Here is a 114,194-nt window from a genome sequence, read left to right as displayed (position 1 = left end):
CAAAATGTTTATGAAGGCCGCCTTTAGCTCAGGGGCCACACCTGAGCACCTGTGACTTACAACTATTGACTAATCCACAGTTTTGCATTGATTTCCATTTTAGATCATTCCAAATATGCACAGACATTGTCAATGTAGGAGGTCAAATCCAAATTTTCAGAGTAACTCATCTTTCAGAGAGATGTAGAGAAGCAAATACTGCAGTATTTATCCTCAATAATGTGAAGAAAGAAAAAAACATTACTGCAAACTGCACTTTGTCATCTGTGCTGCAGAATAACAAAATATCGTGAATATTAAGAAACATTAAACTTTGTGTGGAGTGTGTTCACACAGGTGAGTGCAGCCTGTTCTCAGGATCATGTATTTGTCAAAGGAAAGGGGAGAAAACAGCGTCGCACATCAAAGAGTCTTTTAAAAGTGTTGATGCCGGAACATTCCTGAGACGCACACAAAGGCCTCGTCGCTTTGTGTACACCTCTCACACTTCCAGGGCATCTCCAGTTTCCTGCATTTCTGCGTCCGCTGCAGCTCAGTGGAATTCCAGCTGTTGATAGAGAGCCGCCTCGGGCGTCTGCAGACTCCTGCGATGAACCCCTCACAACACACGCTGATGTTTCAGGGATCACACAGACATCGAACTCAGAAACATCATGACGAGCACAGCAAGAGACTAATGGTGTGAAGTGGATCCAAGCAGCTGCATTGTGTGTTTTATCCACTCATTCAGGATTATCCTTTTTATTTTGTTCCCCATCTGAAATTCCCATTATGTCTCTATTTTTATTTATTTTGAGTGTCAAAATATCCCATAAAAATATATATGATAAAAAAAAGGAAGGAAGAAATGTCCAGAAAACTATATTTATTATTCCCTTAATTAAATTTTTTAAATTATATTATGGAAAAAAAGAAAAAAAAAACAATATTTAAATTTTAACATTTTTGTTGAGGATATTTTCTTCTTGCTATCTTGCATTTTCTTTTCTTGTAGTTATTTATTTATTCATTTATTTATTTTTATTTATTCATTTTGTTAATTTTCAGGTACTTTTCCTGTAACGTTTTACTAATTTCTCACTAATATTTTGGCTATTTATTGCAAAGTTGCTCTTCCCATGTTTTTGAAAGAAATCAAGCCAATTTTCTTAAGTTTTAAAGGGTTAAAGACAGGATCCTCTGAGAACGAGAGAGAGAAACTGTGAGAAAAGAATCAGGTGATTTGGGTGTTGAGACATAAAGTCATGAAAGCGAGAGCGACTCACTGATAAACTAGAGGACAGAAAAGTGTGGATGGAAGGACTTTATGAACTCTGTGTGATCAGTGATGAGATGTCAGACTAAAGAGAATATAAAAGTTATTTCTGAGATTACGGTGACATCTGGTGGACGTGATGGTGAACATCTGTTATGATGTGAGTGTTGGACATTGTTTCTCCACTAGAGGGCCATGTTGGATCGGTTTACAATGTTTTTGTGACACTGAGCCAAAACTAACAAAAAAATAACTATTGGTGTGAAATGAAGCACTTTTTATGGTATGTTTACCTTTTATGAGTCCACTTTATAAAATAATAATAACAACAGTAATAGTAATGATAATAAAATAAACAAATATATCAATAACTCTTCCTTTTTTTACTTCTGTTAGAAACAACAGACTTCTTTCTATGATGTTTTTTTCAGTTATTATTATTTATGTGATTTGTCAATAAAATACAGAAAATATTTGCAGAAACAGAAATACGAACCCTTTAAAACCTGGATCAACATCACTTTTTTTGTGGTACGTTCAGATGCCTTTCAGAAGTACATGAATCTTGAAATAACTGGTCTGATTTTTCAAAAATATAAGAAAAAAGGCAATAAGGAGCTTGGCATGAAATGCCCCTCAAGTAACAAAACAAATTAAGTTAAAAATTCAATGAAAAAAATTCCAGAAAACTATATTTTAATTTTGGGCCGTTACTTCTTTAGCTGCTTATTGCTTTCTTCCCATGTTTTTTAAAAAATTGTATTCATTTCCCACATTTTATATGTGTGTGTGTGTGTGTGTGTGTGTGTGTGCGTGTGTGTATATACATATACATATATATATATAAATTACAGCAACATTACGTAGTTCAAGCAACAATTAAGTTTAACAGTATTGCTTATTAACAGAAAATGGTAAAAGTTGTTGTAATATATGGACTAACATACCAATACATATTTCTATCTACCTATAGTGTTTACACTATATTCATATATTTCCAGTGTTTTTTCTGTATATATTGTCTCACTGTTGCAATATTGTACTTGCCCTCACTATATATTTTTGCCTTTTTGCTGTGTATATAACACTGTGTTCATATCAAACCTTTTACATATTAATCTAAATTTGATATACAGTATTACTGGTTATTCTGTATATCTTTGTACATTATTTTGTACTTTTACTGCCTTTGCACGCTTCTGCTCTGATTCTAAACTGCTTTTCGTCATCTCAGTACTTTTGTTATGTGACAGTAAAGTTCAATCTGATCTCAGAGATGGAAAATAAAGTTTGTTTTTAAAAGATTTAATTGTCTTTGTCTCTTAGTTCAGACATTTTTGTGCCCAGGATAAAGAATGAAATCAAATCAATCAAATTAAGCCTTTTGAAGGCTTTCTCTGAAGTGGAGAGAATCAGTTGAGTAGAAAAGGGAAAAAAATGAGCTTTTCAGAAATCCTCACATGCTGCCCAGTGGTTGAAGTCACTGACCATAAACCACAGTGTCCGCAGTTTGAGTCTGGATGGAGACATTTATCATTTCCTGTCATCTCTCCACTGTCAGATATGTAATAAAGAACAAAAAAAACTAATCTCAGCTATGATTTGTGGTCTTTCAAATACAAAGCAACAATTTCAAATTCTCCTGGAAACACTCATGTTATCTTTTTAATTTCCTAAACCTGTGATTAACCATTAAAGCTGGGATAGGCGGTTTAATTTTGGCGTCATTAAGCAAAAATCCTGCATCATGCCCGAGAAACTGGCTCCCTGATGATGCAGCACTACAAGAGCTGTTATTGCATCACTTAACTCTTCAAAAGTTGAGTGGCTCATCCGGAAGTTTTGCGATTCCTCTGTGAAATCGTGGACTATCACCTCCCAGAAATCCCTCCTACATGGTTGCTCCCACATACAAGAGGCTTGCATTTCCATTATCGCTTGCATAACACGCCTGTGTTGCCTTCAAATGGAAATAATAGCGGCGAGTGTGGCGGTCTGCTGCATCATGCTCCGAGGGAGCCAGTTCCTACCAACAAGCTCATAGCCAAAGCGTCATGTGACGTATAAAAGCAAGACAAAAAATGTTTTCATTGCAATTTTGCGAAAAATTGCTTTTTCCTATCGCCTGAAATAGAAGCCTAAAACCTTTTTTTGCAATAAATGGGAGTTTTTGACGTGGTTGAGGTTGCAATTTCAGTTTGCTCAATTTTAGGGTTTATGGAAATCCACCTACTGCGTGAAGCACGTGCACATGCCCGTGGTCATCTGATGAGAGCTCCAGCACGAGGAGAGCTACAGGAGGAAGCATTTTCAAATTCTGCTGTTTTCTGTTTTCCAACTTTCTGTCTCTTCCAGCCTTTAACGCTGTGGTTTTAGTCAGATGGTTCAGTTCTGGTTGTTGTAGCTGCTGTGATGTTTTCTGTCTGAGCTGAGCTAGCTTAACCCTTTAAAACCTGAGCAAATTAGCTTGATTTCTGTCAAAAACATGGGAGGAAGGCAGTAAGCTTTAAAAGAAGAAATGAACCAAAAATTAGAATGACAATAGTGAAAAGTACAAGGAAATTACCTTAAAATTAGTATTAAAAAAAAGAGAAAGAAATTTAAACAAGAAAAAAATGAAATTACTGGAAAAAATGCTTAAAATAATTATAATTTTGAAACTTAATTTTATATATGCCATTATAATTATTTCCTTAGCTTTTTATCTTTTTCACCAAACATTTTCCTTAATATTTATCTTTTTCATCTACACATTTTTTCCTAGCTTTTTTTCCCTTGACAATTTTCCCTAACTTTAAAAAAAACAATAATTTTCTTCATCTGCTTACTTCATGCAATTTGTCAGTCATTTCCCACCAAGTTGCTCATTGCTTTTCATCTCACGTTTCGGAAATAAATTGCATCATTTTGCTCAGGGTTCAAAGGGTTATTGCTAACCAGAGCCACGGGCCTCGGCTGATACCTCAGACCAGGTCCTGTTTAGATAACGCCACAGCTGGTGCTGCAGGGAGGGAGACGGAAGCCAGATCCCACAGTTTGAGTGTGTGTAGCTCTGCCAGGCTCAGACGGCACGTCGTCACCCCGACCAGCCAACCACAGCTCTGATTACTGCCTTGGTGTGTGTGCCTTTCCATAACAGCACATTCGCTGTAGTTTTCCTGGGTTTCGAATGAATGTGACAACCCCAAATTTAGATCTCCGTGTCCGAGTTCATCCTGGCCGAAGGATTCCCAAATCTGGATCACAATAAAAGTGGCGCGTCCAGGCCTGCAACGCCGAGAAAAACCACAAGAAAGCACTTCATCCTGGAGACAACAAAACAAACACAGCGACAGGGTCAAAAGAGCAGACTAAGAATATGAGGACTTTGGACGGGTCAGGAAGCTCCGGGAGGTGGGATGCCAAGTATAATAACGCAGCCATGAATACAGGAGGGAAGGTGCTCAGGAATGTGACCTCATGAAGTCACAGCGAGCCCACATTGTCTGGTATCCTGCAGCACGAAACTCACTCTGATGTTGTTGGACATCGCTGGGATTCAGAGTGTGTTTGTGTTGCTGAAACACAAATTCTGTCACAGCTGGATTTCCACGGACTCCCACCAACACAAACAGAGAAAACATAAATGTTATATAAATGTTTGCAGAGCTGGAAGTCACCTCGGGTTAAAGCGCCCGACAAACGGCACCTGAATTCAGAGAGAAACATCTGCAGAGTTTAGAGCCATCTAGTGGAGATTACTTCTGAATCTCATGGTGGATTTTTAACAAATACTCAACAGTTGTAGCCATGGAAACTCAACCTGCTTTGCTCAGGGGCCAGTTTTGCAAAATGACAACAGGCCAGGGGCCAGTAACAGCAGCCCCATACATGTTTCTAGGATTTTAGGATGTTAGAAGGAATCAGTATTTTAGGATATTTCAAGGATTTTAGCATGTTTGTGGGATAAGAGCATTTTTTGGACTTCAGTAGGATTTTAGGACAGTTCTAGGATTTAGGACGTTGCAAGGATTTTAGGACATTTCTCGAATTTTAGGAAAGTTTTAGGATTTTAGCACGTTTTTCAGATTTGAGGACGTTTCTGGGACTTTAGGACATTAGCATATGTAGGCTTAGGACTTCTGTCAGGGCGTGCAGGGGATCCTCCACTGGCACTTTTTTGATAACAAGCTCTATTTTGATGCTTCATTATGAAGTTTTGGCACCTTATTTATCCTCAAAGCACAAAGACTGTTTCCAGTCTGAATCATTTTATTTTTATTGTGAATTAGAAAATGTTTGGGGGGGCATCCAGCATTTTATCGAGGGCCAGATTGTCTATATTCAGCAAATTATGCTGAATATCATTGCTGTAACACAGATCTTCACTGCTGGATTTCCATGGATTCCCATCAATGCTAACAATAAAAACATAAATGTTATATAAATGTTTGCAGCGCTGGAAGTCACTTCGGGATAAAGCGCCCAACAAATGGCACCTGGATTCAGAGAGAATCATGTGTGGAATATTGTGCCATCTGGTGGAGATTAGGTTTGCATCTCATGGTGGATTTTAAACAAATACTCAACAGTCTAAACCAAATCTAAGCACATGTATGCACGTTTGCTGTCTCACATACAGCCACGATTACTGCAGTAAAGGGTGCTGTAAGATTCAGATTGAGCGTCCCTTAAAGCTTCATCAGACTGATGTTGAAACCATCACAGCACAGAGACGCTGCAGTGTAAACATGTTGGGAGTGATGTCAGTGTGTGGGGAAAAGAGTTTATACAGAATTTAGGGGGTTTGCTGTGATTTCTGGTGGTCTGGAGAAGAGACCAAGTGAGTGTGGGAAAATCCAACAGGGAGGAATTTACTGACACATGCTCCTCTTGCAACACGTCCAACACTGTGATGATGGAGTTGAAAAAAGCACCTAAATTGCTCAAGTAAAGAACCTCAGTGTGATAGATCGGTGATTTTACTGTTTAGATAAGGCTATCTTTATGTCCTCCCTGTAATATGACTGTGAAATGTATGATCACTGCATATAAAAAAAAGATTATAAGGACATTTTTGCTTATAAGATTTTGTGCAAATTAGCAGTATTTGTATACCTGCTGTGTTTTCTTTATCTCTTTTTTCATTCTGTTGTCATACACTCACAGGCCTGAAATACACAAACGTGCATTAAATAAATGTGCTTTAAATAGAGAGATGACAGAGTGAGAGAGCTGTCCATGGACAGACGCCCTGAGCAGATGGACGTTCTGTGCCTCACTCAAGGGCACTTCAGCAGAGTCCAGGAGGCCATCTGACACCGCACCAGTTACCGGTCCGTGCTCCATACTCTCTCCAAATGGGAACTTGAACTGGTGACCCTGCGGGTCCCATGCCAAGTAGGCTACTGGGCCATTAATGTTGAATTTGTGAAGAAAACTTTATTTCTTCACCATGAGGAAATGCAAGAAAAACAATCCAAAACAGTCCACTCTTGGTGACTTGAGTCATTGGGGTTTAACAACCGCAAATTTATTATCAGGAGAAATGTCCCTAAAAAACTATATTCATCATCATTAGAATTATATATTCAAAATCATGTTACAGAAAAAAAATCTGCATTCGTTAAATTTCTTGTCCGTTTTTGTTTTTACATATCTTTCTTTGCTTATTTTTTTAGGTATTTTTTTTCAAATCAGATTTATTGTATTTTTTTGGGAAGTTGCTCATTGCCTTCTACCTATATATTTTTGAAAAAAATCAAACCAATTTGCTCAGGTTTCAAAGGGTAAAATGAATATTTTTGCTTATTCCCATAATGTTGAGCAGGACAACACCACAGTTAACGAGCCTGTTGGTAACACACCTAATCTAATCTAACCTGGAATTTTCCAGCTGCTGCCGGAGACAGAGCCGACACAGGTGTCACCCAGAAACTAATCTGGAAATAAAACTAAATATTGTTTGTGAATCACCTTTTTTTGTGTTTCACTCCCTGAATACCGGACTAAATGAAGGAGTTTGTCAACAGATGTTTTGATATATGTTGTTAAATATGGAGCCTTTTACTTCAATTCATCAACATTTTTCTCTGTTTGGATTCATGTGAGAGAAACTTTTCTTCACGAATTCAGCACAACACAGGGTGAGTAACTGATCATTTCGGAGGGTGAAGTATTCCTTCAATATCATCTTGTCAAAAATGGAAAAACTCCTATTTTTTAAAGGTGCTGGCTTGCAGGCAGACATAAAAAAAAGAATGGAAAATGTTATTCCTGATTATCTACAGCAGGCACCTGAGTGGCATGCACACAAATTGGGACAGGTGTTACAAATCAGGGCAATCAAGAGGCCAATCATGAGACCACACATGTCAACCAGTAATCAAGAAATCAAACAGGACAAACCAGAAATATATAAACATCTTGTATATATATTTTCCAGATTTGGACTTAAAAGTCAATTTTAATTTTTTGAAATAAATGCAAGCAAGATATGAGTTTGTAGCTTAAATATCAAGTTATGAATTTCCAGAATTCCCTGTTGACATTTGAATTGATTTTATGGATTTTGATTATCATGTGAATCAGTTCCAACAAACATCAGGTCACGTACTGCAAACACAGTCATTTGCTTCTCTGCTGCTGTTGCATCTGTGCAGTAATTTCCTTGTTAGTTCAAAGAAATTAGACATTTCTTTAATCTACAAAAGGTGTCTCGAGTTTTAGCATTCATGCGATTAAGTATTTAAAAAATATTTCATGTTTGATGTTCATATAGGCAATCTTATATCAAAACTACATTTTTGTGATCCAATAAGTCTTCCAACACAGTGGTTCCCAACTGTTGGGTCGCGGTCCAAAAGTGGGTCGCAGCTCAACTTTGAATGGAACGCAAGTTATACAATTTATTTTTAATCTATTCTCTGTCTCTGTTACCCAAAGACAGAGTGTATGCATTATCAGACATCCAGAGAAAGAGCGTGCACATTCTCTGACACCCAAAGAGAGAGCACAGTACTGCAACCAAAAAAGTGCATATCAAGACCGGTGACAAAAAGGCTGCAAAGCCACAGCATGTAATGGGTCAAATAATACCAAAAAAGGGCAATGAAATAGTTGCTGTACTTGAAAAAAAAACCTCACTCAACAGGAAATGGCTCTATATCAGAAATTCACTGTACTCAAAACAAAGTGTGTTTTTGACAAATTTGACATGTTTGTGAGACACTTGCAGTCCATTCAGAGTTGAGTTGAGCTGTGCAGCAACCCACTTTTGGACCATGATTCACCAGCTGGGAACTACTGCTCTACATTAGAAGCAAACATAGGTCGTAAAAAGCTGCTTGTACAAATGACTTATGGTGTATTTTCTGATGAAAGTTTCAGTCATTCTTACATAATATAAATTTTTCCCCCCTTTAATTAATGAACATGAAAGTCACATTAGGATTTCCATATATATCTTCCCATTGTCCCAAATTACAAGATATTTCTATCTTTCACACTTCTGTTAAAAGCCATAGGAAACAAGCCATTAGCCATTACAACAAAATCAGTGAGTGTATCTTTAGTGTGCATTTATTGCATAATCATAAATTCCCCACTTAGCAGCACTTGAAGGCAACAAAAACACTGAGCGGAAACAAACAGACAGATGTTTGTAAAAGACGCCAACAGTCAGGGGAATAACTTTCATTCAGTCTTGAATGGTCACGTTCAAACACAACACAATTGAAGAAATTATATTCTTTTATTGTTCTGTCTTTTCCCGCCCCCGTACCTACTCCCACATATTTCCTGCGTCACCCACTCGCTGACCGTTCCTGAGGGCCAAATGAATTCCACATTTCTCCCTCCTGAGCCGTCACTGCTGCACACAGCTGAGCTCGAGTTATAAATGAGGCTCAGCAGGACTCTCGCTGACAGCCTCGTCTGAAACAACCTACTGCAAATGGAGATTCGGTCGGTCGTCAGTCAGCGTGAAGCCTCATCTGCCCGCTGCAGCAAGGGCCGGGCCCTGAGGCCCCGGGGCCCGTGGGCCCATGATGCGGTGCTGTGGTGAACCACAACTGTGTGGCAAGCAACCAGGTGATGAGTGGCAACGTTGTGAAGATCTGCCGCAGCTTACTGCAGAGAGAGTTTATTCAGTAGTCTGAACGTAAAGGTTTTTCTTTACTACAGAGGTAATGTCAAGACTGACATCCAGTTAACTCTTTAACACCTGGGTCAACATCAGTTTTCTTATGCTGCATTCAAACGCCTCTCACAATCATTTTAACCTTTGAGACCTGAAAAAAGGTTTTATTTATTTCAAAAACATGAGAAAAAGCATAATGAGCAATAAGGCAAGAAATGTTCCGCAAATTGCAATTTAAAAAAAAAAAAAAAGAAAAAAAGGTTACAAGGAAATGATCTGAAAATCAGCTTGGATTGATTATTTGAGCCTATCAAAAAACTAGGGGAAAATGTCCAGAAAGCTATATTTGTAGATCTTTTGATGATATATTTAAAGTTATGTACAAAAAAAAAATCAAGAAGCCACAGGCTTGTACAAATGGACTCCCCCTTAACTGAAGGAGAAAAACAAACAACAACAAAAATAGGAGAAATGTAGACTTCAAATGTTTCTCTACGGATATATGAGCAAGAGGATGAAGGCGCATTATTATGACAGAGTAGTATTTCCTAATGGTATGCATATTCCATGCGAAAAGAGGTACTTTGTAAGGGCAGCTGCATGACATACTGATAGTAAAAAGAAAAAATATACGATTCAGAACACAGCTATAGTATAAGTTGACAGGATTTTGCTTTGACATGACATGACATGGAGGAAAAGCAGGACACAAAGTCTCTTAAAGTCAAGAAGCATCACCTCGATAGTTCACTTAAAGCTGCATTCATTCATTTTTGGCCACTAGAGGATAGAAAAACTCCACACCAAGACAGAAACAGAGACAGGACCGTGACATATTTTCACTGTATGAAGTTTCGAACTTCAAAGTCAAAATGATCATTTGTTAGGAGCCATATTTGTGTCCACCTGATGAATATTCATTCCTCTTTCAGCTCCATTTTTGGTCTCCACCAACTCCGGAGGGCAAATATTTGGCTGTTTGGTAGTAAAATGCTCCACTATATTCACTAGCTGGTTTCTAGTTTTCTCTGCCAACTCAAATTTAAAATAAAAATACTAAATAATGATTTTTCTTAAAATGCACCTGCATAATGTACTTTAGTTTACTTTTCACCACTAGTCTAACATCAGAGGGTTTGTGGTGTTGTAATCTTCGTGGACTCGTTCACTCAGCAGCACTGAGACCCAAACCTTGTCTACATTAGCGGTGCCAAAGAAGTGGATTAGATGTAAGAGAGAGTTTAGTAATAGGGCGAATTGGTCCAAATTAGGTCCAACAATTATCTACAATTACGGCGGAGGGAGGACGCGATGGCACATCAGAGCTGATTATTTGTGTTTGGAGGCGGCCGGGTGCTGCGGGTTAATGGGTGCTCCATCATCGCAGGAGAACAGGAGGGAATGACTCATCTGTGAATGTGTGTCTGTTTGAGTTTTCTCCTTTTGTGCTTTCTGCTGTAATAGAATTTGAATTTAAATTGAGGATGTCCCAAAAGCACATAACATGAGACAGTACGGCGCGAAAATATTTATTTACAGCATGGAAACTGTGGAGAGACAAGAGGGGAGGAAGGAGGGATTAAACAATGAAAGTTAAGGATGGGAGGAAGACAGGAAGGAAGGTATTTAAGAGTTATTGAGGAGAGAGAAAGAAAACAAGCAAGAAACAGGCTTTAAAAGAGAAGCAAGAGGACAAATGGAAGAAAGGGTAACGCAGGGTGGAAGAAAATAAAATATTGAAAGAAGAAAAAATCTAAGAAAGGATGAAAGAAAACAAGGAAGGACAGACTCAAGAAAGAAAGAAAGAAAGAAAGAAAGAAGGAAGCAACCAAATAAATAAAGGAATGTGGAAAGAAAGAAGGAAGAAATGAAGAAACACTATATGAAGAGAAAGAAAAAAACAGGAAACATACAGGAAGAAAGCAAGAAAGAAGCAAGGAAGGAAGAAAAGATGCAAAGAAATGGAAGGAAGAATGGATGGATGGACGTGTGCAAAAAACATTAAAATGGAAAGAAACAGGCCGAAAGAGAAAAAAGCAGACAATAGAAAGTAAGACAGACAGGACAGAGGGAACAGATTTGATGAGTGGAAGATGCAGAAAGAAAGACAAGATGCAAAGGAGAGAAGAAAGGAAGAATTCAAAAAAATGGAGGAGAGAAAAGAAAAAAGGACAAAGCAAAACATGACAAGACAAGAAAATAAGGAAAGAAAGAAAGAAAACTGGAAGCAAAAATAATGAAGAAACAATGGAGACACTAAAGAAATGAAAGAGGTGAATTACAATGAAAAGAAAAGAGGAAAAAAGAAATAAAGCTATAGCAGTAAGTGGAAAGTTTTAAAAAGAAAGAATGATGCAAGCAAAGAAGCAGAGAAGAATGGAGGTAAAGAAGAAACAGAAATGAAATTAAAAAAGAAATGTTGGAGAAAGAAGCGTTCAGCTGCTGGCTGAGGGAAGAGCAGAAAATGATTTAGTCGAAAATGTTGATGTCTTATCTTGAGCTGTGAAATCTTTCTCTTTGACTCTAAAGCCAGTAAAGTTGTATCGAGCTGATTCTGAGGGAGGAGGGGAGAGTTAGTTGGAAGCAGCTGTGGATTTGGACGAGGGTCCGGCGTGTTGCAGCTCTGTTGGTGATTCAGACGATGAAATATCAGCAGAGCTCAGCGTCTCCTCTCTGCATCCATCCTGGCTGCTGTCCTCTGCTCCCCGTCTCCTCCGGCGCCGTTCAATCAAAGCCCACCTCCAGCGGGCGAGACAGGACGTCCATCCATTACAGCTCACACCCACACAAACACTGAGACACACATGTGAATACACACATGCTATAATCATGATTTACAATGTTTACATATGAATAAATGTCTGATTAGCTCCTCTCGATCAGTGTTGGACAGGCTGGTGTTGAGCGCAGTTCATCACACACAGAAGTATTAACTTTTTAAAAAGTTGCCTCACTACAAAGGATGAAAAGAGCAGCAGCTGTTCGAATAAAAAAAGGACAGCTGATATACTGTATGAGCTCTAGCCAGCAGTTTTGATACCTTTTCCATTCATTTAGAAATATAAGTTTAGCGTCTTTTGCGTTGTTACTTCACTGTTACTGCAGCGTCACAAAAGGCCTGTTTGAGATAAACCAGTCTGACCCGAAACTGCAAAATTTACATTCGTGCTTACTCTGAAGAATTGACTACATGAGAAATCTTTGGGGAAAATGAACTAACGTTCTCATCCCAACTCGTCACGTTGCCACTTTGTCAGTGACCTTTAGTGCTTATTTATGATGTTTTAGGTGTCCTTCTGCGTCACAGATGATGATGCAACCAACGCGGACCCGCACGATGGTTAGGTTTAGGCAAAAGAAGCACAACCTCACATCCACATGGGAAGCAAACTCATCCATAAAAGCTTGTGATCACATGTGATCAGTTCCATCCAGCCGCATACTTAAATGACGCCGCCCATGCACGTTCACATGTACGCGCCTGGTGCCATCTCGCCATCCACCTGCATGCAATAACAACTCCACTGGTTCTGTCCGAACACATTCTCATCATAAGATAAACCTTTATTTTCCCGCAGTTGTCGCAGCAGTTTACAGCACCGACAGTAAAGACAGATAAGAGTGATTTAAAACTTCCATATATGCTAAAAAAAAACTATACAAGAGAAATGCACAATCATGATAACAAGCACTGAATTGATTAAATAGATGAAAAGATAAATAAATATAGAGAAATTATGTACAGAGTGACTCATGCACACAATACCCAAGTCTGTGACCTTAATTGCTGTTAAACATGTGACGTATCTGCCGCTGTGCAGAGGATTGTGGGTCAGAAGAGTCAGAGAAGCATGCTGGCTGCACACTGCAAAGTCTGACCAGATGTAGTAACACGTCCTGGTATTTCTGGCATATTGTGATTTATATAGTATGTTTTGGGACATACTAGATCTTTTTATTACTTCTTTTTTTTTGCCATACTATATAGTACGGTAGTTTGGGTAGTCTATCACACTTTTCCACCTGTTCCAGTAACCCGCTCACCTGCTCACCTGTTTCCCTCCATAGTTTCACGGTTTATATATCAGCCAAACTCCACACACTCTTTGTCACATAGTCTTTGTATCCAGCCACCAGTGCCTGACCCTGTTCTTTGTCACCTGATGCTTACCTGCCTTACAGAAAATGTACCTTCACCACGCCTGCGTGCAGTCTGACCGCGATTCAGTCTTCCTTTTTTTCCCTGAATTTACGGTGCAATGACATGCAGCTTTGAAACATGATCTCTGATTCTAAGCTACAGTCAGTCCAGTCACCCCCGGTCCTCATGAGAGTATTTGACTGTGAAGGTTAGCAATCATTTATTCAAAAAAAAAAAAAAACTAAACATGAGACCAGCGTCTTCAGAGAGAGAATTTTTCGTCAGGATCAGTTTACAGGGGCAGAAAACGGAAGCTCAGTGTGAATGTGAATGCCAAAACAAATCTGTCTGAATTACTGTGAATATCTACTCAAACTCAGCTGCTTCTTTCACATACAAACACACACACACACACACACACGCACCGACTAACTACACCGTGGAGACAAATCCCCAGTTGATCTTTCCCATGAACATGCCTCCCTGCCTCAGGCCCGAGCCTCTCCTCCCCCCGGGCCACGGTGAGGGATTGTAACTATTTTCTGAGCATCGAAAACCTCAAACACAACAACAGCAAGTTAGTCATCGCGACCTGCCATAACATCTTGATTTGTGTTATAGCGTGGGAGCTGCGATGCTCACACACACACAAACACACATGCAGACACACACACACGGCTCTCAGCAGCACCCTTTGAGGGATCAACTCATCAGTTGTGCATGAAAAAGACTCCGAGTTCTGGAAGCTCCCCGCGTCTCTCCACCGAAAATGATTTATGAGTCCGAATCATTCACAGCGCTCACTTCCTGTCAGTGAAATCTCCAGACGTCCTTCTCTGTTTTATACTGTCACGTCCCATCTAGATGGCTGGCTGTGGAATTTAGTGCACGGCTGGATTACTCTTGTCTGCACATGTGTTTCGCTGCGGGAAGTTCTGTCCCGTTTGACTGTCCTCGTTCTGTTTTAACGCCTTTTTTTTATGCACAGACTCACTTTGTGTTTTCTTTTTATTTCTTAATCATCTCTTTGGCAGTCAGTTAAGCACTCGCACTGACAGAAATATAGCGTCCTGTAAGACTCTCAGGCTCCTAAACTGCTCAAACTTTGGCTTTGATTTTGGCTTCATCGGTTGACGACTTCCTGAGATATTTTGCAGCACAGATACTCAGCTTACTTTGCTTGGGGGCCACTTTTGTAAAATGACAGGAGGCCAGGGGCCAATCATAGCAGCCTCATACATGTTTCTAGGATTTTAGAACATTTCTCTTATTTTAGGACATTTCAAGGATTTGGGACATTTCTGGGATTTTAGGGCCGTTTTGTGATTTTAGGACCTTCCAGGATTGTAGGACATTTCTCAGATTTTAGGACATTTCCAAGATTTTAGGAACAATTTTAGGACTTTAGGACGTTTCTAGGTTTTTAGGGATGTTTCTAGGATTTTAATATGTTTCAAGGATTTTAGGATGTTATGAGGATATAAGGACATTAGAGGCTTAGCTATAACCTCTGTCAGGGATGCAGGGGATCCTCCACTGACACTATTTTGATGCTGCTTTATGCACTCTGGCACCTTATGTACACTTAAAGTGCACCCGGTACCCAAACACAGATCAGATTTGGCGCGTTGGCTGTGTCACTGTTTTACAGCCTTCTGCTCGGACACTTGAAGATGCTGAAACACTTGTGTGACAGCAGAAAGAGGAGACAGACACAAAGTGGCCACTAATATTTCAGTGACTTCAGCATTCATCCCGACTGTAAGATCAACTTTTATTGCAAATTAAGCGTAGGCCTCCAAGTAGCGACATGCTCGGGTGATATTTATTGATATGCAACAGCCCCTGAGCGCCTAATTGGCTGTTTTGGAACTGACCCGACCTGCGATGGCTCCCTCAGCTGCCAGCTCCCCTCCCAAAATGGCTACCCCAACCACAAGCCTTCGCTCGGCGCAGCACTTTTCATAGAGCTCGGCTGTAAATTTTTCTTCTCTCTGCTTCGCCTCTAACGTCTTCATTACCCGAGTCGTTTTGTCAGCACACCATTGAGTGTAACAGAATCCCATACTGACCAACATTTAGGTCATTTCCTCCACTTAAGACCAGATATTGCACTGCCACAAAGGTAGCCATGTTGCCAGATTGGAGGCCTGGGTTGCCAGATTGGGGACCCGGCTAATCTAATTAGAGAGTGAGGGAAAGAGACCCGAGGGGCCCGCAGGAGAGGGACTGTGGTGGAGCCAGAACTGGTTCCCCCTTTTGAAAAGCTCTGTGCCGCAAAATACAATGTGGTAATGTCTGCGGGCCTAATTCTTCCGGAGGGGAGAGAGCCGGACTCTGTCCTGCAGACAGCCACATCCCTCGCTTCAGAGGGAGAGAGAAAGAAAGAGGGAGCAGAAGAAAGAGTCCGAGGATGATTTATGCCCTGCTGTGCAGACGCAGAAATAAATCCAGCGACCTAGCGCAGAGGGGGAAGCAGGCCATAAAGCACAGGATCAATTCAGAGCTGGTTCCCTTTTTTGAAAAACCCCAAATGAGCTAAAATCTCCTCCCATGTCAAAGCCAATCGCTTTGTTTTATGTCATCAAAACCTTTTATGATAGCGTTCCCATTCTTAAGAGGGAGGCGTGGCCGTCTGTCTGCCGATGACATATGAGGTTCAGTGGTTGGAGTGAACTCGGGGCTCTCTGAGCTGATAATTAGGGACCTCGGTGGTGAACGTGCTGATAGCTGTGTGGGAGGCCTCTTTAAGAAAGCGCCGCTAATTTGAGCCGTAGAAGTTATTGGGGTTATTGCTCCTCGCTTTTACCTCCAGTTCTCAGCGGTGCGTGGGACCTGCTCGCTGTCTTTCATGTGACACACACACACACACTTTGTGCACCTCCAGGTGGCCGAGAGACGCGCATATATTTCACACCCACTCTGCTACGATCAATTTCACCTCCTCGCATGCGTCCAGTTAAGTGTGCAACTTTTACAAGAGAGCGAGGGATCAGTTTCAAACTCCCACAGAAACCCCAGCTTCTTTCCATCTCTATTAAACGGACCTGATGTTGACCAGTAAAATGATCGCTATGCTTGTGTGTGACCTCTTGGATCTGCTCGGAGGACGCTCAGGGGCAACATTTATTTGTCATTTGGTATCCGAGTGACTGATGTAAACTTGATTTATGTAGCTCAGCACTGGGCAGAAGGAAATAAATACAGAGGAATTAAAAGAGATGAACAAGACACTATATTAAACACAAGTACAAAATGTACAAACCACAAAACAGAATTTTGAAGTTATAAAACCATGAAAAAAACCCCAAAAAAACCCAACTGAATCTGAAGATGTTTTTAAAAATGCTTCTCTTAGTCTTTGCAAAGGGTCAAAGCTTCAGCAGCAACAATATCAAAAGGAAAAGTAATGAATAAATAATGAGATTTTTGTGTTTCTGAATAGCAAATGCTTCATTTGTTATTATATTTAAGCTGCCCTGAATATATTTTATTTTTATTGACAATAGACTAAATGACCTTGTGTAATGTAGACGGTGTTTCTCGAGGTGCCAAAACCGCAGAGGATTTTCACCCGATTCTACAGACATTTATGGAGCTTTTTAAGTATGGGTTTGGGATGAGAACATGTTGGTTTAACCTGCTAAATACAGGCAAAAAACTGCATTCCCACTGCCAGTGAACACACCGCTGCAGCAGATGAATCTAACTTCCTGTCAGCTTGTGTGTGTGCTGTTTTGTTGGTGTGTCCGTGTGACATCATGGACAGGCAGGGGGATAGGTAAACAGTAAATAGCAGTAGAAACAGAGGTCTTTGAAAACTTTTCAGTGGTTTCTTCTCTTTATATGTCTCTTACTTATTCAGTCTCTATTTCAAACTCGATACACTTTAACTTGAAAATATGTTTTAACTGTTTAGGAGGAGATGGACAGTAATAAGTGATGGCATATCATTGCATCTTGACTATTAAGGAGCTGAAATTAGTGCATTCACCCGGAGCTGGAGACAATATCAATACTCGTGTCTACTGCAGTGGGAATGAGACTTAACTGGTGACCATAATGGAGCATTTAGCAACAAAAGAGAGATAGTCCAGCCAGTTCTCATTCCCAGGTCATCAAATACCAACACTTTGCAACACCCCTCAGTGTATGATATCGATGCCAAAGGCACCCTTTTGTGTCTTCATGAGACTCATCTGGCTTTCAGCAATCTCTAGTGTAAATCATCTCAGGCCATACTTGACCCTGAGAGCAACTGAAATGGCTTAAAAAGCGAGAAAGTCTCGCAAAACCAGGAGACTGAAAAAGTTTGTGTCCCTTGTAAAACCAAATTCAGTGTTGTTTTAATGTGATGTTATGTACGATTGTTGTGCACTAACATCACTGATGTGACATGTTTATTTCATGTTATATTCAAACAAATGTTTAAAAAAACAATGTTTATTAGCTGCAGCCTTTTTTTCTGAATCCCAATTTCTTGTAAATCTGTTGCACAAAAAAAATTTAAAGTTTGGAATAAAAAAAAGAAGAAAAGAAACCATGGATCTGATAAAACCTGTGTTTCCCAGAAAACACGCTTCCTTGAGCCCTGGTTGATTTCAGCACAAACTTTTAAAAATATTTCAAAGTGACTTAGTGAATCCTACTGCAGATTCTTCACAACATGATTTTTCTTCTTATTATTTTTTTGGTTGTTTTTTTATTAAGCCACCCATTGTTTTCTGAGAGTTGTCAGTCCACGGTGTTCTGAAAATTAATGTACTGGTCTTTTACTTTCATTATAATTTCATTGTGCGGAGCCCAAAGGAAACACATTGTTAGCAGGATACAAACACTTCGCTCTTCCTCTCTCCATCTTTCTCACACGTTGTGAGTCCCACACTCACCCACCATCTCGCCTCCTCTCCGTCTCTCTGACGTTGACTAATTGTTCTTTGTTGTGATTAAAGCCACCAGATGCTCTGAAAGAAACCGGCCAAAAACCCAGCAAACTGGCAGCATTTTTCTATCGACTGCTCTTTCTTGTGGAGAGCAGCAGGAATGTCGGCCATCTTCCCGTCCACATGGGACGCCACGGCGCTCTCGTTTTTTAAAGAGCATGTTTACAGTGAAACGTTCCGCTGATGTGGGATAGATTTATTACTTATTTACTCTCCGGCTTGGCCTGGGCCTTTTGTTGGTCCGATTTCTGATCACTTTCGATGCCTCGCGCCAGACCACGAAGTGATGGCGGCATGTAAACACACCCGACACGAGCTGGGATCCAGGAATGTGTGTGTTAGTGTTTGTGTGGGTGTGAGAACGAGGCAGGGAATCAGTGTATTTATACCCACGCCCCAGTGCGTGTTTGTGTGTGTGTATTTGTGTGTGAAGACAGTACGTGAATGTGTTTTTGTGTAAGTGTTCATTTACATATTTGCACTAATTATTGGACATATGTGCATAAATGTGTGTGTGCTACATTTACTCCAATATTTAGCTTAATTTTTTTGTGGTACTTTTACTTTTCTTGGGTATTTCAATTTAAGCCACATTATACTTAAACTTCACCACTTTTCAGAGGGAAATATTCTCCTTTTTACTTCACTGCATTTATATGACGGCTTTAATTAATTTACAAATTAAGTTTTTTCGAATAAAACGTGATCAGTTTATCAAACATAATAGATTTAAGATTTAAATAACTTTATCGTCCATCACATAATGATAAAAAATGGTCTTAATTTAGTGTTAGGGGCTGACAGACAGCATAAAAACATAATTTCATAAAAGATTATTTTAGAATCACATTAAGACACAAATATTACTGTAAATAGATAAGGGTAAGGATAAGTTAAGTAAAAAGACTTCTCTTACCACTGCATGTGTCCTTGTGTGTTCCCATGTTCTTCTTAATTGTGTGTATTTTAACTCTGTGTGTGTTCCCACAAATGTGTGTGTGTGTGTGTGTGTGTGTGTGTGTGTGTGTGTGTGTGTGTGTGTGTGTGTGTGTTCTGCCTCCCCCTCTGCACTGTGTAATTGGTCGGTTGTAATCAGCGCCTTATAAAGGTTTAATCAGGTGGAAGATAAACACGGCCTGGTTGTGTAACACACTTCATTAAGAAGGAAAATGGATCACAGTGTGTGATCACAGAACATCGTTACAGTATTTACACCAACGGCTGCACTTTTGAAAATACTTCTAATGTTGGAATTAAATAGACAAAAAACTGCTCTTACTGGGCTGGCTGAGGATTGGTCAAGACAGGAGAAAAGTTTGACTGCTGTTTGTGACGCTCTGGCTGTCTGCACTCTGTAGTTTATGTTAGTGAACAGACTGAAAAACAGTCCAAAAATCCCCTTTTTAAATGTTTATTTTGTCTTGACAAAACCAAAGATGTTGGGGGACAAACATGCTCAGAAGCAACAAAAAGCAAAAAAAGTTTATGATAAATGTGTTCTTACATAATTCTAACATGTGTTCTCAGGGTCATCTAGTTTAATTAATATTGATGTATTACATTGTGTTTTTCTATGACAGTTTATCACCAATGAGTCATAAAAAATCTGTTCTAAAAAGACACTTACATCTGAGGCCATGTATCATGCATTAACATGCAGTGCATATCTCTTCACTGTAGTTTCATTATTTAATATTTAGTGTTTGTATAATAGTGGAGTTTTGGACAAATTGCCAAGAGAGTTCTTCAACTGATGAAAAATAAAAAAAATAAACACCTGCAGCTGTTGTTTGTGCACTTAGTACAGTGGAAGTAAAAACAACAAAATGAAACTTAAACTAGAGTTTATTTATTTAGAGTTTATTTATTCAGCTCACAGAACATTGATAACAAAGCCAATATCACAATAATATGAGCTTTTGTTCAACAATGCTGTATTCTAACAGTTTCCTCACTTGCATATGATAAGTAAAGAGTTAAATTTGGACATCAGAGAATGATTCCATATGTGGTGTAATTCAATATAAATCCAACTTCCGACAATGATCTTTGGACATCATTAAGCATTTTTATATCTGATTTCTTTTCCTGACAATTCTTTATTCTCTGGTCACAGGATTATTATCCCGAGTATCATCTTAAACACCTAAAAATGAACATGTAAATCAATTTTATGGAAAAACTATGTCTGGTCCAAATGGCAGTCGTCCCGTTGGTTCCTGAGTGAGTCTGTTGCTTCAGACTGACAACATCTCTATTGTTTCCTGTTGGATGATGAACTGCACTGATGCAACTGTCAGATCCAGGTGTTCTTCTCTTCTTTTGTATCTTAATACAGATTTATTTCAAGTGGTTGCTCCTGAATTCAGCCTTTGTGTAGCAGTTTAAGTAAAATTTTCTGTAACAAAATAGCGGCAGAAGAAGTGAGCTGATACGATTGTTTATCATCAGCAGTGACTCATGGATTAGTTTTCAGTGTTGATATTTCTGGCTCTCACTTTCTGGCTGATTCTCTGTTTTGGAACAGAGCAGCATCAAGATGCTTTCCAATCCCCCCACAAGCTCCTCATTATCCAACTGTCATGCTTAATAGCGCTACAAATAAGCAATCAGTGTTGCAACCGTATAGCCCTGGTGTAGAAAGTAAAGGATCAAAACAGTTATTTCATAATAATGTGGATGAAAATACTTCATTAAAGCTAAATTAACCAAAAGTCATGGAGTTTAATAAAAACAAAAAAGAAAAGAAAAATGGTTAACTATGATGGTTACCTTTCAATAAATTGGGACGCCAAAAGGTAAATAAATCATCAAAATAAGCTGTTTTGAGGTCATTGTTTGCATGATTATATATAAACTGATCTAGAATAGGAATCATAATAGCTTGAATATATATTTCTTTTCAAGTTTCAATCATCTGTTTCATTAAGTTGTCAGTTCATTATGACGTCATTGTGCCACATTACCTGTGGTGCAAAAACCCAATGTGGTGTCAGAGGAATAAAAGTTGAATCAATCACAGCACATTGGGACATCTCAAAAACTAAATAATGTAAAAAGATTTTTAAAAAAAAAACAACTTATGGAGTGTTCAGAAATGTTTTGTTTGTATTTCTACATTTTTAAAACTTCTGGACCAATACCAAAAATTGTAAAATCTGACAAGAAAACATTTTTTTTTTTGCATTAATTTTTAGTGACAAAATTTTAATACTTTCATCAATTGTTGTGGTTTTGTGACTTACTAGACCTTTTAGCCTAGGTTGTGCAAATTTTAGGAACATGAAGCATGAAGCATTTGAAAATACACCAATTACTTACATCCCAATAGACAAACAAAAACAAAAACAAACAAACAAAAAAACAATTGTGACCTCATTTCAAGATTTTTTTAATCAGGTAATTGGTTGTAAAGAAAAAGAACACGAGGGGGCGGGGCTGAAACACTGCGCAGAGGAGACGCAAAGATGACGCATAGGAGATGCAGAGAAAGGGGAAGTTGATGCAGGTCGGGATGAGAAGAGAAACTCGCAGCAGGAGAAATATTGAGAAACACGAGATATTCTGTGAGAGTTCGAGTGAACAAATGAAAACTACAGCTGTACAGCTACAATAACGCACATTTGTTGCTTTGTTTCAGTGAAGTCTAAAGTTGTGAACCTGTGCTAAGCTAAAGCTAACGTCTCGCTAACGAGTCGCTGAAAGAGGGGACGCCATTGCTGACTGGAGAGGACTGTTTGCTTGTTTGCTTCCGGACGGGGACTCGCTGCTGTCTGGTTTTACCTTTCGGACAGAGACTGACACCAAACTGTGAGTTAAACTTTCTTTGTTTATGTGTGTGTGGTACCAAAGTGGAATTGAGAGTCTAGTTAAGTAAAGATTATAGTCTGCTGAAAAATAGGCGATTCGTAAAAAGGGTGAGAAATAAGGAATTTTGCCAGTGGAATATGAGACTTCGTGTTACCGAATTTTGGTTAAGGCCAATTCATATTTAGCCTACATATTTTTCAAGCAATTGATGAATTTCTTTATTTTTGTAAACTTAATTGTGTCTATTATTATTATTATTATTATTATTATTATTGGACCCTCTGCAATCGAGGCAAATTGTCATGATTTCTTCCAGAGACATGGGAAGAAGGCAATGAATAATTTAAGAAGAAATGACCCAGAAATTAGCAAAAAATCAGTAAAAAGTACAAGAAAATTACCAAAATTAGCAATAAAACAACCAAACCCCCCCCCCCCCCGAACAAGCAATAAACAAACAACCAAACAAAAAGAAAAATGCAAACAACAGGAATGACTGTGACATCAAAATATTGATGCCCCCGGTGTATTTAGCTGTCAGCAAGCAACAGAAATGTTCAATTGCATTACTTTAACTAACTACACTAACAATCAAACATACAGTAAGAGAACTCATAGCTCCTCTCAGTTCTACAGAGCATTGCAGCACCTTTCAGCTCATTGTTTTGGATTTTGGCTCTCATCCATGTCATTTCCAGCAACAGCTTTCAGCTAAAAGTTGATAAACAATACCTGCACAGAAAACAGCAAACAGACAACATTAGTGACTACCTGACGAACATAGTGAAGCATTTAGCAGCTAATGAGACAGAGATTTTCCTTCGGAGTTGGTGGAGAACAAATTAAGAGCTAAAAGAAATGTGAATATTGGCCTGCAGCCATCAGATGGGCAGAGATGCAAAATCAAATGAATGATAATGTTGCTGAGCGTCTGCTGGATGTGTAAATAAGCTGTGTGCTATCTTTAGAAGTCGATAATTTGCCAGTTTTGTGCTCTGGTGCTTCCCCCATGAGGAAAACAAAAACGACAAACACCGCTCCTCTCTTAGGGGAAATCTATACTTTTAAAATGTATTTAACAATTTTCCCTATTGTTCTGGTATGTTTGCTAATTTTCATGAGTTTTTGCAGCCCATTTGTGTGAGTGCGTGGAAATGGTTTCTGGGCAGCAGGTGGCACCATGTACTGTAGCCATGTACTTAATGATTTTGGCTTCTATGGCACCTGACTAATGACAGTATAAGTGAAAGTGGTGTTGTTGCAGTTCCTGTTGGACACCAGTAGAGGCTGGTAGTGGTCTCGGGTTTCTTCGGCAGAGGATAACCTGGCAACCGTCTGACAGCAGGTTTGAGTTGCTCAGAATAGACGAGACAGCGCTGCTGCATGATGGAAGACGTCTGTAATAGAAACCCATGATATTACTGTAGTGTGACTGTAGATCTTCTGTCCACATTAAAAGTTGCAGTTCCTATGGGGTCATGGTTGGTCTGCAACGCTCCAACAGGAAGTCCCACCTCCTCCTTCTCCTCCTCCTCCTTTTGTTTTAATGAAGCCCCAGGGAGGTTCTGGAAAGCCCTGGAACTGAATGCGGTCCATCCCGTTCCAAACCGCCGCCTCCTCTTCAGTCCCAGCGAGCTTGGACCAAACCCTGCTCTGCCTCCTGCACACTGACCCGTCGCCACGGCAACTGCAAACAGGGCGGGACAGGGTCCTGCTGAAAACGGGGCTATGATTTCAACAGATGTCACGACACGCAGGCAACAGAGACGCCGGGCTGTGGTCAGTTTATAGCGTGACTCGTTGGTGGATCTGATCCACAGGCAACACATTTTCTATATTATCGGGGTTAGAGCTCCATCGTCATTTATAACATCTGGCTGAAGGTGTCACTACATTAAACTCAGGATATCGACACTACACTGTATAACAGCCTGTCGTCATGACAAAGGGGGGTATTTGCACCCATACAGCATGCCTCTGTATCCTCCTATTGTCCCAGCCATGCGTCACCATGTCCAGTCCCCTGATTGGGCGACGACATGGGATTGTTCTGGATCACAGTCGGGGGAAATGCTTGGGAACTCCACTTCCCAGCGTGAGAGGAGACAGAGAGCAGAATGGTTCCCCCGAGGCGCAGCCGTTGACCCCTCCGAGTGCAAAATATGCAGAGGTCACTGGATTCCTATTGGGCAAGAGCTAAATATGACTGACACCGAGCAGCAATAACCCTTGACTCAAGAGCTGCTGGGGAGACACGCTATTTATTTGCAGGCAGATAAATGTCAAGCAAACAGTTCTGGATTTCAAACATGCCGTCAGTAGAAAACAATCTGGGATGTAAACTGAGGGGAGAGAAGAATTTCTGCTCAATCAGAGCAGCAAGTAAAACAAGTAAAAACAAACAATAAAAATAACTTTTTGTAGCTCCTCACAGCCCTCTGTAACTGCTTTTGGACCTTCACAACTTTAGTAACCAATACACAAGAGCACTAACTCTACTTTTAGATTTACACTCATCTAAATCTCAGCGGTGGAATATAAGTACATATAGGTGCAGCCAGAGTTGCTTTACAGATAAATAGTGAATTTATAAAATACCCGGGGATATGTGCATCGCAACTACATTGAATAGCAACTTTCTCTGCAGAATTCTTCACCATTGAATCAAGTTTTCACTGAAGGGCCATGCTCACACATCTGCGTTTGTAGAGCAGCCAATAGGAATGTCTGAAATGACCTGCGATCGGCCAAAATCTTGAGTCACAGACTAGACTTTCTAAAGTTTGAGAACTGAGCCAAGAGGGCATGTAGAAGTCTAGTTTTCCCTCAGACCACTTAAATTACAATATGCCCAAAGCTTCAAGTAAGCGATACAAAATGATATATCTTCCACTAATGCTTAATAATGAAATGTTTCCAAATTACTGATTGTATACTACTCACTTGGAAACTAGTGTATCTGTTGTTTTCACTGACTAATATCCATGTTTTATCTTCTCTTTTCAGAAAAGAATTTCACTCAGTTGTGACCAGAATATCCTGTCAGGAGGAAAAAAATGTAAGTGCAATGCAAACCACAGATTATGCACGGTAGTTTCAAGATAAATTAAAATAATTAAAGTCTCAAAGCCAGATTCTGACATAGTAGCTACTTCAGTGCTGTAAATGCCTAAACAAGTCCACAGCTATACATGATAGTAATCTTCTCTTACATCTTGCACAATATCAGACAATTTTATAACTCCTTAACTTAAAAAAGATTATCTTTGCATCTGCATCTTTGAATTTTGAATAATAATCGTCTCAGGTTGATCATGTTAAACATAAGTTTACACTGCATTAGTTGGACTCAGGCTGTACAGACCTGTTTATGTAGAAAAGAGTATATAGGCTTGTCTATGCACTCCCATGCACGCACGCACGCACACACACAAACACACACACACACACACACACACACACGCATGCAATCACACACCCCTTTCATGGCCTACCAGTAGAGGTCACTGTTCTCTTGCTGCACACTGCAGCTCCTGTGACCTCAGAGAGGGTGACAGCAGCACCTTTAGGTGCTCGGGTCACAGTGTGGAAAGTTTCAGCAGAAAAGAAAATGAGTCTGAGTCTGCTGCTATTTCAGAGCACACTATAAGATCATGTTATACAACTGGTTTCACAATAAACACAAGTGATGTAGTGACAGGTTTGGAAACATGTGTAAACATTTTCATACCCGAGTCACTGATCAAACTTTTTACAAAAATTTCCCCCCTCTGAGTTTACGTTTGTGATGACAAAAGGTCTTTTGAGCAGGATGACTCATTTTATTTCCATTGTTGTTCATCACAAAGTGCCTCTAACTACCCATCACAGAGAACAAACACACCACGATCAGACAAATCAACAAAATGATCCGGAAAACAACAAAATAAAACACAAGAAAAGAAACAAAATACACAAGCTGTACCCACACCAAGGAAACAGCAATGTTCACCAGCAACGAACCAATAGCTCCAAAATGTTGGTTGTCCACAATTTCCTCCACTTAAGTTATGATAATAGCAATAATCAGCTGCAGCCTCGCCTCATTAAACATGCTGTAATTTCTGTTTTGGAGGAAAAGTTAGAAAGTTTGTGGAGTCATGTTTGCTTTGTTTGAAAAAAATGTAGTTAAATATTCTTATCGGACTTCACAGTAGCTGACTTTGAAATTGAAATCCTGCAAAGAGGCTAAATACTGAGGATTAAGGTACCAGAGATATTGTAATAATAATACTTAATCCTTTTAATCTGTTATTTCGATTCAGTATATTTACTTTTTTAATACTTTTAGTTTTCTGTCGATGTTAGCATTTTTTGGGGGGGGGGGTTTTGCATTGCTTTTATCCGATATTCTGCAAAGAAACTTTAGCTTTGTTTCTAAAATTGCACCATTACTTTAATTTTAATGAGTGTTATTAGGAGTAGTTGTGTTGATTGTACTTTATATGCACAGAAAATACATAACAAAAACTGTGCAGAGGAGGAACGAAACCCAGGTGCTTTTATAAGAGTGTAAAGGTTGAATCAAAAACAAAACATGAGTATGAAAAACAACAATTATTATTTGAATTATACATATAAATACAATCAAACCACTACTAATATGAGCTGTGATCACAGACAAACATCCACAAAGTCATAAAAAGGTTACACTGTCTCGCTGATATTTGATAATGTGAAATGAAATTCTCTGCACACCCACACAGGTGTTTTCAGTTGCTCTGACATCTGGTCAAGCTGAAATCATGAGAGGTCTGTGAGCTAATTAGAAAGATAAAAGTGTGATTTGTCTCCAACAGGTGCAACAAAGCTGACAGGAGAGTGAGGGAGGTGTCAGTCAAGCAAAGTCCCGCCCACAGAGTCTTTAAAGGAATCAGGTAAGTGAAAACACCTGTAGAGGTGAACTGTGGGAATGCAGAGCTGTAAATGAAACTCCTACTGTACAAAATAGCAGCAAAATATTCAGATCTTCTCTCATAAGGACTGAATCAAAGCACAGACATTATAGATCACAGTCCGGTCTCCAAGAAATTATGTTTATATGCTACTTAAATGTTTTCCCAATTTTGTGGTGATAAGTCACATAATTGCTGGCAGGATTATGTTCAAAAGGCAACTTTTTCTGTGAGTGAATGAAGCGCCACATTTCTGTGTGAGAACTCTGACACCAGAGTCGAGGGTTCGTATCCTGAGTCCAGCGGTTAGGTTGAGGCACTTTGGTGAGGAAAAGGTTGTGTTTTTGGTTATATAAACACTTTTTTGTCCCAATTCTCTGCAGACCTTTTTGGTGTTAACCACAATTAAGTGCTGCCAGTGCCTAAATGTAACCATGAAAAAGTTTAATAATGCTGTAGTGAGTGAGAGCGGATATTGTAGTGCGAGTTTAGATGTTTTGGCCAGAAAATGAAAATGAAACATGCTGTCAAGTAACATTTTTTCTGACAGGTTCAATATATACATTTTTGCAAGTTGCCAGATATATTAAAGGAAACAGTTCACCCCAAAATTAAAAATTACATATTTTTCCTCTTGCCTGTGGTGCTATTTGTCAGTCTATATGTCTAGATTGTTTTGGTTTGATGTCTTCCTTCTCCACAAAATGATGGAACAGGATTGCTTGTATTTCAAAGCAAGAAAATCTCAGAATCACGATAGTTTCATGCTGAACTAAACATGCCAATCGTATCACCGTGCAGAGGGAGCGTGCATCTTCTCATGGACGAGAGGCTCGTGCTTGTAATAGCAGGAGATCTGAACATTAGTGGCGTCCTCCTCGGCTGAGCTGTAATGTCAGCTAGCTCAGTGGTGCTAGGTGAGCTAGCAGTTCCACGCGTTCAAATCAAAATTGAGACTTTCAACATCAAACACAGAAACTTCCAAGCAACTTTTTAAAAAATAAAACCAAGTGAAAACCTAAACAAAAAATGGATAAATAAAAATAGCTGTCTGAGGTTTTACAAAGTAAAAGTCCCCCCATGCTGACACTTTCTTTGGACTTTCTAATAAATTTAATAATAATAATAATGTGGCAACCCTTATCTCTACCGCTGATATCTCCAACACTCAACATTGGTAAAAGCACCACAGGTGACAGGAAAATGACGTATATATCATCTTTGGGTGGACTGTCCCTTTAATAACAACATTTCTTCATTATGTTAATAGAAAACTAGAGTAACATTTGCTACATAAAAACATGTCTTTTAGGAGACTAAGCTGTAAATCAAACACTATCACTGACCCGCCGTGGTGCGACTGCATGACGACGCCTTGCAGAAATCAAACTGATGGCGCTGAGTCTGAATTAAGTGTTAATGAGATTCACCAGCCCCGACACATTGACTTAACATTAGTCAGAAAGCGGGCCGGTCCCCTGTACAGTAACCCAGTGGAATAAATGCTCTGGGAATCATCCAGAAACTCCCAGGAACCTAAAGAGAGGAGGAAGCCGTAAAATCATAAAAGGTTGACTTCACTCTTCTGAATGATTCGCCTTATTGGAACAGCATGTTGAAGCTGGACCATCAGAGTGAAGCAATGTGGCCAGAGCTCCTCCGCAGCTATTGGACGTTTAGTGCTGTGGAGCAGGAAGTGTGGCGTGCAGGGTGAGATGGTCGGTGGGCGGGCGAACGAATCGGACAAATAAAAATCCCTAATGGTGCCGTTCACAAATTGAGAAGTCTGGATTCGTTCCCCGCCTGGCACCCATTCCCCTTGAAGATGGCGAGGAGTGTGAAGGGGGCGAAGTGAAGGAGGGCGATTACAAATTTAGTCTGGGAGGAAACGGGCTTAGCACTGTGGCTGGCTGGAGCCGGTGCCGCATTTGGGTTTTTTTGGCGGTTGTACCGGGTCCAGATCTAAATGGAGGTTTTAGTGCGGGCGACCCCGGGCTGTTTGAGGTGCGGTCTGACTCCGAGCGAGGCCCTGCAAAGCATCAACACACGTCTACTCAGGCTCCAATGCCTTCAAGCTGGAGGCGGAGGGGAACCGTCACACCAGGCAGCTCCAACCGCCCCCCATTATAGATGATGATCTCACTCCGGCTGTCCGTGGCCATTACAGACACAGAAAATGGCCACCAAAGAGCTGCACAGCACACTCCATGTGCTAAACGGTGCTATTAGAGCGGGAAATCAGACTGTGGAGACACAACGGTATCATCAGTGAGAGCTGTTAGAGCTCTGAAATGTCAAATTTTCAGACAGACTTTTGCCTTGATGTTTGGATTTTTGTGAAGAATTTCTTAATCAAAAAGTGTCTTCTATTTTTGATGATCCAAAGGCAGCAAGAAATATTTTAATTTCACTGCAAATTACAAAAACTGGTACTACAAGCTTTCCCCTGACAGCAGTAATAAGATAAAATTAAATTAAGTTAAGTTATTAACTTAACCCTTTAAACTCTGCAACCGAAATGGTCCGCCAGTGCCTACATTACCACTTTTGCTTATTGTGATGCCATTTCTCAGATTATCATCAAATCTCTAAAATCTTTAAATCTCTGCAACCTGAGCTTAAGGGTCTTATCAGTCAATAAAACATAATTATAGATTAAAGTATTGAAAATGTTTTTAATTAGATTCTACAAAATAAGAAAATAAAACATTCGATTTTTTATGTAGAAGCAATCAGGAGTCCAAAGTATTTGAACTTTGTAAATTATTTCGTTTTTGAAATATGCTCATTTTTAGAATTAGAGTGCAAAGGAGTTGCGATGGATTCATATTCATACCTTTGGTACTATTTTTTTTTTTTTTTTTTTTTGCAGCAATGCAATGACGTCATTACGAACATACAATATATTGACTAAAATGTTTTGCTTTTTACAATAAAAAGAATGAATGTTGGAGCTAATCAGGTTTTTATTTAAGATCGATATGCACAGTATTATGCAAACAGCGATCTCACGCGGCCGTTACAGGGAAATTCTGTTAGAAATATCAGCGCAATTACAGCAAAATACTACGTTTGCACTGCACATCAGATTACATAAGGTAATAAAGTCATAACATGCTTTCACAACTTTCACAGCTTTCTGCTCCAAAAATAATATATGCTCTACCTATTATGGTTTTAATTTTAGACCGATATATACAGGATGATGAAAACAGCGATCTCCCTTTGTCACTATGGGGAAATACCGGCTTAATCATGGCAAAATACCGTTTGCATGGCACGTAAGATAAAGTAACATAACTTCATCACGTGATGACGGGGAAGACAGAAACTTCACATTTCTGTTGCAAAAAAAAAAAATTCTTATTTTATATCTATTACAACATGATCATATAAACAATGGCATCCCCCAGGAAATTCATAATTGATGATTTCATGTATCACTTTATTGTGTCAAAATAAAATTCCTCTGCTTCTTTTGGGGGAGTAGACAGATGCACATGTTCTAAATATTTAAGGGAACATGTTCCCTGAACCCCCCCCCCCCCAAATCTACGCCTATGTTAAAAAGTAAGCCACAGTTCAAAAAAGGAAAACTGATCCCACAACTTATTTTTCATTCTTAGGCAAACAGAAAATTGTTGAGTGTCATGCAAATTGCAGAGAAGTAAACACACACATGGTTTTGTCCACATCAGGCCGCAAGAAGCGGGTTTAAAAATACCAAACGCATTCAGAACTATCAACATTTTCCTTTATGCTCTCATGCCGTCGCTCGAGAAGGCTGCTGTTCTCCTCATGTAATCGAGCTGTAAACGGAGACAACATTTACTGTCTCACCTCGTCATATATCACTGACATCCCGTCGTATCGTCCGCACGGACAATATTCCTGACAACTGCTGTAAATCTGCGGCTGAGGCCTGAAAGGAAACGAGCAGCGACGACAGTTTCCTCGCCGCCTGCAGATGTTCATCTCAACACTGAAGCGATGTCACTGTTATTAGCTGCAGGATCAAACCGAGGAAACATTTATCTCTGAGGCTCATTTGCACGCTCAGATAGTCCTCTGTCGTCACATAAAAAGCTTTAATTAAGTCAAAAAGTGAAATTAATGTAAAAAGTCCAAATATTTCCTATTTGTGAAACTTTGTCGTTGAAATTATTATTTTTATTTTAGTGAAAAGCAACTTACAGGGATGATTTTGTCTTAAAACACATCATTTTTTAGATGTTTTTTTTAGTTTAATTTAAATTTCATGCCAAAAAGAATTTCATAAGAGCAGACTTTAGTTTTTTTTTTCTAAAGAAAAATAGATCTGAAAACAAAAAAATACATTAAAATCAAAATTGTGACAAAAAAAAGAATCTCAGCTCTTAAAGGCTTCACTGCAGGTTTCTGTTCATTTACCAGGATGACATTTGTTATTATACAGTCTAATTTAGGATATATTGGGTTTCTAATTCTGATCCTACTGTACTTGGCTCCGTGCTTTACAGAGACTTGCTGAGTGTTATACGCTCTGCAAAGTTTCCATATTAGCTAAGAGAGAATTAAAAAGGAGGAAAGGAGAAAAATGTCTAATAATGATTACACACACGCTGGGTCTTTTTAAACGCTCATATTCGAGTCTGAGGCCGACATCAAAGCTTCTTTGCTGCAAAGCATATAACACATCGGGGCCTGTTAAATTTAGGGAAGTGAGTGCAGAGAGATTGGCAGTGAAATGTTATCATACACTCATACAATCTGACTAAGACTGGGAGTACTTTTTAATATAAAATTAATATTTCGTTGATATTCTAATAGTCAGTCGTGCTTCTCTTTACTTATAAAATGCAGGGTTTTAGAGGTTTAATCAATGGTTCTGCTTATAACAGTCATACTTTATTTTAACCCTTTGTATTTAGCATTTAGTAACAGTATGTGAACATTGGGTAACAGTTTCTATGACAATGTCTGTATAATGCATTTTAAAAAATATTCTGAATGTGTTTTAGCGTTGCATAATTACAGTTTTTCCTAAAACTTCCATCGTAATACATTAATTAGACATTTTTTAAAAGGATTACATTTTATTATTGTTATTTTAGTGGTAATACATTGTAATCTTTTTATAATGCATTAGAAACACAGTCATTAAATTAACAATGTTTTGAGTTGTCCCTGCGTAGATTTAATGATATTTCTAAAGTTAACGTAAAGCAACAATGGCTAATGACAGTGACTTATAACCACTCTGTAATGTATAATATCTCACAAATTTCATTCCTTTACTTAAAGCCCACAATGGCCGCTTAAACTAATTTATAATCCCATTATAGTGCATTATAACAGGGATTTTAACTTTAAAAAATAATGAAAATGTATGACAGCTTTAATAATTAAAATACACTATGCTCCTTGTGAAAGAAATTGTCAGTAAGCTTGACCTTATAAGTCATTATAAAGTGCTTTATAATGTGAAATGATTATTGTTATGAACATTTGAATATTCATGAGTTCATGTATCTGGCATTTTATTATACAGTGCTATAATTGCATAAAATGCATGAGCGTCACAGAAAGTGTTATATAATGTAGTTTTAAAGCAACTTGAAAGTGAACGGTATTTGTCGACAATAACTTCTTCCATAAAGATCATTTATATTATTACAAATGTATTTTGTCCTGTTAAGGCCCCCCCCATCCCCACTTTCCAAAAAATATTATTTCCTTTTGACCACAAAAATCATGTTTAATATGCAACTGTTTGGCCTGCAGGCAGATTCTGGCTGAGAACTGAGGTGCTGATTTTGCTCTGATATGAAAAATGCCACAAAGGAGTGACATTTAACATATTCAGTACAATGTTTGAAGAATTTAGCATGATGAGCAACTTGATTATTTGTCAGATTTTGTTTTGGACACTGTTGTCACCTGGATAGGATTTAATTTGAGATTTAATTTGGATTTATTATGTCCCACTTGTCAAACCAAAGTTATACCTTTTTGTAACAATTTGTAATATGGTTGTATTATGATAACATTTCCATGTTTATTAATGTACAGTATTTGTCAACAGTTATAACTTATGCCACAAGGACATCATGTAAATCATTATAACTGTTATTTATTATTTTACCTTAATTATCAGTTTATACACCAGCCTGGACTTCAGGGTGCCCACAGGAGGAGTTGTTGACAAAAATATTATTAACACTTATTAAATTGCTAATAAATGCAAAATACTGGGCTTTCAAGGAAAGTGTTGCTGTTTTCCAGCTCATAAGGACTTCTAGGAGACTTTAATGTCGGGGCCACATTACTTTTCTGTGGTATTTTCTTTTGATAAACTCTGCAGAAGTCTATAGCTGCTGTAAGAGAAAAGCATTTTTGCAAAACAACAAAATCCAGGAGTGCATGTTGCTTAGTTCCCAAAGAAAGCCAAATTCAGAGCATGCAGTAAATAAGCGTGTGCACTTGAACTTCATGTGAGAAAAGGCCTAAAGTGGCAGTTGCATGTTTGTTTTGGTGACAGTGGCACTGAGCTGTGTTTGCTGTAATCCTTCCTGCCCGTGTGACTGACAGCCACAGGCTGAGCAGCACGTCCACCTTTACTTTCTGTCTACTGTGGTGAAAAACGCACCGCTGCGACCTCGCCATCAGAAACACACCTCCTCTCCTGTGCACTCACTCCTTTTTTATGACTTACACCTCCTCACCGCTGTAACCTCCTCACCCCTTTTTATGCTCCTCTTCATTTAACATGCCATCACATAAAACGTTTGACAATTATGTGCTTTTGGAGACCGGTACAGAGTGATGTCATTGATAGTTTGTGCCAAAATAGTCACAATATCTTAAGGTGAGATCAGTTACATGATTAAATAAAAAAGTTTCCAGTTGGATTTTATTCAACTCTGACAGGAAAGGCCTCTTAAAAAGCATTCACACCATCATGGGACACTGAAACTCCTCACTGAATCCAAACTAATGACATTTATTTTGCTGCTCTTTACGGAATCAAATGACAAAAATAAATCCCAAATTAAATGAGTAAAATGTTTAAATTACACATTTAAGTTATGTGAAATCTCAAAATAGACAACGTGACAATAAAATTACAGTATTGGCCCGATATTTGAGTTTAAGCCACACAAACACACACTAATTCACACAGAGGGATATTTCGCCTCATATAGCTCACGAGGGGCAAAGACTAAGACTGACTGAAAACACACCACAGGCCGTCACTGCAGCGACAGGATTGGAAACACGTGTGTATTAATACCTGCTCGCGGCCCTGAGCAAATATATAGCCGGGGCTAACCTGCTAATAGCCTTAATTTGTAAGGTAAACAGTAGAAGAGTTTGACACTCACTCACCTAAGGTGGCTTTCCTCTGCTGCGCTGCCTCTGCTGCCTTCCGAGGCTTTGGAGGGACTCGGGGGTTTGAGGGGTGGGGGGGCCGGCAGAGTTACAGCCTGCCTCCGCCATGATATCTGTTAAAGTAATTTTCCCTCAAAGAGGAATTAATTTCCTTTCTCAGGCGGCCCACAGCGCCTGTGGCACAGCCTGTGTCGTCCACCCGGATCCACGAGAGTGGAGTTATTGTGATGGTCCAGCTGAAAAAAACCAACAACAACAAAAAAAATCTGCCCGAGCCACAAAAACTCTGCAATAGACTTGTAATTTTTTTAACAATTTAATAATTCATGTAATTTCAATAAGGACTGTGTGCACTTTAAATTTGTGCCATATACACTTTACAGTATGAGTCACACTGTTGCTTTGGATTTTACAGATTTGAAGGAAGAAAATACGTGCAAGGAGATTATTCATTTCAAATTTTTATTGAGATTTATGAAATTTATTTTTAATATCTTTATTGTGTTTTCTATATAAATTATAAGATTGAGAAGTTAAAATGAAAGGACTAAAAGGAGATTTTTATGATAAATTTATCATAATTTCTCTGAAAAAAAAAAAAGATGCAACACAGAATCCTAATATTTTTGCGTGGCAATACTGTATCAATATACTGCTCCAAATATAAATTTTTATGATATAAATGATTAAAATTACAAATACGATTTCAACTTTTGGTACCCTCTTAGAATAATAAAATTAATAGCAGTCCACTAAAACCAGTCTGCTGCAATAAAAATGATTCACTGTGAGATGAACAGACTAAAAACTTATCTTAGATCTTATTTGACATGAAAGATTTTGGAGGAAAAAAAAGTTTTCCCTTAGGGGCGTAATTTGAGGTTAAAAAAAGGTTTAAAAAAATGGCAATATATTGGAATACATGTTATAGCAATACTAAGCATATCGCATCAAAATCGCAATAATATTGTATTGTGACTTAAGTATCGTGATAATATCGTATCGTGGGATCTCCGGTGATTCAACCTCTGATAATTTCCTTGTTAAATCAAACGTACAGACCAGGATTTTTTTCTCATATTTTAAGTCTGAAACTGTCTGCCTTTGTATCAGACATTATATAAATTATTTGAGGGCAAATAAATATGTTTTACTTTAATTTGAGCTCATTGTGTTAAATATGACAATAATAGTGAGAGAGGATAAGAGAAGCCAAAGCAAAGACGTCTTTCCTCTTTCACTCCCGGCTGTTTACCGTCTTTTATTCCGACTTCACGTCTGGAAAATGACACTTTTATGGCCAGAATGATTTAGTGAGACACGGACATGAAGGCTGACAATGTGTGATACGAGTGTAGGCGCTTAAAATATTTCATCCTAAGTCATAAACCATTTCCAGGGGATTTATTTCTGGTCACTCTCGGCACTAAAAAACTTTGATTACTTATTTAAAATAATGCTAACAATCGTGAGAGACTTGGTACCATGAAAAAATGTTGTGTTTTACAGTAATTAACTGTAATTTTAAAGCCAACTTTTTTTGGTGTTTAAACATGATGACCTCATATTGAAGGTCAAACTGTGCATTTGACGAAGTGAGGTGTTTCATTTCAAAATGAGATAAAAAATCATTTGAGGAAACTCTCCTATAAAATGATTGGTTGCATGAAATTCAAATAAGACGTGGTCATTTTTTTTTAAGAGTAGTAGCTGGTTGATAAAATGTTAACTGACTGCAGTGAATGTTTTTCAGTCTCTGATTAATATTTTGGATTAAAATCGTCAAGAAGTGGAGAGTGAATGATACGGTGTCGAGCTTTTAACGTCACGGTGCAAAGGAAACTATAGAAGAACAGGCGTCCTTCTTCCAAAAGACTAACAGTGTTTTAAAGGGTCAAATCTGACAAACACAGGGTGACACGCTGAGTTAACCCCTGACACCTCGCCTCTCTATCTGTCCACACTCCCTCACCTCCCCTAACACTCTCTCCCCCGGCCCCACCCATCAACCATTAAGGCTGTTTTTTTGCAGTTAAAAAAAAAAAAGAAAAGATGGCCACCGGAGGTCAGGTCCAAGTCCAAAATAAATTGCCCTCTTTCCTGAGGCTCAGCCATTTTAATAGTACAGATTTATTGTGCTGTGCTTTTTGGAGGGTGATCATATGTATGTGGTCAGTAGCGCGTATGCAGTCTGTGACCCAGCCTCCCTCTCACGTTACACCCTATTTATAACATCCCCTCCGCCGGCTCCCCTCGTTCTGCAGTTCCTAGGAACCACCTTCTGCTCCCAGCCTCGAGCTCCAGTCCCCTGTTCCTCCTGACATCTGAGAGGCTCTGCTGCAGCTTATCCTGGGCTAACTGTTTATCCTGTACAGCCTGGCAACCGGCCGCACGCTCCGGATTACCACAGGACACCCGTTTCAAAACACACTTCTGCTCTGACTAATCGAGAGTGAATTTTTTTTTAACTGGAGGAAAAAAGTTTTGGGATAGACAAAGGAAAAAATCTTGGATATGTGCTTGTGATCTTTTTTGGTTGATTCAGTAACTTTACCGTCTTTTTTTGCCCTTCTCACCTCTCCTGGAGGGCTGTGTGTGTGTTTTCACGCCATGGATCACACACTGTTCGGCTGCCTGCGGAGCCCCCACGCCCCGGCGCAGGCCCTGCATCCCGCCTTCACCCAGTCTCCACTGACTCTGCACGGACGCTCGGACCACGTCTCCTACCCCGACCTGGCCTCCTCATCCTCCTCCTCCTCCACCTCCTCGCCTTCTCCCTGTATCATCTCCAGCTACCCGGTGGACGACGGCCTGTTTCCCGGGCAGCACCACCACCACCCCCACCGCGGCCACCTGCCCTCCCAGCAGCATCACCACCCGCCTCAGCACCATGCGTCCTGGCATATCCCACAGATGCCGTCACCTGGCGGCGGCACGCGCCACAATCTTTGCCACCCGCACTCTCACTCATCCCACGACAGCGGGCCCACACCCCCAGATCTGGGCCACCCTGGCGGGCCCAGTATGTGCGCCAGCACCCCCAGTCTGGGCATTGGCAGCACCCCTACAGGGGCCTCCTGTGTGCCTGCAGATTTTGGCAGACAAACTCTGTCACCTGCTGAAGCCGAGAAGAGGAACAGCAAGAGGAAAAGTGACAGTTCAGGTAAGAAGAACAGATTTTACTGCAGTTTTTAAGCCAATATAGATATTTTTCTTACAGACATCATAAATAAGCTGTTTGTGACACAATGCACCACTAAAGACTTAATTTTGAATTATTTCAAGGCATTTTCGACATGTGTTAACTCTTACTCTTTGATAGACATCCTCACATAAATACCAGCAGTTTAAGAAATTCCAAGCAGAACTCGAGAACAACACAAAAATCTGTAGTTGTCTTTCTGAATCTTTCAACAGCACATAACTGTTAAGATTTGTGCAGCTCTGAGAGGAAAACAAGAAAGTGTGTGAGAGGCAGTCTGTAGGTGTCGGCTGACACGCAGCGAGGCTGCTGCAGCAGGCGGACTGAAGCGTGGAGCAAAAGGCCACATCGTAACTGTGTGGGCAACATCTGACTACTGCCATGTTTTGTTTAAAAATCACATCTGGTTTGTTGCGACACTCTTCAGAGGGCAGAAAATGAGGCGCACAGTAAAGAATTAATGTCATGGATTGTAAAAGGCAACAACGGCGCCTCGCGTCGCACTAAACACCCGACAGACGCACGCTTTTAAGCCTCTTTTCCTCTCAAAGTTTTGTCATGAAGATAAATCACAGTCTGGTTTAGTGAAATAAAAAGAAATGATCGCAGATTTCACTTTCATATATCTGTGTACTCATAGGATGCAATATTGATTTTAAAAAAAATCTTAAATAAAATGCATTTTTTGAAGGATTATAAATTATTTTAATACCATTTGTAAACCCGTTTAATGCTATGATTACTTACTGCTCTGAATCAGAGTCAGATTTATAAAACTGATTTATAACTGAAACATAAATGTATGTTCTGTATAGTAAAGTGCACCATCGCTTGGAGCTTCAAAGACCCTATTTTTGTGTTTTTGAAAATTTGTGACCTATTAAAATTTCTAATTTGGCACCTTTCAGCCGCCGCAGGTGTTCTGACCTTGATCCCTTAAAAGTCAACAGCAAGTGTGCAAAGTTTAAAAGATGATCCATAAATTATGAAGCTGTATTTAAGGCTTTACATCGTACACAGTACTAGGATTATATAACCTGCATATTAATAATAACATCTATGAATTTCAAACAACCAAGTAAACAAAAAAAATATATATTTTTTGCATATTTATGAACAAATCCTTCTTATAGGACTGCACTCAAACACACCCCAATGACCTGCAGGACATTTCCAACCTGCAGTCACCACAATAATCAATCACGCCATGACAAACTGCCGAGGTCGGGTCGCGGGAGTTCTCGCAGGGAACGTGATATTAGTGAGAGTTCTTAGTTTTCCAGGGAAAGTGTGCTCACCATCCTCTCTGTCCATTTGAGGATTGCAGGGGCCCTCTGCGCCGATGCTCGACCCCTTTAAAGGCCTCTTTGTATGCAGCAGCGAATCACCTGCACTTGACCACTTGAGATATTCCCTGCGTGTGGTTAGTTTTCGCTCGGGATGCTGGCGGTGACCTCAGGGAGCGGCTCACAGGCCGGCTGTGGCTGCAGTTTACAGCCAGTGTGCAAAATATCACAGGGACTGTCATTATTAGACAGCGTAACTGCTCTGGGAACATGTATTTCTAATCATTTAGGTTATAATACCAACATTACTCACTGATTTAGCAGGAGCTCCAGATGTCAAATTAAAGATTCGTGCCAAAATTATGTAACACGCAGAGCTTTTCAAGAGCTGAGACGCCTTTATTCTCAGTTTCATACTTCTGTGTGTTTTAAATGTCCTTTTATTCTCATGCAAAATGTTGCAACACCATATTTAATCCACAAATTCAACGCACCACCTCCTATTTCCTTTTCTCCTTTGTCAAATCATTTGGAAACCGAGCCCCGAGCCTCTAAATCCCACTTCCCCTGTAACAATAGCCAGTGCATACTCATTACATGTGCCGTGCATTCCCTCCACGCTAACGCCAATCACGCTGATTATTGGGGCTAACAAGGCTGCTGACTCAATCAGCTGTCTAAATATCACACCACTGCCAGTCGCATGAGATAGAACCCCGATAAGGTTTCACCATCTGGACCCAAAAAACTTGAGCGAAACCTGAAATTCAGATACAGAAATAATAACAAAAACCTCATTTCCATGCTAGCTTTAGCTCCAGTATGAAGCATCTCAACTTTCTGTGTGTAATACTTCGGCTTGTGATTGTTTCCTCAAGGAAGGCCGCAGGGTGGGCTAATGAGATGAGCCAGCTCCTTGGTATTTCGGGTGTCTGGTTTCTGCGGAACCGGCTCATTTTTTGTGGTCAAGCCGGAGAGTTTTGGCCCCTATAGAGTGTCGCTTGGTGCTGAGTTCACGGGTTATATTTGCATGGACCGATGCCGTCAAGGGAGTGGTCGAGCTTTTAAAAAAGTTACTAGATTTTCTGCGTGGAACAATAAAAGGTGCTTGAAGTCTTATTTTGTTGTGGCAGTGTTGTAAAAAAAAGGAGGTGGTTGAGGCCTCTCGCTGGCAGACACTTTCTCTTAAAAGAAGCCTGAGAAAAACACTGCGGATGTGATGGTGCATTGGGAAATTAATTCATTTATTAATTATTTATTCAGTTTACTATTTTTTTCTATTTTTTTAAAAAAAATTATTACTTTTATTATTTTATTTTTCATATAATTTTTATATTATTATTTTTAGTTTAATTATTTTTTAGTTATTATTATACTTATTGCTATGTATATGCAGTATTATATTACTTCTGTCATTGTTTATATTCTGTATTTTCCTCTCTGGGTTATTTGCACAGCCTCTCTTCTCTGTCGTCTTTAACAGCTGTAGACGTGCATGCGTCTAAACACATGCACACGAGACTGTAGTAAAACAACAAACAATAACGGCAGGAATACCATTATGCCTTTTTTTCTTTGTACATTTGTTGTCTGTATCGCTTGTTTTGTCTAGTCTTGTCTATATTCTCCATCTACCATCATTTATGGATTGCCAGTCACTACCTATTTTTTTTATACTGCACTTTACACTCACCAAAAAATAAATAAATAAATAAAAAGGGAAAAAAATCACAACTTTAACTGATGGACAACATCATCACAAAAGGAAAAAAAAATAAATAAAATATTTTTTTTTACATTATTTCTGAGAGGGTCCCTCCTGTGTTTAGCTAAATTATTTGGGAACCCTAAAATGACGTGCCCTGTCTGGCTGCGTGTTTTTTTCTCGTATTATTCCTCCTTTTTTGTGGAGAGATGAAAGTTACAGCGGGGACCTAATTGCTGTGGTGAAGTGGCTGTGTCATAAAAGCCCCGCCGCTCGTTTTAACTCCAGGCCTGCCGGTCCGAACCAGCTGGCTGTGTTATTCTTTTATTTCTCTTTACACAATGTCTGTGTTTACCAGAGAGAGAGAGCGGATAAATGCGTCCGAAGGGCCCGGCTTCAATCAGCCGCACTCTGTTTGGGAAATTTGAAATTACAGGGAGGGAAAGGAGGCAAGGTCAAGGGGGGAGCCGGACACAGGCTGCGGGTCAAGCAATGATCTGTTTCATTTCGTAAAACTCGTGTGGGAATTCCTGCAGTTTATATATCTGTTTGTCCTTGGTTCTATAACGGTGCGAGTGCCATACAAATTTAACTTTTGTAGAGCAGTTTCAGTTGACTCTTAAAGGGAGTTATTTTGCTCTGAAAAAACAGTCGCTTAATTAGAAGGAAGATCCTCTTTCTGACAGAAAGTCGAGCAGACAGGGGTCCCCTCCGGGTGGAAATCTTAGGTGAGGAGATATTGGTTCTTCTGACGTGGCCTCAGGCTGCAGCACCATTTGTGCGTCTGGCTCTGGGCTGCAGGACTATTTACAGTTTGGCTTGACGCAGGCCCGCTGGATTAACACACACTACAGAACAGGACCGCAGATGAATTAGCATGCAATCACTGCTGCCTTCGAGTGCAGCGTGCAACTGAAGCGCGTCCAGCAGAGAAACCACAGAGGCTGCTCACAATAGGAAAGTTCTGGAGGGCAAATTAAGCGTGCGTGTTTTCTTCGGAAAGTTTGTGGAAATAGCAAAACAAAAAGTATTTTTCTGGGGTGATGAGCTGCAGTGGAGATGACACATGTCGAGGATTTTAATTATAATTTTTTGCATCTGTCGTCCACATTTTGCTTAAATAAAAATGCGAATGAATTGCAAATAAAAGACTTACATTTGCTGCTCATACATTTGTCCTTTTCTTTCTAAACCAAACCCCACATTTTAAAATTTCAGTATAGGGAAATACCTAATTTATACATTAACCCTTTGAAACTTTGATCGACATCAGTTTTCATGTGCAGCATTCAGACACCTTTCATAAGCATTTAAAACTTTGAAATGTGAGCAAGTTGGTTTAGGTTCTTCTGAAAACATGAAAAAAGGCAATCTTGGCAAGAAATGTCCCCCAGTTTGCAAGAAATTAGTAAAAGGTGACATAAAAATGACCTGAAAGGAGAGAGAGAGAGAGAGAGAGAGAGAGAGAGAGAGAGAGAGAGAATTATTAGAAAATTATTTTTTAAAAAAAGAAGAAATGTAAAGACAACTACCAAAATATTTGCTATAATTCTAGATTTAAAAATATGTTACATAAATATTTGTATATCTTTTTTAGCACTATTCTTCAGCTCATTTTCTGGTTTGTTTTCATTTACTACTTTTCTTTGTTGCTTATTTTCAGGTAATTTTCAGGTTCTTTTTTGTTTTGTTTTGTTTTTGGTTATTTCTTGTAAAGTTGCCAACTGCCTTCTTCAGATGTTTTTGAAATACATCAGGCCAATTTGCTCTGGTTTCAAGGGGTTAAATGATCCCAAGCACTCCATCTATGACATTATCAGGTAACATTTTATGTCATAGAGCTTTGCTTTTTTTCCAGAAATCTTCATTATGTGATTATAGACTTCAGAATGCGAGGAAAACAAAAATCTCCAATAAAGAAAATGTGAATTTAAAAAAAAAAAAAGTTTTGCAAAATTGTGGCAGATTTTACCACCAAATGAGCAGCTGCCTGTGAGTTCTTACGTATAAAATAAACCAGGAAATATTTTTCTTGTATCCTGTAAAGCTGCTTTGTTCCATATTTAAAACATGAGCAGCAGATTCCTTTAAGACAAATTAAACCCATGTTGGCAGTATAAGAGCCAGCTGCCACAGTCAGACACACGTGTGTGTGTAGCCGCCCGTGAGTCCTTCCAGCCACTTAAAGTGTTCATAAACAATGACTGAACAATAAAGTGTGATTGACAGCTCCCATTGTTTCCCTCACCTTCGCCTCTTTTTTCCCCCTGCCGACTTGCACCTGCCACATAACATTATTTTTTATTTTTGTTGCACGTAAATCTGAGTGGAACCTGTGTGGTGTTTGGTTTCAGAGTCCCAGGACGGGAATTACAAGTCAGACGTGAGCAGCAAACCCAGGAAGGAGCGGACGGCGTTCACCAAGGAGCAGATCCGAGAGCTGGAGGCCGAGTTCGCCCACCACAACTACCTAACCCGGCTAAGGCGCTACGAGATCGCCGTCAACCTCGACCTCACTGAAAGACAAGTACGTCCCTACCCACCGCAGCTTGTTTCCCCCTGGGTTCAGACATTATTGAACCCCCCCCCATTAGCACATTAATGCCATGTTGTGAAAACAGAGGCGGCCTCGGGACGTCGAGGAGGCTTTTCAGCTCGCTACTGTGTTTTTGTAACTTCGGTGCGAGGGGCTATTGTGCTCCAGATGTGGCTGTGTGACGGGACTATCATATTCCAGATGTTCCTGTCTATTCTTTCAAGCAGCCACAGTCGAGGCAGGGAGACGGGCTGGAGGAAGTGCTGTCTAGCAAGTCACTTCCTCTCTCCCACTACCCTCTGCGAGCACAAATTGGTCTCTGAGCGTGGGCCGCTTGCTGTAAAATGCAGGCACATGAAATAAATAACAGGAGACAAATGGTTGGGGGGGAAGGAAACGGCGTACAGCCTGTTGTTCTCTGACACCCGTTTGGAAGCTGTAACTCACACTTAGTTGACACCTTGCCAGCGATATTGGGCCGTGTGATACAGTGTGGATTGAATGTAAAGAACAGACTGCAGAGAGAAACCTGAGAGTTTCAGGTGATCATTCAGAAGCAAATTAAGGCTTAAAGATATCAGAAGTACTTTTTCCGTGTTAAAGTGTCCAAAAGTGACAAGACCAGTGTTATTTTGTTGAGTTGTGTACGTTCAGTATCCTAAACTTTTCCAACAGCGCTCAAACGCAGAGAAATCTGTAATTTTTATCGAGGACACGGTTTGTGTCATTTGGTTACTGTCGCTTGTCATTGGCGCATGCATCAGGGTTGTGGTTGTCTGCAAGAAGTTGTCATAAATTTTCTTTTATGTCTAGTTTCAAGCCACATTTTTATTAAACACTTTTTAGATAGATTTTGTCGTTTTTAACTATATTTTTGATCAGATGAAGGATTTTTGTCATTGGAGGTCTTATGGAACAATTCTGGATTTTTTTTTAATACGAAACTGCTTTTTTTCCACTGTTTTTACCAGTTTAAATCACCTGGTCTGTTTGTTTTGCTGACAATTTGGCTCAAGGTAAAAAACTCCTGAATCGGTATGCGCTGGACTAGCACCCCCTCCATGACAAGTTGAACTGTGTCAGTGAAACACAGATTTTTAAAAGTGTGTAAAAGTGTTTTTAGTGATTTAAATCATCTGGTTTGTCTGTTTTGGAGAGGAGGAGACCTCTGCGGATAATTTGGCTCCTGTTGAAAACCTCCTGAACAGTTAACACTGAAGAAAACCCAACCCGGGAGAAACTGACGGCAAACACGGCATTGCTCAGTTTTTTCTTATTATTTTTTTTACTAAAATACTGTATAAATCTGTATGTTTAAGATTGCAAAGATATTCATGCATGAGCATTGTTGATCATGTGTTTGTAAAGATTTATGTATCTTACATCTTACTAAACGAAAAAGTATTATGATTGTATGAGAACAAGCATATGCAAAACTACAGATTTTACTCATTATTTGCAGTTAACATCAGCAATGGCTGCATTCCATTTAGAACCCATTTAGTACACCTAAAGTAGCCATTATTAATGTTAAAAGGTACCCCTGCTTTTCTGGCAGTCACATATTATAGGAGCAGTGTGTGAGATTAAGTCGGATTTAGCGGACTCCAGATTGCAACCAGCCGAAACTTCTCCCGGTTAGAATTTCTTCAGTGTTCATTGTTCAGGAGGTTTTTACTGGGAGCTGAATTATCCACAAGAGGTCTCTTCATCTCAACAACAAACAGACCAAGTGATTTAAATTGGTAAAAACACTGAATAGAGCAGTTTCACGTGACAAATCCATGTTTACCCGACACTTTTCGGCCCCTCCGAAAACGTCCGCGAGCCCAGCACATAATAACATGTGCTACCATTTTTTTCTGCGGTAACTAAAAAGCCAGATGTTAAGGAGGTATTTATCGGGAGCTGAATTATCCGCAGAGGTCTCTTCATGAACAAAACAAACAGACCAGGTGACTTGAAATGCTAATAATGCTGAATGACGCAGTTTTACGTTAAAATCAGTGTTTTTCCAATGCTGTTCAGCTTATTACGGGGGGCTGCTAACTATGGCGGCCAACGCAAAAAGTGAATGTTAAATGTATATATATGTTATTATATATTGTATTATATTTAGGTGATTATAAACTAAGGAAAACATACTTATTTTATTATATTCCATTTCTGCCGATATATCTGCCTAAATCACAGTTTTCACAGCCCTTTTTTGGCCATGAATGTCTCAAAAAAATGTTGGGAATATCAGTTATGCTGTCAGGGTTCGTGGTTCAATTCCCACTTGGGCCACCCCAGCTAAAAATGTGTAGTATGCAGCCAGAGTACTGCGTTCAGATAAAAGTGTCCATCTAAGGAAATCTGCTTCTCCAGGAACATAAAAATGTGTGTTTTAAGGGTCGAGTAGTAAACCTGCAAAGTCCCATTTACATTCTCACTCCTCAATCTGAGAGCGACTGGAAACCGTGACACGAAAAGTGATACAAGTATCGTAAATTGTGCAAGTAATCTTTTGCTTTTTAAAGGTGTAAAATACTCTTAAATACCACAACGTCAGGCAGAAAACTCCGCAGAGCCACCAAACACAACGTCTCCCAGACAATTAATCTTTTTGTGCCTCGGATCAGCATAAAATAGGCATGAAATTTCCTCAGCTCATGTGGCATAAGTTGTGTGTGTGACCTCAGATTTGTCAGCAGGAGATAGTGAGGTAAATATTGGCCATGCAAACATTTGGCCGCGGGGCTTGATTTATGCTCCATGAGCTGTTTGGAGGAATTTGATAGATGTTATATGTTTTTGTGGGCCGTGACAGCAGGAATATTTTCAAAGATGGTTGAAGTGGAGCTACAGGGCTGAACTTTGTGAATGTTTGGAGTTAAAAAAAAAAGGAAGAACAAAAAAATATTTATGTATTTGCGGTTTAACTTTTAAGGTGAATTAACCCCAGGTGGCATACCATTTTGGATGTGTAAACAAACTGGGCTAAATTTAAAAGCAATGTAAGTATTATTTTAAACCTCTAAGTTACATGTAACTCTTGTTTTAATGTTAGTTAAATGATTTTATTTCAGCGTGAAGTAGGAGCTAACTACACAATGAAATATAGCAATTGCAATGCTGTAAAGTAATCGGTATACCATCACCTTTTAACCAGTTATATTCCAGTTTTAACTGAGATGTCCGGACATCTTTTGACTTGCACACTGATTCAGTACGTTTTGCATTTTTTTAGCAAGTATTTCATCATCAGTAGTATGTTTTGCTTCACTTTTAGAAGATTTTGACAGATTTGTTTATGTTTTTGTGGGAATATTTTCAAAGATGACCAAGGTGGAGCTTAAAGGCAAAATGTTTTGAGTATTTACAAAAGTTTGGGAAATGAAGAACAAAAAACAATATTATTTATTTGCAATTTTGTGACAAATTAACCCCACTAAGCATACATTTTTAGATGTGCAAACATAGGGATCAAACTTAGCTAAATATTATTATAAAAGTGAACTTTTTTTAGACCGATAAGCATAAAACAATCGTTCTAACAACATTTTCCAAAAGCATAGAAAATGAACAAAGTGCTATTTATTTCTTTTAAATTTCAAATTTCCTACAAATTAACCCCAGTGAGCATACATTTTTAAATGTGTGAATCATGTAGCTTAAAACTCGGCCAGTTGTGGTTGACAAATAAACTTTTCCAGACCTTCAAGCTATATAAAACATTTGCTCTAAAGGCACATAAATGACTCTATATCAGTGTGGATGTGTGGACATCTTTTGACTCAGGGCTTGTTGCGTTCTTTTAAGCAAGTATTTCATCATCAGTATCAGTGTGTCATGTTTCGTGCTTTCAAGGTGACGGAGTAGAGCGGACCATTAGCGCCCCGTGAATGCTTAAACGAGCTGTTTTGAACCTGAGGTTTGGCAGCGATTCGCGCCTATGAGAGGTTGAAATGTAAGTTGAGGTCAAGAGTCTTCGGTGCAGGTACCGTGCTGGTGGGGCTGAACTGTGTGTGTGTGTGTGTGTGTGTGTGTGTGTGTGTGTGTGTGTGTATGTGTGTGTGTGCGTCAGCCTCCAGGATCACGTGCTTGGCTTTGACATTAGAGCCTGGCACACATAAGTGATCCTTCGCTGGACTCTCCCCTCCTCTGCTGCTCTCAGAAAAGGCCCCGAGGCTTGGAAAGCATCCGAGGTGATACTCAGCACGCCGTACGCCCCTGATGCTTTAGACAAACGTTTGTGCTGTCGACTCACTTCCTGACCATGTGACTCGGTCCCCTCGGAATGACACTCCCCAAAAATAAACCCACCCCACCCTGCAGGACATGAGCAAGTCCCCCCCACCCCCCCCCCCCCCCCCCCCCCTCCCGCGAACACTCAGGGGGCCTCTGCTGCTACTTGACGTGTAAACCGTTTTAAGCAACAGCTTAATCATCAATCTGAGAGACGTAAATATGGTTGAAGCTGTTGAGTCAGGGAAAATCAGGTAGACGCCAAGTGGCAGATGGAGCAGCACATCCCCACGTAATTGCTGCTGTAGAAATAGCTGCCAAACTTTTGAGAGAAAGTTGCTGTTGAGCAGTAAGACCTTCTAATTGCTTCTTGATTGTTTTTTCTCTGTCCGTAAAGGTCCCATATTACATAAAGTTTGATTTTAATGTTTTCTGTGTTTTTTTATTACAAAGCAGTAGTCTATTAGATCTTCACATATTGTACCTCCATGTTTTGTTTACATTTCACACTAGATTTGGTAATGTGAACATATGTTTTCCATTGCAGAAAAGCCCTTTGAGCTGAGGTGAATTAAACTCTGCTGTATAGAAAAGCAGTGTGCCCCTGCAACAGGGTGTTCAATGCACCACCGCTTTCTGCTTAAATACATGTTTTGGGGAAACACTGATCAGTCAGAGCATACCTGGCTGTCTTTGGAGGTGGGGCTTAAAGGCCAATTTAACACAGAGATCGCACTAAAGGGCCACAACAAAGTCCCCCCTTTATACCGCCCCCGCACTTTTACACAGAACCAACTGACGGCGGCACCGCTCCGCTCCAGTTTGTGATTATCCACTGCATCGCAGCATCCTGCCATCAAAGGAGGCGTGACGTTTAACACACAAACATCTGTTTCTTGCGTGCCATTTAACATGTTCATCATCAGCACTTTCAATAACAAAGGCATAGCACATCTATCACAGTCATTCACTGTCGCTGTGATGTGGCGGCTGATCTCGTCCTCTGCTCGGAGGATAAGGAGCTCCTGAATCTCATTGTTTTCCCAGTTTGCATTTACGGCCACTGTCCTTCTTCTTCGAATTGGCCGCTATGCTAACAGCTGCTCTTTTATTCTCCAGCTGTGAGTCACACACATAAACACGTCATCCAAACGTCACACTCGTGCTGCTACAGTCGTCACTTCTTTTCTTGCTATGCGTTTTACACAGTGCTCATTTCCCAGTTGTTGCTACATCCGCTCAGAGGCGAGGCTGCTCTGTCCCCCCTTTTCGTGATTGGATGTTATGTCGAGAACCACAAGGCGGCACAATGGCATGATATTCCCGCCCTGAAGAGGCAGCGTAAATGCGGATAAAGAGACGGGCATGAAAACCGAGTGTTTTTGAGGCAGAGGGTGAATACAGATATCTTCAGGCCGACTGTATAAGAAAACGATGTGTTGTTTTGAGCATTAAAACATGGACGTCTTCTACAAACTTGAAAATGAGTTAAATGTGTAACCTTTAAGAACAATGAATTTGACGTTTGACATTTTCACTCTGCAGGTGAAGGTGTGGTTTCAGAACAGGAGGATGAAGTGGAAGAGAGTGAAGGGCGGCCAGCAGGGGGCGGCGGCTCGAGAGAAAGAACTGGTCAATGTGAAAAAGGGGACGCTGCTGCCGTCGGAGTTCTCTGGCATCGCGGCGCTCCACCACTCGACGGACTCCTTAGCCAACGAGGACAGTCACGACAGCGACCAGAGCTCCGAGCACGCTCACTTATGATGCACACACCCCCCTCCCCCCCCCCCCCCCTCAGAGGACAGGCCCTGCTCCGCCTCAGGACCGTCCTCAGAAGGACTGCTGTTTGCTGACATCGTCATACAACGATGCTAAATAAGTGTACAAACGTGTGGTAGATAATGCAGCCGTCATGCAGGCAAAATGTAAATTTCAAGAACTGAGCACAAAACGGAGGATGTTATTTCAAAGCGCCATTGGTTAAAAATGTCCTTGATAGATGCCAAAACGAGGAATAATATAAATATTGACATGTGAGGTTTTGGCTTCACAGATTCACTGAATATTGCAAAACATTTGGAAATCACACTTCGTCAAACAGTTGTAAACATTCCATGTCGTGTGCCTCGAGAGACGCAGGCTTTGAATTGCACTGTCGAACACACAGTCTGCACCTCAGTCCGTTTCTACTGTACAAACTGTAAATTACGATGTAATTGAGTTTTTGATCAAATCAAGTGCCAGGAAATCAAATTTGCCTAGCTAATATAAATGATCTGTAAATAATTCTCTGTATTGTGTAACAGTAATTTTATACCCACCACACTATTCAGCTCACGCAGTAATAAACACTGACAGTTCTTTAGTTGACACTTTTCTGCCTGGAGATGACGTTTTGTAAACAAATCTGAAACCTGAAGCAAGTATTTTATTAAATCCTTTCAGGGACAGTTGCAGATCGAATAAAATTTAACCAGTGGTAAATGGAATTCAGTATGATTCAGTAACTTTTTTTTCCGTCTCTGCAGCCATCCATCCATCCATCCGTGTGTGTGTGTTGCCTGGAGTGAAGCTGAAATGAATTAAACATTGCAGAGAGTGTAGAAAGCTGGTGATGGGGGCGCATGCTAAGTTCACCTTAGCCTGGGGGCAGAGTCGGGACTCCTGCCAAGACTCAGAGAGAGAGAACCCGCAAAGGATCAGATTCGGTTACAAAATCCAGTTGAAAATAATTTCTTGACTTGATCTCATCTTTCACCACATTGTGATTGTGCATTCTAATTTTTGGAGGAGGCACCTCACACGGCATGTGAGGTTTTTAATTTTCTTTTTCTTCCCCCCCAAAAAAGCAAACCGCAGGATGAATGTGATCCATTTCTTTTTACATTGAAATTCAGAGCAAAATATCAGAAATATGAAAGACGCTTAGGGCCTTAATACTGCAACAGATGAATAGTATCAACCCAGTTTCCACAGATTAAAAACTTACTCATATAAAAGAATAAATCACAGAACTCGTGCGTGCAATGACCAGCTGCTGTCTTATTCCTGATTCCTGCCTGATTAGTAAAAAACAAGAAAAAAGTAAGAACATTTGGCCTAAAACCTTTTATGTATGTTTGATTTGATGTATGAAGAGACGGAGAGAGAGAGAGAGTGTCAGAAGCCTTGATGTCTAACTGTATAAAAAATGGGCCATGGGCTCTGGATCTTTATTTTCATACTAACTTTAGCATTTTCTCCTGAAGCTAAATTGACAAAACACATGGTGATTTGTGTAACATGTTTTCCCTTTAAAATCTGGATTCATTCAGATGTCTGTCACAAGTATGTAAACCTTTGATTTGTGAGAGAAATGGTATGATTTCTTTCAAAAACAGCAGTAAAAAGGCGATTTGCAACTCGGTAGGAATGATTTTGCAAGAAATTAAAAGAAAATTATTTTAAAAAAGCTAGGAGAAAATTCCTAGGGAGATATACTTATAATCTTGATTACATATATAAAATTGGTATTATTTATTTATTTACAGATAATTGTGTGGCATTTTTTTTTTCAGTCAATTTTTGTTAAGGCTTAACTGAGCATTCCTGTGAAACAGTACAAACGCTTAATCATGTTTGGACATCATTAAGCTCTGCAGTGTGAATCAGGCCATAAATATAAAATAACCCTGACCTTTCGTACATTTAAGCCGTCCTTGAATCTCACCCTCATGCGAGCACGGAGCAGATACTCGGCTGTGTCACCAGGCCTCAAATCTTCTTTGTATCTTCTCAGGTTTATCTACAGTACAAAAGTTGATCCCACTGCCTTTATGGCCAGTTTCACCTGCATCCTTTGACCTGTTTTACCAAAGAGCAAAACTTAAGTTGTGTGTGTGAGTCCGGACCATGACTCAGAGAAAGCCAGAGACCAGCACTCTTATTTACCTGCACCCACACACTCAACACAGCCCCCTGAAGCTCGATCTCTCTGTTTGAATAATGCATGCAGCTTGCACTAGAACAAAGCTGTAAGACACTGAAGCAAGTTAGCGGGCTGCATGAGTCCACAAACATACATGACACTGTGTGTTATGGCTGTCTTACTATGGATTAATTATTGTACAGTAAGCCATAAGATGTTATGTCAATATTTTAGGGTGTGCAGTATTTTGCAAGACTTATCTTTTGCTGTTTCACTATATTTATCTACAGCTGGAGTTAATATTTGCATAGTAAGACAAATATTTTACGCAATGTAGGCTAAACTCATAGTAACTGCGGTCAGTCAAAATCTTATGTTTCAAAATGTGTTCACTATTGTTTAAGCTTATATGATATCTGAATACTGCAGGGCTTACAAAACTTTCTTTCTTTCTTCACCTGATCTAACCTCAAAACTCTAGATATTTTTGTTCCTCGAAGAGTCTTTTTCACTTTGATAACCAGTTAAGTACTTAGTGGTCATGTGTTGTTTAATCCGTTCAAAAGCCAAAGTGTAAAAAAAATTCAGTTAAACGGGGATGGCGTGTTGAACTATTTCTTGGCCGTAGCAGCAGTGAACACGTGGAAACTCCGAGAAATTAATGGTCACAAACAAGAGCAAAAAACAAAGACGTTTTTAGTCTTTTGCTAAGATAAGATAAACAGCTGCTTGCTGTAGCCTTATATTTACCAGTCAGACATTAATATTCTTATTTAAGGCCCAACTCTCCAACAGAAATTTGATATCTGAAGCGTATTTCATAAAATGTCAATTCATTCTTTTAACCCCCTGAAACCTGAGCAGATTGGCTGGTTTTCTCTTAAAAACATGGGAAGAAAAAAAAGCAAGAAATCAGTGAAAAATATGGGAAAATTATCTGAAAAATATCTTTTTAAAAATTAAAAAAAAGAAAAAAGGGAAATGATGAAGAAAAAGTGTTAAAAATTATAATTTTAAAAATTACTTTAAATTAATCAAATAAAAAAAGGGGGAGACCGATTAGAATATTGTACAAAAATAGGGAAAATGTTCTGAAAACTATCAAAGAATTTTATAATCCAAATTATGCTACAGAAAAAAATATAATAAATAAAATAAAATCATTTTTCAACACTTTTTTTCTAGGCTTTTTTGTTGCTTATTTTCAGGTGATTTTCTTTTTTCTTTTGCTTGTCTTGTGAAGTTGCTTGTTTCCTTTTTTCTTGTGTTTTTGAAATAAATCAAACAAATTTACTCAGGCTTCAGAGAGTTAAGAAAACCTCATGATACTTTTTTTTTGTTTTAACATATATGAACACCACACAAAGAATGAGGGTGTGTGACCATGAAAAAGTTGCCAACTCTTGCAGCACTATGCAAAACATGCAAACAGCTGCAGGCCAGTCACAAATTCTCGCGAGAGAAAGCTCCCCAGTGAGCCAAATACAAGTATCTTCCTGATCAGAGATAACCTCGCCTCTTAAACCCGCAGCGGGATCCACCGTGGACGGAAGTGGTCTCAGAAACTGTCTCCTGCAGCTTTAAACGGTCCTCAGTTTCCTGCATGTGAGAAGTTTCCTCACCAGCTGGCGCGCTCTCCATTACGCAACTGACCCAGATAAGTTGCTGCAGGCAAAAACAAGAGTGTAAAACGGCGAGGAGAGGAACTAAGAGGAAAGCCCCTCCCACGAGAGCTTAATACCTGCACAGGTATCAGAGAGTCACCTGGAGCAGCGGTGTGCACGGTGCTGGCTGAAGATGGCTGAAGCTGTGGAGCTCGGTACGGTGTCCGCGGGGGTCCGGTCCATGTTTTTCATGCTCACGCCGAACGAGACATCTTTTCAGAAAATGGAAGAGGTTCCTCAGTATGTGCAGCAGGTGGGTCCAGCCTCACTTCCACCTTTAGGCTCTGTGATGATTTGTAGTGTAAAAGTCAAACGAGGTCCCCATAAGACACCTCAGTTGACCTACTGTGATTTAAGAGGAGAATAAACCCTCAAAGCCTTGCTGAGAAAGTCCTTAACCCTTTGAAACCTGAGGAAATTGGCTTTATTTTGTTTTGTTTTATTTTATTTTTTGGAGAAACATTAAAAGAATCCAATGATCAGTTTTAACAAGAAAATGACCTAAAGTTAGCAAGAAATTGGTTTGAAAAAAGTGACATGAAAATAACCTGAAATTAGCAAAAAAAAGGAAAAGAAATTACCCTAAAAATTGCTAAAATAATATAAAGGTAAAAAATCAATTGATAGTAAATACTTATTTTCTTATTTTAAATGTATACCCTAATTTTAAAGTTCAACAATGATTTTAGTAAAATTTTAAATAGCTTTTCAAAAGAAAATTTTCAGGTCAGGTTTTTTGTCACCTTTTACTAATGTTTTTTTTTTTTTTTTTTTTTCATTTTGTGGGATATTTCCTGTCAAGTTGCTGATTGCCCTTTCCCATGTCTTTGAGTGAAATCAAACAGATTTGCTCAGGGTTCAAGGGTTTAAATGCTTGTTAAAGGCGTCTTAATGTAGCATAACAAATTCATGTCGATCCAGGTTTCAAGAGATTTAAATGTTTCATCATAGTTTCACAAATGTGATTATTTTCTGGTTTCCACCCTCTTTTATGACAGTAAAACTGGATAGTTTTGGGTTGGGGACAGAACAGGACATTTGAATACATTATCTTGGTTTTTGGGAAATACTGATCAACATTTGTCAACTTTTCTGGCATTTCATAGACTAACAACCAATTGATTAACTGAAAAAATAATTCACAAATAATGAGGTCATTTATTTATTTAGGTATTTTCTTAGGGAGGCTTTTGACACATACTTCCATTTAGAAATGCTTTCAAATTTCAATTTTAGTGATAAAACATTTGTACAACCAAAACTTTCCCTTCCATTTTCATTCATTTTAAGAGTCATCCTGACTGATAATGATAATAGTTCTGTGATACTATGATAAAGTGAAATTGCAGTATTTTCTTCCATGAAAATCTCACACTGGTGCAACACTAAAACAAACAGACAAGGTGATTTTAAACCACTAAAAATGCTAAGTATAATGCATTTTCACAAGGTAAAAAATCAGTGTTTCTCCAAAGCTCTTGTCCCAGAGGGGATGCTAACTATGGAGGCCGAGGTGAAGGTAACAAAAACCCAACAATTGTGATATTCAGATCATGAAATACTAAAGACAACGTGCTTTTTGTCCCTTTTATTTCCCCCTAAATCCTACACACTGGACCTTTTGACCCTTTAAAACCTGAGACACTGGCTTGATTTCTTTCAAAAACATGGAAAGAATTTAGCCAACAAGCAACTTGACAAGAAATGGCCCAAAATTGAGCAAGAAATTAGGAAAAGGTTACAGGTAACCTACCTTCAATATGCAAATATCTATAAAAATTCTAAATGTAGTTTTCTAGACATTTTCCACTATTTTTTTAAATATATAATAATTACCCCCAGCTAATTTTCCTTGACATTATGTTTTTCTTCATGTTTTCAAAAGAAATCTAACCAATTTTCTCAGGTTTCAGAGGTTTAAAGGCGTCCAATCACTGCACAAGAAAACTGATGTTGTTTCAGGTGTTAAAGGGTTAACGCACAATTTAAAAACAAGTTTGGGTTTTTTTGTGCTTCTTACTGTCACTTTACGGCGTCTCAGTCGCCATTTATTGTGGCAAATGTCTGGTGCAGGTTTAACAGCACATGTTTGTTATGAGCTTTTACGAGGCACATCAGGGGAGGAGAACAATTACCCCCACAGCAGGAGTCCTTATAATCCACTACCAAACGTGATTAAACAAATTTGTTATTGCTGCAGGGCTCGATGGTGATAAAAGTTTGCCTGGGCGTGTGTGACTCAGCACTGTTTACAGTTTGTGATGTGTCATTAATTATTCTGTTCCCTTATCCCGGCAAGCCAAATTAATTAGAAAAACAAAACACAATCCTCTAATTTTAGAGTCATTTGGAGTCCTGGGGTTTGTGGGTTGTTGCCAGGTCTCTCGCTCTTTTGTGATTTGAATGAAAACACAATATTTTTTGTCAGACAGCGGTGATAAAAGTGTATTGTCAGCCTTCATGTTGTCAGCCAACATCACTCATCCGTGACCTTATTAAAAAAAAAAAGAGGGCTGTTTGGGGAAAATGCAGACATCTGGTCCACAAATGTCATGTTCCACGCAAGGCCGAATTCAAAATAAAATAAAATAAAATAATTAGATGCCACAACAAACAGTCTGCACGGGATGCAAGTATGCTGCAGTATAAAGTAGGCTTTCATTTGGTGTGATTTTTAGTTTATTTGTATAAAGATAAAAAACATTTTCAGTGCATGCAAGATCAAAAAGGGACTCAAATATCTCACTGGAACAGAGGAAAAAGACAAATTAAATAAAGGAAAAAAAATTAGCACAAAAAAATAGAGACTGATGAAAACAAAGACAAGCTTTTTCCCCTCAGCTTTTTTTTCTTTCTTGCAAAGCATGAGAATCAACTCGCCCTGACGAATAATTTCGGCCCGAGCTGTCAAGACCGAGGGGCTGCAGAGGTAAAATTATCTGCGAGACAGGAGAGAAGAAAGGAGGGAAGGTTTTAGCCTGGCGTCCAGAATGATAATCTCCCTCTCAGCGGGTTTGGAGGAGGTCTGCCTGCGCTGCGAGCCCATTTGTTGGCTGCAGCTCTGCAGTCTGCTGCCAGATGTTGGGAGCGTTGCGTGTGATCGCAGGTCCCTGGTGGTGCTCTCGCCTCTGCCTGTGCACACACACTCACACACCTGCATGCTAAAGTGGAGGCATTCACATGTGGATATGCACACACATGCATGCACTCTCACTTCCACACACACACACACTTCCTCCCTCTCCACCTGCAGATGTGCTCCTCTGCGAGGTCTCCTCACGCCCTTCATTCCTCGCTCTTGGCGGGGCCATGTGTCCCGGTTACGACTGCAGTCACTTGGTCAATGAGCGCCTTGGAGCTAGAAGCTAACCAGCAGGTCTGACACGCCGCTGAAGTCGCAGTCGTGACCCGTTTGCTAACCCCGTCCCTCACTAATTTGTTCCATGTTTGACAGACCCATTAAGAGGTTATTACATGTTTCCAGCGCGGTTAGAAAAGGAGGCCCGTCACTGACTGTTTGCTTAGTGCTCACCATTTTTTTTTTGTCATAAGGAGTTACGAAATGTAATGCACCCTTTGCATTTCTGGGGAAGTAGAATTTTATCTGTTTTTTTTCACTACAAAATAAAAATGATGTGGCATCTTGTGCGAAAATATCTGCAAATTAAAATGACAAAGCATGTTTGTCTGGATGGATCACATGTTGGTCAGCCATATTGCTGCAACATGTGTTTAAGTTTGGGAAAACAGAGAAAACAGGAAGTTATTTTTGATGAAAACATTTCCTCATTTGAATCAGTTCATTTAAGTTGTTTATAATAGCATGAAAAAAAGTTTGTAAAAAATAAAAATCAATCTGAACAATCAACTTTTAGCTTGTTTAGTTACCAGGACATGCTGCCCTAGGATGTGCAGTGGGTCAATATTTGGAAAACATTGTTTTTCTCTGACTCTGGCTGCGTTTGTAAATCCAATCTGACACTTTGCACTAAAATTAGAGAGCTGTTTTTTGAAGCCACAGAGCGTACTATCATTCCAACAACGTTATGAATTTTTGAAACGTCCAGTTTGTGCCTCAGTGCGCTCTGGCACTCAGAGTGAGTGTTTCTGAACGCACCTTAATGACAGGAGCATTGAGGGATTTCAGTTTGGCATGTGAAATTAGTATCAAATGATTTGAATTTTTGATTTGCATATCCATATTACGTGATGTGAATCAGGGATAACCACGCCCAAATCAACACAACTTTCAGGAAACTGAAATATTGTCATTTTAGTTTTTCACAAATTTGGACTGAGGTTAATGTCTGATGATTTTTTATACTTTTTATTATGTATGTAAGACCCTAAATTACACATTAAACACATTTTTGGTGATTTGGGTTCCCAGAGGCATTAAGACAATGAAGTTTCATAGAATGAATGATTGTAATATATTGTACTTCTTGTGGTCCATGTTGTTCTGACCTGAGTGAAATGAGTTTCCCATGAGGACAATAACCGACATCTATCTATCTTTGACATCTCTGACTTAATTTTGCTTGGCTTCCACCTGACATCACTTAAAATGAAAGCCCGCGGTTTGTTAGCGCTGTTTAAATCAACTAATGAGATCATTTCTTCCTCCGTCCTCGGCTCAGACAAATGTTTGTGATGTCCAATCTGCCAATACATTGTGGCTTTAGTCTGGTTTCTTCAGTCTGGTGCAGCGAAACAAACATCATGGATCACGAGATGAAAGTCCTGCAAACTTTCAGGTCATCTGCCAGTACAAACAGTCAGGCTCGTCATTACTGCTAAAAGCAACAGTGGACTTGAAGCTGTCATGTTTTTACAGTTTGTAACAGTGCTGAATCATGATTTCGTGTGTGTGTGTGTTTGTGTGTGTGTGTGTGTACAGGCCACTCCGTTCTTTGTCGGGCTGATGGTGCTGGAGCTGGTGGTGGGCGTGCTGAAGACAGGAGCCCCAGTGGTCACCATCAGTGATGGACTCACCTCGGTATCTTGCGGGATGATCTCCAGACTCCCCATGTGAGTCTTCAGGCAGCTCGTGATCAGGTCACGCTGTGTGATTTAATAAGATAGTGGTGCTGCATGTGCTACTTGGTTTGATTTGTATCTCATTTGATGGACATTTTTACTCATAATCAAAGCCGCCTTTCCTGTTTTGAATGAATTTTGTGGGTCCTGAGAGAGTCGTGTCGATTGGAAACGTTTTCATGCCTCTGCAGCAGCAATAGCTGTGGTCAGAGCCAGTTAGTTTTCTGATTTTTTTTCCATTCCTGGGAACGTTATATCTGAAGAAGGGCTTCAGGAAATTCTTCAAAACTGGCACAAATTTCCATTTTGACTCAATGATAAACTCATAAGAATTTGGTTGTCAAAAGGTCAAGGTCACCGTTTCATTCTTGTCAATACAATATCTCAAGATGGCCTCTTTTTTTGTTTGGTTTTTTGTCCTCATAGTTCACTGACACAGTTTTATTTGACCATGGTGTGTTGGATTGTAATAAACACATGATTTATTATTATTTATTAAACTTTCCAGCATTATTCAAAAATTAAAAGGTCCATCTTACACAAACTTCAGGCAAATGTAAGCACATTGTGCTGATAATAGGCCAACCTCTCCTGACTGCAGGACTCTGACTTCATCTTCATCTAATCATTTTACTCAGGCATTAAAAACTTTTGAGTCGGCCTACTTCTCCTATAGCTGCTAACAGCCTCCCAACATTCCCAGTTAGAGAAAGGCTGAAAATAAGCTCATGTGCTTGTGGCCCCAGGCCCCCAAAACATTACATCTTCCCCTGGTAATAATAATGAGAGCTCAGCGTGAGTGGCTGGATGAGACACGGAGCGATGTGTCCTGGTGTTTCTAAATTATTCATCCAAGGTCTGATTAAACCTGAAACTAACACAAAGTATTCTGTAGAAGTCTAAAGAAGTCACTTTCCACCTCTGCAAATGTGTCTGTTTCAGCGCTGTGGCTGTCAAACACTCAGCTGCTCTAGAGTCAAAGACGTTCACTGCATTTGGTTCGCTGCGGTGCTGTTCTTATCATCATTGGCTGTTCCTGTTGTCTGTCACAAACATGGCTGGAATGCATTCTATTGATATTCTATCGACGACGTCTCATATTTCAATTGAGGAAAAGTTATTTTGCGATTTATATTGTTATCGTTTTATCACCCAGCCCTAGTCAAAGGTCAAGATCACCGTGACCTCACAAATGCAATGCAATGGCTATGAAAACCTGTGGTGGCCAGAGAATATCTGCAGCCAATCAGTACACCGAGTCGTAAAACCCATGTGACCGGTTGAACTATGTTTCCCGCCTGAAACACTTGAACACACCTCCCGACTGCTGAATAATCTAATTTTTGCCATACTTTGTGGTTGCCAGGTATGTTTTTTTATCAGTGGACAAAAAATGGTATTTGAAAAGGACTGAAAAGATAAGGTACTTCATAATTAAGGATTAAAACATATAAACAAACAAAAGAATACTTAATCCATATTTTGGTTTTGATTTATAGGTTATATGTTCATATTCTCTCAGAATGGCTCTAGAATTAAAAATCAAGTAGTAAATAAGCAAATATGACATCATATCTGTAAAGGAAATGGCCTTAAAGCTGGGAAAGTGCATTGACAGCATAAAGGTGTCAGAGGGTTCAGCAGGAACACCAAGTCAAGTCAATAAAGTCAAGTCACCAGGATTTTGTGACAAAATACACAGATGAACATAACAGTACATTGTGCACGCTGTGGACTGACACAGAGCTCTGACTGTCCCTCCGTCAGGTTGTTTATGAGAGGCTGCGAGCTGACTGCGTACATGTTCGTGTGGAACCGGTACCGCCTGCTGGAGCTGCCGTGGGACTCCGCCTGGACCTGGTGGCTCTCCTTCCTGGGCGTGGACTTCTGCTACTACTGGGTCCACCGCTTCGCTCACGGTACCAGAACAAGACACTCACACCGATGCACACAGCGCACGTAGGAAGATGTTGATTTTCACAGCTTGTAGTTTGGTAGATCTTTATTGCGAAGCAGCGGTTTCTGCAGTGCCTATTATCGAGAGAAACAGCACCTCCTGAGAGTTTGCGTGTTTGTGAGTGTTCAGAAGGGCAGTTTTAAAAGTGATACTCATCCAAACTTATTTCAGTAAGCGACACTTACGTCTCAGTAAGCTTAAGAATTGTTCACAACAAATGCAAAGCAAATGTTCACGTAGCTGTACTCCTGCAAAAATGGCTGCTGCAGTTTTTTGTTGTTGATGTTCTAGCTAACTGGGGAAGGCAGCTAATGGTTAACTTGGTTTATCGAAAAATACAACCAACTAAACTAAGATGGCAACACTCTTTTCACACTGTCACAGAAGAGTGTTACCACTTCACTCCTTCCACTGTTAACTTTCCACAGAGGAGTCCAACCTAAATTACTCAGCATTTTGCAAAGAAGCGACTCAACAAAATAGCTTACAGAAGTTGCAAATATGCCGATAAAGTGTCACGCAAAATACTCACGAGTAGAAGCAAATTCCGCTTCAGCAGCTTACGAATGATGCATGTTATGCAATTTTGCTACTGTTTGCTTCTTTGCATAGATTTTGCATGTTAATCGTGCCACACAAAACAGTTCCAAGCCAAGCCAAGCCAAGCCAAGCCATGCCCAGCGTACATGAATGGTCACGTGATGAGCATTTCAGGTTCGCTACTAGACGGATGTTATTTCTGAAATGGTGCCTGAAATGTGGCCTAAAAGGTAGAGCACAGCGGCTGTGGTCAGCTTATTTACAGTGTACATCACCTGATGCACCTACCTTCATTTACAATGGATGGTGGGTGCTTTGTGTTTGTGTTCTCAGTGATGAGTATATTGAATTTTAATATTTTTTTGCCAGCTCTAAACCAACAGTCCTTCCCCTTCCTCTTTCATGTGTCACTCAGATAATACCAACAAAAACTACAAAGCCAGCTGATGATAAATTGTTGTAAAATGTTGATTTAGTTGCCATCCCTGCAGGGAGGAGCGCACAAGAGATAGCACACACATCATGCTGTCCTGGACGTTGTGGAGGAAGCAATTATTTTTGAGTTACATGCAGCTGGTTCGGAGCTGTGCAGATGTGAGAGGCCGTGGTCTCCAGAGAGCTGTGGTCTTAACCCAGAGCTCTCAGGCTGTATATAGTCACGGCTCTAAAGCAGCGACGTCCTGCAGCATCACTATAAAAGCAGGAATAAAAAATATGTACCGGATACAGTATTTCTACAGTTGTAGCTGGACATCTTAAAAAATACAAAAAAAACCAACTCTTCCTGTGTGTGTTGGCTCGGCTGATACACGTGCCAGATGCTCGGCTGCCACACAGCACACCGGAAGAGAGGTATTTATTTGTGGCCTGTGCGGATGTTTATTTGTGTCAGTGGCACATCAAGCTGCCCGCCGTCTAGTCCGCAAAGTTTTGGCTGAAAGTCCAGAATTTGGCTGAACAGAAGCTGTGCTTTTAAAGCGTCTCAGCAAGAACTAACCAGCATGATTTTGGGGTGACTGAGAACAGTTTGTCTCTGTAGCACATAGGTATTACTGGCTCCCACCACCGACCACATGGACATTTTTATTGTCACTAGGTGGGTTTCCATCACAGATTTCTGCAAAACTTCATGGATATTTTTGAAATTTCGATAAAACACCATTGCAAGATGACTGCGTTTCTATTGAGTGATATTACACGACTTCTCTAGCGATGTGACGCAACTTTCCTGTGGCGATAACAATCCATGAAGCACGGCGATGGATGTTCAAAACACTGGCAGGTTTATTTCTATTGTAGCCGCTCAATAGAGTGAATTAATATCGTTGTAATTTCTTTGTCTCGTATAGTTTAGAAGATGTCGGCCTCTGCCTCTGTTCACACATACCGAGTCATGTTTTGTAGAATGAATGTGACTTTGTTGTACTTCTCCTTCCTCCTCCTTCTTCTTATTTGGGTTTAATGGCATTTGGCATCCAAAAAATTGCATTACCGCTACCTGATGTTGCACATTATATGAACAATAAAAGCGAAAAAAGCGTTTCCATTGCAGTTTTGCAAAGTATGGCTTTTTCAAAATGCCTGTAATACCACCTCATGCGAGCGTAAAAACTTTTTTTGCAATATTTTTTTTTTTTTAAATTGACGTGTTTGCATTTGCCATGTTTTGTATTCACAATTTCAGTTTACACAATTTGGGGCTTAAGATCAAAAACAGTGAGTGTATCACTGTGGCAGTCATGCACTGGACTGACAAATCAATACTTTGATACTGTGTGCCCTTGAAACCAAAATAAAAAATCCAAAGTCTGCCAGAAACTGAAAGTTAACTCAATATCAACTTTATAAGGACTAAAATAAACAAGTCATTTATTCATCAGATAGTTTAGAGTTCATATTAAAAAGTACTTGAAGCTGTTTGGGTCTTTCTGCGTGGTCATTTTTTAGTCGTTTTATATAAGAATAAAACCAAACTGAATCAGTACCTCAGTTATAAAAAAGACTCGGCATGTTGCCATGGCAGCAGACCGTTAACCTTCAGTGTTTGAGCTGAAGTAATCGTGTACATAAAGCTCCAGACTCACGTTTTAATGATTGAGAAAATCAGGTTAAAGCTGGGGCAGTCCGTAACGGGACACTTTGGCGAATCACACGTCATTTCAGAGAAGGCGTTCTTTCAATATATTGTTTTTAAAAACATGTTTAAATTGTTAAATTTTCTACATGTTTTCAGTTCCTCATTACAGTTGTTCCATAAATTAACCCCTTTGGATTACAATGATGTTTTTGCATTAGTCCTCACTAACTGTTTCTTACAAATTCCTCTGAAATTATAGAAACTTTATTTTATTTGATAAAACTTTTGGATATTATAAGGTAATAGTTGATTTTCAGCTCTGTGCATGATTTGAACCATTTGAAAATCAACCAGATCTTAATGAATTAATCTTAATTTAAGTGCCTTTAATTTGAGATAGAGTGAGTTTGTTGGTTCTCTGTACGTGGTTTTGTTTCCAGTTCTTATGGCTCTTTTGTTTGGAGTTTGGATTTGTGGTTGCTTTATATGTATGTCTCCACACTTTCACACAGTAAGTTATATACGGGAGTACAAAGGAACAGGATATTTAAAATGTAATATACTTATAGGCCTATTTTTACAGTACAAATTGGGGTTTTTAAGCAGGCTTGGACCCAAAACTGCTGCCGTAGGACGGGCTTGGATTTGGCTCAGACAGGAACTGTGCAGGTTCATGCAGGGTCAGACCTGATTTTTTGGGTGCGATCAGAGCTCTGCGGCTTGGTCTCAAACAGCAGTCTGCTGCTGTCGTCTCCAGGTGTCTCGCTATCCAGCTTCCCGTCCTCCTGCTGATGAGAAACTCAGCTTATATTCATGTAATCCGGTGACTTGGCTGGCAGCACGCATTAATGTTCCGTGTGTGTGACCTTATTTTTAGAGTTACAGCTGTAATTTGTGTCTGAGTAACATTCGGTGAAACCTCAATGAAGTGTGTGTCCCCGCCGTTGCCCTCATTGTCTGACGATGCAGAAGAATGACGCTCACAGTATCACATATCTGCTCGGTTTATTTGGTCGGAATTCTTTTATTTTTGAACTGCAGAATCATTTTTACGTCTTAGAAAAAAAAATCTTTCCACTTACTTTCATTTCCTCTTCTTTCAGCCGGTTGGCGTTGTTATTATGGAACATTGTGGGGTCGCAGATAATTGTCTGGTGCTGTGCGCCCGCAGCAGGATATAAGCTTTTCCCCTTGTTACCAAAGTGAAGCGGCTCTCCCCGACCGCAGGACAGGGCCGGCACGGTCCTCACTCGTCACTCTGGTCAGCCGAGGTCGTCTTGGTCAAGTTGGCTTTGACCTCCGGCTTTTTCTAGAGCAAGGTTCAGGCGAGATCTTCCACTGTGTGGGATGGATGCTGCCTGTAATGAAGCACTGGGGAATGCGACACATGTAGGATGCGGGCAGAAAGGGTTTTCAGCACTTTAATGAGTGTCAAATTTTCATGTAACGGTGCTTGAGGAGTTTTATTGCGCTCAGATCTTGGAGCAGTTTTACAATCTGGCTGGTTTTTGCCTCAAAACAGACAGAAACAGCATCTATAACCCTATTGTGTCAAAACATATGAGCTATAAATCCTAATATTGCGTAATAAGGGAAAGATTTTGATAGAAAAAGGCAAAAGTGGCATCCTCTGTTGGGAAATACAAGCCCTTATTAGCTTCGGTGTAGAATATCGTTTTCAGTTTGACCAGTTTCATGGCCTTTTTGTCATACTTTCCCTCTCATGACTTCCACATAAAAGGACAGCTCAAAGATGATGAAGTGGAAAATACTTTGAAAGGCCATCCGGCTGCGCTGATGCCATCTTTACTGAGGAGACATTACCACTCGGCTTTGCTCCTGCCAGACGCTGTGATCAAGGAGATAACAGCAGATTGAAAGGAAAGTCAGCTGTCTGCTGGCGATTTGGATGAAATTAAGGATCAGAGATATTTGCAAAAAGCTTGTGACTAGAGCATGTTTGTGGCCTTTCTTTTAGCATTAGGTCTGAATCAGCTTCAACTCCAGTTGAAGTTTAAGTTAAGGCAAATCAGGAAACGCAAACATTTGAATGACCTCTGTGCACACATAGAATCAAATAAAGTGCTCACAACTCTTTATATCAATATTTGCTTAAACTCGTCTCGTCGGTGCAGTCGGTGGAGTCCTACTTTCATCATTAGAGGTACAAGCAGCGGCACGTGCTGCTGGAGCCCTTTTGTTTTTGCTGAGATTATTCTTTTTTCTTTCTCTTCTCTGTTATTTTTTTCTGCTAAAAGTTTTGGTGCAGCAAAAACAGTTTGACAAAAAGTCACCTGAAGTGGCAGGTGGGTTGCAAATTCCACCACTAGGCACAAAAAATGACACTCAAGGTCTAGACATGAAGGTAGTGCTGTAAAAAAACAACTTTAGGATTCAGCAATTATCTCAAATTTGAGTCAAAATACTTAACCATATTAATATAAATATTAAATATTAATCTCTCCATTCATCTGCGTCTTTGCTTCAGTGGCCTTTAAAAGTGTCAAATTTTGCAACTCTTTCCTCAGTTTTCTCTGAATAATACTTTCACAAACTATAATAATATAATAAAATTTATATTTTAAGCACTTTTCAAAACAAAGGTACAAAGTGCTTCACAAGGTTGATCCCAGATTAAAAACAATGCAGGACTTAAGCACATCAGCCAGATAAGTTGGCAGCTGAGTGACCAAAAGATTGCTTTTAAGTATATCAAAAAAGTAGAATAATACAAAAAAAACATAAAAAGATTATCATCTTATATATCTTATTTTATATATTCTTGATCTTATTTTCTTATTGTGACTATGACAGTATAACATGATGATGATAATGATAATAATAATAAAAAGGCATGTTAAAAATGAGCCAGTCCCAGATAGTTGGGCCAATTGTCCTAAAACTATGGTAGGATCGTTGACAGCTATCGCTGATCTAACTTTATCAAACAAATTTTGATACGTCATTGTGTTTTAAGTTATGTATTTTCAAATACTTGTCTTTATGTTCAATATTACAATAAATACTCATAAATCAACAGTGGCTAAGGTAATTCTAACTACACTTGGTGCACAGGTTGGTTAAAGATTAGGATTTTAAATCCTGCTCTGGCCATCCTGCACGTGGTTTGAATCTTTGAACTTTTGACGCTTCTCATATAGTAACAATATTTTTGTGTTTGCACTTCAGAAAACTAAATTCAGTAAAAATGTAGTGAAGCAAAACACATCTTCACTGAAGGTCAGAAGCCTCATCAGATGTTTTTCCTTCTTGTCAGTTTAAAAAGAAACGAGCATTCAAATTCTTGCAATCTGCGTTGACCTTGACAAATGCCGTTTGTGGCTTTAATTTTCTTTTGGTTTTGCATTTTGGCTGTTTTCTGAAAAACAGAAGATGTAAGTTTTCAGTTGCTGACAGATTGCTCGAGAGAGTATCTCCTCCAGCCCCTGAAATAACAACCTTTGCCACGCATTGAACCGCCATGTAACCACTATTTCTAAACACATTGCTTTAATAACCTGCTGACTGACAAGAATAGAAAACAAATTCCTATATCGCCCACATTTAGTCCGCTGCCCCCCCCCCCCCAGACAGACTATATATGTTCAAACTCCTCTATCCGAACCAGATGGTTTTGGGTGCGCAGGAGGCCGACTGGGTTCGGATGCGGCCATGTTGTTGACAGCCCTGTTGATTCTGTTTATTCTAACCTCATATCGCAAGCGCCACTAATAGCAGCTCTGCTCTCGGGCGGCATCTATATCCAGGCATGCCAGCCAGGCTGAGGCCATTAATCAGCCAGTCAGCTGTCCGGACTCTGATTATATGTGAGGTAATGGAGTTACGCTGCAGTCGTCTCGCCACACTGCTGCTCGGTGTTACACTTATAGCTCAGGAACATCAGAGAATCACTTTTCCATTTAAATGTTTTAATTTCTTCTTTAATGTGATGTATTTCCTGTTGAAACTGGACTGACCTTTAAGGGATACTTTGTTGATTTTTAACCTGGGCTGTGTCAGCGGTGTGGAGAATGTGTGCAGATGAACGGTGTCCAGGTGCGCCCCGCGCTGATGAATTGTGCATCATTGGGCAGATTTTGGCACACAGCGCAGGTGGGAAGTTCCCAGCACCTTAATGGCATTCATCTGCACACACTCCCCACACCGTGGCGACACACAGGTCAAAAATCAGCAAAGTATCCCTTCACTTGTAAACCAATCAGCTGAGAGAAAGGAAGTTAAGTTTAATTGAACAGACAGATGTATAGCTTATCCATCAGTGCAGTCCCAGATAAAAGATGGCAGAATCATGGAGACAATCTTCATTTGTTGTCAGTTTAAAAAGAAAAAAGAAAAAGGCGTTTTAAGGTGGTGCTTGAAGATACGTCCGAAGATTTAGAGCTTCAGCAACGAAACACAAGCTGTGCAAGATTTAATATTGTCATCAGTTTCAGACAGCAGCCTCGGTGACGCTGCCTTCTCAGGGCAAGAATATTGCCGCCTCACTGTTTTGTATGAGGTACAGTCACGAAATTGGGGGACAGAGTTGTCTCGCCTTATAGCTGGTGTAGGAGGGGGAGACATCGCCAAAACTATGTCTGTATAAAAAGGACAGCTGGCAGGACGGGTTCATGGATGGCATGGGTGTGATGTGTTGACGCTGTGTTATGCATGCAGATTAGGGGGCTGTTTGCATGGCAACGGTTCTTGCATGAAACATCAGTTTTGCTGCATTCAGATGTCTCTCACAAGAATTTAAACCCTTGAAACCTGAGAAATTTTTCAAATTCATTTTGAAAACATGAAAAAAAAAAAGTGAAATAAAATATAGAATATGGTGTATATAAGCATTATAGTGGTATGTTTAAAATAACGTTATTAAAAAAAACAATTTTTTAAAATTATTTTTTAGCATTTTTTTCAGGTAATGTCCTTGTTTGTTTTTACATTTTTTTGCAAAGTTTCAGGTTATATTCTTGAAACTTTTATTTTTTTGCTACTTTATTGTTTACTTTTTTTTTTTAACTAACTTTTACTAATTTTTTGCCAATACTTGGGGTCATTTCTCATGGAGTTGCTCAATGCCTTCTCCTTCTTCAATGCCAGTTTGCTCAGGTTTCAAAGGGTTAAAGCACTAATAGTGCATATGCACTCTTCTGTTATTTGCTGCACCAAAGCAAAGCAGATAAAGGTTATCCACGGGAATTTAGGTAATCAGGTTCCTGTATTGAACCCAGCTCCTTCGAGTCCTTGCCATTAGTGAAAGATTAGCCCTTCTTCAAAGTTTTTATTTAATTTTTGCACCTTGCTCCGTCCTCTATGTGTGTGTGCTGCTGCGTCCACACCCTCCCTCTCTGCTCTTGCAGACAGCAGCAGTTGTCAAGACAAACAGATGTGCTCAGCACTCCTCTGCTGTCCTCCGTCCCCGAGGAGACGCAGACGATGTGGATGTTATTGTTTAAAGAGGAGCTCCTCCCGGCTGTGTGGCAGGGCGGAGGTGGTGGTGGAGGTGGGGGGGGGGGGGGGTTAACCTTCCCCCCCGGCACCGCGCTGCCAAAAATCCTTCACCGTGACGGCGAGTTCCTGGCCCAGTGCAGGTTTGAGGGCCGACAAAAGAATCCGGGGCCCCCCTGCTTGGTTTGCTGGTTCTGTCGGTCTGGTTTGGTCAGGATGTGGGGGTCTCGCTCACGGCAGCAGAAGGGACCAAGTGAAAGGCCTCATGGGAGGCAGAGATAACATCAACAGTGATCTATAGGTCACTGTGCGCTCACTCTGTGTCTGCTGTGTGTGCGATGAAAGAGAGAGAACGTCTACTGAGAGAAAAGAGAGAAAGAGAGAGACATCACAAAGGGATAATGTCCGCAGGGCCTGTATGTGCAGCCTTTAAACAAAGTGTAGAAGAAGAAGCGAGTGTTGTGATCGTGGAGAGGGTCGCTGAGCTCAGCAGAGGCCACGGTCCGGCTGTCTGCTGCCCTCGTGTGCCCCCCTCGCTGCACGGACAGACCTCCCTCCGTCAGCTGCTGACAGACGGACACTCCACTGATTGGAGGGATGAAGTGTGAATATGAAGGATGGATATGAGAAGTAATGCCTCACATCTGGATTGCTTTAACTTTCAGAGTACAGTATTTTTTTCACAACTTGGGTGTCCGTATTCGTAATAACTTTGTATTCTAAAAAAAAAGTTAAGTGTTGGGATCTGGACGTGACGTCATGTTGGTAGAAATAAAGTCCATCAGGGAGAGAAAAGATCAAAAAGGTTTAAAACAAGCCCCCAGTTTTGCCACTGAAATCAAAACCACATCTGGAATGAGCAGAAAAAGTAAAAACTACTATACAACTGTATGTTATAAACATCCATTCGATTTTCAGTTTTGCGGAGCTACTTTCTTTTCCTTTACTTATATTGTATTTAAGATAATACGCGTTATTGCATTGTACGATTCTTGTGCAAATTATGCAGAATTTTGGAACAGAAAGCCAGTCGTTATTCTAGACACTAGACTTTTGAATATGGACAAATTTTATGAACCATGATTTACACCACTGTGTTCAAAGACACCTTTTCCCTTCCTTTTACTTTTTGTGAGTTTTGAGTAGTTTCTGTGGTTTGTTTATTTTGTCTGTTTAGCCGAGGTTGCTGCCCATGCTGATCACATGGTTCTTTTCTTACATAATGGATAACATAACTGTTGGACAGAGGCTTAAGTAAATCTATTAACTTTTATTTTCAGGATATGTTATTTATTTTTTTAAATTTTTTTTATTTTTATTTATTATTATTTTTTTATATTATTATTTATTATTATTATTATTATTAGTAGTTAGTAGTAGTAGTAGTAGTAGTAGTAGTAGTAGTAGTAGTATTGTGCAGTTTAATGTATGTTGAAATAAAAAACATAAACAATTGAATACTTATGAAAAATAATTTAAAAAACAGCTTTGGATTTAGCAGCATGGAAAATTTATGTCTCAATGAAAAATAATTACAGTATTTGATACAATAGTTATTTGACACCAAAAGCATAATAATTATCATTTTAACTTTTTTTTTTTTTTAAAATGTTACAATTGCTGTTGTATTTCACGTTATTTCTTTGTTTTTATTTATTTTTATTAGGCATTTCAAATCTTCCATAAGCCCAGGGCTCGTATTACATTAAACATAAAATCTATCATGATCACTCCTTTGTCAGCCCTTACAGGATGTTGCGATGTCGTGATTGCAACAAAAAGTCAACCAGTCCCAATGAGTTCTGTGCAACTTTGCAAGTCTGTCTAATTGCCACAACTTCTCTGCAAGTTCTGCCAATTGCCGTAGTTCCCTGTGAGTTTCACCATAGTAGTCCTCTGCACAACGTCACTAAACTCACGTCCTTGTTTCTGGTTGTAAAGATGCATGACAGAGGCTGTTGCAGCCACGTCTATTTCACGTGCTGAAAGACTCAGAGTGAGTTGAATTAGCACAAGCAACAAACTCAGAGCAGTGCAAGCGTAAAAACAATGCAATATGTGTTGCAATTTTTTTCATAAAAGCCATCATCAAATCAGGCATTTTGGGTTACAACATTTCCCCTAAATGAGCCTGCAAAATCCTGGAGGGGCTGTTAGTGTTTGCCACAGAGAGTGGTAACAAAGAGAGCAAAGAATAGACAGTTTTAATGTCTATGAGTGTGAAAAATCTAATAGAAAAGTCATTTTACGTCACCTTTCACTTTCTATACATAGTTTTATGCCCTGTTAGTGCGAGCTGTAAGTGGGCCTGACCAGCGTTAGTGTGTTTAGTTTAGTGTGTGTGACTGAGCTGTGTGGACAGCATGAAGTATGGCAGCGGCAGAGGGGAGTTGGCCGACTGTCCCACTGAGTCCTGCGCTTGCTGTTTGGGTTGGCACCCCATCCAAGAGCCCTCCGATCCAAACACTGGAGGGCCGTTCACAGGCCATTACCGCCGTGATTGACAGGGCGACCCACCACTCAGAGCGCCGCACATGAAGGACGCCGTTTGTTAGTGCCAGGAGTTTGTCGCTCAGGGTGATGATTTGGCAGCTGATGGATTGAACTGTAAAAGCATTTCATAAGGTTTTGGTGGTGAGAGAGTTGGACCTCTGTCTCTGCTGATTGTTTTTCTTTTTTGACGAGTCATACTTTCTTTTTATTGCAGCATTATCAAGGTACAGATTGATCATTATCGGCACTTACTGCAGGCCTCGACTGCAGCTGAATTTATGGAGCTCAATAGGACTTTGCTTCCTTGCGTTTGTACGACTGCAGTTATATAAGCTCTGCTCCCGACAGGGCTGAGCTGGACGTAAACAGACTCTGTTAAAGTCTAACTCTGTCACGTAACATGACGGACGATGACTTATAGGCCTTCATGATGTGTCATAATGTAATTCAACAATATGACATTAAGTGTTGGGATTACATCACTCTGCTGCCAGACCTCTTCTCTTAGCCCGGTGAGTCCAGGTGGTGAATACAAGACTTATTTTAGTCGCACATGGTTTGATGTAATAATAACAATAACTTTATTTATATAGCACCTTTAAAAACAGAGTTTACTGAGTGCTTTGACAAACAAGGCAAAGCAGAAGTAAAGAGAGAAACACTTACAAAACAAAAAATAACAACAGCAGCAACCCATAACAATAAGAGTAAATGCTGTTTGAAGAATATTAGCCGTAAACACAGAAATAGCAGTTCTAATAAACAAAATCAACAAGATCAGGGAAGAAAAAAGAATACATTAAAAGATAAGATAAAATACAGACAAATTAAAAAACAGACAGACTCCAAACACCATCTAAACAATAACACACCACAATAAACAAGGAGCTATGAGAGGGTTTTATCATACTCATACTACGACCACTAATCATACGGATTATGTGATCCAAATTACCCCCCTTGCTTGCCCCTGTAGTGGTTCGTGCACAGGAGTGTCCATTTTGGCAGCGATTTTAGATTTCGTCTTGAGACGAAAATTATTTTTTAGTCAAAAAAATTCATTTTATTTTGGTCAAGATGTGTTTTTTTTCTACTTAATCTAATCCAATTAGGCTAATACAGGACCCGGGAATTAGAATCGAGGTGACAGATTGTATAAATAAAACACATATAGAGATAATTTTGACAAAAATAGGTAAAAAATAGTTTGTAACGCTCAAAATCTCTATTTATAGTCTGAAACACCACAAATAACTCATGAGACAGCTGGGATTTGTGTCCAGGTTCATTGTAAACTCTGACTTTTTGATCACACTGAAGCAAAAAATAACATGATTCAGCCTAAATGTTCTCTGAATCTGCTACATGTTAGTCTGGAGGCTGAAACTCAGCTCCTCTCACAGAGTTAGTGTTTCAGTCTAAATTTTTGGCTATGGATGAAAATTGTGCTCCTCTCATAGATAACAGAGGCTCCTGCCTGCCTGTCAAACAACGTTAAACTATAAAACTGCTCCAGACAGTCCGGATCTGAGTGCAGTCCAGATGTGAAGAGAGCCTGATGCCGGCGGCTGCTCGCTCAGCTAACAGGCGGAGCTAACTTTAGCTGATAACGGCCACTAACAAACTCCACAAATCCACCAACAGCGCCACCATCAACAGTCAGACACTGCTGTTTATTCGAACTACAGCTCACAACTCGCACCAGCAGCTGCTCCATTAGTTTACAGCCTAACCAAACATCCTGGTGCAGACTATTTACTGGAGTTAACAGCCAGTTGGCGCTCCAGTCTCATATTAATGGTCATAGGGCATCAAAATAACTTCGGGAGTCTGATATTTCGTTTCCTTGTTACTTTTTAACCATCCGTGACTTTGTTGCCTAATTTTAACCATCGTGATCTGCTTTTGTGTAAACATAATGACGTGCTGCATCATCCCAACATGTGCATTTGTTGACATCACGATAACGGCCTCCCGGAGCGTAAACAGCTGACGCAGAAGGAAACCTAAAACATCATGAGTAGGTGCAGAAGGTCACTGACAGAGTGGCACCATGTGACAAGCTGGGATGAAAATGTGTGGATTCACATGACCACTAGGGGCCCTTTTAGGTAGATGAAAACATTGTGTTTTAAGGATTAAAATAAGTAACTGTCACTGTCATTTTTATTGTTGGAAGAGTCTCATATAAAGTGTCATAACTGTCGGTCACCTTGTTAGCGTGCGCTCGTGCCTGTTATTCCTGAGAAAGCGTGAGTGGAGACTCGCTGGAGGCCAGATGGAAGTGCTGTCCTCAGCGTTTCTCTGCTCTTGCTGGGAACGCGGGCTCTGTGGCATTGGTTCTCACCATTAACGGGGCTTCCCTCCTGAATAGGCTCTGCCAAACTATGCAGTGTCCCGCCGAGTCCAGAGATGAGGACATGGGCTTGCAGTGAAGCCTAGCAGTTCCTACTTCCTATCAATGACAAGAAGCATCAATCTTAGCCGCCCTTAGTCCTGGACCCTGCCAAGCGCAATTCCAGCAAGGAGAAAAAAAATGCAAAAAGACTCAGGCTGCTGGAATTAAACAAAGGCTGGATTATCCTCTCAATATGTCTCTTAGCAGGACAGTCCATCTCTGAATCCCCCATGGTTCAGAACGGAAGAGACGTCATAATTTTAGTGCTGAACAGCAGTCAGTCCTCTTTTCTTTCTGCCCCTCTCTTCTCTCACTGCTGCCTCGTCTGCAGACTTTCTGTCAGTTGCTTTGAGAGGGCAAATAAAGTTTGAAATAAAGTCCAACCCGCGATTCAGTCCAAAATACATTTTTTCTGTCACACCTGCTGAAATCCAGCAATAACCCTGTTAACTGAGCGAGGTGTGGAGTATTCCTCGGGAGCGGTAGTTTTCTCTCGGAGCTCCTCGGGGATTCCCCAAACGCTTGAGGAAGTCCACCTCGGTGTCACTGATTAGGAACGCGTCGGGACGGATCGCGGTGCTCCTCTGCTCACACTGACACCTTCAGTTCTCAGCGGCGTGTTTGTTCAGGTGCAGCGGACCATCGGCCTGTCGGGGTTTTCGACTGCCTGCCTCGATACAATTCACAAGTTTATTAAACGTTGAGGGAGGAGGAGATGGAGATGTGGTTTTTGAATGATTTTCTCAAAATAGAAAGAAGTAATCCCACAGTGGGTAAAGCTGTTAGTGTGTGTGTGTGTGTGTGTGTGTGTGTGTGTGTGAGAGAGAGAGTGTATAACTATGTGAAAGCGATTTTCAGGCGCTCAGGTAGGTTAAAGGACTAGTTTGACATTTTGAGAAATATGCTCAACTATCCGTGGAGTGTCTGATGTTCGATGGGCGACTCCAACATCTGCACCGTAAAAAAATTTGAGACTGCATCAAGGAGATGGTTAGCTTAGCTTCACACAAAGACAGAAAACACAAGCGTCACCTCTAAAGCTCAGAGATGTGTACATGAGTCACACGTCTTGGATTCGGATCACAAATTTGATGACTTTAGATTTAAAAAATCAAAAAACACTTGCAACTCGACTTGGACTCGGCTCAGCTTTGAGTTGTTTGACTTGGAAGTACTTGATACCTCCATAACCCCAAAATAAAAAAGTATGTAATTTTAAAAAGTTACAAATCAATTTATTCCCTGAATTAGCTAATGTGAGTGCTGTTCATTTTCAGTAGTCTGGAACCCAATCCCTTAAAAGCAAATTGTTTACTCTTTGTATTTAATAAATAAAGACATAATTTTGCTGCTTATGTGACAGACGAGCTGTTTCTCCCTAATTTCAGTCTTTTATGTTAAGCTAAGATGACTGGCTGCTGGCTGTCATATTTACTGTACTGTAATAAAAGTAGTCCAGCAGGTGAAAATGCAAATTTCTCAAAATGTTGGACTCTCTTACAAAAATCCATCGTCATTAAGCTAAAAATAAGCTTGTGTATCCTGTAAGTGGGGACACACACATTCGTGCCATGTGTATTAATAGAAGTCTAATTGCTTCACAACTGATCCTTTAATCACAAATCCCATCACACATCAAGGCCGCTTCGTAAACTCAAACCTCATTTCATAACTTGGGGTTGTTTTTATTACAACACATACATCACTGTACACGGTCTATATGGAGCTTTGTGGTTCTGCAGTATTTGAAGGTTACTGTTCTCTGTTGTACGGCTGCGGAGGCCAGAGTGGACGGGAGGTGCCAAAAAGCACAGAGCAGAGCGGGGTGGTCCGGAAACGGCCCGGAGATCCAGTGAAACTTAACAAGCATGTTCCCTTTGGATGTTAAAATGAAGTGTAACACAGATATTAATGTAGCAAGTATCACAACACAGCAGAGGAATGTAAACTGGAGCACTGGGACATCAGGCTGGACGCTAACCAGCTGCAGCAGGATACCCCCGCCGTCATAATAGCCCCTTACTCAAATGGCCGGCTACGCTCAAGCCTCAGCTTTTCATCACGGCTGGCCGCGAGCAGCACCGAAATGACTTCTTCTGGGGACGAAAGTGTCCAGTTACTCATCAGGGGAGGTTGGTGTTTGAGATAAATCATTTGCGGTGACGTGGAGGCAGCTGTGTGTGTGTGAGGGTTCACGGGCTGTACAGTATATGAAGCTCTGTCACACATTAATGAGCAGGTGAATGAAGTGATAACCTCACTTGACATTTGGACTCGTGGACGCCTGATTAATGTGTTTTTGTGTGTGTGTGTGTGTGTGTGTGTGTGTGGTTTTCTGCAGAGGTGTCCTTCATTTGGGCCGCTCACCAGGTTCACCACAGTTCAGAGTACTACAACCTCACCACGGCCCTCAGACAGTCCCTCACACAGCAGTTCACATCATGGGTAAGATACTGTATATTGTAATGTCCCTTACAAAATGTTATTTCTCTTAAAAAATCAAAAATGAATAAAATGAATCAAAAATAAATGTATTAGGAGGAGAAAAACATGTCACTTACCACCCAGCCACATTAGAATTATTTTAAAAAATCACAAGTATATAAAATTAAGTTTCAAAAACCCAAAAAACTATAATTCTCCGGGAGCGTGTCTGCGACAGACCTTTACTAGCAATTAACAAAATAGCACAAAGCAGTTGTAGCTGTGCTTTAAAAAATATGAAAATGTAGTCATTATCCACTCTCCCTCATGCCGATAGAAAGTCAGTTTTTTATAGTCCACAAAACTCAACTGAAGCAAAATACTGACAAGAAATCAAACGATAAAAAAAGAAAACATAATAAAACTACAAAATGTCTCCATACTGCTCGTCCGAAGTAATCCAAGTGTCCTGAAGCCCCAATGTGCCAAGTTGTTTTGAAAAATGTGACTAGCGTGATGTTTTTAGCCTTGCAATAGCCTGTAGCTCCAAGTTTGAGAGCCGCTCACGGTATCTGCACGCCGATTCAGTTCAACATAAAATGACAAAATTCAAAGTTAAAACAAATTAACTGAAAAATGAGAGAGATAGAGAGGTACAACAGTAAAATAATAAGCAAAAAGTAATAATAAAGTCATTTAAAAAAAATTAAATAATAGAATGATAATAAGGCCTTGGATTTTGAAAGCTTATGTTAAATGTGCTTGTGAATAAATGGATTTTAAAAATTGCAATGGTTAAAGCGTTTCTAAGACCTTCCACAGTGGTCGAGGACCAACAAGTAGTCATGTCTCTCAGTTATGAGTTATGTTGTTAAATTATGGCAAAAATTACTGACTATATGACAAAAGACAAAACAGACAAAAACATTTTGTAGTCTGAACCTGTCATTAAAGCTCCATTGTTTTCCAGTAGTTACAAAGAGGATTAAGAGCCAAACTATGGCACTGTGTCACATATGGCTGAGTCCAGACAGGGTGGTAAAGTCAGAAAGTATTGCGAGATGCCCAACACATTGTTTTTTTGGTCTTTTTTAATAGATTTGTGGACAAGAACAAAATATTGCCGGCCTTAAGCTTTAAATGTACTCTGTGGCATTTTTGACCACTAGGAGCGATGTACAGCAACGTTTTGAAGAGCGAGTCTCTATATTGTATGATTGTATGATTGATGGTTGTTACTACGTTTGTTTTAAAAGATTTTCAGGAATGGAAAAGTTCCCGACTGTTGCATGTAAAATATCTTGATGTGCTCCTGTGTTGTATTATATGTAATTAAAGAGGACTTGGTCAGATGTGTAATATGTCAACCTTTCTTCCTCTCAGATTTTCTACCTGCCGTTGGCTCTGGTTGCACCACCCACATTTTTTGCCGTTCACATACAACTAAACCTCCTCTACCAGTTCTGGATCCACACTGAGGTAAATATTTAAACATAATGGAAGTTATAGATTCTTTAATCAGTTTACTTTTGTTGTTGAAAACTCTGAAACTGTCACGACCCGCGACAGTGATGGAGGGCACAGGAGGATGAGATTTTCAACTAGAGGCGCTCGAAGCAGCCGCAAAAAAAAGCGAAGAGAAAAAGAGTGCTCAGAGAAAGGCGTTGGGCTGAGTGCCTCAGAGGCGGCCGCATGTGGCCAAATACAATGGGGACCATTGAAAAAACATGCTGGCACTCAGAAAAAATATTTGCAAGTTTAGACAAATCAGTCCATCCATCACATGGATAATGGATTTTTTTCATTTGCTGATTCACAGAAAATAATAAGTGAGAATTTGATTTTCCTTTTCTTTTTGCAAAAAAAAAAAAAAAGAACCAATTTTAGCTTCTCAAGTTTGGGGAAAGGTGTGATTTTCTTATTTAATATCCTTTTAAATTCAGTAGGCCTGTATTTACTTTTCTAGAAAATTTAACACATTTCTTTTTAGCTCCATGTTACAGGCATCTTTTTAACACGAGTGTAAAATGAAATTATTGATAGAATAATTAAAATTCTTGTCAGTTGTAGACGTCCATTTTAACCAAGCACAGAACTTGCATGCTATGTACACATAATATTACAGTAACTGCACATAGCACATCTATCTGTGTATGCATTAAATCTTTGATTCAGTGTTGCTGTGCACAAATAAAAAGGTAATCTGACTGCAGAAAAGTCTGTAAAGTTATCTTTCTCCCCGTGCCAACACTAATCCGTCTGCTAAGTCGACCCTTTGTAGACTCGGTGTTGCAGTGGAACCTGTGTTCAATAAAAAATAATGAGATTTTATGAAATATTCCAAACAGAAGCATGACCGCTCTCCCTGCCTTTAAAGTGACTGCGAGTATCACTTTTACAGTCCCCACAATCTTGAGAGGGAATGAATGGATTTGGAACGCCTTCCATCTTTTAGTGCACTATTAGTGAAAACAGTCGTAAGAGTCACAATTTTCTGAAGGGATGTAATTTATGCCTCCTTTATGGGGTTTTTTTTCTCGATGTAATTTATTGGCGTACTATTGGCTGCGGCGCTGCAGCCTCGGAGACGCAGTGAAGTGGTGGAGAACCTTTTCATTCAAGATAAAACTCTCACGCTCGACTGCCAGACGCAGCCATTACATGGAAATAATGAATCACTGAGAAATTCTGTCCAGCCGTGAACATTTCTCCAGACTGAGAGCTCTGTCGTATTTATGCGAAACATCAAAATATCTGAGAGTTGCAGCCAAAAGAGAAACATGAACTGTGTGATATGCTCTGGATGACCTCTGAAATTAAATGAGTCACTGGTGCATCTGTTTGATATCGAAGAAGAGAAAATGATTCACGCTTCATAGTTTTATGCACCAAATGTACTTGTGAAGCATTCAGCTGTGCAGTTCTTTAGGTCAGACTAGATGTGAGTGTTTTATCTATGTGTGTGTGTTAACAGATTAAACACTATCAGCATTGTTTACATCTTTTTCCTGTCCTACTTATGCAGACAGACAACACCTTACAATGGCCCAAAACATTTCCAGGGTTTCCCACATATTGATTTACCTGTGACGTCATTATTCGCCGATACATATAGAATTTCTAGTTTTGGCTGCGTCAACAATGAAAATGAAACTTAAGAGCTTGTTAATTCATATTCAGACTTCTTACAGTCTTGAAAAACCTGGAAAAGCCATGGAACAATTTCCAGGCCTGAAAAAGTTTTAGTAAACTAAAGTATACCCTGAAAGTTTTGGAAAAGTCATGGAGTTTTGTTTCATACATCTGTATAATAACACATGCTTCTATGGTCAGTTCAGAAAATGTGTGGTCTTTAACATTTGCCTCAAAGTCATGGAAATTTATTGGTAAACTATATGAACACTGCATATAGTTTTAGTGTGTATCGTTTTTCCAGCTTACTTAAGATAAAACGGGCTGCATTCCCATGGAAACCATGCACACCACGGTGCGGTGCTCAACAGAAAGTTTGCTTTCACTCACCTCTGCAGCAGCTGCTTCTCTAATCAGTCACTCTGATCTAATCAGCTCTGATCAATCCGACTGCAAACTGATCGAAAAGAACTCCTGAATGTGATAATCAGTTATTCACCCTGTGACTCAAACTCAACAAACTGCTGCTGTTATAAAGATTAAAAAAAAAAGTTTGCTTGTGCTGCTTTCAGAGACCCGCAAAAACCTCTGAATTCAGAGAATGGAAACAGAATAAACACAAAGAGGCTTATAAAAGAAAAAAAAAATACAAATACAATCGAATACATCATCTACAAATACAGAAACAATACAATACAAGTCAAAAAACACCAAAACTGAAAACAAGTTTCAACAGAAAAATGTTACATATCCAGTCAACACAGCTGAAGTTCTCCAGGCCTTATGTTTTTTTTAGCTCTCTGAAGCATGTTTTTTTTTTTTCATTTGCAGCACATATCTGTATTTATTTTTAATTTTTATGTTTTTGGATTAAGATTATTTCTGAAGTTGCAGTACGTGTCCTGTAATAGAAATGTTTTTTTTTGGGGTTTTTTTTGGCCGCTGTAGCATTTTGCCCTTGTTGGCCTCCAGAGCTAGGATGAGGAAAAAGATGTTAACAGTGCTGATGGTGCTAAACTTGTGCAGGTGGATGCATTGCGAGTACATTTTGTGCATAAAACTATTTAATTTACTGAACACCTTCTGTGTATTATGTATTTAATATGAATGTACTGGGGTTTTTTTTTAGCTCATTGATGACCTTGGACCTCTGGAGTGGGTCTTCAACACCCCAAAACATCACAGAGTTCATCACGGTGAGATAAACTTTATTTTATAAAAGGAGAATGACAATTTGTTCTGTGCATTTTATTAAGCTTTACAAACATTATTTTGTTTTAATCATATCTGAGATGGTTTATCAACTGAAAGAGCAACAAACGTGAGATAAAGTCTGAATAATTCAGATTTTGTTATAGTTTAATTTTGTCAGCTCAGGTTATTTTTCTGCAGTTAGAGATTATGTAATGAAAACAGTATTTATTTATTTTTTTACCATATTTTCTCTGGTCATCTGATAAATATTTTCTCAACAGGGAGGAACATTTACTGCCTTGACAAGAATTACGGAGGAATTCTGATCATATGGGACCGCTTATTCGGTAAGTAATTATAATAACAATAATAATAATGATAATAATAATCTTTATTTGTATAGCACCTTTCATACATAAAATGCAGCTCAATGTGCTTTACATATGAGAGTGCTAAAAATGAAAACCTAACAATATATAGAAATATATATTGAAAATAAAAAAATAAATTAAATCATACAAAAAAATCATAATTAGAAATGTGTCTCTGTTTCTGATACTCATTCAAAATACAGACGCTCATCCTTAATTCAGTCAATTAACTGCAAAATTATTATTTGAAATGTTTTAGCAGACTGCTGATATGTAGCCACACTGAGATTTACAGCGCCAAAGTCATGTATAAATTCTTATTTATTCTTTATTATTATAGTATTTTGAATCACCTTAATATAAAGTTTTGTGTATATGTTATGAACAGTGTTCATTGTGTAACATGAATTACTCACAAACAGATATTAGCAGCCTGTGATGCTGAACAGCTCCTAAATTTTACTGTTACGCGTCTCACTCCAATTTTAAAACCATCTTCTTCAAAGCATCGAAAGATGTTATTAGTGTTTTATCGTTCGTATCTGTCCTGGAGTGTGTGACGGCGACCCTCTCATTACTTGATGTGGAAACCCAAATTTATGGTGTGACCCTTAATAACAACAACATGAAGGGAAACTCTATAAACTGAAGGTCTGCCTGTGGCCTTTACACTCGACTCAGCAGTTCAGCACCAAGCGTCAGCGAGAGGTAACTGATTAAATTTTGAGGTTTGCATTACCCAGAATCCCTTGGGTAATTTTTCTCCCTCTCTCTCTCTCTCTCTCTCTCTCTGTGGCTGCAGACAGTTTTAAGAGGTTGATCCCAGAAGCTGTGATCCCGACTTTATTAATGTTTTTCTGTAGCTGGTTTTATATTTTACTCCTCAGTTTTCTCTTTGGAGTACAAATATCACCAAAAGTTGGGCGAGTGTATTTGTCTTGTAGAGCCAGATGTTTCCCTCAGGTGTTGGTGGAGACCAAAGCAGAGATACGTTGTCAAAAGTAACAATAATTTGATACTTTTTTGATACTAAAAGATACGATAGCTTGTAATTATACATTAGATAATAATGAAAGTACAAAAGAAGAGGAAAACATACTTTATAAAGACCAGAGGGAATTTCATTTTTTCACTCTGTTGTTGGTAAATGTTACATACACAGACCTGAGATACACAAACATGACTTATACATTATATTTTTTTTATTTTAAAAAAAAAAATATATATATATACACATGCATTAAATGGAAAGGGTTGTGTGGCAGTGTCTAGAAGGCCCCCAACCCAAGTAATAATTTCTGTTAACATTATTAAAAATGTGTTGGTATTTGTTCAGTGACATTTTCTGGAGCAGCACTGTGAACTTTGTCTAATTTTTTTTTCTAATTTAAATAATTTTAAATGAAAAGATCCTATTTGTGTGCAAGACTTTTTTTTCCCCCTTTTTTTAATTTATTTTTTTTAGAGGCATTATGTTTTCAGTTTGTCCGTGTGTTTCTTTCTAGTAAGCATAGTATCTCAAAAATTTCTTGAGGGAATTTCTTTAAGTTATGCACAAAGAGCCTTAACCTAAACATTCACACACAAAACGTCCAATAGGATAAAACAATGAAGTGACGACAATCATAATGTCAACTGTAAGTCCAGCTCGACTGGTTTGTGGAGGCATACGACCACTGGGTGCTAATTCTATCTTAAGTGCGTATTAAAATATCAGATTAGATTGTAAAATGATCAACTTCTTCTCCATATTTCCCAAACACTAACATAAGTACAGAAAGGAAAGATATCTGTGGCTGTGACTGGTTGTTTTTTCGTGACATGTGATGCCTGGTTACTGCATCCCAAAAGTTGAGCTTTGTGTTTTTCATGGTGCAGATGTCATGAAAAATATGCGCTTGGGAACACTTGTGTACCACCACAGCTTCAGTCTCCCTTTTGAGTGCATCTTTTGTGTGTCTACATTGACAACAATGGAAGATGCAAAAAACTGTGTGCGCGCCATAACTGTGTTATGTTTATACCGCTGGTCTCAAGTGTCAAAAAGACAAATTATTTATTCACATCATTTAGTTTTGCAAATATAATCTGTAAGTGTCCTCTTCAGGTACTTTTGCTCCAGAGAAAGACAAAGTGGTGTTCGGCCTGGTGTTCCCCATCAACACCTTTGAAATCCTCTACGTTCAGGTTGGTCCAATCTTCCATCAGTGGTGTGCCCTCCATACGTCTCACCTCCATCCTTCTGAGTATAAACACCTTTTTTAGTAGATGAGGCGTGAGCTCATGTTTCCCTTCGCTGGCGGAGTGGCCATTCTGTAACCATAACATTATTACTCCACTCCAAACAAACTGCCCAGCTGAGGTGAAGGAGGCCAATAAAGTGAAATGCCAGGCGGTGGATGTTGTGATTATTTTTGCTGCCCTCGCTGTTGGCAGAGCACAGAGCGAGCGAACGTCCTGTCCAGTGAAAGCAGAAACTTTTCCACTCAGGATCAGTTATCGCAGCTTCGGCTTCATTAACATTGATCAGTCAAACGTGGCGTTTGATTGTATATTGATGTTTGATTCATGTGTTTCTGCTCTTTCAGTTACACTACTACGTGTATTTGTGGAAAAGGTCCAACACTTACAAGACTATCAGCGACAAACTGTCAACTTTCCTCAAAGGTCCGAGTTGGCAACCTGGTAAACCTCGGCTCGGTGACCACGAAGAAAATCCCAAGGTTAGTAAAAAAAAAAAAAAAAAGAAAAAAAACAGACAGAAATCTGTTGTTTCTATAAGTCCTGCAGCAGTGTTAATTTCATTAAGGAAAACTATGATAAAAAGTTTGTCTGAAACCTTTTTTACATGACGAAGACAAGATGACGACAAGCTAGAAATCCATCCTTGATTATATTAATTATGACAACTGTATGTTTTGTTTTTTGTTGACGAGACGGGACTGAAGTGTTTGTGTTAGACTATCGGAAGTTCAAAAAAAGACAGGAGGAGAACAGTGATAAATTATTTTATGAAACGTTTTGGAAAAATGGTTTGAACTAGGACTTAAACTATAGACAGGCTATGAGCAAAACTTAAGAGATATTTTCGAAATGTCAATAAAACACAAGTGCGAAATGACTGAGTTTCCACTGAGTGATGTTATGTGACTTCTCTGCTGGTAACATCCCAGTAACCATGTGATGGATGTTCAAAACATTAGCAGGTTTATTTGTATTGCAGCCACCGCACTAACCGTCATTATTTTGACATAGACGTGTTATGGAGCGATTATGGGGGCGGCCATGTATGAGGGATTTCTGGGAGGTGATAGTCCACGACTTCACAGAGGAATTGAGGATTTAAAACTTTCAGATGATGCGCTTAACTTTTGAAGAGTTATGCGATGCAATAACAGCTCCTGTAGCTCCTGCTGCATCATGAGGGAGCCAGTTCCTACTGACAACCACATAGCCATAGCATCAGGCGACATAGAAAAGACAAAAAAAAATGTTTCCATTGCACTTTTTGCAAACTCTGGCTTTTTCAAATAGTCTAGAGTAACACCTCATGCAAGCATATTAACTTTTTTACAAGAAATGGGATTTGTTTTCAAAATGTACATGTTTCCATTCGGTGTAATTTGTGCAATTTGAGGATTGATGGAAACGCAACTTATGGATGCATTTAAATGACTTAAATGTAACCAAAACTAACAAGCATTATATCTAAACACTACAACTAAATCTAAAAATGCTGCCATGATTAGCACTGTCATGCAGGAGGTTAATTTTCATAATAATGCACTCAGTCTTCATTACACGTCATTTTGACACATGCAACAAACAGGCCCGAAAAGACTCACAGAATTCCTGATTGAAGGACTCAAATATTCTGCAAGTTTAACAAGGAACTGCCACATCAAATAAAAGCTGCACAGCCTTTGTAGAGGGAACACAATAAGTTCATTTTCACCGTCTTTAAACGCAGTCTGCGGGATTAAAACCGCATGCAGTTCAGTGTGTGTGTGTGTGTATAGAAAGAAATACAGGCTCCAGTCGAATGCCCCGGTGGTTAGCTTTGAAATAACGCTGATGGTGTCACATATTTAGTTCCCTCATGCTTCACACTTAAAAAAAAAAAAAGTCCCCTTTGCCTTTACAATTAAATTGGCCCCTTAAACCCAGCGGGGCGATTCTAAACACGGACGGAGCTGAAATATCTTGAAAGGCTCGATGCAGACGGCTGCTGGTTGATATCTGCCGGTGAGGGAGAAAGAAGGAAAGAGAGGGAGGAGAGAGGGTTGAACGTGTTTCAGCTCTTTGAGAAAAAGCAGAGCAGCGTGCTGGAATACCTACAGGGTTGGGGATGGGATGCGGGGGGAACCCACATGTGGTGTTTTGGTTCCTCGGGATCCTGGGAAACCCCCGAATGAGAGGCAGGCGTCCAGGATTGGCCAGATTTTTTGTGCCTCATTCCCGGAGAGGACGCAGTTTCGACATGAGGCCTAATTACTTATCGTTCACAAGAAACAAAAACAGGTCAGATGACTCAGGGAATTCTTACTCGTGTATTACTGTGTGTTTGGGGGAAACCGCTACGCCCAATAAATACTGGATGACTTTGTAGAGGGAACACAACAAACTAATTTTCACCACTTTTGAAATTCAGCCCGAAGACGACTAAAGTACCAAAAAAGGCCTTTTAACTTGGAAAACAATAAACACGTCAGAAGCTGAAGAGAGAAAATTCATCAGAGAAGTTTGAAAATGATTTTTATGAGTTCAATTAAAGCATTTTCCTTTTTAAAGGTGCAAAATTTCTCACTGACTCACTTGTTTCTGTTGTTTTTGCCATTTGTCTTTTCAGTGTCTCTTAACCCTTTAACACCTGAATCACACCAGTTCTTGTGCCATTCACAAGCATTTAAGCCTCTGAAACATGAGACAGAGAATTTGTTTGATTTCTTTCACTGTCATTTTTGGGTGAACTGTCCCTTTAAAGTGGGTTTGTTGGCTGAGGCTGTCTATATACATATTATTTTAAACTAAACTCAAGCGACTTATGTTATTTAAATGCACATGACGTTAGCATCAAAAACCATGGGTGTTTCCAAATCCACTAAAACGTTAATTATGAAATGTTCCTGAGAGGTAGTTATTGTTTTTGGCACTTATGAACCAGCAGTTCACCAGGGGGGTACTTGGAAAGATTGTTAAACAACAGCTATGACTGTGCAAACTGAACAGTGCAGTGTCAATATTTCCTTTGTGCAATAATGTGAGTTAAAACATCCTTTTTGTCTTTATATTTTCATTTTTTACTGTATAATTATTTAATATATTTTGCTTTCTGTTTTTCTAATGCTTCTTGTTTTTGCACTATCCCCCTTTACTGTGGTAACACAGCAAACGTCTCGTCCGTGTGACTAATAGAGGATTATCTTATCTTATTTTATCTTATCTTAATGGCACAGAAAATACTTCCAACCAATATGAGTCAGTTATAAAACCTGAACAAAACAAGCTGCGATTGAGATGAAGTAAAAAACACTTAAAATGTGAGCAGTTAAGTTCAAATATGTGACTATATAAATGCTTTAATGGCCCCTAAAGCCATAATGAAATAATACTCAGAACACATTATATTTCATATGTATTTACACTGGTTATTAATAAAGAGTGAATAATATAACCACACCGTAAAACGTCTGAACATGTTTCTATAAACATGAGGGTAAGATTAAAGGAGTCGTTATATAAGTGCAGGCGAGCCGTCCGCTGTGAGAATCTGTCCAGAAAATTACTCCACTTACAAGAAAATTAGAGATCGGAGAATTAAACATGTTTTATTTTCCATGTGCAGGTTACCGGACAGGAAGTGCCTCATGATCCCAGCTGGTCGCTGCCTTTGCAAGTTTATGTGGTCATACATTTCCTGCTGGTGCTGGCGATTTACCACGATCTGTTTGAAAACAAGATGGTACGTATGTGTCACTTTGGGAAGACTGTAAATGTCAGCAGAGGATTTAGCAACTTCATTGCAAGTAGGGCTGCTAAATGTAGGAAAAAAACTGACATTGGGATATTTTCTTTCTCTGTAATATGAAAATAATACAGGACCTAGTCTATGATTTGACTTCATGAGTTTTTTTTCCTCTGCAGTAGTTTGTGAAATTTGAGTTGCTGGTGGATAATTGATCCAGTTAGAGCTGATCAGATCAGATTGATTGATAAGAGGAGCAGCTGCTGCAGAGGGAGTGAATTCACAACATGTTTACAATGTAAAGAATGATCAAGTTTCACTTCGATGCGTCTGGCGTTTGGCTGCTCTGTCTGTGCCCAGACTAACAGAATACTAACTGCACTCCACAAGTGTTGTACAGCGTATAATTAAAAAATTAAAAATAACAGTCCAGCTCCAAAACAGAGAGACTGAATCGTGGCGGCAGATGTTTTGATTGTGTGATGGTTTTTTTGTAGCTGCCACAAATAAATTGATAAGCTTTTCGAGACATTTTCTTGTTACTATTGTAGCTTCGGGAAAGCATGTACTTTACTGTGTCTGCAGCACTTGCCTGTTTATAGTACTTTTCAACACACAATCACAAACACAGAAGAGTCTTGTTTACCTAAATAAACATTGCCAGACACAGACACACATTACCTGACCTAAAGGGAACGGCTTGCCCTTTACCATAATCATGTAAAACGAGAATCATGTAAGTTTCATTTTTGTGTCAAGCACAGATTGTAAAATAATGGACTTAGCTGCTGTGATGTCACCCATTTATTTGTGGACAGCTGTTTTGAAGCCTCAATTTCGTTGACATCTTGGGGTTTTTTTTAGCCATATGTGACCATGAGAGTGGAAATATGTGTAACTTTGGGCCTTAATAAAATGTTAACGGGTGAGTTACTTAAAAATTCACCCTCCATACTGGTGGCATGAAAGTTGAAATTAGCTACAAAAACCAAAAAACATTTTTTGTACCAGGCTGTAAAGATGTGTATTTCCGCTGTAAAGTTGGGCATTTTAACATGGGGATCTATGCTAACTGACTGTTTTGGAGCCAGCCTCAAGTGGACATTAGAGGAACTGCAGTTTTTAGGGCTTCTCTGTAGGCTTTATTTACCAGCCTCTGAGGTTGCTTCTTGGTCAAGCAGCAAAAAAGTTGTAGCATGACCTGTTTTTAGTTCATTTAGTGTCCCACAATGTAACTATTGCACATGCAAAATGCTGATGCTTGAAACAGTACATTGTGCCACCCTAATTTGAAGATTTACAGCTGTACTCAGAAGCACACTGACAGTCCCTCTGAAAGAGGGGAGAGCATTTTACATTCCTGTATGGCAGAAGCTGTTGACTTTCTGGTCACACGCTGGCTGCTGTTATGTTTAGGCTACTGTAATCCCTCATATAAAGTATGACAAGGTGGTCCAGGGCTCTTAATTTAAGGCTGAGCACAGCGTGTTTGTTTGCCAACATTATTTCACCCAATTATGCAGTTTGTTGTGGCTGCTGCACGGTGGAGCGCAGTCCTCTACTTAGCCAGCAGGAAAAGACTAGCTCTGTCTAACATCATGACAGAATGACTGATCGGCATTCCCCTTTAGAACAACCTTTGTCTATTATTTTCCACTCGACGAGCCAAAAGACCCCCTTCCTCCTCCGTCAGAAAAAAAGAGAAGCAGGTCTCCTCAGCAGTTATCTTTGGAAGCCTTTTTTCCCCAGGCATAGTTTTGGTTAGCCAAAAAGTGCTGTCACGCCCATCCCCTTCAAACTCCCAAATAAAATGGTCTGTCTTTTTCTGATCGCTACCTCTGTGGTGCTCCTTCAGTTGTGGTCCCCCCCTCCCCCCTCCTCCCCCTCCCACACACACACACACACACACACACACCTCCCCTCCTGGGTCAAGGGCTCCCCTCCCTCTCGGCGAATGAAACACCAGCTGGTGGTCCAGCAGTGAACACAAACGCCTTAATTGTCGAGTCAACCATTTCCCAACCCAAATAGCCTTCAGGATGCAGCAATCAGGACTTGGAGGGGAAAATAACAAAGTGAGCGCTCTGGCCCGACGATAAATCATGTCACTGTTATGTATTTATACCCACATGTTCGCTAGGCGCTTATTTGGCTTGACAATTGATGATACACTGCGGGACAATTTATGGGCTTTGCGTTAATTCGAAGCCATGAAAACATAAAGTGAAAATACTCTTCAATTACATCATCAGCAGGCCGGCGTGCAAGTTTGATTATAGGTTGGTTACAACAGTAACTATTAGAGGCAGAGAGGGGAAGTGACCAAGTGGTCAAGTCTTATCTCAGAGAAACTCTGCATTAGTGTGTTTATGATGCAACAGTTGGACTTCAGTACAGAGCAACAAAAGACCAAATATTTGACATAGTACAGCAACTTAGATTGTTAAATTGTGTGCAATCATGGTGTAATGAGAGCAATTTTTATTGCCCTAATTGCACAAAATGATCATTTTTGCGTTTATACGTTTAGTGTGTCAGCATTAAGTGGTAGAAGTAACTAAGTACATTTACCCGTTAACACCCACTTACATTTAGCTTTTTAATGCAATGAGAATGCGTATGATCGACATTCACACCCTGCTCAAACGACTCTACAGTAGACACAGGTTTTTATAGCTTCCAGCCCCAATCGGCATTGATGAGAACACGACACCTGGGTAAATGCAGTAATTTCAGTTCCTTAACTGGCGAGAAAAATGATGCGCCATCACTAATCACCGTCTATCTCTTCCAAGTTACTCTGCACCGAGTTTAAAGGAGAGACTGAATTAGTAAGAGATATAAAGCAAAGAAACCACTGAAAAGTTTTCAAAGACCTCTGTTCCTGCAGCTGTCTACTGTTTGCCTGTTCTCCAGCTTGTCTGTGAAGCCACACAGATAAACTTAACACACACACACACACACACACACACACACACACACACACACGCAAGGCAGACTCATATGCTGCAGCAGTGTGTTCACTAGAGGTGGGAATGTGGTCTATCGCCTATTATTAGCGCTCATACCTGAGATTGAAAAACCCCTGTGCACCTGCAAATTTTGGTGGAAAAGGGGTATACGTAATATACCCACAATGAAAAGGAACCTTTTCCAGCCTCTCTTCAAAATATCCAAATTAGGCCTTTGATACATTGATAATTATATATTGATGCATTAAAGGGATAGTATACATTATATATTGCATTACGTAAAGGCAGTATATTGCGCATTGTGGTAATACGACTTTTACTCAAGTAAAAGATCTAAATACTTCCTGCACCACTTCTGAGTATTTATATCCCTGAGGGCACCGTAAGCAGCAAAAAATATCAGATATATGATTGGATCATGGAATAATCTGAAATAATGCCTGATTTTTTTTCTCTGCAAGTGATTCCCCATGTGTTTAAAGAGTTTATAGGTATGCATTTAAATTTTTGTAATATTTTGAGTAGTTAAGGATGTGTGTTATCTTTGTAACTTATTGTAGTAATATTTCTCTACCGGTGTGTTTCCTCAGTGGAAACTCTGTCCAACAAGCCCTCGTGAGCTTCATCATAATAACGTCCTGAATAATGAGTTAATCTGCTCCGTCTCGGGGGACGACAGAATAACACAATCAGTGCGCTGCCACCAGATGTTAACTTTCATTTCTGTCCTCGTTGTTATTGCTGCAGTTTGACACTTGATCACGTTCAAAATTAGCTCAACGAAAGAAGCACAGAACATTTCCCCTTTTATTAAAAATGTGTAAATATGACTCCACCTGACGAGTCGGAGGGATTTGTGGAGGATTATCTCTCAAGCGTGGCATATCTTGATAGTCAAAACAGACAAATTAAAGATCATGTGACCGATGACTCTGGCCTGCTGAGTCCCCGAGGGTTATTGAACACAGATAAGTTCACATAACCTTTGATACCAAAATAATTCTCTGCTCATGACACCTCTTACTGAAAATAACTGTATCTGTAGCCTCTTTACTCTAATGCAATAATCATTCAGCTTTAATTCACTTTGACAGTCTTATTCCGTTACTCTGATAGATGGATTGAGGCCAGATTCCTCATTTGATTCACTGAAAACATAATCATATCATCTCTCCTTGCTCCCATGTGACGGCTCAGATAATATAGTTCTTATGGGGTTTATGGATTACGACTCTTGGATAAACACAAAGACGTATGATTTTATTGCATCCTGTTGATGGGTTGATTTTATGTTTGCTATATATGGCCTTCTGGGTCGGTACAGTATGGGAGCAGTCGGTGAGATTTGGCCGTTAGGCTCCGGATTGAGTGTCGGAGAAATATAAACCGAAGCTGACAGCCCACGGCATCCTCAGGAGACACCGGGCCTCCAGCTGCTGCCCTCAGCCAAGGCCGTAGGTTAGAGAACACGAATTAGACCGTACATCACGTTCTGTACGAGTCTGTTCTGTGCGTCCCAAATAGCTCTTAAAAGGTCAGTGAGAATCTGCATGGGATTTCTGCTCCGTTGTTGATTGTTTTGGCTCCATTTGGGGGCTATCGGGATTCAAACTGCAGTCTCTTCCACTGTGGTCAAGTCCCCCCGTCCGGATCCATCTGTGGTGATTAGAGCGTCTGTGCAAACCAGGCATGTCAGTGTAAAGTAAGAGGCAGATTACGGATATTGTATGTGCCAGTGCACTTATTCCGAAGGTCAGACATGTTTTGGTTGGCATTGCCAAGTAAACAGCAGAGCAGCCATGCGGTTTATGACTGCTCCCCCAGAACGGTCTCCTGTGATCGTAACTCAACCAGCCATGATATTAATTTAAGGTTTAGATGCTAATGTATTTTTTCCCCAACCGCATTTCTCATGCTGTGCAAATGTACCTTCATTCCTAGACGCTGTCCCAGTTCACCATCCTGGGGATGACCGGCTACGTTCTACTCACCCTCACCTCCCTGGGCTACATCATGGATCAGAGGTACAGTGTTCATGGCTTCATTCTTTATATTTTTTATTATTTAATCTGACAGACTAAGAAGCAAGAAAAAAAGGCTGTGGTTATTTATGTCAGTGGTCCCCAGGCTGGGGACACAAGTCTCTAAGGAGTCGCAATATATATAAAAACTGTCATAACAACATAGAAAAGAACAATTTTAATGAAAAGTTTAACCCACTAGTATTTCCAGTGCTGATCACCAAGGGCAGCAATGTTTTATCAACTAGTCGACTTATACTGCAAATGCCTGATAATGATATTACAGCATAAACTCACCTAGAAGTTTTTTAGTTTTGCAGCTGTGTGCAGTTTGAATTTTTTTGTGTCTGATTGCATTCATCTATGTGGCAAAGTATAAATATCGCCTTTGTGCCAAGAACACAGCCGAACAATTGCAGAGAAGAAAAGAAAGAAAGAAACTTGTGTGAGCTCCAGGCCAAAACTGATAAAGTACAGGGAGCATCCCTCAAAACTTCAGGAAACGAATCTGAACATGACAGAGAGAAAGTGACATCATAGGGTCATAACAATTTGAACTCAATCAGCTGAGTAAATTAAAATTTCTCCCATTAGACACTCAATTATTCCTGTAACATCATAACAGCAAAATGTGTCCAGGAGGTCAGCAAAGGTGAAGGTATCCAGCTGAAACGTTATCAAGCCTCGTTATTTTGTTGTTGGTTGATGTGTCCTTGTGTGCAGGCCAACAGCGGCAGTCTTGGAGATGCTACGCTGCGTCGTCATGGTGACAGTGCAGAGGTACGGCTACATGAAGCCCCTGCTGCCTGCGTTGGCCGTCCCCACAGAGGTAAGACCACCTGTAGTGTGTTACAGTGTAGTTTAAAGTGACAGTGATGATGATGGTGGTGAGCTTCAAACATTGACAACCAGTGCAGCTCACATTTAGAAGTTACATATTACATTAGTTTGGCCTCCACCCTGCCACCCTCCATTAAAACATTGTTGAGCGTAAACCAGAGAAGCAATTTGTGTCCAAAATACAGTGTGTACAACATCGACTTCTCATTTTATAACCGTTTAAACACAAGAGACACAAAGTCAACACACGACAAGACCTCATTAGCCTGCCAGTAGCTCAGAATACATGTGGACACATTGAAAAAAAAGTCCTACATCTCAGTAACTATGAAAAGTTGACGAGATAAGTGGTGGAAACAAGGAAATATGAGGAATAATGAACGTATATGGTGATAATGAGATAGCTCTTCATCTTCGTATGACAGTATGATTTCCCTGGTGTGTGTTGCTTGTGAATGTGTGTGTTGTGTGGTCTGTTTTGTGTGTGAAATGTGTGTGAGCTGGGTGCTAAGTCCAGGCCCGCAGCCCTGTGATCTATGAGTCCAGATGCGTCGCCCAATTGACCATAAAATTGGCGTGCCTTTCTGGCTCTGGCAGCCTGACTGTAGATGGCGGCTGACCTCTCATTACTTGCCCTCCCTCCCCTTTTATTTTTTTTTCATTTCTCCCTCTTTCTGCCCGCCCTTGCCGCTCGCCATCTTAGCCAGTGCATACGAGAGAGCAACACTTCTGGAACCAATTAGTGCCGTCTGCCGCTAACTAGAGCTGGCTGATGAGATTTGCACGTGAGCGCTGAGTCGCTGCTTTTATTGTCCTCCGACTCCACATCTGTGCTGCTCAGGTGTTCAAAAGACAACTTCCCACATTTTCTCTTTTTTTTCTCACCGTAAAGTGGAATGAAAACTGAATGAATTATGATTTTTTAAAGCCGTGCACATCCAAAAAAAAAAAAAACATGTTGATTTATGCCGCACATGCTGCACGGCTGTGTCACTTTGACAGCGCTGTAAGTTTTATGCAGCCGTTTCCTTAAGCGAATCATTAGGCCTCATTTCAAGTCGCAATACATCAGTTTGAGCTGAATAAATGTCTTAACTTGCAGGTGGGGCTCATTGAAAATCCTCACAATTTACTTGAATTGGTTCCCGACATATTTGCTCAGAACTACAGCAAAGGGGGAAAAAAAACCACATCCAAACTTTAAAGGTACTTTAATGATATATGTGCCTGACGCTTGAGGTGAACGGGCAGCTCTTTGTTGCAGCGGGGGGGCGTGTTTTGAAGTCGGGCCAATCAATTAACAGTCACTCGAAACGGAGGAGGGATAAATTCACATTTAATTGTATTCAGGCTCATGCGACTGTACAGTTGGGGAAAAAAGGGGGACTACAAAAAAAAACTACAAAAACTAGGTCGGTTTGTGGTCCTTCAAACCCAGTGGTGTGATATACTGCACCCTTAAAGCTCACAGTGGTATTTATAGTGGCTCTGGAGATTTCCCTTGTAAAGCTGCAGGCTTGACCTGTAAACCAGGGCTGCCTCTCGCTCCCAGCCGCCCACTCGCCCGCCCCAAACCCCCGTCTGCGCCGCACACATGAAGAGCTCGCCGGTTCAGAGAGGACGAGGCCGGTGAGCGTGTGTGTGAATGAGCAGGGGGCGGGTTTTGTGAGGAGATAGCTGTCTGTGAGTGTGTGTGCTGTCACCCTATTTAAACATTTGTGTGTGTGTGTGTGTGTGTGTGTGTGTGTGTGTGTAACCCTACCCCCAACCTTTGCTTGTGTCATTCACACGGATACAACTGATACTGGGTCAATATTTGAGATACGCATCAGTTTTTACACATTAGATAAACATTTTTGTATAAGGATCATTTAAAGTTGGTTTACAGTTTAAAGGTCCAGTGTGTACGATTTAGGGAGATTTAGTGGCATGTAGTGGTGAGGACTACACATTGCAACTTCTCCTGGTTAGAAATCCTTCACTCCACCATCAGCCCCTCTTCACCGCTCTTAGAAAAAGGGGCTGACGGAGGCCAGCGTGAAAATGTGAAAGGAGCCAGTGTTTAGTTTGTCAATTTTGGTCAACTGTAGAAACATGACAGTGCAACATAATGATCTCCATAAATGAGGACCCGCTCCCCATGTAGACATAAACAGCTCATTTTCAAGCAATGAAAATACAAAAGTTCTTATTTTTAGGTGATTATACAATAAACAATACTTATGCTCAATTTCATTTCTGCCAATATATCCTCCTAAATCCTACACATTTCACATACAGTGCAGCTGCTCTGTCTGCTGAGACCAGAGACTGTAGCAAATATGCTAATCAACATGACATTGTTTGGCAGTCTCTAATGTTATTGGCGTCTTTGTGAAGCCAACAGCCACGAAATGTTCTGCATTTGACAAGTCATAATTTAATTTTGTACCCAGATTGCAGTTTTAGCTTCAGTCTTGTCGGCTCATTCAACCAGAACCTTGTTTTGTCTTTGATTTCTTTAGCCTTGTAGCCTGCAGACAATGTTAATATGCTCCTATTACCCATAATAAGCTTTTTTATGAGATGCTACTCAGCAGACATGATTTGGGCTGCTACTAATCCTTATTTTTATTGCCAATTATTCCAGCAATCGCCAATTCTGTTAAATGTCATAAAATAAAAAAAGAAATGCCCATTTCATTTTCATAAAAATCCTAAAATGTCTTGTTTTTGTCTGACTAACAGTCCAAAATCCAAAGATATCCAGGTAACAATTATATAAAACAGAGAAAAGTGGTGAATATTCACATTTATGAAGCTAATATCTGCAAACGCTTGGCATCTCCACAGTTAATCGTTATATATAGCTGCAGATTAAAAGCCTTTTCTCATCAGTGCAACGTGAAAATGCAGTGCAGGAATATGAACAAACTGCATGCAAATTTTTAAAAATCCTGAAAATATTTGGATTAATTTAAACTGATTGGACCCCAAATTTTACAAATTAGATCTAGTGTTAGATAGACTAGTCCTGTCTTGTGACCAAAATACAACTTTAAATAGTGCATATCAGCTGTGTTACCATGTTTGTTTTCATTGTATCCAGCTGCTGGGTGATCTCAAGCCATATTTTGTGTTTTATTTAGTTATTTGTTGTTCCCAGACAGTTTGGGATAAATAGAAACCGAATTGATAAGAAGTTCCCTCATTTTGGCAGCAAGCTAACTATGACGTGGACAGCATAATTTAAAAATCAAGATCTGTCCAAAAATATTTTTTGTCCCACAAGAATATTCGTCCCACAAAAACAGTCATTACTAGTTTCTGTGCACTTTTTTCCGACAAAAATCAGTGCTTAATCATTCATTATTGCAGCTTGAGACAAGATGCCATCGTATGAGGATCTGCAGCACAGCTGACAGACGATGAATTACTATATGCCAACTGGATTTTAACCTCTGTGTATGTGGCGATTGCAAAAATAACAGGAGCTACAGCCTCAGCATTTACTGAAAATCAGCACCTTTCTGACAACGTGTCAACAACAGTGTCACTTCAGAAACTGTTTCTATTGCAGGGCGGTTGGACCTGATTAAATCATGCTGTCTACCCGCCGTTGATGTGTGTGTCCACATCATCATGTACTTGAGTGTGTTGAGTATCAGGGAGGGCGCTGGTGCAGTTTGTAATGATGTAACACGTGGTTGTATTACTGTGTGGGCCTCTGGTTCGCCTGAAGGCACAGGGCAACATGCTGCGGAGCAGAACTTAGATGCTGTAGATCCTGGAGTAATTAAGCAGCTCTTCTCTCAAAACAGCCACAAACTGCTGGTGAAGTCACAGTAATTTAAGGAGAGCTCATAAAAATACACCTGTCTTTGGTCCGCAGAGAAAGAGAGAGAGAGAGAGACAGAGTCTCAGGCCTTCCTGTTGGCAGCAGTAGAGACCAGTTTTAGATTTTTTACTTTCTGGATCCAACAGACCAAAAATGTTTGTTCTTTTTTTTTGTAAGAAATCTCTTTTGGTTTTTTGCCACCTTTTTTAAAACTTCAAGAACGTCTTGAGGAATTTTTAAAAAAATTTGGTCCAAATGTGCACATAGACTCGGACAGGATCTGACTAGATTTTCGTGGTCAAGGGTCAAAGTTAATGTGACCTCATCTGAGTCACTCTTTTGAATGCGATGGGAGGGAGTTGTTCTCAAATTTGGCACAAATGTCCACTTGGTCTCAAGAATGAACTGATATGCATTTGTCAAAAGTCAAGATTAATGCAAACTTGTCTGTTATATTCTCATGAACGTGATATCTCAAGAACACCTCGAGGGTTTTTTTTAAAATTTGGCACAAACATCCACTTGGTCTCAGCAATTAAATGATTCTAATATGATGGTCAAAGGTTACTGTGACCTTGTGTCAGTCTCATTCTCGTGAATGTAATATCTCAGGAAGGCCTGGAGGTAATTTTTACAAATTTGGCACAAACGTTCACTGAGACTCAAGAATGAACTGATTAGAATATGTTGGTCAAAGGTCGCTGGGACACTCTCCATCACATTCTCGTGAACATGATTTCTCAACAAGGCCTTGAGGGAGTTTTCTTAAATTTGGCACAAATGTCCACTTGGACTCATCGATGACAAGAATTTGGTGGTCACAGGTCAAATGTCAAGGTAACCGTGACCTTACAAAACATATTTTTGGCCATAACTCAGGAATTCATACTCAACTTTGACAAAATTTCACACAAATGTGTAACAGCATACATTAATAGGAACAGAAGGGGAGATATTTGGTCAGAGGCTGAACTGGTGACACTAATCTTGAAATTGTGCTGATTGTTTAGGTCTTTTTGCTGCCGTGGGGATGTAAGCTATTAGTGAAACTTGACTAGTTCGTGGAGACATACAGCCGTGAGGCAGTAATTCTAGTTTCCAATTCTTTCTGTCAGTTTCCATTTTTTTGAAGTCAAGAAAAAAGGCAAAAACCACCCACACAAAACAATAAAAAGCTTCTATTCTACAATATGACTGGGATGTGTCCTTGTAATAAATGAGTTCAAGAAGTGATGCATTGGCTCATGCAAGTTTGACACTTGAGAAGCAAATCTAAATCTGCGTAATCCAGCCCAATCCAAAATATTAAAAAAAACATCTATATTGTTTTCACACCTCATTAGATTTTTCCATCATTTCATCTGTGCTGATAGTGTTTTCCAGTCTGAAAAGAGCCCTTTTCTGTCAGACTTTGAAGGGAAAGATAAATTCTCCACGGCCAAAAGAGGAGGTCAGAACAATATTATGAAGTTCATGTCAAACACAAAGGCGCAAAGTGGCTTTATCTTCAACACAACACCTGACTTGTCGGCAAAAATTGCAACTCCCTCCCCCTCTTTCCCGCTGTCCCAGCCGTGAGTGGGCAGATAAGACGCCAAAAGGTGAGAGGTCGCCGTTATCTGAGAGCGTCGTTTCCACCCGCCGAATCTCAGGTGCGAGAGGTCAGCTGCCTTTTTTTTTTTTTTTTTTTTCTTTTGAAGCGGGAATGTGTGGTAGCAAGAAGCAGCGCTGAGGTTAACAGGATTGTTTGGAGCAATGGAAACTCTGTGAGCATGACATCATTTGAGAGCTCGCAGGAGTGGAAAGGAAAGGAAATCTCCTCCCAGGGAGAAAATGGAGGGATTTGAAAGAGAAACGCTGGGTAGGACTGTTCCGATGGAGTAAACAGCGGGGTGGTCGACCGTACACAGTGTGAAATATTATCACTCAATGTGCAGGGGATCGTGCCCGTCAAAGAGTAACCGCTTGGTTTATGTTGTCAAACCACTTGCCAGGTAAAGCTATGGAAATCTAACAGCAATTGGCCCTCAGGGGGTTCTCCAGCAGTATTTAGTTTGGCTTTTGTGAGCTGACTCTCTGTGGCCAACGCTGACTTTCTTTTGAATTTGTCTTCCTATTTGTGCTTTAATTCATGGGTGAAACACAACAGTCATCCAGTTTATGATGCAGCCTTGGAGCCAACACGTGAACCTGATTGAACCTGACGATAGCTGCTTTTACTTATAGGATTATTTCCCTCCCTCCTCTTTAATGCACATAAAGCTGATTTCACAGAGCTAAAACCCCAATTTACAAAATCCAAAACATAACAAATGATAAAAGACTTTCATAAAGTTCAAATATAAACAAGTCAAAGACTTTTACTGCAGAATCTATCAGAGTGGTTCTGAATGAGGTATTAATTTAGCAATCTTTATTGCAGTGCGAGCTTTCATCACTCTCTGCTCAGTTTATGAATCTCTCTCTCCGCCACGCTCATTGGCTTACTGGCTAACAATCACACGTCTGATATCGTAGTAAATGAAATTCCTCATGGTCCTTTTTCACAATAGTTTGAGCTGCAGTATCTTGCCTGAAGTGAGCTGGAAAATGTCTCCAGCTGCCAGAAACTGTGAGCAGTGGGGGGTTTGGACTGACTTCAGATCTAAGGTTGCAAAATTGGGAATTTCTACCATGACACACAGGCCTCCACCAATAAATATTGTCTACACTGACAAAGAATTGAATAATAAGTTTTTTTTGTGATCCAATTTTTATTTAATTTTGTGCAGAGTATAATAGTAAATCATAAATACATAGCCGCATCTCATCCATATTTGCCCATATGTCTGAGTTTGCCCTCCCCATTCAGACTTAGAATGAAAAAATTAACTATTTTATTAAAAAAGCAAAACAAGTAAAGATAAAAATTCAAAAAATAAAAATAATAATAATTTTAAAAATACAGAAAATTACAATGAAAAGATGAATGATAAAGAAAAAAAAAGTTTAAAAAGAGGTCCCAGCTAACATCCTATATCTTTCTTCTGATAAACACATGATCTCAGCACTCATAAAAAGTATTGCGGTCTGAGTCCTAAGCCTGGTGATCATCCACCTCCTCTCCACATGCCGCAGTGTCCTTGAGCAAGACAGGGAACTCTAGTTGCTCCAAAGGGTTAGGCCCAGTAACAGTTAAAACTGGATCAGTCTCGTCACCCAACCCTTAATGAAGTGAAGAATTAGTATGATAATTATTACAGATTTACACCTCACATCGTATGCATCTTAATATTCTGCACAATTTTTTTTTGGCCATTACTCACATGCTAGTTATATGCACACCAATTTTCTCCTCTTATTCCAAATATGACAATATTCTGAAATTGACATGATCATAGAAAACAGCGGTTTATATATCTAGAATCAGGCTGTTTTCTAAATGTCGCATTTCTGTTTAAGACACCTGGGACATGCCGGTATTATTAAGGTTTTAGGAGCATTATTTTGGCATTTATACAGCCAGTTTGGAATATGAGTGTCAGCCCGGTGTTTGCGACACACGGCCTTTCATCTGTTTACTGTCAGCACTGTGTGTTGTCATGGATATGCTGTACACAAACTCACCAGTTTGCAAAGCTGTGAGGTAGAGATGCATGCAATCCTTTATTTCAGATCGGAAGGAGAAATCTGCCACTGTTAGGAAACCGTAAAGAAAAATTCTATGTTGATTCAAGAAGCAAAATGACAAGCAGCTGCAGCTGTTTCTGCTTTTCCATATTTTAATGTGATAAGCAGCATATTACGGCTTGTTAGTCAGAATGTGCTCGGCTGCATGTGTACATGAGTGTTATAGGAATATTCATCTTTATTAGACCTGTAACAGCTCAGTCTTATTTGTTTTGGAATGAGGGTAAAAAACAGACCATTGTGTGCATATATATGTACTCACTGTTAATGTAAGGCATGCAACCGCGAGGCGATAATTGTAGTTTTCTTTTCTTAGCTTGATGTTGAGCTCCCTCAGCCTTTGTTTGGCCTTCTCTGCCTTTTAAAACATTTCTTGAAACCACATTTGAAGGCCCACTCCACAGCAAACTTATGAGCACCTGCAAAACTCTGCAGTGTGGTAATTTTGGCTGGCTCAAAATGTGAAACCTCATGGTCTACAGCCATGCTACCCTTGCTGGTCCATGGTGCCCCTGATCCAATCACTTCCTCTTCTGCAATCAGATGGCAAGCATATTTGTGAAGAGAAGATCAAGTCAAGTAGAAAGTTACACACATGCTGAACAACAGCGAAATGCAGCCCCTGCAAAAGTTAAAAGGAATCTGGGCAGCTGTTCTTGCTTTTATCCTAAATATTTCTTCTTGTTCATTAGTCCACAGCTCCCACTACAGTGTGGGAGAGAAATGGCAACTCCTGCACAGACAAGACTGTACGGATTAACTGTTGCAGACAGGAGAACGCAGCCGCAGAGGAGACGGTGTGTGGGTGAGCACCGTGACCATGCTGAGCCCTTAAGGCACTTTGAGTCTTTGAGTTCAGGTGCACAGACATCTGAAGGATCAGTGATCAGGTGTATGAACCTTTTCTTCTCCTTCTTAAACGCCTTGAGCTGCTTCAGGGCACAGAAATCATTTTGTTTGTGAGGTAATAGTGCAGGCTCCTGAGGTCACGTCCTCATACTGCCTCATGCCCTCTCTACTTTGCTCGTTGGTCATTCCCTCTGAAACTTTAATTCTACCTGACTGCTCGAGACCTTATCGTCCATCTCTGAGCCGTCCTCTCAGAGCCGTCCTCTCAGAGCCGTCCTCTCAGAGGTTCTGACCCTCTCAGAACAGACATCCTTTTCGTTTTGGAGTAGAAGCAGCTCAATTTCTGCAAAATCATCCTTCTTTTTGCTGCCTTCTCAACTTCACACTTATCAATGTGTCTTTCAGCTCAGCTGCCAGTTCCACCAGTAGAGACTGAGCTCTGGTGGTGCGTGCTTTGCACTACATATGATGAGTTTAATAGCAAGAGGAATGCCTGTATTAATGAAGGTATTGAAAAAACATACCTTTGGGATTTCTAAATACTCTGGTATACTATAATACAGTGATACTGCTGAGGCCTTAACATTGTTTTTCAACAATTTTTTGTTCTTTTATGAATTCATCTGCTCCTTTTCCAGATTGTGCATTTCATTGTTTTAGTCAAATAAACATAAAGTGGGCGGTAGATCCTCATCTCTCATGTTTGTTGCTGTTCTAACACCTCTGAACAAACTGGCAAAGATGGCACATTTTTTCTCATTGTTGAGCTTAGTACAGCTGTACCACCTGTGTTACATTACTCACTGATTACTGTTTCTTTGGACTTGCCTACTCAGAACAGCTGGCTCCGAACTCAACAGTAGGTATGCAAAACAGAGGCCGTTATCATTTTTTGTGAATATGAGTGGGTGGATGGAAGGAGTTGAAGTCCCATTGAACTTATTCACGCATCCATCTTCACTTTGCTCCATGTAAATTCATTTCCCAAACGCAAATGCATCATCTTGACTCCTATTTACTGTTCATCTTTCACCCCCCCTCCTGGATTTGTGCCTACTGCTACAAGTGTCTGGCAACTAGTCAGCTCTTTACCATTAGGTCCACCAGAGTGGCCACCCAGGAAACTGTGGTTGCTGATGAGATGAAGACTTCTCTTACTGAGGCTGAAGTGGTGCCAAGCTGCTGGGGTCTGAAGTGAACCGAACAGATATGAAACGGGTTCCTCTCGGGGATTTGTCTTGTGTTTTCAATGAGGCATAATGGTCTGGATGAGTCGTTGCTGCCCTTACATGTGACCCTCCAGCAGACATGTGGTAAAAGAGAACAAACACCAGATGTGAAAAAGGAAAACCTCTAAACAACTGTATCATTCTAAACTGGCGTATCATCAGACCGCGTTGTGTTTTGCTACACTTTCACCGTGCAGCAACTGCCTTTTCACATGTGTTTTGTCTGGCTGCGATCTGTGTGTGTGTGTGTGTGTATGTGTGTGTGTATGTGTGTGAGTGTGTATGTGTGTGTATGCGTGGGAGTGTGATGGCAATATTTCTCATGGCCCAGGCACTACACGGACTCTCTGGTGGGACATTAACCTGCTCAGCGTATCCTTCCTGAGTCTGCTCAAACAGCCCGAGTGCAGAGACTGAATATCTGCTTATAATGAACAGACAGGAAGTTCTCTTTGTGTGTGAGTGTGTGTGTGTGTGTGTGTGTTAAGGTATGCATAATCCTTTGCAGGTATACTTGTGTGGGACTGTATATGTCCAATAGTGTCCGTGTTTGTACATCATGTGCACGCTGGTGCATATGTGAGAGAATTTAAAAAGGACCAATTATCCGCATAAAACGGTTTGAACCAAATCTTAAGAATTAGCACCCTGAATGGTGTTGTCATGTTACACACTGTAATAAAATTATGTGGGTACGGTAACAACATATCCTAGAATGATTTTAAGTTCTGATTGTTTCACATGAGACAGGTTTCATTTCTTTTATTTAAATGGGGAAAGGCCATTAAGAGCAAGCTCTCTTTTACAAGGTTGCCCTGATTATATTACATATAAAAATATAAAAACAACAGAAGCACACTAGTATACATCGACATACATAAGAAATGTAGAGATACTGAAGTGCATATTAAAGGCAAAAACAAACAATAGCCACTGTAAATATCAACAAATACTCCAAAACATCAACACATGGGACAACATCACTCAAAGAAAACACATGCTTACACTGAGCTCAAAGTGCGTCTGATTTTAACAGCTTCTGCAAGGTGTTCTACTTTTGTGGGGCAAAATTTTTTAAAGCCAATATCCTGATCTCAGTACTTACATAATGATATTCAAAGACCAAATAATCGTGTGTTTTCAATGACAAGGGTTTCCTGGGACAAAGTCCTGTGTTTGTTTGACCAAATCCACACCCCCATCCAACCTGCCTGCTTATGTGGAGTTTCTTTCTTTACATCTGTCAGCACATAATTTCTTATTATAGTTATTTACAAATTGTGGTGCATTACTGTAAAATAAATTTACAACATCTGCAACCAAAAATACATTTTCCCCCGATGATAGTACATAGCTACAGGCAGCAGTGCCCTGGCTGGGGGTTTGACTGTATAGTGGCACTTTCTCACGTTAAAAAACAACAAAATCTTGTTCTACCAGGAATATGGTCTGAAATTAGAGAGAAATTGAAAGCATTTGCAACCAAAATTGTGTGTTTCCCTAATGATAGCCTGTGGCTACATGTAGCAGTGTATGTGATGTAAACGCTTGCAGTAGTGTGCCTGGAGCAGATGACCATAAAAGGAAATCTGTCAAGAACTGGCAGCAGTCTTCAAAGTAGAAAAAACTACTGGAAACAGAGTATTCAGAACGGTCTGAATCCTGAGATATTTGCTCACAGGGATTACTTCTACATATGTATACCTCATTATTGGAAACTTTGGCCACTTTAAGATGAACATCCATCATTGTAATATTATATATGTTACAGAAAATAATGAAAAGCATAATAGGTCCCCTTTAAAGTGAATTTGCAGTGTGTACTATCTGTGTGCTTTCTGTAGCTGGATGGACTATACATAAAGTATATGTATGTGGGTGTACATGGATTAGGCTCATGCTTATTGGTTTCTATACTTAAAACTGAAAATACTCATATTTGTTTTAAAAGGAGGGTATAAGTAAAACGGATTGTTCCGAAACATTACCACCTTTCATATGAGTAAGACACACAGTGTTTGTGATGGTTTTTCCTATTTTTTGGTTGTTGTTTTGTGTCTCTTTGTAGTCATTTTGTGGTTGTTTTGCCTGGTTTTGTAGTTATTTTTTGTTTCTGTCTATCTTTGCATCTTTTCAAGGCCATTTTGAGTCTTTTCATGGTCAGTAAATTAAGGTAATTTTATGTCTCTTTTTAGTGTTTTTTGTCTTTTTATAGTTGTTTTGTGTCTCCTTGAGGTTGTACATTTTTCATCATTAAGATGTTTTCGAGGTAATTTTGTGTCTATTTTAGGTTATAGGTCTTTTTTTGGTGGTTTCGTGTCCCTTGTAGTCATTTTGTATCTCCTTGTGGTTGTTTCGTGTCAGTTTGCTGTTGTTTGGGTCTCTTTGTAGGGGATTCTGTCTTTTGTATTAATTAAGTGTGTCTTTGTGGTTGTTTTGCCCATTTTGTAGTTTTTTCATGGTTATTTGCTGTTACTTTGCATCTCTTTGAGGTCATTTTCAGTCTATTCATGGTCAGTAAATTAAGGTAATTCTGTGCGTTTCTTGGTGGTTTTGTTGAGATAATTTTGTGTCTCTTTGTGGTTATTTTGTGCCAATTTGTTGTAGTTTGAGTCTTTTTGAGGTAGTTTTGTGTCTCTTTAAGATAATTTACTGGCTTTTTTGTTGTTTTGTGTCACTTTGTGGTTGTTTTCAGTGTTTGTAGTAATTAAGTTTCTCTTTGCGGTTGTTTAGCCCTTTATTGCAGTACTTTTGTGGTTCTTTGCTGTTGCTTTGCATCTCTTTGTGGTCTGTTTGTGTTTGGTCGTTTTGAATCTCCTTCTGGTTGCTGCACCTTAGTTTGAGTCAAGTGTTGCTGCACTTTTGGCCTGTCCACTAAAGGGCCTCTCTGTAATCCATCCATCCATCAAACATCTTTGTTGATGTCCTTTGCCTTTTACAGTGCAGAATAAGCATGTTGCAAGCTCAGAATTTCTCCCTGCAAATGGAAAGTTGAAAGAAAAACATTTTTAAAAAAACCCAAAAAACCTGGTGCATATACTGCTTATCAGCTAGATTCTCTAAACAAACAGTGAAACTGCAGGCTGTGTGCTATTGTTGAGTGTGTATTAAGGATCAGAGTACTAATTTCATTGTCTTTTGCTTGATGCTGTCGCTTTGGATCAAACGGCATTAACAAATATTTTCTCTGATGCATTGCACTCGGCCCATTGCAGCTCTGCAGCCAGGTTAAAACAAAAAGTTATTTTCCGACACAGTTCAGTCCAGGTCTGGTGGACTGTAGGCAGCCATATGGAGAGGGAGCTCTGGAAACATCCCATTACAGGTCATATATCACACGTCTGACAGCAGCCATTCTGCCTTGTTTTCATTTCAATCACGAGTGCAGCTGCGTTTCAGAACAGCGAGGCTCTGCCATGTTAACCCGCTGCAGGCTGGAAGATGGAAGTCGCCAGGGGCACCACAATGCACTGTGGGGTGTTTAATGTATCTGCATGATGCTTTATATCCATCAGCAGCACACAGAATGACTCAGCTCAGTGTGGACTGTTGTTCTGAAGGTCAATACAGATATTTTTGTGTTGGAGCTGCAGATGGCCATTATTTGATATTTTTATATTTGACTATTTTAAGTGCAGAGGGTTTTTTTGCCAGAATTTTACTCTTGACAGGCTGCAGAAGATTTAAAGTGGTGTTGACACCATCTTGGGAAACTAAAATGCTGCATTTAAAACAGAAAAAGGACATTTTTTAGACGATGCAGCGTTTTTCCTAACTCCTATTTTTAGCACAAGGAATTTAACCATATTGTTTAGGATTTTAGGAAACTGAATATATAGTAGACTTGTAGTGCCTTTAAAATGTCTAATGTATGTGGTAGTTTCAAAAAGTGGAACAGAACTTTGCTGTTCTCAGCTTGGAAATTCAAAATAAAATGTTTTTTTCCAATCTTGAAGACACTTCAAGTTTTCCTGTATTATGCAGCAAGCTGAAAACGTGATTGAAGCATCATGTTAACTGGTTAACTGCCAAGAATAATTTTGATGATTAATAGCTATTAACATAAAATGTATGTATTTATATTATAGTATTTACAGACTTAAACATGCGTTGCTCTTCCTCCTTTCCTCCCGGTCGGCCATGCTTGTCAAAACACGGGGAGTGACTCTACTGCAGCTCAGTTTAGATGATGTAGAACACTGTGATTGACTTTAAGACGTCAACAAATAAGTCTGTGCATTTCGGTTTAGTCAGATGACAGTAATCATAGATCAAAACATCCTAGAAAAGTCCATTGGGATGGACTGAGAGATCTGAACGGGTTAAAGCATGAGGGGATTTTTTTTTATTCAAGAAAAAAAAGTAAAAATATGTGATTTTGATGAACAGAGATGAGTTTCTAGGGCTTTGAGCAATGCCCAAAGAGGGAATTGAAGAACATTGGCTTTCCACAAAGTGCGCACTCTTGCAGAATCATTAAATACTGACGCACTTATCTGATGATTAGTGTTAACACGAGTCTTGATGACCTTGGTGAACTTTGAGTTAAATATTACTCTCACGTGTTAAAGCTGGTTAGAAGAAGTGTTGGACAGTGAAAGACTGAGAAAGAGTCGTCTCCCCCGAGGAAATAAAGTTCAACAAAGAGGCAGAGAAAATCAAAAACCACATGTCTGTGGCTTTCTGTATTACTCCCCTTAACAAAGTACCTTCTGCCCAAAACAAAGTGAGTGTGAGTGGATTTGCTGAGATCTGCGCTGCTGTCAGGCCGTAGTGCTTATTTGTAGACGATCAAACTCGCTTCCTTCCGCGATGTAATCTGTCCCACATGGATTTCTACGGAGTCCATTAAAATGTTGCGCAGTGGGTCTGAATGAAGAGAGATGGGAGCGGAGAGAAATGGGTGCCCTTTTTGCCTCGACATGCGGCTTTGATAGAAACGACCGTCATGTTTCGCTCTGTTTGAGTGAAATGTGATTTGCGAGGTTCTGCCGAGCGTCTCAATCCCAATCCGTCTCCGAGATGGACACAATGCAACTTCACGTATTTGTAATCTTCCATCTGTTTTTCCTTCAGTGAATTTAGACTTTTAGCCGTCAGGTTTAAACTGTATGGAGTGGATTTACCAGAAACTGCAGGCTGTGAAACGGTTTTATCCACTGAGGTCGATTGAAGGCAACTATTAGTGTGATGTTTACTTATTGGGTTGTTTTTGTTTTTTTTTTAAATTTCCTTGCGAGAAACAACACTAACCACAACCCCAAACTCGTTGGAAATGTTAATAGTCAGTAGAAACACTCAATAAAACAAAAAGTATCCTGCTGGTTTTGGTCCAAACCAATTTACCAGTTTACTTGGTCGAGTATTAACACGCAGAGAGAAAAGATTTTACTGTTTTGTTTTGTTTGTTGTTTTGAACAATGAGTTTGCAACATTCCCAAATCCTAATTATTATAAATATTGGAAATTTTGCTCTTAATAATATTGTTTTTTTTCTAATGTTTTATTTAAAAAAAGATGCCCCTATAATCTGTGTGTGTTTTCTGTGGTGATATATTCAGATTTTACTTAAATTTCAAGTAAAAGTAGCAAAACCAGACTTGTTGGAGATGTTTTAACTGTTTAAGTAGTTCATTGACTCATCTTTTCTGTGGTGGATCCTTAGATCCTTTTTTTCAAGTAAATTTTTTTTCAATGCTCAATTTCCATTTATTTCCTGCTCTCTCTCCTCTCCAACAGCGAGTACACACACACACACACACACACACATGCACACGCACACATGCACACATGCACACGCGCGCACACAGCGCTGCAGTGCCACCTATAACCCCACCTCCTCTCACTCTCTCCTCTCAGTTTAATGCTGTTCAATTCAAAGCGGTTTTATTGCCATGGAAAAATACGTTTACATTGCCAAAGCAGGTGTGACTTTTTTCTTTTTTTTTCCATTTTGAAATCTATATTCAGACCACAGATCTGAATACAGTTTTATATTATCTTGTGATTGGTCTCATATCTGGTTGATTGTTGGAATTTAACCCTTTGAAATCTGGATTGACAGTAGTTTTCATGTGCGAAATTCAGGCACTTTTCACAGGCATTTAAAACTTTGAATATTCTTTTAAATACTTGGGAAACGCACAGTGAGCAACAGGGTGTACTCCACAAATTGCAAGTCATTGGAAAAAGATGACAGGAAAATTACTTTTAAATTAGTCAAAAATTTGATTTTTTTTGTAATAAAAGGGAAAGACAAAAAAAATTCTAAGAAAAATACTTTGGGAAAACATCCTGAAAGAAACTACAATTTGTAACTTATATTTGCTAGAATATACTGTACTATATACTATACTATATATTCAAAATAATTTCTTTTCTTTTTCTTTTTTTCATGTCATTTCCTTGTTTTTTTCAGACTAATTCCAATTTTTGTGCTATTTTCTTCTAAGTGAAGTTAAGGAAGAAATCAAGCAAATTTGCTCAGGTGTCAAAGGGTTAAAGCTACATATATATAAATGATATTTGGATAGTCATTGTGTGGTAACAGTAAATTAAAATGTTGGTACTCTCAGGATCAGGGTCAATCGAAAACGCCTCGATGACTTTCTTTGGGTCCGTTGTGAGGCTTTTTCTTCTCTCTCAGTGGGTGGCGGTGGTTCTCAGGTAGTGCGAGGTAGAAAAGTAGAGCGAGCTCTGCGTTATTTTCTCGTTCTCTGAGTCTCTCTCAGAGGAAAACAGCTGCCGTGTCCTGAAGGAAACGTTGCTTTTTTTCCCATCAGGCTGTTCTGCCTGTGATGGACAGCGGTCTGGTTTTGGCTTGAGCTGCGATGTAGGATGCAGTTTATGGGCCAGAACGCAGCGAGGGGTGGAGGCGAGGGCGGTTTTTGGCTGAGCCCCCCTCGGGCTCCTCTCCCTCTCGGTCCCCATTGACAGTGACCCCTTTGACCCCGTCATGAGAGCATCAGGGGAGAAGACCTGGTCCTTAACCTTTTGATCCCACTTTCCACATCATCCTGAGACTCTTTCTGTTTTCTTTCAATTAGAGATTAACTTTCACTGTTTGCCTTTGTGTTCACTGCTCGTAAATGATACCTGTCACACTTTTTATGGTTTCTTTTTGAGTTGTAGTAATCCAGCTTGTTTTACTCAGTGAACATTATGCAGCGCACGTTTTAGCAGACGCTGTTATTTAGAAGAATTTAGAAAAAGTGCATTAAAAGTAGATAATAGTGAGGATGATGAGTATCCGTCTGATCAATGTCATGTCTCATAGATGTACCAAAATATGCATCATGTCATACAGTATAAACAAGGAGGTCATATCTAGAGGTTTTCTTATTAAAATGAATATCTTTCAATAATTTCTAATTTAAATGATGAACACATTTAATTGTAGGAACTCTCAGGAAGCTCTTATAGTCATGGTGACCCTTATTTATATAAGGAAAACTATTTTGTATCAGGCCTTTTATCTTATAATTATTTTTGAATAAAAATCAATACAATTTATGAATACTGGAAGTATGTAGAAGATCAAATATCACAATATTTTTGGCCGAATATCGCAAAATTAGCAGTATAAATATTGTAACATAAATTACATTTTGATGATTTTAGCTTGTATCTTAAGCAGGGTCTATTCTAAACTGCAAGGAAACATTTTGAGAAAATTGCACAAATTTTATTAATATTTCATCACCAGGAGTGATTTTTTCGGAGACTTTGTGAATGCAGCCTGTGATCCTGACCTCTCCTCTCTGTCTGTGTTGTCCAGGCCTTTGTCTCCCTCTCTCTGCTGTACTGGGCTCTGCAGAGCTTCACTCAGCTGCTCAACATCAAGAAGAAGGCTGACTGAGTCCACACAAGAAGACGCACACTGAATTTTATCTTTTAATATCAACATTTTTAACATAATTCCATAATATCCATTTTTATTGCCTTAAACACTGTGCACAACCTCATCTGTATGTGGAGAGGCAGTTTCAGCTCCTGCTCGATTCACTTTTAATGTGCAACTGGTTGAAGTCTGTTTATGGCTGTAAAACGGTGCATGCTTACTACACTCGACCAGAAATCCACTCCCATTCACTGTGTATAGGAAGAAACAATACACACACAAAAAAAACAATGGTATACACGGTGCTCACATTAAGATAGCCTCTCAAGTGAAATGCTGAAGTGAGATATTAACTGAAAGTAACTGATTTCTATCCATACAAAAATAACATGTATTTTTTAGCAAATGTCAAAAAAAGTATTCATGTGAATCAGCCATTTCCGGTTGAATTTGTAAAATATGACAGGAAACGGTCTTGCACTGTTGCTTTTTCGTAAAGAAAACACCTCTGTGTGGTGCTGATAGAGAAGGGAGCGGGGGATCGTACACACACACGACTGGCAAGGCAGGGCGGATGCAAGTTCATGCAAATTTATTGCATATAGTGGGCATGCACTGTAAGATAAACCATGTAAATCAGCCATAAGATTAGACAAGGTGCTCAACCGGTGCGTTTACCAAATGATGAATTTCTCACTTTAAAAACGTCTTGTGTGCATTAGTCTACACCGGTGCTTGTCAAACTGTTTCAGCATAATAAAACTCTTGTTCATTAGCTCCCACATAGAGAAAATTCATTCCATGCTCCCCCTGCCCGTCCCACAGTTTGAGAAGCACTGGTCTACACTGCAGCAGTGCTAATTCAAGTACTAATGAATTAACATTTTTATATATCACCTGAACCACTGTGAATGATTATATTTTGCCTTTACTATGCAACTTATACCTCTCAGTGTTGGGAAAGCTACTTTGAAAGCTTTGCAAGCTACTAATCACCTCACACTGTAAGACGCTGAACTACTGTAAAGCTACGCTAGAGAGAAATCTAGTTTGGTTAACTAAAGCTGCTTAGAAAAAAAATAGGGCTGACAGCAATGCTTTAAAAATGGTAATCAGTGTCCAAATCAGTATTCAAATGTTCTTTTTTTCTCTATAATCAATCCAGAAATCCTAATAATCCAACATAATTCATCATGCATCAATATTAACTATTACTGATTTTGAGACAAGGACATTTAAACTGTGATGGTCCTCGTTTTGTGCTCCGGCAGTTTGACCACACCTGACACTGATCTGAGTCTTACAGATTTAAAAGCAAGAAGGTCAAGCAACTGGAATAGTTTCACAATTTACAAAGATAACCCCTAAAAAGTCGAGGGCCAAAAATGCCAAAGAAAACTTTTTTTCCTAGCTATAATGGTCAGTGATACTGGCACCTGCATGCTAACAAAGCAGCTTTTTTTCACATTATTTTATATGCAATGACCGAAAACTGAGGTTTCAAAAAATCTCTCTCAGTGCTCGTCCAATCTTTGATTAATTGTCAATACTTCTCAACAAATATTTGATGGCCCAAAACTGGGTTTTGAGACTGCTCAGAAAAAGTAGTTCAAACTACTTTGTTGAAAATTGTCAATGTGCATGTGAAGTGAAATTATAAAAAAAGAAAATATCAAAAAATATCCCATGCCAACAGAAAAGGCCACTGAAGTGGGTGTATTTGAAAAAGCGCCCACTTGTTCACAAGTTGTACAAAAAACAAACAAACAAAAATTACCCCTTAGCTTTGGTTTTGTACACAATGTCCATTCTTCAGAAATCTGCCTTTTTTTTTAAATAAATAGCAATGATCAATACTTCTGACAAATTGTGCTTAAAGGGAGATAAATTACAGTTGCGATGTCATAGTAAAACAAAATTTAAAAAATAATTCCTTTCCTTTTATGGCCCAAAATTGTTTGTAGTTTCAGTAGGTAACTACAGAAAAAAATGACGAAAAAGTGATTTAGCCACTTGAATACTTGAATCACGATTTCAATGTAGCTGATCAACCAGCAAGCTGCTGCAAAATGTAATCAAAAGCTTATTTACATGTATTTCACTTCTGCCTCTAACAAAACAAATGCTGCTCATCATGATGCCTTCTAATTTTAGTTTTTCTTGCACAACACCAAACAGTATATTGTTTTCATTCCTCACTGCAATTAAAAAATTGTAATTTTGCCCTACATGTGTCTATTTTTGATTTTCCTAAAAAGGCTCACATGAATAACAGAAAAATGAAAACCCTGGAGGTCTGTGCAGTGCGTATCGAAACGGCAGATTGCTCTTACGAATTCCTCCTTCCAACCTCCAGATCTTGTGTGGGAGTGACAAACAGTCCTCAGCAGATGGTGCTGTTATCAACGGCCAAAAGTCCTCTGAAATGCACATCTTATTTACAGGCAGCCCTTGTGTCCAATAAAACCCATATATTCTTATATTTAAGACGTTTTTTAAAGTACTGAGCTTGTGGAAAAACGACAGAAAATGTGAGAACATCAAAAAAAAAAAAAAAATCACAGTTTGGTGTTTAAAATTAACATATACAAAAAAAGATTTTTTTGTCAAGGCAAGATTTAACAAGTACTATATATAAAGAGAAATATTCCATGTGATTTATATATATATATTTTTTTTCAACATAAAATGAAGTATTGTTTGTGAAATTTGTTTCAACACAAAGCAACATCACAAGTGTGTAAATTTTGGCATTTTGAGCAAACACCTGTAAAAACTAGATCTTTACTAAGCACAACCTACATGTCAAAGACTTAAAAAATTCTCCTGTCTTACAAAATGTTACCTAGATACATAACAGACATCCAAGTGAGTTTTTGGAAAAACTATGAATTATGCACGTCTTTTATTTGTTGCTGAATTACATGACATTCTTCTTAAAGCGATGTGTAAATGTTCTCGTGCAAATGTAAAAAATATTATCATCCCTGTTAAATTGTGTAGTGATCATGATGAAAACATCACAGTATGCAGATTATGTGAATCACTGGATTTAGTGAAAACTGTGTGAATATTCATGATGTGTCATTAACAGGTCCACAGATGGCATCGCTCTACTGTACATATGTGCAGCACACTCATCACGGTGGCTGCGCTGAAATACCAGAACATGTTATCAAATGTGTTCACCTCCCCGACAGATGCAGCTAGCATCTGTGAAGAACAGCCTGCAGAATGAGCTCATTTACATGTATATGTGTTACACTGAAATAACTCCAAAGTCAGGAAATAGCATATGCATAAAACAAAGAATCCTGTGAGTTGTAAACATCAAAACTCATAGATCAGGACTCATATTTACAGTCACTTAAACCTTTGAGACCTGAACAAATTGCCTTGATTTCCTTTAAAAACATTGGAAGAAGGCAATGAGCAATGACAGAACAAATGACCCAAAACTTGCCTGAAAATTACCTGAAAATGAAAAGGAAAGAAAGAATTAAAAGAAAAGTTTTCCCTAGCTTATTTTTCACTAGACATTTTCCTCTAGCTTTTAAAAAATAATCTTCTAAATCTTACAATTTTTAAAAGTTATTACAAAGTTGCACGTCACCTTATCACTCATGTTTTTCAAAGAAATTGCAATTTGCTGAGGATTCAAGGGTTTAACAACTTGTGAAAGGCATCTGAAACAGCACAAGAAAATCGAACTGTCCAGGTTTCAAGGGGTTAAAATCAGAAAAGTTCTGCTGTGGCTTCATCTGTTCATGTCTAAATTGGTGATGTCACTGTCGATGATTTCCGGCAGCTTTAAAAACCAAACTCCTGCTGTGACATCACAGATTAGTGTGGCCAGACAACATGCTCAAAGCTCAAAGGGTTAACCCCATGAGGGAGTCACAGAAGATGCATTTTGACACGTTTTTTTTCTGGAATGTCACGTCCATTTGCTTCTTTATTACCCATGCCCATAATGTCCCAACGATCCGGTCCACCACCATCCACACCTGTCTAACTGGAATCAACTTCTTTAACAAACTAGTCACTGGCCAACATTTAAAATCCTCCACAATTATTATTATTATTATTAGTAGTAGTAGTAGTAGTAGTATTTGCTGGAATATACTATTACATCATTCCATTAAACTTTAGTGAGACTAATTTTAAAACAAACAATACCACCGAAAATAAACATTTTACAAATTTTTCCAAAGGCTTCATACTCTGCCCCTAATTGGCTGACAGTCAGCGCCACCAATCACACTCACTTTACCTAAATCCAACCAGTCCAGTGTACAAAGGTAACTTCAAAGATTATATGAAGAGATTACAACATTTGAGAGGATTAAAGGGCAGTCCGTGGACACGTATGGTTGTAATAATGTGTTTGGGCGTAATATTTTGTTTGTTTTGGTTCACCTGGACCTTTGCTAATATAAAGTTAATGACCGTTTTTGTCAGATATTATGATTGGTGGATCACAGTGAGGCTGCACAGGTGAGTTGCATCTTTGTTTGTTGGTGGTCTGGCAGAAGCGTCGATTGCACCTGTTGTGGTTGTTGTATGTTAAATAATCTGCATAAATTTCATCACAAGAATTTTAGCTTTCTGTCGATATGTCATGGCTAATTAAACACGGCAGTTGTGTGCACAAAGTGTTGTTTAGCTAGCAGCACTGCTAACACATTTAGCTCTAACATTACAAACTGAGTGACTGAGAGGCTAACTTCAGTCGTTTGTATGTCTGGTGACAGTTAGAGGAAGTTTGTGGAAGAAGCATCACTTAATTCAAAGGGAAGTATTAATACC

The 114,194-nt window shown here is 39.6% G+C and overlaps 2 protein-coding genes across 2 annotated transcripts; both read left to right on the top strand.

The window, feature by feature from the left end:
* Window positions 1-36,821: 36,821 nt before the first annotated feature.
* meox2a (mesenchyme homeobox 2a) lies at window positions 36,822-50,021 on the top strand. The gene is made up of 3 exons (XM_042490193.1): window positions 36,822-37,736; window positions 43,121-43,293; window positions 49,078-50,021. The coding sequence occupies exons 1-3, from the start codon at window positions 37,184-37,186 to the stop codon at window positions 49,294-49,296; spliced, it is 945 nt and encodes a 314-aa protein (XP_042346127.1). The 5' UTR covers window positions 36,822-37,183; the 3' UTR covers window positions 49,297-50,021.
* Window positions 50,022-53,004: 2,983 nt separating this feature from the next.
* Window positions 53,005-111,613, top strand: agmo (alkylglycerol monooxygenase). The gene is made up of 13 exons (XM_042490129.1): window positions 53,005-53,356; window positions 58,004-58,134; window positions 59,911-60,062; window positions 75,404-75,507; window positions 76,870-76,965; window positions 79,748-79,814; window positions 80,094-80,159; window positions 82,291-82,370; window positions 82,772-82,906; window positions 86,029-86,145; window positions 91,062-91,144; window positions 91,865-91,970; window positions 109,323-111,613. Exons 1-13 carry the CDS (start codon window positions 53,237-53,239, stop codon window positions 109,401-109,403), a joined length of 1,338 nt encoding a protein of 445 aa, XP_042346063.1. The 5' UTR covers window positions 53,005-53,236; the 3' UTR covers window positions 109,404-111,613.
* Window positions 111,614-114,194: the final 2,581 nt, after the last annotated feature.

Source organism: Plectropomus leopardus, chromosome 7 (genome assembly GCF_008729295.1).
Source record: "Plectropomus leopardus isolate mb chromosome 7, YSFRI_Pleo_2.0, whole genome shotgun sequence".
NCBI classification, from domain to species: domain Eukaryota; kingdom Metazoa; phylum Chordata; class Actinopteri; order Perciformes; family Serranidae; genus Plectropomus; species Plectropomus leopardus.
Note: the sequence above shows the minus strand (reverse complement) of the source record. Positions and strands in the feature narration are given on the sequence as shown.

Coding starts and splice junctions, on each gene's coding strand:
- meox2a (XM_042490193.1), top strand. CDS start 37,184: ATGGATCACACACTGTTCGGCTGCCTGCGGAGCCCCCACGCCCCGGCG. Junction 37,737..43,120: donor GAGGAAAAGTGACAGTTCAG/GTAAGAAGAACA, acceptor GTTTGGTTTCAG/AGTCCCAGGACGGGAATTAC. Junction 43,294..49,077: donor TCGACCTCACTGAAAGACAA/GTACGTCCCTAC, acceptor TTCACTCTGCAG/GTGAAGGTGTGGTTTCAGAA.
- agmo (XM_042490129.1), top strand. CDS start 53,237: ATGGCTGAAGCTGTGGAGCTCGGTACGGTGTCCGCGGGGGTCCGGTCC. Junction 58,135..59,910: donor ATGATCTCCAGACTCCCCAT/GTGAGTCTTCAG, acceptor TCCCTCCGTCAG/GTTGTTTATGAGAGGCTGCG. Junction 82,371..82,771: donor TTGAAATCCTCTACGTTCAG/GTTGGTCCAATC, acceptor CTGCTCTTTCAG/TTACACTACTACGTGTATTT.